At 42.9% G+C, this 109742-nt stretch overlaps 2 protein-coding genes across 3 annotated transcripts; both read left to right on the forward strand.

Annotated features, from left to right (window-relative positions):
• Positions 1–22569: 22569 nt before the first annotated feature.
• Positions 22570–34149, forward strand: fgf8a (fibroblast growth factor 8a). Its single transcript, XM_040033970.1, has 5 exons — positions 22570–24133; positions 24237–24273; positions 25000–25180; positions 26946–27052; positions 32626–34149. Exons 1-5 carry the CDS (start codon positions 24102–24104, stop codon positions 32890–32892), a joined length of 624 nt encoding a protein of 207 aa, XP_039889904.1. The 5' UTR covers positions 22570–24101; the 3' UTR covers positions 32893–34149.
• An 11050-nt stretch (positions 34150–45199) lies between these two features.
• On the forward strand, positions 45200–85341 carry fbxw4 (F-box and WD repeat domain containing 4). Of its 2 annotated transcripts, none has more exons than XM_040033909.1 (9): positions 45200–45322; positions 48600–48695; positions 48931–49116; positions 49796–49928; positions 51561–51646; positions 69183–69248; positions 77208–77348; positions 84504–84645; positions 85111–85341. In XM_040033909.1, exons 1-9 carry the CDS (start codon positions 45216–45218, stop codon positions 85243–85245), a joined length of 1092 nt encoding a protein of 363 aa, XP_039889843.1. In that variant the 5' UTR covers positions 45200–45215; the 3' UTR covers positions 85246–85341. The 2 variants fall into 2 exon arrangements, with proteins under 2 accessions (XP_039889843.1, XP_039889842.1); XM_040033908.1 differs by having other exon boundaries at positions 45230–45586.
• Positions 85342–109742: the final 24401 nt, after the last annotated feature.

Here is a 109742-nt window from a genome sequence, read left to right on the forward strand (position 1 = left end):
TGCTAATCTTTGGGGGGGGGGGGGGTAAAAATCCTATGCTTTTTCAGTCTACTGTGCATCCCTTATTGAATTGGTTTCAAAGTCTATAGATTATCAGATGTTTTTCTATAGGTTAGGAGTGTTTTGAACTAGACCTTCAATCAGAAGAGCTTTTAAGTCCCATTTTAGAATTTCATATTAAGATGATTTCTTTGCTGTTTTATTACATTTAGGCACCAAAATCACATGGTTACTTTCAGGAAATCTAAATCTGTAAACGGTCTGTGTAAAAACAATTCCAGACTCGAAAGGAGTGAAACAAAATGAGACTTTTAAACAGACTTTGAGTCCAAATACTTGGAACATTCTAATCAGTTCTAACAAAGTCTCTGATAAAACAGTCTTTTTCTCTCGAAGCTCAGGAAGGAGCATGAGTAAAATTGAGTTTTTTTCACAAAGGCCACTTGCTCTGAGGAAGTCTTGGGTCCCAACCATGGACATGTGTGGCAGTGGTGCAGACACCAGTAGACAGGAGGCATGGGTCCCTGAGGTCCCTCTCTTGGGCCACTGGGTTCATCCTTGCTGAGGGGTACCCAGCACCTGCTCCCTGCAAGAGGGGCTGGCTGCCATGTCCAAGCAGTGAAACCTAGTAAAGGTCGTACCCAAGAACCATGTTGCTACTGCACAAATGGCAGAGAGAGAGAAGCCCCTCCACAAGGCCCAAGAGGTGGCCACCCCAAAGTCAAGTGGGCCTGCACTCCGAAGGGAAGAGGAACTCCTGCAGAGGCATAAGCCTGCCGAATGGCCTCTACCACCCAGCGGGACAAACGGGACTTGGACAGGGGCCTGCCCAGGATCCCGGGATGAAAGGCAATGAACAGCTGGTCCATAATCCAAATCAGCTGGGTACAGCTGACGTACAGCGCCAGGGCTCGGACAGGGCACAGGGACACCAGGCGCTGAGCTGCCTGCCAGTCCGAGCCCTCAGTGGGAGCTGAGTACAGCTTGACCAACTGGGAGAGGTGGAAGTTGGAAAGGGCTTTCAGCAAGAAGGCAGTGTTGAGCTGGAGGACCACCCTCTTCTCATCTAGCAACCACCTGCAGCAGTCGCTGTGGACCGACTGCGCCTGGATTTCACTAACCTTTCTGGCAGATGTTATGGACAGTTGGAAGGCGGTTTTGAGTGATAGCCATTTTGAATCAGTGTCCTCCAGAGGCTCAAAGGTAGGGCGCTGAAGGGTGCCAAGGACCACATTAAGGTCCCAGGGGGGAACCGGGGACCCTGGCCTGTGAGCTGAAGACGGCTGAGCAAATGGAGAGACAAAATGGCCGCCGAGTTGGCCAGACAGGCCTGGGTTGCCCTGTACAGCCTCGCCAACAGGGAGTCCATCACCCTAGCATCCCTGCTAGGACATGTAGCCCTCCTCAGAAAGTAGCCCGGGAGTGCGACCAGTGGGGCCAGGGCTGGATCCACCGGGGAGAGGGGACCGCAGGCAATTTGCTCCCAGCCATGCACAGCAGCAAACCATCTGCAGGTAGGGGACCACCGGTTCAAGGCAGCAGGGGTATCTGATCCCCACCAGGTCTCAGAAATCAGGCAGCAAAGGCACCAGCAACAGAGGACGCCTGCGGCTGCATGATGTTCTCAAGCCTAGAGGTCACTGTCGCAGGAACCTCGGGGGGGGCCAGATCTCATTTCAGAGAACCCAACCTGACCCGACTCCGTGCCTGGGGAGCCAGCCAGAGGCTGTCCACAGGGAAGGTAGAACTCGTCGGAGAAGAGGACGGACCCAGCATCAGCATCCTCCTCCTGATAGTCGCCCTCCACCAGCCCAAGCCCAGAAGCAGGGCCAAGGGAGGGGTTGCTTAGGGAATAGCCTGGTGCCTCAGCAGGTGGGGGAGTGAAGTCTGCTCACGGGTCTGGAAGCTCCACCATTGCCTGTGAGGCAGCCACTCTCCCTGCTTTAGCCTTAGGCATGTCCAGTCCAGGTCCAGTGCGCATTTGAAGTACACTTTGAATTGAGACAGCCGTCGTCGCGTGGCGGTGAAAATGCGTACGTCAAAACTTCAAGCGTGCGGTCTCTGAATTGGGACACAGCCATGTATTATCACAACAGGGCTGCTGTACTTCGAATAACCAGTAGATGTCAGTACATCCAAATGAGCTGTCAAACAGGTCTTTGTGTGATCTGCCCGATTCAGTATGAGGAATCAGAATCAGATCACATTATTAGTCCCTAAGGAAATTGTGTGGGTTACAGTTCCTACAATACAATATGTTACAAAGTTTACAAATTTAAGAAATAGCACTAATATATACAAATCGCTCAATTATAAATATCAAGAATATCGACAAAGCATATTACAGAGGAGAGAATATGTATGATTGGCATTTGACCCCAACCTGTGAACTTTGTCATTTTCCATTTTACTGTAGGGTGTGTGCAAAACGGGTGCAGGTGAGAAGGAGGCGTTGTAAGTTGGAGTTTGGCTGGAAAGATTCGGCACATTCACAGGGCTTCATCACACCATCACTAGCAAGAACCAATAGGTGGAATCTATAAGCAGGCAGTGTCATGGTCCCTCAGTCCTACTTAGCTTCTGCTCTAGGTTTTTGTCTTCTATCTATTTCTGACTTGTCTCTTGGTAACTGGTTCCCAGTAGTGCTGATTCCCTTTCTCTTTCTCTCATCTATATGTCAGTAATCATTTGAATAAGAAAATATTTTATTTAATTACAGTGTTTAATCGGATAGTCTATATTGGTCTTCACACGCCACAGTGAAAATAAATGAGATGGAGATTTAAATGTCTGTGACTCTCCACCATGTGGTTTTAGACCTAAGAAAGCTTCTCTGATGTGACATGAAATGATACTTGAAGTCCAGAACTTCAAGTTCTTTCCAAGTTCCTCAGGCTGATACCAAAACATTAATTTGGCAATTACAAGGCCCCGCCCAAAGATGACTGAATGAGTGGTGTATAAACACTTAGTCTTAATGCTCAGTGCATTAAGGGAAGCCCCGAGCAGTTAGGCCTATTGCAGCCTAAAATGATTCAGGCTCACCTGGTCCAGCCCAAGACATGCTTTAACTAAAAGGGAGGTTCTTAGACTAATCTTAAAAGTGGAGAGGGTGTCTCTCTCCCAAATCCAAACTGCGAGCTAGTCCCACAGGAGAGTGTCCTGAAAGGTGAAGGCTCTGCCTGCCCATTTACTTTTAAACATCCTAGGAACAATAATTAAGCCGTTCTCATGGCAGCATTTTGAACTGTATCCAAGGAACGAGAGGGAAATATCTCTCACTCTCTCTCTCCTTTATTTGTATATGGTACAAATATGACATCAGCCTATTTGGTCATGCCCTGTTGCTTTCTCGGTCTGACCCTTCACATATATGATTTAAAGCAAAGTTTAAGCGTTAGAATCCCTTCATTACAGTGCTTACTGTTTCTTCTTATGTTGTGCACGATCTATCATTATCATCTTTCATTAACTCTGTCTCTATGTGTTAGCCATACGACAGACTGGCGACCTGTCCAGGGTGTACCCCGCCTCTCACCCTATGACAGCTGGGATAGGCTCCCGTGACCCTGGAAAGGATAAACGAATGGATGGAAGATATCGATATGCTTTCCTTCATGTCGTGCCCCCCCCTCCCATCCTTCTTACACACAAACCCCAAGGTCATCTAGCACAAGCCAGCTCCTCCAGAGGCCTGTTGTTAGAATCATTTCAATATTCGGAATATATTTGCTTATTCATTATCTTGCTTAACCTATATTAGATTATTGTCTGATTAGTTTCAATGTAAAGAATGATTCTGTGCTTCATGCATGATGATTGGCTAGAGACACGTTTCTTATCTTCCACATTGCTACAGCCAGTCTGACACACACAGACACTGACCGGCCAGCTTTAAGGTGAATCACAGCAGTACTCACAAATCCAGATATAAAATCTTTTACAACTGCTCTTAACCACAAACCACAACATGATGTTGACCTGCTAAGAACTGTAACTATATGTGAGTTAAGAGAGAGTTTCCGGTTGTGTTTGTAGATTTGCTGCTATTGGGAGCCTGGAATTGTTCAAAACGTCTTAGCAAAATGAAACATTAAACATTTACTGGATATAAGGGGCCAAACTCCTGATAAACACCATAATGATGTGATTTGGTTTATCTGCTTAAATTTTCATCCTATTAAAGAATGAATAATTAAAGAAGACCTCTGCTCAAAATCTGTCATTTTTGCAAAATTAACAACACCTCAATTTCTAATATAAAACCAGCTCACAGAAACAAACAAAGGGGGGGACACACACACTGAGGGAGATACTTACAAAAAGTTATTATAGTAAATAATGCGACTTTTTACAAGACTTCTCAGTTCTTTCAACCTTTCTTATACTTGGTGGATACCTGATTGATTTTAAGCTGCTGTCAACTAAATTTACCATTTCATTATATTTTTCACCGTCAAAGCTCAACAGCAAAGGAAGGTTTGTAACCTTCACATTGAAATTAAAAGAGTTCGGTTTGAGGCTTGTACGCGTCATCAAGAGAAGAAGAACAGCTTTTTCTTTTTAAAAGAAACAACAAAGCTTACAGGGTAACATGCTGCATTTCAGAAAGAAACATCGACATAAATAAAAGGCCAGTTCCCTCTGTTGTGTGTCACAGATCTGCAGTGAGAGAAGCAATATTGGAATTGAACCTATTAAGTGGATGAAAAGATGCGCTTGTATGCAAATAACAACAAGAAAAAACCTAAACTGAAGGCACGGTGTAATAGTTTGCAACAGTTTCACTGCACTGAAAACAAGGGCAGGTGTCACGATAAAAGAAGTGCACACTGCACAGTTACAACACGTTACAACACATACATGTTGGTCTGTACGTTACAGGTGCTGTTCTGCAAACCTGTGCAGTGCATTGGATCTACAGCGAAGGCCAGATTGTGTTACCTTTGTGTTAACTGGTCCTGGTTCAGTTTTCAATGATAATCTGCACTGCCTTTGCCCTGGGGCCACAGACAGGCTGACATGTTAACAAGGCTTCCCAATAAACATCTGAGGGCTGACTCCTTCACTACTCACATGTTTATTCTCCTGCGTCATCAAAGGCAGTCGTATATTGACCGTAGCCTTTCATTCCTCAATGTGTATGTGTTAGGGCCTTGTTCTACCTGTTAGCTTTGATGTCTAGTGTTGTGAGAGTGAAGATGTAAAGTTATTGTCAGGGTCAGTTTAATGATTAACCATTTACTGGTTTCCTGAAAAAACTGATGTGCTTTCAAGCATTTCATTTGTCAGTTGTATAAAACTGCTAATAAATATTTTACATAGAAATATTTGCAGGCCATAAAAATTGGCATCATAATTTAGTTTAATGAATAAACTATTTCAGAACTAGTCCTAGATCACATAATTGGTCTTGTCAGTCAAAATCAAGTCATATCCCTGTTTGTTTTTATATTGCAGCTGCAGTGTTCTGAAGAAGGCTTTGTTAATTTCATTATATTTGCTAGTCTAAAACGAATATACAAATATTTCCAAACATAAGCTCTCCAAGTGTCCAATGACTCTGTGGTTCAGCAGTGCAGAGTTGTAGGAAAGTCCAAGGTGCAATTCAAGAAATCCTCCATCTGGCAAACAGCATTTCCTGTTAGCGATATCAACATGTGGAATTCTTTACCTATAAAGCTGGACCCTGAACGAAGGTGAGATTTTCTTTAACCCGGTCATGAAAAAACTGCTGTAACTTGTTTGATTGCACTCCAATCAGTGTCCTGTGCTATTGTGTCTGCATGTTTGTATTTGTTATATAGACTGAAACTAAGAAAAGTAGCTTAGAGTATGAATGCTGCCGAATGTGGCATGGTTCATTCAACACGTGTCCCTAAACAAATCAAGCGTAAGAGTGAAGATGTTGTAGATATAAGTATTCAGACCAACAATGACGACATATTTTATAAAATACATACTCTGTATTTTGACCAACACACATTTTTTCCAAATGCAAATAATTCAGTTCACAATAAGTAATCCCCATTAAACACAGTATTTTTGTAACAATCATACTGAAGCTACTTCAGGTAATTACTGAGAAAACTCTATATATGAGCCACAACATTAAAGAGAGTGCTATTTATCCGAACTTAGTCATCACCACAAACATAATTACATTATATATCCACCCTGTATGTAGTGGTGTAATGACTGGAGACAGAAGGAAGAGGTGACTTGTCCTGAACTACACTTCACTGCCACTAGAGGCCGTTAATGACACAGTGTGTGCTGCGAGGACAAAAGAGCAGCAGGTGGAAATGAAACGTGTGACAGCATCTTTACAGTTCAGTCACACTGCTGCTAACTGCACCAGGCTCTCAGGCAGCTTCCCAGCATTATTCACGTCGTTATTGTTCTGCAGGGTCACAAAAACATCACCAGAGCCACCTCCATTCACTCTCCTTTCACTAGTAAATGTGGCACAGACGTGCTATTATTTTGTTCGTTTACAACATTAAAAACCCAGAGAACAACAAATCATCAATATACAGTTCAATACCTAAAGCGGCTCAGTGTCTGTGACTTGAAGTGCCTCAGCCCTCCTATTGTGCAAGGGGAGTTTGCTTTAAAGTGTATTTGAAGTCATTGTGCCCTTCAGCACTTCATTGTATTCTAAGTTCTCATCTCAACAAGTAGTAGTTCACAACTACCTGTAATGTTGGATCCCCCAACAGCCCTCAAAAAGAAGACCTGAGTGTCAGCCTCTTTGAATAACAATGCAGTTTCACAGTTGTGACCCCGTGTAAGGAATCCAGCAGTGGGTCTATTGGGCCCTCTGAGAGCTCTTTATGGTCACTAATGCACAAAACACAACAATAGCAGCCTCTCTAGTTTCTCCTATGATGGATGTAAAAGTACACTTCCCTCCTTGGGTTGATTGGCTGTTAACAGCGGCTTCTTTGCATGTTTAAGGCTAACATCTAAATGTTTGATATCACATTCAAACTCAACAACCTTCAAAGCAGATATAGTTCCAGATTTGTTTACACTCGTGCACTGCAGCCTCAAAACGTTCAAACGTTACCTGACAGATAAGCCTGTCAACATGTTCATGACATTTACATAGTGAATGGTCTTCAGAGTACGAGTCTGTGTGAAGGAAAATTACAACAATTTCCACCGATAGGAGACAATTGCAGGTGGTAGTATGTTCAGTTGACAGCTAGAAGGTGGTGATGTTCTCAGTAGCTATAATGGTGTTTGACAGCTCTCACAAACAAAAACACGAGCTGGGGGACACTGCTTTCAATGACACACAACAGTTTGTTCTTTTAATTCTGTTTGTCTAGAGAGAAATAGTCAAATATAATGTGGACATTTGAATAGCACTGAAGAAACTGCACAGCAGAGGACATCAAAGCTCGAATGAGTAAAAATGTTGAAGATCAAAAGGTTATTTTGCTCTTTTTCCAAGAGTTTTAGTTGAGACTCCCGAGACAAGTTATCAAAACTTTAAAATGATCAAATAATTTATTAACTTGTGTTTGTGGATGACATGGTCTGTACAACAGCACAACAAAGGCAAAAGCAGTTAGTGTGGGTTTGGCCCAAAGCGCTGCGGTCAGAGGTGTGTCCGACCTTGTTGGGTGCAGCTCGGTCCACGTAAAGGCCAGCACAAACTGACCAGGTCTAACCTATGATTTCAACAATGGCCACATTCTGAACCTGGCCAAGACGATCTGTGAGGTTGACCTAGGTGAACTCTGAAGCCAGGATTCTATCATAAAAAACAAAGTTTTTCTGGATGAGGTCCCAATGTATGCTTTGAGAAATGTGTAACATGAAATGAGGAACACAAACACCCGGTCAAAAGCTCAGAAACAAATCAAATACACTGCTGTGGACATCGGACTTGGCTGTAGCTCGTTTTGTCCAACTCACTTGGATTTAATACCAATGACTTCCTTAATAAAAACATTAAATACAGTAAAGTAACTGAGACGGATCCATCCAGGAGACTGGTTAGGAGACTTTTTATGATTATGTATTCAAGAGTTGGGAGTTCGCCTTGTAATCGGAAGGTTGCCGGTTCGAGCCCCGGCCGATGGCGCAATATGGCAGCCTCGCTTCTGTCAGTCTGCCCCATGGCAGCTGTGGCTACAACTGTAGCTGCCTCCACCAGTGTGTGAATGGGTGGATGACTGGGTGTGCAAAGCGCTTTGGGGTCCCCAGGGGGGACGGGCCATTTACCATTTACCATAAAAAGTCTCAGTCAAGTACTGAGACTTGACTCAGTCAATAAAAATAAAAACACCAAAGTGTTCAACACAACTTCCATTAATAGGATGTTTGTTCATTAGTTGACTTTGAAGTCTTTGAATGGAGCTTATTTCTTCCTCCCTCACACACACACACACACACACACACACACACACACACACACACACACACAGGTATTCAGGCAACACCCTGTCACATGGCTGCACTTCAGCATGAATATCCAAAAATAAGGGCCTAAGTCTAAAAAGACGTTCTCTTCCCTTTCTAGTCTATATTCTTTTTTCCTGATCCAGCTTCGTGTGTTCCAACCAGTGTTTTTTACCCTTGGAAAAGAGAAGACATCTCATCACAATTTGTCCAAATCACAGCGCAGCCCTTGTGTAATGAGCAGGCCACCACAGCTATGATGATTACAGCACCAGCAGTGGCCAGGAGGCCACAATAATGACTGGTGGGAGCTGGCAGGATTGGTAGGAGGAAAATGAGAGCAGAAGAGAATATGAAAGCTAAATGTGTGGACGAATATAATAAAGGAAATGTGCTGCTTGTCGCTGTATTTTCTATACTTTTGTGATAAAAATCCAGTGACATCATTGTTGATGTCATCAAGGTTAATGCAAGCAGGAAACCAAAGGTTACCACATGAGGCCAGACGTGATGGCGTTTCAAAGGGACAGCAGAGGGAAGATAAAGAACTGTATTAATGCAAAATTCTTGTTTTCTGGTGCTGGAACCAATTCTTAGAAATCAGGGCCTCTGTGGCTTTGACCACGTTTAATCTGTCTTGTGCTTAGACTGCAATATGATGTCAGTCCAGTTTTCATGTCCTTTGTGAAAGCAGTAACAGCCAGCACTAAGTAGCAGTACTTCTTAATTGTACAGAAGTGACATTACCAATAAGTGTGATGTGTCACATGGCCCTCTTCCTATTGAAAAGACAAAAGTTGTATCCAAGATGGCCGACTTCTAAATAGCCACCATGGTCACCACCCATCTTGAGGAGTTTGCCCCTCACATATACTAATGTGCCACAAACAGGACTTTAGAATAGAATAGAATAGAATAGAATAGAATAATTCTTTAATTGTCCCACAAGGGGAAATTTGGTTGTAACAGCAGCCAGAAAGACACATATACCAACCTTTAATATCACCAACCATTCCCACGTTATTACGGTGTATCCATATAAACGTCCCACCCTGTACAATGAAATTCTAAGGCATAATTTAATTTTCCTCAAAATGTTTTTGACTGATTCATAATTGTTGCAAATAAATCGATAAAACTGGCCAAAGTTGAAATACTCAAGGGACACAGCTGGAGAGAGAACGACTGAGAGGCTGGCAGGGCTCTGCAGACGATGGCGGGGATCCACAGACTGGAGACAAACAGCACAGTGCGGCTGCAGAGCAACACAAACACATGACCACACACACATGTGTCTATGCAGCATTTCCGACTCTACAAAAACTGACATCACCTATTTCAACTATGTTGCTATGCTGAACCTCTCCTTCCTCTCACAGTCACACACAAACACACACTTTCTGCTAGTTGATTTTCCTTTGCACCGATTCACAATCCACTTTGTTGACACACTGTGGCAATTCAATTCACTTTTATAAGCTATTGAAAAACCTTTTTCTCGCCATCAGAGGTGGATCTGCTGTGTTTCAGAGCTTGTCCTGCTGTCCGACCGCACTCCTGCAGCAAGGAGTAGAGACAACAAAGGTGCATGAATTTAAATACTTGGGGTCAACCATTTAAAACGACTGACAGTAAATGAACCAATACTTATATAGCACCTTTGTACTCAATCGAAGCTCTCACAGCACTTGCTACCACAGCAGTGTTATCTAACATTCACTCATACTCCAGTGGGGTCATTTTCTTGCCCAAGGATACAGGCATCAATCCACCAACCTTTTGACTGCTATACAACCCGCTCTACAACCTGAGCCGCAGCTGCCAGAAAGTTCACACGTGTGTAGACAACTTAAAGTAGCTGGAGACAAGTGTCAGGGGTGATTTGTTACAGAAGGGTAGCAGTGAGACTGAAATTGTGGTTTACAAGATTGTGGTGAGACCTGCTATGATGTATAATTTGGAGATGACGGCACTGACAAAAAGGAGGCTGAGCTGTAAGTGGCAAATCTGATGATGTTAAGATTTTCACTGGGAGTGAAACGATGGACAGCAATCAGAAATGAGGATATCAGACACAAAGCTCATGTTGAGTGTTTGGAGACAGTTAGAGAGGCAAGGCTGAGGTGGTTGGGACATGTACAGAGGAAGGGTAGTGGCTATACTGGACAAACAATATTAGATATGGAGCAGCCAGGCAGGTGGAAAAGAGAAAGACCAAGTGGACTTGGAAAGGGGTTGCTGTGACAGAAGAAGACAGGGGGATATGGTGAGATGGGTACAATCATGAAAATGTTATGATCCACTGTGGTGACACTAAAGCGAGCAGCTGTAAAAGGACGAAGAATCGTTTAAAAAACTGAACAGAATTCATTGAAATACAAAGTCTTCAATGATGGCAGGAAGTGGGACACTGATGGTGGCAGAGGTGAAGTAGATAACTGCTGTAAGGCCAGGACTAGGTAGATGGGAAGGGAAGGAGGCAACATGCATCGTTCTGTTAGCTTCATCCAAGCCGACTGATCCATAAACATCCCTCAAATATAGACCTTTGCTAGATACTGGTTGTCCCTTAGAAGACCACTGTGTGTGTCTTTGTGTGTGTGTGTGTGTGTGTGTGTGTGTGTGTGTGTGTGTGTGTGTGTGTGTGTGTGTGTGTGTGTGTGGTGGGGGAGTCAGCACAGACTCTGCTGGGGTTCTTTCAGTTCTCTGATGAGGTCTTTTTTACATATTCATTCTGCTGCAGTTCAACAAAAGGAATAGTTTGCCTTTCTCTCTGTTACTGTAGTGCAGTGTGTGTGTGTGTGTGTGTGTGTGTGTGTGTGTGTGTGTGTGTGTGTGTGTGTGTGTGTGTGTGTGTGTGTGTGTGTGAAAGAGAGACACACTGTGTAACACATTTTTAAAAACTGTGCAGTGTAACCGATTTTAGCGCTATGACCTCAATGAAGAGTAAAATTTTCTCAAACCTGTCCTGCGACGATAATGATTCCTTCAAATCCTTGTGTGCATTATTCCAGTGAAAAGAGATTTTAAACGTTTCTTTTGTTAATTCTATCATGACTTTGGGAACGAACAAAACGAATTATTGCCAAATATTGTGAGAGGGTTCAGGTCAATTTAATTCTACTGTTTGTAAATATGTATGCACACAGATGAAGGAAACAGCCCAAAGATATATTCATGTTGGCTTCTCCTTTAAACAGCCATGCAGCTTCATGCACCGTCTCAGTGTCTGAGGGGTCTCTAATGAGATATGGTGGGAAAATAAAACTTTTCCCAGTTTAACCTTTTCACATTTAGATTCATAACGCTGAGAACAAAAAGACACATTTATTATGTCAGGCCCAGAGGGACGCTGTCCCATCCCTGACTCATTTGCATCATTCTTCATGTTGGGCAGAGAGAGGGCTGACAGCTGTGTAGATAACAGGTCCCTAGTTGCTGTAGTCAGGGGATTTGATTGGCAGCTAGGGGGAGGGTTGATTGATAAGGACTATCCCCTGCTATTCCTGTGACAGCTGCTGTCAGAGGCGACTCATCCCAAATCAAATGTATCAACTAGTACAGCCCACTTCCTACCCCCAACAAACACACATGAACACACACACACACACCAAGAGAACAGCCAAAACATTTAGCTTACCATCACATAGCAAATCCTTTATCTTGGTCTGTCTTACAGTTACAGAAAGATCAGTGAAATAATTCCTTCCTGTTAGTACTGGATAGGAGGCATATGCTCTGGCACGATCTGATATCCTCGTGTTGGTGTTGTTCCCAGATCATCATACTACCGGTAAATGTTGCTCCAGGATCAACATTGCAAGTGACCAATCAGAATGTTGTGACGTCATACTTTTGCGACTTCGGGAAAAACCGGTGTAAAACAAAAAACTGTACTTAAGCTGCGTGAAACCGCCTCTGTCCGCCGATCAACGGACCCTAACCCTAACCCTAACCGTAACCCTTTAATAAACAGTAAGCAGAACTGATATTGTCCTTGCAACATTGGAATTTCATAAATGCACGAATGGCTTGGCGCGCAAAAGAATAACGTCACAACAATGTGATTGGTCACTTGCAATGTTGAACCTGGAACAACATTTTCATGATGGTCTGGGAACAACACCAACACGAGGATATCAGATCATCCTATGCTCTGCATTACACATTTGGTTCATAAATAAATACATTTTAAAAATTAAATATTGTTTTTTTGTTTTAAAGCATACGTAGAAATCAATATTGTAATCCTCACGTTTCTTTATCAGTACTGGTCACTTTAGTTTCCTTTGGTAGATTTTTTAAAATGAAGAAGTGTTTGCAACTTCGGAGTTTTCACTTCTCAGCCTCGTTGGGAAGGTCTGTGCCAGAGCTCTGGTGTCAAACCATGGATCAGGGAGGAACAGTGTGGAACACTGCACCAGTTCTTTGTTTAATATGGGGGTCAGGCCCGTTGTTGAATAGTACCAGGTCCACACACAGGCACTGAGAGCTCGGTCCACATTTCATCCACCATTTATTACTTATTTATTACCATTCTTTGTCACCAATTCTTAGTCGTAATCATTTTTAGCCATAGCTGTAAAAACTGAAAGGTTTGGTGGTCTTAGCATCTCGTCTTTTTGATGATCTGATTTTTGTCTGCCTCACCGAGGAACATCTTTCAGCTCATACCAAGAGTTTGTAACCAAGCATGAAGCAGTTTAGATGAGAATTAGAACCTCAAGGTCTGAAGCCATGGCTTTCAGTTGGAAAAGGGTGAAGTGTCCACTTGAGATTGGGAGAGATGTTGTACAGGTTTGTTGTGGTGAACAGAGAGCTTAGTGTAAAAGTAAAGCATAGCGTAAAGTATAGTGCTTTTCTAGTCCTTAAGGACCCCAAAGCGCTTCACACTACATTCAGTCATCCACCCATTCACACACACATTCACACACTGGCGATGGCAGCTACGTTGTAGCCACAGCTGCCCTGGGGCGCACTGACAGAGGCGAGGCTGCCAGACACTGGCGCCACCGGGCCCTCTGACCACCACCAGTAGGCAACGGGTGAAGTGTCTTGCCCAAGGATATTTGGCATGCAGCCAGGAGGCAGCCTGGGATCGAACCACCGACCTTCTGATTCGACATCGCATACTCGCCATGTCACCATGAAGGGCCCTTGCCCATGGAGGGCTGGGGCAACCTCCTGCACTTCAAACCACAGAGGGCATAACCAGCTATCCCAATTGCGTTCATCCTTGTGAATGACCTTGACCCCAAAGACCACATTTCGGCCACAAGAAAAAAGACAACTATCAGACAACACACTATGTGCAAGCACATGGTGACAGTGGGAAGGAAAAACTCCCTTTTAACAGGAAGCAACCCATGGCAGAACCAGGGTTCTGCCCTTACTATAATATTATCATAAAAGAAAGTTTGAACCTAATCTTAAAAACTGAGGGGTTGGCTCTCCCCCTAATCAAATTGGTTCCACAGATGATGGGTGTGGAACCCAAAGGCTCTGCCTCACGTACTACTTTTAGGAACCACAAGTGAACCAACAGTCTGAGAGTGAATTGCTCTTTTGGGGTACTATAAGATGTTTAAGATAAGATGGGATGTTATCTCAAGAGCTTGTAATTGAGGAATTGAAGGATTTTAAATTTGATTCAGTGCAGAGCCAGTGACGAGAGGCCAGTATGTAATGAATATAGTCTCTGTTTCCTGCTCAGTACCACTTTGGCCCAAGTGACGGTTTTTCAGGGATTTTGTAGGACAAATGATGAAAATGAATTACAATAGTCTAGCCCAGAAATAATAAACACATGAAGTAATTTTTCAGCCACACTCAGAATTTTTCTAAGTTTGCAAGAAAACAATGCAATATATTTGTTTAATATGCACATGGAAGGACATATGCTCACAGTGTTCCTGGAGGCCAAAGTAATGCCATACAGGGTAAGTATTTGGGTAGTCACCGTATTACACAGAGCAGTTTGACTAATTGGTTTGTTATCTGGTTTCATGGATAGATAAGGCTGGGTATCATTGAAAATGCATGCTATGCCTTCTTCTAGGGAAGCACGTATACTTCACACCACCCTTGTCTGCCAGATACCCAAGTAAATAAAATCTTTATCCCCCAGCAGAATTTTGTAAGTCTTGGATGTATGGAGGATTCTGTGCTTAAATAATGAATTGTACAATAAATTATGCATTTGTAAATTCATGTACAAATGCATTTTTTTATTATTCGGTTAGCCATCACCAGTTTGTCCGTCTGTATCTGGAAGTCCCACAGGATCTTAGTTCGGCCATTCTGCAACCCTCTAGGGGCATCTCCCAGTTCGACCTTGGGACTTCCAGGTTATACTCGGCACAGATGTTCCTGTACACTATGCACTTGGTTATGGCGTTCCATGTATGCCTTGCCTGCTAGCATCTTGCACCCTGCTGTTATGTGCTGGATTGTCTCTGGGGCATCTTTACACAGCCTGCACCTGGGGTCTTGCCTGGTGTGATAGACCCCAGCCTCTATGGAGCTTGTGTCAGAGCTTGTTCTTGTGCTGCCATGATTAGTGCCTCTGTGCTGTCTTTCAGTCCAGCTTTGTCCAGCCACTGGTAGGATTTCTGAATTTCAGCCACCTCCTCTTTCTGCCGGTGGTACATACCGTGCAGGGGCCTGTCCTTCCATGATGGTTCCTCCTCTCCCTACTCTTTCTTGGGTTTCTGCTGCCTGAGTCCCCAGGCTCCTTCCTTCCACTTAGCGTACAGCCTCAGGGTGCTGGACTATGGGTGAAACCCTCCATGCATGGTTAGGAGCTTTCTTGTCTTGATGTCAGTGGCTTCTATCTCCTCCTTTGGCCAGCTTATTGTCCCAGCAGGGTACCTGATCACGGGCAGGGCGTACGTGTTGATGGCCCGGATCTTGTTCTTACCGTTCAGCTGACTCCTCAGGACTTGCCTGACCCTCTGCAGGTACTTGGTGGTTGCAGCTTTCCTAGCGACCTCTTCATGGTTCCCATTCGCCTGCGGGATCCCCAGGTACTTGTAACTGTCCTCCATGTCTGCAATGTTGCCTTCTGGTAGTTCGATCCCCTCAGTTCTGACTATCTTCCCTCTCTTTGTTACCATCCGACTACACTTCTCCAGTCTGAACAACATTCTGATGTCATTGCTGTATAGCCTGGTAGTGTGGATCAGTGAATCAGTGTCTCGTTCACTCTTGGCATACAGCTTGATGTCATCCATGTACAGGAGGTGGCTGACAGCTGGTCTGTAAAGTTCAGTATGACTGTGGTACATAATACAAAGGAATAAAAATTTGTGAATAACTTTACTTTTCTTAACTCATTCACTGCCATTGACGTCTATAGCCGTCAATTGCAGTGAATGAGTCAATGGGTTTAACTCATTCACTGCCAATGGCTGGCAGTGAATGAGTTAAATGTAACTTATAAAACAAATAAAAGTACAAGTGTGTACAAGTTACAGACTTCCTAAGTAAATTCTCTCCCATATGAAGTCCAAGTGCTGGTTTTCCTGTGTGGCTGTCTGATGCCACAAAGCTGACTCAGAGCTGTGACCATGACTGTGGTATGGAACGGATGTGGGTGTGTCCTCATCTCCCAGAGGAGTCCAAACTATCATCAAACAGACCTACAGACACACAAAAACATTTAAAAATGTTTAAGTGTTTTAAAACAACCAGATTATCAGCAGTGATTTTTAGACCTCTATGAAAATTATTTCAACAAAATCCTTTTTTCTATTTGGAATACAAAAATGGTTTTTGGGATTGTGTTTTTATTGAGAATTAATTTTTTGTTTTTGTGAAGTATTTATTGATGTAGAATTCATTTTGAAAAATTTACTTAAAAATAGTGTTTTTATTTTAAATTAAATTATTAAATAATACATTTATTAAGTAATGTTTGAATAAATAAAATAAGTTAATAAATACATTTGTAAATTTATTTACATATACATCATTTATTTTACAATTCATTATTTAAGCACCAAATTCGAACCATGTGGTCCTCCATACAGATGAGCCTGGGACAACAGAATTCATTGCTGAAATGGCTACATGTAGTTGCTGCTGCAAGGTGGCTGGTACCTGTTGAGGTGACAATCCTTGAACTAGGGGACACAGGGCATGGAAATGGTCATCGAGCTGAAGAAAAAGCTAAACAATCGCTGTTTGCGTCTGGGAAACCAGAGGTGTGGGAGCTTGGTTTGTATTGCTGGTAGGAAGTTACAATAATTCCCAGTACACTTCCAGCTGGAGCCAATTATAAATGGAAGTTTTAGGTGCTCCTCTCTGCTATTTGCAGATTATGTGGTGATTTTGGCTTCATCAGGCAGTGACCTCCAGCTCACACTGTGTCAGATGCAGCTGAGTGTGAAACAGTGGGAATGAGAATTAGCACTTCCAAGTTTGAGGCCATAGTTCTGAGCAGGGAAAGGGTGGAGCAGCCACTCCAGGTTGGAATTGTCCCAAGTGGAGTAGTTTAAGTCAAGTCTTGTTCAGAAGTAAGGGGAGATTGGAATGGGACATTTACAGGATCACTGTAGATTTACTGGTTAATTCCTGCCCTCACCTGTGACCACAAGCTTTGACAAGACAAAACCTCTTTGGAATAGGTGCACGTGGTTGAAAAGGCTGAATAAGTCTTCAGACTACTCACATGTTACACTTATTTAGCTACACTGCCTCCCCATTAACATCCACTGTTAGAGCCCTGTGTGGACACGTACCGAAATCCGTAAATTTAACATCCATGCAATTCCAGCTTTTGTTGTTACACAACTTTAAGGAGGTCCTTAAAGTTGAGTAACAACTCATGCATATCACTAGTGTGTTGCTGCAGTAGGGTTAACTACACAGAGGGTTAATTTGATTGTTTTCATGTTTTGAATATATTAACAACTTGTGTTTTTCTTATTCAGAAGCCGAAGACCTAAAGTGGAAGTGATTGGGTGTCTTGGTGTTGGGATCTTCCATGTCCTTGTCTTCATCTGGCTTCCCATTTGCACACTGGTAAACCACAGCTCTGAATCAATGAACAGTATATGTGCAGCTGAATTAATGGCTGAATTGATGTCAATAAAGTAAGAGAGCTGTTGTCACTCCCTACTCTTAAGGGATTAATTGAACGATCGAGAAGCTCAAACTCTGTGCATGATATCCTTCTGTCCCACATTATCAAGGAAGGTTTTGTGGAAATTGGGCCTTGCATCTTATTTTTAATGAATTTATCATTGTTAGTGGGCTTTGTCCAGACTGCTTTTAAACATGTGGTAGTGCACCCTGTGCTTAAAAAAAGTAACCTCGATCAGAAAGACCCTGCAAATTATAGGCCAATCTCCAAACTTCCGTTCATATCAAAAATTTTAGAGAAATTCGTCTTTCTCCAAATACAGGCCTACTTAGTAGCAAATAATATCACTGACAAATTTCAGTCACACCATAGTACTGAAACGGCCCTGCTAAGAGTCTACAATGATCTTCTTGTATTTGCTGACTCAGGTCGCCCTGTCATTCTCTAATTAACCTGGGTGTCTATTTGGACAGCTCCTTTAAGCTCGATGAGCAAGTGTCATCTGCAGTTAAATCTGGCTTCTTTCAATTGTGCCAGAATTCTAAAGCTAAGTATTATATACCACACAGGGACCTTGAAAAACTTATCCACGCTTTTGTGATCCAATTGATGTAATGACACCCAATTACGCCAATCGGAGGTCACTAAAATCAATATTGAATCGGTGTGCAACTTTGCCAAAACAATGTTGGGACTTTTAACAGTGTAGTTTTCTCTGGTCCCCTCCCCAATCAGACCAGGAGTGACATGTTTAGCTGCATGTTCTCCTTAAATTGCTGTCTGTCTGAGTGGTGTCCCAGAAATGATGTGGGCTTCATAGATAATTGGGGACCCCCAGCTCCCAAACACACTACAAACAAACTAAAAATCTGAAATAAACAACTTAAACATAAAAAAATAAAATAAAAACACAAAGAAAGAACAATACAGTATCCACATCTGAACCAAAGAGTAAAACAGTGAAATGTGGATTATTAAATATTAGGTCTCTCTCCTCCAAGTCTCCGTTAGTACATGACTTAATAATTGATCAACAAATTGATTTACTCTGCCTTACAGAAACCTGGTTGCAGCAGGATGATTATGTTAGTTTAAATGAATCAACACCCCCGAGTCATTCTAACTACCAGAAATCTCAAAGCACAGGCCGAGGGGGCGGTGTGGCAGCAATTTTTCACACCAGCCTATTAATCAACCAAAGACCCAGACAGACTTTTAATTCATTTGAAAGCTTGATGCTTCGCCTCGTCCACCCCAGCTGTAAAACTCAGAAACCAGTCTTACTTGTTATCATCTATCGTCCACCTGGGCCTTACACAGAGTTTCTCTCTGATTTCTCAGACTTTATATCTAATTTAGTTCTGAGCTCAGATAAAATAATTATTGTGGGTGATTTTAACATCCATGTAGATGCTAAGAATGACAGCCTCAACATGGCATTTAATCTGTTATTAGACTCAATTGGCTTCTCTCAACATGTAAAAGAACCCACCCACCACTTTAATCACACTCTAGATCTTGTGTTAACATATGGCATAGAAACTGAACATGTAACAGTGTTTCCTGAAAACCCTCTCCTGTCTGATCATTTCCTGATAACATTTACATTTACAATAATTGATTACACAGCAGTGGAGAGTAGACTTTATCACAGTAGATGTCTTTCTGAAAGCGCTGTAACTAAGTTTAAGAATATAATCCACCCACTGTTATCATCTTCAATGCCCTGTACCAACATAGAGCAGAGCAGCTATCTGAACACTACTCCAACAGAGGTCGATTATCTTGTTAATAATTTCACCTCCTCACTACGTACGACTCTGGATACTGTAGCTCCTGTGACAACTAAGGTCTCTAATCAGAAGTACCTGACTCAATTAGATCATGCTGTAGGTATTACAGGTACTGCACTGCAGTGGTTTGTATCATATCTATCTAATAGACTCCAGTTTGTGCATGTAAATGGAGAGTCCTCTTCACACACTGAGGTTAATTATGGAGTTCCACAGGGTTCAAAAGCTTACTTCAAGGTTCCTCACAGCGTTACTGGAGGCCAAGGTAATGCCATCCAGTAACGCTGTGAGGAACCTTGGAGTCATTTTTGACCAGGACATGTCCTTCAACGCACATATTAAACAAATATGTAAGACTGCTTTCTTCCATTTGTGCAACATCTCTAAAATTAGAAATATCCTGTCTCAGAGTGATGCTGAAAAACTAGTTCATGCATTTATTACTTCCAAGTGATGCAGGACTCGAGACTTTCACAATTAGAAGTGCGTTTATTGACAGTGCAACCACCAGGTTGGCTCCGGGGATCCAGGTAACCGTTAACAAACATTCAGTCTCCAGCACTCTTCACCCTCACAGAACACACGCTCACCACAGTCCAAGAGGGAAGGGAATAATCCAGGGAGAGGAAAAATGCGTTAGCACACAGAAGCACGACAATGAAAGCACGAGGTGGTTACTGGAGCCGGGGCTACACTAACTACAGGGAGTGCAGAATTATTAGGTAAGTTGTATTTTTGAGGAATAATTTTATTATTGAACAACAACCATGTTCTCAATGAACCCAAAAAACTCATTAATATCAAAGCTGAATGTTTTTGGAAGTAGTTTTTAGTTTGTTTTTAGTTTTAGCTATTTTAGGGGGATATCTGTGTGTGCAGGTGACTATTACTGTGCATAATTATTAGGCAACTTAACAAAAAACAAATATATACCCATTTCAATTATTTATTTTTACCAGTGAAACCAATATAACATCTCCACATTTACAAATATACATTTCTGACATTGAAAAACAAAACAAAAACAAATCAGCGACCAATATAGCCACCTTTCTTTGCAAGGACACTCAAAAGCCTGCCATCCATGGATTCTGTCAGTGTTTTGATCTGTTCACCATCAACATTGCGTGCAGCAGCAACCACAGCCTCCCAGACACTGTTCAGAGAGGTGTACTGTTTTCCCTCCTTGTAAATCTCACATTTGATGATGGACCACAGGTTCTCAATGGGGTCCAGATCAGGTGAACAAGGAGGCCATGTCATTAGTTTTTCTTCTTTTATACCCTTTCTTGCCAGCCACGCTGTGGAGTACTTGGACGCGTGTGATGGAGCATTGTCCTGCATGAAAATCATGTTTTTCTTGAAGGATGCAGACTTCTTCCTGTACCACTGCTTGAAGAAGGTGTCTTCTAGAAACTGGCAGTAGGACTGGGAGTTGAGCTTGACTCCATCCTCAACCCGAAAAGGCCCCACAAGCTCATCTTTGATGATACCAGCCCAAACCAGTACTCCACCTCCACCTTGCTGGCGTCTGAGTGGGACTGGAGCTCTCTGCCCTTTACCAATCCAGCCACGGGCCCATCCATCTGGCCCATCAAGACTCACTCTCATTTCATCAGTCCATAAAACCTTAGAAAAACCAGTCTTGAGATATTTCTTGGCCCAGTCTTGACGTTTCAGCTTGTGTGTCTTGTTCAGTGGTGGTCGTCTTTCAGCCTTTCTTACCTTGGCCATGTCTCTGAGTATTGCACACCTTGTGCTTTTGGGCACTCCAGTGATGTTGCAGCTCTGAAATATGGCCAAACTGGTGGCAAGTGGCATCTTGGCAGCTGCACACTTGACTTTTCTCAGTTCATGGGCAGTTATTTTGCGCCTTGGTTTTTCCACACGCTTCTTGCGACCCTGTTGACTATTTTGAATGAAACGCTTGATTGTTCGATGATCACGCTTCAGAAGCTTTGCAATTTTGAGACTGCTGCATCCCTCTGCAAGATATCTCACTATTTTTGACTTTTCTGAGCCTGTCAAGTCCTTCTTTTGACCCATTTTGCCAAAGGAAAGGACGTTGCCTAATAATTATGCACACCTGATATAGGGTGTTGATGTCATTAGACCACACCCCTTCTCATTACAGAGATGCACATCACCTAATATGCTTAATTGGTAGTAGGCTTTCGAGCCTATACAGCTTGGAGTAAGACAACATGCATGAAGAGGATGATGTGGACAAAATACTCATTTGCCTAATAATTCTGCACTCCCTGTAGAGTGAGTACAATGATGCAGCAAAGACTGCAGCTCAGCCATCACCTAAAGTAGTGGCAGCAGTGATGAGGTCATGAGTTGCAGGTGGCTGATTGTCAGCAGGTGTCTTGGCCAAAGGCCATCATCTGTCAAGGCTGGTTAAATGTTGAAGGAACGAAGAAAAAGTGATACCACAAACAAGCACATAAACTTTGGCAAATAACAGACTAAAGTTAACAACATCTAATAAAGGCAAATGTTTAGTAGTGAAAAGGATAGAGGGGGTGATAGGGGGTCCCTGAAAAGCCTGAGACTTCGTCATCTTCTTTTTTTGGCTGTCTTCAGGGGTCACCACAGCATCTGCTGCCATCCCAGCATCCTCCTCAGTCAGACCAACTCTTTGCAAGTTCTGCACTACCAGTTTTCCTCCTTTCTTCTTGGCCAGCAGCTCCATATTTCACTTTCTCTGACCAAAATATTTGCTATCCCACCTTTGTACATGTTCAACCCATCTTCACCTCGGCTTTCTAATTTTGTCTCCAAACTCCTCAACCTGAGCTGTCCCTCCAATATACTCATTTTTTTTATCCTGTCGTCTCCGGTCTCTCCCAATAAAAATCCTAGCATTTCCACTGTCTTCAAACCACAGCGCTTTCATAAATGCAATGGTGTGTCTGTGATCACAAGTGGAAGAAGAGGAGAGAGAGGAAGAGAAAAGGGGGAAGGGTGTTTGCCCCCTGCAGGGCTGCTGATGGATGCAGGCCCCCAGGGTTAAGGGGAGGGCAACAGGACCCTGAGCCAGGACACAGAATAGCAGCTACCTGCCACTCATCTAACACAAATACTGACACAAATACACATAAGGACACATGCAAAAAGTTTTATTACAGTTTTCAGCCACAATACACACATTACCTCACACACTGACCCATGTAATGTTTCAACTGAGGTTACATGTTTAACTTGTCGCTGCACACAGATGTATATCCACATGTGCGCACATCCACGGAGCAGAGGAGGCTAATGAGAGGGAGGGGAGGAAACAGAAAAACAAACTATGTGCCAACATGAAGCCTGTCAGTAGAGCAGATAATAGATGAAATGTCACTCTCTTTTTAAACTGTCATTCAGTATAATGTCACTAAGAACACTGGGGGCAACCAGTGTTTTCCTACACCTAATAATTTCTGCTGCAGCACCCACTGGTGGCTTCAGTCTGTATGACATGCTTCACTGAAACCATCTTCTTTCAGTGGCTGGGGGGCTTTGGTTTAATGAGGTTTAAGGGTGTTCTTAACAAAAACTCATCAGAGCAAACCTGGACATTACTTATAATCTAAAAAAAAAAAAGAAGGAATGACTCCACCTGATCTAATTAACCCGCACCTCCTCATCCAACCGCCTCCTTTCAGACATCAAAGCGATATAAAGTTCTCACTGGCCATTTTAAGTCTTTAAGGGCTTTCTTAAATATAACTCGGGAGGCTGTGAGGTGTGAAGGTCACATACTGCTGTCTGCTTTGCCTTAATGAACCAATGTCTCCCTCTGCCATGAGATTAAGGCTTTAAAAGCCAGATAGTCACTGCAGTCTAGTTAAATGTTGCAGGAAAGAGAGGCTGTGGTCTTTATCAGATTTAGTTTTCTTTTTTAATTGTTTGTATTTGTATTTGGGTGTTTTTGTTTTGGTTTGTTTGTTCAATGTTTGCATCCCAGAACTGATCAACGCGAGCGTCTGCGGGGTCATCAAATCGCCTTTGTGACAAACAGGTAAAGCCCGCAGAAAAGTGTTCATCACCCTGATGCCTTATTGTAATTTACTGTATTTGTTTGGTGGTTTTAATTTTTCATGCAGTCCCTAGGGCAGCCAGGGCTCCTCCTCGCCTCTTTGTTCCTCAACAAAGTCCGGAGCGCTACTCAGGTAAAGAGATGTTTCGCATCAAGGCAAGGGAGGAAAGAGTGGGGCTGGGGGTGTGGGGGGTCGCTTTTGTTCTGTAGAAAAAGGGGGCTTGTTCTCAGTCTGCCATTTTTACCGGGGGTGTGTGAGCACTGAGCGAGAGGCTTGACACGGGAGCGTTGCGGGATGAGAGCAGAGAGAGGAGAGTCCTGTCTGTAGTCCAGCCATAGCCGAGCGGAGCTGCAGCATCGAGCCAGTGCAACAACACCGAGTAAGCTCACTCTGCAAACACACCTGAAGGCCGTAGAGGACCCACGAGGATTTATAAAGCAGGAGGAATATAGTGACGGGCTGTACGTAGAAACAAGAAAGAAACTTCATCGCAGAGCTTTTCTTCTCCAAGTGCACTTTGGGTAGCTCTGTGACAGACGCGGGCAGCTATACCTTAATGACACATTATGAGCACTAACTGCCGTTTCAACTGAGCAAGATTTTGTCGGCGAAGGTCACAGATGTAATGAAGAATGTGTCCCTTGTGCTTTTTTAAACCTGTCTGTCAGCGCATCTGACCGTTTTCTGGATCCCTTTGAAATCTTTGGACTTGGTTGCTTATTTTGTAGATTGTGTGCTCTTATTAACGGATCCTAGTAAAAATTGACTTCATCCAACATGCGACCCATCCCATCCAGGCTCAGCTGTGTGTGAGTGCTGTGCTGCTTAACCTCGACTCTTTACGCACTATTAATGTTTTTCCACGCAGCCCCGTATTAAGTCACTGAATGCACGGTATTCTTTCTTTTGCAGGTTTCTGCACTTATTTGCATTGTTCTACTACGCGCAGGTATGTCATTACTTCAATTTGTCTTTAAAATACTGCAAATTATTTTAGTTGCAAAAATAAGAATTAGGTTAAAAACCGTCAGTCCAAGCGAGCGATGCGCAGCAATCATAAAGAGAGGGGGAAAGGTAACATAACATGTTGTAATACGGCAGTATCGAATGGCTCCCACGGCGCGCGGCCTGCTGACAGGTTGCTGATGAACATATTGGCCCTGGCACAAGATGCTCGGGCACAGATTGGGGGTTGAAAGATCCAACGTTTCCGTTACCTCCACTCATTCCATCACAGCGGAACGCGACGGAGAGAGAGTGCAGTGAAAGAAAAACACACATTAAGAACGAAGTTAAAGTAGTTTCATATTATTTCACACCATGATGAATGAGTAGTCGGGCTTTTATTTCAATCATACGACGTCTTTTTTCTTCTTCTTCTGGGCATTGCGGCGCGCATTCTCCTGTATGCACAACCTGTTATCACACCGTGCGTCTTTTTGGAACCTGTTAATTTCATCTGGCAGCCGCTCTTCTGGAACTTGTTACAGTTACCCCCCACCACCACCCAAAAACACAAACAAACAAAAAACCCAAAGAAAGAAAGAAAGAAGTGAGAAAAACAAACGAACGCGTTTTCTCTCTGTTTCAAAGTCCCGTCAACGACCCGAAGCCGCGCGACCGACCTTGTAAATTTTAAATAAATAAGTAAGTAATGCCGTCTAATTTCTGACAGGTAACCAATCAGTCCCCGCCTAATTTCACGCAGCATGTAAGCGAACAGAGCAAAGTGACGGACCGCACGAGCCGCAGGTTGATCCGGATCTACCAGCTTTACAGCCGGACCAGCGGCAAACATGTACAGGTCCTGCCCAACAAGAAGATCAACGCCATGGCCGAGGATGGAGATGCGCACGGTAAGAGAAATCCAGTAACTCCTGCTGTAATAACTGCACCGACAACTCTCTAAAATCGCTTTCACGCCCCACACAGCGCAGAGACCGCGGAACCTGATTTATCTGCGTTCATTTAGGTAGATTTCAGTTATTTTTAAACATTACCATAATTTGTGCTTATCGAACTATAGTCTTACAAATGAAACCTGGTTCATTCTTTTTTAAGCTTTCGAAGCATTTGACATATTTCACAATTGTTTGTTTGGTTTTGTTTCTCACTGTAATTCAACCATATTAACAGTGAAAGGTGGGCCACTGTACTATATGGAAATTAAGAGAGAACATTAACATAGTTGCAAAATCACCTTTTGTATTTAAATGTCTGAAATTATTTTAAAAGAGTAAGATCCTTTAAACATCGTCAAGTACATTACGTGCATTATAAATGTGTCAGTTCGTTTCAATCATTAATCCTGGAGCCTGTGTTTCTGTCTTGTCTGAAGATGCTTAAATTTCCCAAGAAAGGCAACGATATCAACGTTATCTTCTTTTTTTAACTCAATACTAAGTATTACTTACTTAGTATTGAGTTACTTACTTGTAGCCTCTTTGCACTCTATCTGAATTCAGTCTGTACTATTCGAGGGGAAGAGGCCTAGAAAAATTGTCCAGTTGGCTGTGGATGGTGCTGGAGGCGATCCTCTAGAGATCATGCAGATCTGGAAGAGCTATTAGAAGCCATCCTACTTATGCCTCCTGAACATTTCCTGCATAGTTCTTGCTCCCATGTCAGCCCCCACCTTTAACCCTTCTCTGTCCTGCCTCAGAATCTAATGGGCCTCATCGAGCTTTACACTCTTTGTTTTATTTCGAGCACAGTCTTCCATGGAGCTAACCTACTTATTCTTTAAGCATCAATAGTGTTTAGTGTTCTTCTTACTACTGTCTGTACAGGAGCCTAAAATGTTGCTGCTGCAGAATGTGCATGTGTGTGTGTGTGTGTGTGTGTGTGTGTGTGTGTGTGTGTGTGTGTCCGAACTAGGATCACCTGAAGTACATTTTTGAATGAAAGAGAAAGTGAGAACGGGGAAGTCTGTGTGCTTTCTACATTCTCTCTGCCCATCGTTCAGCTCAGCTGTAACTGCTGCTTCTCAATAGTTAATCTATTTAAAACAATGTGACTGTTGAAACATTGTTTATTTAATGTTATAGACAATCTGCTGTTGTCTTAAGGTGCTCTGAAATAATATCTGTGTGAATGTCAGATGAATGCACTGCAAACACAGGAGATATAAAAATACTGTGCACTATTTCAACAGGAGAATTTACTAATATTTTTTGTATTTGGGTAAAAAAGTAACATAAACATGAAAATCCTGTATTTCCTATGTCTTTCAGTACTTTTCAGGATATAGAGATAAATGTGCCGCTCTATGCATGAGGTCAGTGCTGAATTATTTGAAAAGGGAGTCTTAATGAGACTGCCAGGATCGCCTCTTTAGGTTTCAAAGGCTCAGGAGACACGTGGTTTTATCATTTTGCAAAAATTCCAACTTGCATGAATCCCCAGGAATGGTCCCATAGGCTTCACTGTGAATGAGAGTATGTATGCTTGGAAATACATGCAAGCGTTTTTGTGTGTGTTTTTGATTCATTTTTTCTGGTTGCATAGTCTGCAAAGTCATTTATTCAGAGCTTAATGTTTAAGCAAAATGTCTAACAAAAGGCACAGAAACCGTCTCTGTGTTGTAGTTGCTGACTGAACTCTTTTGTCTGATCTCTGTAGCTAAACTCATTGTGGAAACAGATACTTTTGGAAGTCGAGTGCGCATCAGGGGAGCTGAGACTGACCTATACATCTGCATGAACAAGAGAGGGAAGCTCATTGGCAAGGTGAGGCTCAAAGCTGATTTCAGCCAGCTCATGGTCCAACGACTCACTAGCTGATTCTAAATGATAATGGATGGAGCAGTACAGCTCAAGAAAATACTGCTCCATCCACTGCTTTAAGCAGACCTCGGGAGAAATTTGCAGAGATCAGAGAAATCAAATAGATTTCTTTGATATAAAAGAATCAGACAGAACTTTGACCACATGACTGAAAGGGTCATGTATCCAGGGTCCAGATGGCCTAGCATGTCAGAGAATAAGTCATTTGTTTGTCACATTAATGAAAATTATTCCATATTAGTGATGCTTTTAATCAATAACATCAGCAACAGTCATTTTTGATTTACTCGTTTTATTTCATTATTTTTTTCTGTGAATAAATCACATTAAAAGCAAAACAAAGACTAAACCTGGAAACAGCTTCTTCCTCACACTAAATGTCAGAGTGACTATTATCCTGGTCAAAAAATAAATAAATCATAAAATTAATGGCGCATTAGAAAAAATAATAATACTAATTGATTAATTCTATCAATCAAGCTAATCTATAACATTATTCAGTGCAATCCCATTTCATTTCACATTCATATATTATACAGTAAAGATCCCACAATATTAGAGAGACAACCCTAACAACCCCATGGGCAAGCAGGAAGGAAAGTTTCCTGTAACAAAGAGAAACAGGCAGAACGAGGCTGCCTGTGGGGGTGAGGGGAAAGAGACCCATGGTTTAAAATTAATTACTAATGATTACATACAGTAGTGGTGTCCAAACACATGAAGAGTGAAAAAGAAACACTGCATCATGGGAAGCCCCAGCAGCCAAGTCCCATTGCAGCATCACCTCATCCAGCCCCGACTGCAAGCTTCATCAAAAAGAAAACCTTTAAGTGTACTCTTAAAAGTAGGGATGTCAACCCAGTCCAAACTGGGAGCTGGTTCCACTGGTTGGCTGGTTTAGGGAAAAGTTTAATAATCTGAGTTTTGATCAAACAGTGGTCAACATTATTTAATGCAACAGGACGAGCACAGAACCAAACACTTTATCAAGTCTAGTATTAGTGGGAAAGTAATTATCGACGTTTACTCAGAAAGCTTAATCACAGAGACGTGTCGATATCAATACGAGGAGTTTTTTAAAGTTGCTGTACAGAAAGATAAATCTGTGGGACAACTATGAATATGTTTTTAAAAACTGGTTAAAAGAAATTCATGGACTCATTGATAACTGAAGTTGACTTTATGTGATCCTGACTAAACTTATTTTAAAGTAAATAAGATGTCCAAGCTTTACAAAAGGCGTTTTTCATAGACAATGAATTATCTAAATATATACATTAATATTAAACTATCATTATTACATTTTTACAGGTAATTTATTGTCAATACAGAGTTATAATGACACTGGCATCAACAGCTGTCACAGTTTTGACAAAACATACGCTGTGTGGCCAGAAGTGTACACACAATTATTATAAATGTTATGGTAAATTTGCTTTTAACAGTTTCTTTGAACTGTTGATTTTCCAAAGTGGAATGAATGTACAGAACACACCTTCAATCATTTTAAAAAACAAGAATTGGGTTTGAATTTATTTGGGATTTTCTCCAATCCACACATGGCCAAAAGTAATCGTATGGACTCAAATATAGATGCACACTCACTTATGTCTTTTAATTTGACAAGGCCCAGGCCTTTTAAAATCACATTAGTGATCAGGACTGACTACAGCTGGTAGTTTCTCTTTGCAACATAAAAATAACTTGCTTGAGAGCAACGCTTGTAACAATGTGTCTAAGGAGCTCAGTGAAGATTTGCACAAAGTGGGAGGGTCTCTTGGAGCCATTTCTAAACAGTTGCAGATTCCATGATCATCTGTTCAAGCAGTTATATGTAATTAGTGATTTAGATGTGTCATCTTTCTGGAAGTCCTAGGAGAAACCCAAACTTTTGTCCTCAGATGGAAAAGAATTTGCCCAAGATATTCAGGAACAACCAGGACTCAAGCCTGCCATAAGGGAAAGCTGCTGCAATGCCAGCATCACCGCCCATAATGAAACCAGCTTTACATTGCCATGGACGGAGACTGTGACAACACCTTCAAGCTTAACTTGAAGCAGGATTCACTGGGGCTGTTTTACTGCCAGTGATACTGGTACGTGGCACAAAATGGGTGAAATAAAGGAGAAAGAGGATTACCTCCTAATTCTTTAACTTTACATCATATCGACAGATGGTGGAAACTCAGACACAGCTGGGTGTTCCAACAGGACAATGATCCCAAACACACATAAAAACTGGTTTTGGAATAAATAAACTAGGCTGACATTAACATGGGCATGTGGACTATACTTAAAAGTCAGGTTCATACCAGTAAACCAGCCAGATAAGAAAAGTGGTCAAATATCCAACCAGAATTATGTTAGAAGCTTGCTGATGGGTATCAAAAGCATTTTCGTCCTATTCCAGGAAACAGGTTTAGCTAACGACCCGAGATGAGGGGAATTCTGGGTTCTCAGTTCCAGAACGAGAGTTAACTTTAACCCTGAGTCACTTACCAGGGTAACAGACGCTGCGACGTAACCTGGTCGCGGGCAGGTTCTCTTCTACGAACTGAGTTTCTCTCTGACTCCTCCCCTCCTGCTGCACCTGCACCAGCTGGTGTGAAGTTGAGACTGAAGTGATTTCAAAACTTTAAAACTGAACTAAATGTATTAAAGTGAGTTTTTAGTAGACCGATTAGAACACAGATCTGGCGGTGGTACATGCCGTGTAGGGGCCTGTCCTTCCATGATGGTTCCTCCTCTAACTCCTCTTCTTTCTGGGGTCTTGGGAGATGTCAGTAACTTCTTTTCCTGCTTTGGCCAGTTTATTACCCCAGCAGGGTATCTGATGACCAGCAGTCGGTGTTGATTGCCCAGATTGTTTTCTTCCCATTCAGCTGACTCCTCAGGACTTGCCTTACTCTCTGCAGGTTTTTGGTGGTTGTGGCTTTCCTCTTCATGGTTTCCATTTCCCCGTGGGATTCCCAGCTGCTTGTAGCTGTCCTCAGTGTATGCTTTCTGGTAGTGCAATCCACTCAGTTCTGATTACCTTCCCTCTCCTTGTTGTTCTCCAATCCGAATGACATTCCGATGTTGTTGCTGTAGATCCTAGTTTGATCCATACAGCTTGATGTCATTCATGTAGAGAAGGCAGCTAACGATTGCACCATTCCATAGTCAGTATCCATAATGATCTCACTGAGGCAGAACAGGCCTATGCAGAACAGCAGTGGGGACAGGGCACCTCCTTTGTAAATCCTGCACTTGATGGTGACCTGTGCAATTGTCTTGAATTTGGCCTGTAGTGTTGTTCACCACATCCTCGTTGAATTCCTGATGAAGGTTCTTAGGGCCCTGTTGGTCTTGTACAGTTCAAGCCATTCCAGGATCCCCGTGTCAGGGATTGAATCAAAGGCTTTCTTGTAGTAAATCTCGGTGGTGCAGCGACTGGTCTTCTCTGCTCTGTCTTGAGGAGTCAGCTGAATTGGAAAAACAACATCCAGGCAATCAGCACCAATGCCCTGATGGTCATCAGATACTTTGCTGGAATAATAAGCTGGTCAGAGGAAGCGATAGCACCCTGTGACATTAAGACAAGAAAGCTCCTTACCATGCAAGGAGGGTTTCTCCCCAAGTCCATCACCCTGAGGCTGTACATTAAGTAGAAGGAAGGAGGTCGAGGACTAGTGAGTGTCAAAACCACTAGGATAAAACAACAAAGACCAATGAGTACACCAGGAAGATGGCCACAACTGATCGTGTGCTTAGTGAATATGTCAGGCAGCAAAAACCAGAGAAAGAAGAGAAGCAAGAACAGGAACCATCATAGAAGGACGAGCCCCTGCACGGCACGTACTACTGGCTGATACCGAAACATGCTACTAATGGCTGAAGAAAGCTGGACTGAAAGACAGCACAGAGGCACGAATCAAAACAGCACAAGAACAAACTGTAAGCACAAGATCTATAGACGCTGGACCCTAACTCACCAGGCAAGAGCCCAGGAGCAGGCTGTGCAGATACCCCGGAGACAATCCAGCACACAACCACAGGATGCAAGACGCTAGCACACAGGGCATATACGCATAACCCAGTGGCCGGTATAGTAGACAGGAACATCTGGGTTCTTTTTTTTCCTGATTCTGAAGGACATGGCTTTCATCTGCTCATCTTTTGCAGATATTTTTACATGTGCCACTTCTTCTTTTATCCTCCACTTGTCCAGTTTCTTCAACTATTTCTTCACACCATGCTGAGATATGCCAACATTTCCCTTAATAGCTCTTTGGGAATCACCTTGTTGGTGCACAACTATTACTTTATGGTTCTTAAATTGTTATCTTTGGCATTTAGATTTAACAAAAGACATGGAAACAAACTATGTGTTTTTGTAAATGGTTGCTAGTAACAACATGCTTAAAGATACAACTGAAAAACTGGTTCTTTTTGAAGTTGGCCGTTATGTGTAGATACAACGCTGGTTTAGCCTTTTTTATGCTCGTATTATTCATAGGTCAGTGTTAGGTGGCCTAACAGACAGACTGAAAATGACTGAAGAAGACCTTCGGAAAGCCCATAGAGTTATTACTAAGGACCACTTTTAAAAGTTACAAAAGTCTGGCTCTTTGGAAGGGTTAGAAATAAAGAAATGCGGGCTGGCTCAGGACTCTTCCACAATACTGCATTTAACGTTGTCATGTGAGATGTGTCTTAGTGGGTGACTGCCTGACCTCTCTCACTGTGATGGCTAATAAACAGAGCTGCCAGCCTTTCTGTAACCCTACCACACACACACACACACGCTCCACCCACCCAGCACCCTACCTTGAACACCATCTGCCCCAAGCTACCGGCCCAGTCACCACCTACCTCACCCGCAGTATATGTGTGCGTGCATATGCGTGTGTGTGCTTGTGTTGAAGAATTGACAGAAAGTGTGTGTTTTCAGTGTGTGTACAGGAGTGTGCCAGGACTATTTTTAACACACTCTGTACAGTAGGCCAGGACTGCGTGCTAGTGCAGTTTCAGAGAACTACACTGTACACTTTGTCTCATCTTTTTTTACTTTATGATGTTACCAACTGGACATCACACGTTCATCCATACGTCACCCATCTTTCATAGCCTGCCTTTTATTGTCGTAAAGACCTGATGTAACCTGGAACTTAAATTCAATGGGATTCACTGAACTCTGCAGACCTGGGGGTGATGTGTGTTTAAGCATCTACTGATTGTTATTCTGGCTGACCAGAGCTGTTAAATTTAACCACAAATGCAACAGGAAGTCAAACCTGGAATGAAAGTGACACTTAGGGTCTGATTAAGGCTTTAGGACAGGAAGGTGTGCGCTGCTGCAACTGGCCCACAAGGGTTGCTGGAGGTCTGTTGAAGGGGGAGAATAGTGATCTTCCTCTGTTTGATTTGTAATGACTGTAGCATACGCTGCACATTTGAGGGGAAGGTTTTCAGTCTGCAAATCTTCAACATCTTTTGTGAATATCCTCTTTTTTCTGTCATTTGTGATTTTGCAGGAAAACGGACAAGGCCGTGACTGTATCTTCACCGAAATCGTTCTGGAGAACAACTACACGGCGCTGAAGAACGTCCGTTATGAGGGCTGGTACATGGCTTTCACTCGTCGGGGGCGTCCACGGAAGGGCTCACGGACACGCCAGCACCAACGTGAAGTCCACTTCATGAAGAGGCTGCCAAAGGGGCACCAGCCCACCCATCCGAGCCACCACCGGCCTTTTGACTTCATCCACTACCCTTTCAGTCAAAGGACTAAGCGTACGTGATACCCGTCAGAGAATAAAACGGAAAAGTCAGAGAAAAAGGAGAACCTGACTGGATTTCTCTTCTCTCCCCAAAAACCTCTGGAGACAGTTTTATACTGATAAATATGATACCTTGATGAGTAGTTTATTTTTTGTAAAGTAAAAAAAGCCACACAAAGACAAAAAACATATATTTTTGTACTCCGGGTTTTTAGTACTGACTTGTGTAAAAAAGTAAAGAAAAAGAAAAGTTTGTTTTTAATCCTCATGACTGTGTTTGACTTTTTGAGGATATCGTTTTAGTAGAGTGCCCTGTGTTGATTATTGTTCGTTGTTTTTATCAGTGGAGTCACTTCTTGGACTCTTGCCTGCTGCTCAAGGAGACTTGAAGGACCCTGATTGACCTCACTGCCAGGGAACGCTATATTCAGACACACAAACTGTCTCGTAGTGTACAGGAGGCAACAAGGACTATAATCAGAATTATTTGTTGGTAACACTGCAGTCCACACTTTTTGCTGGGCGCTGCGTCCTGACTGGGATTGCTCATTATCTCGCTCACACAGTTCAACCAAACAGACATTCACTAGCATTGAATGGAACAACATGGCAGCTATACTTGATATTCACAGGCTTGTGTTCTGACTGTTTTGTCTCGATGTGTACAAAATGCATTGAAGTGTAAGTGTAATCCACGGACACATCCCCTAACCCTTTGTCTTCTCGTTGCTCGCTGAATGTCTGTTTTTATACATATATAAATATATTTTTATTTGAGGATGTGTAAAATAATTTTACGGATGATTTATTTATTTAAAACGTGTAATAAATGCACATTAGAATACCGAAGCTCGTGTTTGGTACGTGCTTGCTTGGGATCCATTTGTGAAACCTTGGAAAGTCAGACATGTTGCTGACTGGCCTCATCCCCCTACAGCCACACACTGTAATGAGTAATGAAGCTGACCGATTGCAGAGTGTGTGTCTTCCAATGTCTCCGTACGTATGGCATTAGAGTTCACTGGTTGATGAGGATAACACCAATTTGCCTTCACAGGAAGCAGAACTCCTCTGTTTTGTACCTGCTTGCATGTTGCACAGTGCTTTCCTCCACTGTTATTAGAATACAAAATGACAGAGGCTCTGTACATCCCCATAGTCGTCCTATCTATGTTTATTCAATTTTATTTTCCTTAAGCAAAACACATAGATAAGTCAAATAATAGACCGATAAGTCATACCCAAGTAACACACTCTACTGTAGCGAGGGTAACATTGTTGCTCATGTTGGGTAGACATCACAGTTTGGCTCATTCTGCTGGTCTGTAGGTGTATTTCATTTCCTTTTCTTATTCATTTCCAGACATCTTACAGGAGAAAGACCTTGAGGAGGTTTTTTGGGGACTGGGAAACTTATGGCCCTGGTTGAGTTGAAGGAGTAAGCCACGACAGCTCACTTTCAATAACTAGAACCAAAGAGATTCAGTTTCTCTTCACCCATCTCCCCCACCCACCCTGGATATCACTTAGCCTCCCCACATTATACTGTTATGGTTTGGCAGAACTGTGGAGAGGTTTTGTTTCTCTCTGTCTTCCACGTCTTTGTTAATTACTCTTAGGTGAAATGGTTGGGCTCTTTTACACCTCAGCCTTCTAGGGCGGAGCCATCCTTCCTACACCTTTCTGCAATAAGTAGCAAGTATATGAAGGTCATGTAGTGCCACAGTTCTCCGCTAGACTGTCCCTGCAAACACGTTAATGCTTAAGCATCCTTTTAATCTGTTTTGAATAAATTAGTGAGCTTAATTTGTGCATCTCTAGTACCAGTCTTTATCCCTGCAGCAGCATGGCAACCACAAAAACAACTCTTTATTTCAGTTGAAATAGGGTGGTATTTTCCAGATTTGCACAGTTTCAATGAAAAAATGTCTTCTCACAACAAAAGTATCCATCAGTACTTGACAAAAAAGTCAATAAATAGAAATAAATAACGTAAGGTTTGAGTAAAGATCAGAGCTGCTACCAGTTGAAGTGCACATTTTAGAATCTTGATAACAAGCAGAAGTAATGAAAATATTCAAAATGGGCCCCACCTGCACCCTCAAACACACACACACACACACACATGCAAAGTAATTGATTTGTTAGATTGTAATATTAAGTCATGCAGATTTTCAGCTTTTATTCAACAGCTTTAACAAAACTATTGCCTTAACTGTGCAGGGATTACTGACGATTCTATTCAAATTATGTTCAGAGGCTCAGTATTTGGCTGAAGAGCTCAATAATGATGTTTTCACGGAGCAAAAGATTAAGAACCACACCATACTGCAAAAGCAAAGCAGAGAGACATACGACAAAAGATCTTGTAAAGATCTGACACATTAAACTTGAGACTTTAGCTAGTAAGTAATTGGAGGTTGTTAATCGGTTTCAGGTGTTTTGGTGTTAATGACATTAACAACAGTTGCAGTGGAGGGGCAACAATGACACAACCCCCAAACAGGAAGGCCACTGACAGTTTTTTCCTCCTCATCTTTTCTGATGGTTTGTTTTTTCCACTGATTTTACTTGGCAATGGTCAGGTCACCACTAGCTGCATAAAGCCATACTCTACAGAGGTTTCACAGGTAGTCCAACTCCACCAGGATGGTACATCGATACATGTCAGAAAGTTTACTGTCTCCCATGACACCTTTGCAAGGCCATGGGAAATATGGGTGCTGGGGATGCTGCAGCACCCTCTGTTGCAAGAGGCACACATCACAGCACCTCCGGCCAAACGTAACAAAACAGATAAATATGTTGGAACACTTTAAATGCTATTCTTGTCATATAATAAATGTGTGATTTAGAAAGTTGTGTTAAATAAGAAAAGATACTTTTTTTTTCGTAATTAGCACTGTGTTCAAATGACATCACATAGTCACCAATAAAATAGAAGTGGTGCATTTTTTCCGAGTCACATTTGGAGCATTGGGATGCAGGATGCTGTGGTAGCCATGCTGGTCAGGTCTGCCTTCAGTTTTAACTAAATCCCCAACAGTGTCACCAGCAAAGCCCGCCCACACCATCAAACCTCCTCCTCCATGCTTCACGGTGGGAACCGTACATGTAGAGACCATTGTTAAAGTTTTCTGTGTCACACAAAGACCGAGCAGGTGGAACCAAAGATCTCAGACTTGGACTCATCAGACCAAAGCACAGATGTCCACTGGTCTAATGTCCGTTCCTTGTGTTTCTTGGCCCAAACAAATCTCTTCTGCTTGTTGCTTTTCCTTAGTCCTGGTTTCTCTGCAGCTATTTGACCATAAAGGCCTGATTCACTTCCACTGTGTCCCAAAACGTCGGCTGCATCCTCTGGAGGCCGCATTTGAAGGCCAATTATCAGGCGACGAAGGCTGTCCCAATTCGTCGACTCCTTCAAATGCGGCCGACAAATGCGTCCTTCATTTTCCCGAATTTGAAGGATGGGTCGGGTGTGTCCTTCGTGGCCCACCATATCCCAGAATTTATAGCGCGGCGCAGCCAAATTTAAGCTGCCAACAATGGCGGCCGCTACTAAGTTTTAAAATTAGGCCGAAGTTGCTTGTGTAGTGCTCTCCTGATCCTCTCTGAACACTCTCCCTCAGTCAATGCTTTCCTGGAAGCATGTAATGCTGATATATGTTCAGCCCTCTAAGGCAGGTGGCTTATCCATCAACACAGAAGGAAGGTTGGGGTTTTGGCCAAACACAAGTTGATGTGGACTATAACCATGTATATTAAGCATACTGTTTTTGGCCATAAGGGCCCAGTCTAGCGCAGTGTGCCAGTCACATCCTCGTTCCTTTTTTACCTTCAGGAGGATTTCTGTAAGTGTCATGTTATGTCTCTCGTGAAGCGTGTGAAGTGGTCGATGATGTGAAGGTACCACACGTCGGGCTCCAGCTCATGTAGATTCATCGCTACTGTCTCATTATACTCAGAAGCCAGGGGTAGACCAACAGCAGGTCTCGGCTTGGTTTTGCAATATCTCTGACAAATGTCACAGTCACGCACTCTCTCTTGTAGAATAACTACTCATTGTTTGTCCTCTCCGTGAATCGCTATACAACCGTTGCAAGAGCTTGGTTCGCATTGCCGGCAATAAATCGGACTCGTTCCTGGTGGGTGATGGGCTCTGCCAGGGCTGGCCTTTGTCACCGGAGGGCTTTCACTTCAGTGGCCTCAGAATCTCATCTCTGCTTTTCGCGGATGATGTGGTTCTGTTGGCTTCATCGGGTGAGGGCCTCCAGCTCGCACTGGAACGGTTCACAGCCGAGTCTGAAGCAGCGGGAATGAGAATCAGCGCCTCCAAATATGAGGCCATGGTTCTCAGCCGGAAAAGGGTGGAGTGCCCACTCCGGGCTGAGGATGAGTTCCTGCCCCAAGTGGAGGAGTTCAAGTATCTTGGGGTCTTGTTGGCGAGTGATGGGAGAAGGGAGCCGGAGATCGACAGACGGATTGGTGCTGCGGCCACAGTGATGTGGACGCTGCACCGGTCCGTCGTGGTGAAGAGAGAGCTGAGCGTAAAAGCGAAGCTCTCAGTTTACCGGTTGATCTACATCCCTACCCTCACCTATGGCCACGAGCTGTGGGTAGTGACCGAAAGAATGAGATCGCGGATGCAAGCAGCGGAAATGGGCTTCCTCCGAAGGGTGGCCGGCCTCTCCCTAAGAGATAGGGTGAGAAGTTCAGTCATCCGGGAGGGGCTCAGAGTAGAGGATTGGCCCGAGTTTTGCCTTAATCGTGCGCCACGGACCGGTTTATGTCCGACAATATTTTTATGGACCGACCTTTAAGGTGTCGCGGATAAATACAACAAAATAAAACGAGTACCGGCACCAACAATAAATAAATAAAATGTATTCATAACATACGGGAAAAGACACAGGGAAACCGAGGTAACGATAAAAACAATAAATATTAACGATAAAATGAAGAAAAAAAACCCTGTAAACCATAAATTTCACACCTGAACCTCAACACTCGCGGCACGGTACTAAACAACTCACAGACCGGTACAGGTGCATGGCCCGGGGGTTGGGGACCGCTGGTCTAAATTACCGAGCTAACAAAGCTACGTAAACAGAGCGAACATGAGAGCACCTGACCGCAGACGTCATTAATGCAGCGTAATTGATTAATCTCCCGATCCGCGCTAAAGTTATAAACTGCCTCCGGAACCCAGTTGAGGTACAAAAAAATCTATTCAACAAAAATAGTGATGTAGTGGTTGTCGCTGTCCACTCCACGATGAAGTACCGTTGTTTCGTTTGTATTTAGGACCTTTTTGCTCTGTAAGGAAAACTGCATCTTGATTCAGTTGAATTCCGTTGAAAACGCCGGCTACTTTCCCTCCGAAAACCCGTTTCAGTGCAGACTTCATAGACGCAAACGTTAAGTCCGTGCACGCTGTCAGTGCAAGCTGTCGACTTTTCTCATCAAACAAGCTGCATCTAGAAGCTTAAATGCTAAAACAGCGTCAGGCAGCGTCATGTTGTACTTTTTCATCCGGTTATAGCACTGTTCAAAGGCTATAATGTAGTCTGCCATGGACACGCTGTGGTCCTTTGCAATGGAGTCAAAACACGAGTAAGCGTCATACGGTCTTTTTCTTCTCTCTGAAACACCGCGTCCAGTTTTGCAAGTAGTGTTTCCATACCGCCATCTTTGTTCAGATCTCCCGCTGGGATCTCCATGGCTGTTTCTCTGGCTCTCCGCTCGAGCCCCAGCGACACCGTGAGTGCCGGCTTCTTTTTATCCAGCTCCGTAACTCGTCTCCAGATATTAACTTCATTCTTCCAGCACTCGTATGCCCTGGCTTCATCAAGCTTTGGTGGTACTTTATAATTGGAAACCATCCTCTGCTACCAATGTAAACTCAAAAGACACGACGTCGTAGTCTCACTCCAAGCGCTTTACATGTTTTACCACTCACACACAATAACAACAGCTCACCGCGGGCAACAGTACTCTTGCAATATAACAGAAAATTACATGTTAACAAGCCCAATTAATGTTTGATCTATGGTTTTTTATGTCTATTGTGGAGTCTTTAACTTAACTCCCTTGAGGGAACTGTTGCTGTGATTTGGCGCTACATAAATAAATTTGAACTGAACTGAGCCACATGTAACCAAGTGGAGCTGAGGAGATATGAAGTCACATACTGTTAATGGCTGGCAGAGACAGCTAGGTGGACTGGCACAGTCTGATAGGTAATTGTAACGAGGATGTGTCTGTTCAGAGCTGAGGCTGCGATGGGAATGGGGTGTGTCTGTGCAGGAATGTTTAGTTGTGTGCTGAGGAGATTCTGCTCCGCCCCCAAATCGACCCGAGTATGCAGGAGAAAAGAATCATGATAACAACAGATGACAGCGCAGAGAGTGAGCCAAGAAACACTGCTTGTGATGAGCCACTGACCAGTATCTGCATCGTTCCTGGCAGGCAGCAGGTTCTTTTGGCCACACCAGTTAGGCTGCAATAAAATGTCCCGCTTTTCCCAAGTAACTATAATCTTTACAGAACATAATCCCCGGAACGTCGCTTCTGTGGGGCCCGGGCTGACAGCTGGAGCAGCCTGTGTCTCCATATCTTCCGGAGTTGCACGAACGAAGGGCCGGGAATGTGTGGCATCTGAGGATGAAGCAGGAAGCAGGTTTTTTTGTGAACTCCATCAACTAACCAACACACACATTCAAAACACTGGTTTGTAATTACAAGTTGAGCACTACTTTGTTTTCAAGAAGACAGTTACTGTTGGAGGACAGGAGACGAGGAGCAACAATGCGTAATAAAGAGATCGCCCTGAAGGTAAGACCATCTGGGAAAAACAGGTTGTGTACTTCAGCTTCCTCCAAAAGATGTACTATATGTTAGGTTATTGGTTACTCTAAATTGTGCACTGATATGTAAGAATGTGGGTAAATATGATTTGTCCAGTCCAGTTTCCATTTAATGCCTGAGAATATTATGAGATTGGTGACAGCTAAGTGGGAAAAGTAAAGGGCTGCCCTCAGATATCAATAACATCTTGTTTACTTTGTCACTTCACCTGTTGACAAAAAAACTACTTAAAAAAACAGTTGTCCTGTCACTAGCAAAAAATGAAATAATAATAATAATAATGATGGATTGCATTTATACAGCGCTTTTCGGGGCCCTCAAAGCGCTTTACAATTCCACTGTTCATCCACGCTCACACTCACACACTGGTGGAGGCAGCTACAGGTGTAGCCACAGCTGCCCTGGGGCAGACTGACAGGAATAAAATAAGATAAAATAAAATATATAGAAATACCCAAACTGCCAGTTCATTTCTATGAATCAGCTGATTTCTTAAATGGTTAAAAATCCACGTGAATTCATTTCATGTTTCAAATCAGATGTTTCCTCTGGTGGTGTGGCCTGCTTGAAAGAGGACATGATCCTCCTTAATATAAAAGTTGTAAGTTTGCCTGGGGTCTGCAGGGCTGAGCAGGTGACCCAGTTACCAAAGGACAGGTGCACCGGCCCAGCTTTGAATCTGACCCCAGGCTCTTTGCTGCTCTTTGTCTTTTCCACTCACTCTATGTTTTTCCGTATCCTGTTCACTAAAACACCTACTTGAGGTGAGAAAGGTCAGGAAAAATATTAACAGAGATTACTAGATCTCCCCGCTAAAAAACCCCACATATATATTTTAACCACCTCATCAAAGTTAAGTTTGCAAAAAACAATATATTCAGTGTCAATGACCTGTCACGTCTTCAAGTACTTATAAAGTCAAGTACTTCGCTCTCTGCTGGTTTACTTGTGGTTCCTGTGATATTTAAGAGTAGAGTGGGAGACAGACACTCTCTCTACTTTTAACACTGGGCTTAAAACGGACCTTTTTCTACAAAGCTATAGTCAGAGCTGGACCAGGTGACCCTGAGTCCTCCCTTAGTTATGCTGCAGTAGTCTACTATGTTCCTTATTCACTCACTGTGTTTATGCACCACTCAGCATTTAATCATTAGTTATTATTAACCTCTGGCTCTCTTCCACAGCGTGTCTTTTATCCTTTTTATCCTCCCCTCACCTCCACCCGGTCACAGCAGATGGCCCCGCCCCTCTCTGAGCCTGGTTCTGGTGCAGGTTTTGTCCTGTTAAAAGGGAGTTTTTCCTTCCCACTGTCACCAAATAGTTGCCCTATGGGAGTTATCTGATTGTTGTGATTTGGTGCTATGTAAAGAAAATTGAACTGAATTGAAAACTGAATGTGAAGCAGTACTAATGCATAAAAATAGGGTAATATCGTCAGGTAAGATTTATGGAGACATCATCACCCATCATGCTTGTTGCAGATGATGTGGTTCTGTTGGCTTCATCGGGCGATGGCCTCCAGCTCACACTGGAGCAGTTCGCAGCCGAGTGTGAAGCAGCAGGAATGAAAATCAGCACCTCCAAATCTGAGGCCATGGTCCTCCACATCGAAAGGAGCCAGTTGAGGTGGCGCGGGCATCTGACTAGGATGCCTCCCGGGCGCCTCCTGGCTGAGGTGTTCCAGGCATGTCGGACCGGGAGGAGTCCCTGGGGCAGACCCAGGACACGCTGGAGAGATTATATCTCTTAGCTGGCCTGGGAACATTTGGTGTTCCCCTAAACAGGCTGAAGGAGGTGGCTGGCGAGAGGGAGGTCTGGTCTTCTCTAGTTAGGCTGCTGCCCCCGCAATCCAGCACCGGATAAGTGGAAGAAAATGGATGGATGGATGGATCATCATCCATGACCCTAAATAAACAAACAGAGCTACTTTCTTAATTTGTGTGAGCACCAGTTTAACCCCTGCCTCGATCTCCCCTATGTAGGCTGTAAAATAGCAGGGGTGATCATGCAATGTCATCCTGTCCTTCTAAGCAGCCTCAAATGCCACAAGCCAGTACACTCAATAAGACGAGGATTATCCCAGTGAGGAAACAGCCCTTTTTCTCTGGGCTAGAATGTTGCAACTTGCAAGTCTAATTTCAACTAAAAATGCTATTTAGAGATACTGGAAATGTGGTAGGGCAATAAATCCTATCTTTATTCTGTTTAAAACATTTAACTAGTTCTTTTTTGACACCCTTATTTATTGTGAAAATTCACTAAATGCTGAAGCATTTGGAGAATGCTTCAGCCACAGGAACTGCATGTCTTTAGGAGGAAGCTGGAGTACTTGAGTACTCACCCAGATGTGGAGAAAGTGTGCATACCTGACACAGAAAGGCCCTGGCCAGATGCTGGCTACATACTCTGTGAGGCACAGTGCTAACCACCATGCCCGGGTTTTCTGTCTTTCTGTGCCCTGTGACACTGGCGACCTGCGTGTTCCCGTCCTCCTGCAGCTTGATTTTTAATGGCTTAGCAAATCAGAGTAACATAAATATATTTAAACAGGCCTCTGTCTGAACTGTGAACCAATACAGAATCAGAAAAATGGATTTGAAAAATAAAAAACAGATACGTTGAAAAAGTTCTCAGGACTTTGTTAGTGACACCCTGGAGACTTCCTAAACATGTCAGCCTATTTTCAACAAGGATACACTGTCGGTCCCAAAGGCCACTCTCAGTTTCCTGAGATTTCTCTCTATTTGCTGAGTAAACTTTTTTACAATATTACAACGTGTAATGGTCCAAATTTAAAAATGAGTTCATTTGAAAAATGCATCTGTGAGATGTTGATTTCCTGTAATTAGGTGACTACAGACAGCTCAAGAAGTCTGATTAGTTTCATACTGTAATGTATATGTATTATGCAATGAGCACAAAAGCAATAAGGTGGATTTCCTTCAGAAATGGCAGGCTTTAAACTGCTAAAACCACCAGTTAGACCAGTGTGGATAACTGAAACGCACTCAGCTGATCACAGTAACGCTCTAGCTCAGCAGTTTTATTGCTTATGCACAGGCTTTACACAGGACCTGTTGACTTTTCCAACTGGAGCTGTAAACCTTTGTTTGTCTGTGCATTTCTAACACAGATTGTCAGTATAATCTGAACAATTACCAGCTAAATGTGTTTGCCAGCTTTGGCAAAGCTCCCTCGCTCTTTTCCGCCCTTTTGCTATCAAAGATCAAAAGAAAAGGACTCCCCCTCACCCTTCAAACACCCCCACTGCAAACCCCATACATCCTTTCCACTCCATGTATCCCTCCTCCCAACCTCTTGTCTTTTTTAGCCATGATAGTTCAGCTGGAAAGCCAGCCATAAATGATGTTTTGCCAGCGTAGTGTTTGGTTCATCCTTTAGAGTGCAAAGCTTTGAACACACATTTTTATGATGCATGTTTTAATTACAAACAGTTCAGCTCATCAAAGAGCAACTTGTAAAATAATGTGAATGAGCACAAACTGATGCTACTGATGCTAAACAGCTAAGGTCAATGAACCTTTGGTAGTCATGTGACCATAACACAGCCTTGACAGTTTTAGTGGCGAAACTGTCCCAGGGTCTGCAGGCCAGGAGAGAACAGCAGTAAAGACATTCAAACCAAACCTTCTGTTGCTCTGAAGTTATGTATCATATACTTTAGAAGTATCGGCCTCTAATTTATGGACATGAAGTCACCTGCGTGAGAAACTGAACTTAGTGAAATAAAAAAGTAACTACAAAGTTTCTAAAGCTTCCATCCAAAACTCTCCCACAGAGGAGTGTTTTAATGTAACTGCAGATAAACAGTGAAGATGACTGAAGCTCACACATGTCTGCTGTTATGATAAAAAACGAGTTCTCAAAACGCATTTACACAAGCATCATTCACCCCATTCTTAAGGTGTTGTATTTTAAACATTAAACTTTTTACCATGTAACACCTGTACAGCAGCGAACGCATCAGTGGGTAACGTGGAGTTTACTTCCTTCCCCACTGATACATGTGAACCGCAGGACTTGCAGACAGAATAACTGACCTCCTGCCAGGATGTATAGTTGTATAGTTTGACAACTGTAGCTATATGGAAATGGAAATTTTTTTTGCAAATTGTAAATTTATTGAAATTGTAAATTTGTAAATATTTGTTAGAAGATAAAGATGATTTGTTTGAAATACATGAACTGTTGGTTTTAGCAAGAAATTTTCTGGACAAAAGCTGATCCTGAAAAGGAAAAGTAACACATTTGCTTGTTTTTAATTTAGGTTTTTAGCAAAAACAAGTAGGCAGTAATCAGGAAGCTGGAATGAACAATATAACAAGTCATTTATTAAAAACATCAATTAAGGCAAAATTAAACATTTTACCAACTAGAATTAGAACAATTATAAACTTGAAACTATGCAAATAAGTTTCTCTGATGAAACACTGTGTGCATATACATAAAACAAGAACACGTAGTTAGAAGTTGCAAAAACTCAAAGTAAACTTATTCAGATTGTAAGTATTTAGACAGTGGCACAATGTGCACATTCACAGATCAAATCCATTCAGTTTAATGGGGAACAGCTGTCTGTCAATAAGCCACACACAGACTTGAAGTATCTTGTTAATATTATTCATAATATTAATATTAAATGTTTTTTCTTAAGCGATGTGGGATGTGATCCAACTCTGAGCACAGTTTCAGTGCTGGAGCCTGCACCACTATTCTCCAACACACAAACTGAAATCAGCTGACTGTGGAACCAATAAGCAAACAGACTAAAAATTCCAAGAAATTGAAGCACTGGGTACCAGTTCTCGATTCCCGTCCCCAATTAGCTATTCTTAATTTGGTTATTAGTGTGTATCGTTTTCTCCTAGCTCTGTGATTGACACAGAGTTAACTGGGGGAAATATTCCATTGATGCAGACAAAAGTATGAAAGGCTGGGCAAAAACGTGGCTTACTTGCGAGCTGGAGTGAGTTACTCCTAGGAGGAGGTTGCCGAGAGAGTTTTCCACGGACTGGGGGTGTTTGAGCAGGAAATGTATCCAGCAGGTTCATTTACTGAGTCCAACAGAGAACAGAGTCGAGGAGGGCGGGCTGGTAGGTGACTCATACAAGGACAAACCAAGGTTAATGCAGAGGAGCTAAAGGAGCAGGGGTCTCAAACTTAAATATTATATATTTATAAAATTATACATGTTTCCGAAAATGTAATTTTGTTTGTTTGTTTTTTACTTCAAATATTGTAGAACAACACTCGAATGTAATTTTCTTTTAACTGAAGCCCTTCATTGGACTCCCAAATAAACCCTGTCTGTGCACACACGCATGCGCTGTTTTGCTGCTTTTTAACCTCTTTTTTTCTCTTTCAAGAACAATGTGATGTCATTAGAAATCTGACTTTTGCAGTGGAGGCCAACAACGAGTCGAGCCTAAAACGGGAAAGCAACACGTGACGTCATGACGTACAGACACGTTGCGTGTCGTCATCAGGCGGTGGTTCATTGCAAGAATGGCTTCCTGTCTCATCTCTGTCCCTGCTCTGTGAGCGATGAAACCTTACCGCTGTGCGTAATACACAAACTAAACACGCAGAACCGGACATAGAGGCTTCGAGAGCGGCGCAGCGGTGGCCGAGGGCTCGCCATGCTGCTGTCTCAGCTGCCAGAGGATCTACTCTATTACATCTTATCTTATTTGGACTACAGATCTCTCAGTCGCCTCTCTCAAGTTTGTAGAAGCTTTTGCCGCTTTGTAAACCGGGACGCTGTTTGGAAGAAGATTGCTAAAGATCTTTTAAACACGGGCATTACTCGGGAGGGGAAGGACATGTAAGGAAACAGTCGCACACTTCTGAGCAAGCTGCTGGGTGTTTGTAGCTTAGCGTTAGCCTAACATGCAGCGTCCATTGGCCCGTGCTGCTGCCGCACCGTCTCACGGTGACAGCAGCTGACCCCACACCTGTGGCCGTGGCATGTTGTTGTGTGTAGCCGTAAACGCTGTGGTCCCAGTGCATCATTTTACAGAAACAGTAAACAGACTTCCTTTTACTTTAAATAAAAGTGATGCACTTTAAACCACTTTCAGCACTTTTAATTGAATGACGGCGATAAACGCGACTAAGTAGCTTTTCATAAAATGCGATGTGAAATTCAGGCTGCAGCATCACCTGCTTTGGCTTAAACGTACACGTGTTGCTATGAGGGAGTAAGTGTTCCACATCTGTGACCACGAACTGAGACAGCTGCCCTGATACTGCTTCTCAGTCAGCAGTGCAGTGTTTGAACCAAAGGTTCCACGCCTGACCTCAAGTCCTGATCCTAGTATTTAGTTTAAGGTGCGAGCACTGTAAAGTCAGGAACCAGAGTGGGACTCGTGGTGTTGTCCTCATCTTGTCTGTCAGTTATTTTGTGTGTTTTTCACCCTTATGGTGTTCAGGTTTTAGATCATTCCAGTCAGTTAGAAAACTGCAGTTTCAGACCTCTGATTGTCTGGCTTTTCAAAATAAAGTGCATCACTGAGAGTACGCCGAGCAGTAAAATGCATATACCAGCCATTTATGCTAATATCGAATTAGCCAGTTATATGACAAGGTCAAGATCAAGTATCATAACGGAGAAGAGAGTTAAACGTAAATGTTTGGTGACAGAGAGCTGCTCTGCGTTTTTGAAAAGATGCTAGCTTTTATAGAGAACGACCCAAAGAAGTCTGTCAGTGTGGACCCATTGATGCACACTGGGTCCTGGGTTCACCGGGCAGTTCCTGGATCAGTCTGTTGATTGCTCTCTACACTTGCCTCACTTCAATAGAGCTCCTCTGACATTACGTGTCGGTCTATCCACTGCTGCAACGTTGCCCCTCACACTGTTCAGGATCGTAATGATGCCCTGGTCCAGATCTGGGAGAAGATCACTCAGGACACCGTTTGTCGCCTCGTTAGACGCATGCGGGAGCACAGAGCACAGTTTGAGTTGCTGCAATGAAATTTGGACTGGCTTCATCGTTTTTTCACTTTGTTTTTGCAGGTCTATGTATTCAGCCCTGTATGATTTTCATTTCTAACTAATGATGCTGCATCCTTTCAGTCCTAACACACTGTCCAGCCCATATGCAGGATGATTTGAGTTCCCATTGAGATCTGACGTCTTCCTTTCATTGTTTTTGAACTTTAGATGCACTTTCTTCCCTCACCTTTATGTGAGCAAGCACGGTTCTTAAAGAGGACAGCCTGCATGAACAACTAAGATGAAAACCACTGTTGTCATAGTGATCTCCAATTGTTCAGGCTAACATTAACTAAACCTGACCGTGCTGAATTTTCTTTGCAGTAAAATATCACCAAAACCGTTTGCATAGAGACAGAGTCGCAGTAGGAAGCTGAAAGAAAAAATCATTTGTGTAAACTAAGGCTGCAGCTCTCTATTTGTAATCTATCAATGAATGGAAATACTTTAGTTTTATTCATGAGCAATAACAAATATTCAAAAGAGAAAAATCAGGTCTTTTAAAGTGAATGCTCACTGCTTTCAATTGTAGAAATGTCGGTGCTTTTAAATGTAACTGCATACTAGACGAAACCCTTTGACTGTAAGTGCCATATTAAGACTACATTTTTAAAAGAAAACATGAATCATCTCCAGTACAGTCAAAAAGTCTTCCCTCTGTATTCTTGACAGGCTCTCTCGTTAATACGAGGCAGATGTTTGTGCTGCTGGAAGCAGAACCTTTATCATGGTGTGGACATTATTTAATAATAATAACAATTCAGGGTCCAAGCTGACACCCCTCAGCTCAGTGGCTCAGGGTTTAATGGCCCACGTACGTTTTTGTATTGGCTTGTTTTTGTGTTTTTAATTATGAATGCATTTTTATTAATACAATATTTTATATCACTTTTAATCTGAGAATTGTTACAAAAGAATTGAAATACTGTGGTCTGGTCCCCCCCCCACGTCCCTTTAGACTCACCCACGTTTGCAGGTATCATGTCCTGCTGGCGTCGGCCTTCATTAAGCTGGATGTAAACATGCATCAAGTCAGCAGTTTGTCTGCGTAGTATAATGGAACATGTGCAGGCTGAGGGTGGAGCAGCTGCAACCGTCACAGCTTGTTGATCAGGTGCTTTGATGGACTCCTGCTAACGTTGTCCCAGTAAAGGTTTTGTGGTGGTTACAGGAACAGCGCTGGTGTTTCTTTCACGCTCGCTGAGCTCAGCGTGCCGGTAACGGCTCCGCCTCTTCACGGTGTGTCAGCAGACTCTGTGCCAGGGTCATCATCACTGCTGCTGTGGTGTCATCAGTGGGCTGTCAGACTTTGTATTCATTCTGTTGCAGGTCTGTTTTTAGTGGCACGTGTGGGTGAAACGCTGGTGTTGACATCGTTTAACACAGCGGCGCGCTACAGAGCGTTTATAATCGAATTCCTCGCTGAAGCCGTAGGGTCAGGTGACCCTCTCAACAAGCTGATTCAAATGTATTGTGGGGTTATATGTAAGTTCAGTAAACAGCTCCTAAGATTATTGATGCAGTATTATTGTAGCGTCTTTATTTTAATATTAAGAGCCTTTAGGTGACCGTTGCTGTGATTTGATGCTATATAAATAAAACTGAATTGAAATTGTAACCATACTCTTTGACAGATGTTTGAGAAGTTCTGAACAACAGTTTGCACGTCACAGTTTTTCTGTGACAAAACATTTTATTTCATAAAAATGTTCACGTGTCATCTGAAAATGTATAGATTGATGAAAGGGTCAGATGTGCATTGTTTTCATGGATAATGCCACCAGCATTCAAACCCACGCAGATCAAAGTGTAGTCATCTCGGTTGTTGCTGTCCCTGCAGATATCCTCTCATACGCCTGAAGGACAGAGTGAAGATTGCTCAAAACTGGTACACCGGGATCTGCAGGAGAAGAATTCCTCTGAGATGGAAAACTAAGTAAGTCCCCTGTTGTACCTTATTTCAGTTCACATCATGCAGACATGTCCAGATGTACAACGAGAGTTTGGATTTCAGTGCCATCAAAGATTAAACTTGTGATCGGTTTCACAGAAGAACTGTTCATCATATCTCTGCCTGATAAAGAGCCAGTTTACCTCATTATCTGCATACTTTAAAGACGTTCAGGTGTGACGTTGAAATCGCTCACATTTTATTTGTATCTCATTGTCAGACTGTTACCATGGTTACAGCTGGACGGGGACACTCTTTTTCTGTCTCAGGCTGCTGACATAAAGGTGTACCATATCCACAAAGACTCGGGGAGACTCCAGCGTAGTCCGTTTGAAGTCTACTCGGGCCACAAGGGTGACGTCTGTCGCTTCGTTCTCACAGATTCTCTCCTGATCAGCGGTGGAAGGTAGCTGAAGGAAAACTGTTGGTTGTTCTTGAGCTAATCTGAAGGAAACCTGAAGTTTGGAGGTCTGTAGAGATTGACACGTCTGCACACCTCAGCATCGCTGACCCTGCTCTCTGATTCTTATGGGGCTTACCATTTGGTAGCTGAGTTGCTGTATTGACCAGTCACTTCCACTTTGTTATAACACCACCAGCTGATACAGCCTTAATGCTTAGCCTTATTTTGGCGTATTTGATCCTGATTTCCTTACACGGGGTCTATATAAGCTTTAAACAGTGTCTCAGAAGGGTCCACATTCAAAACGCACTCTGCAACTCCTTTATGGGCAATAATCTAGACCCAAAAACACGAGTACATCCAGCTCGGATTCAAAAGGTTTTACATTTGCTAAATTTGAATACATGTGAAATGTTATGTGATGAGTGAGCAAAGAGAGCTTGAGACCGTGGCTCAGACTTACTGTCACGCTTCCATACATCTGGCTGGTTGAACGAAGCGCTGGTTTACACTGATGTAAAGACATTTACTGTGCCCCTGTCAGCATAAGAGAGGTCAAGACTTTTGATTTGTGGGTTCCAGCCGATCAAACAACTTCAGAGCTTCTGTTTATGTGAACACAGATTTACTTTGGACGGCTGAAATGTAAAGAAAGTCTAATGCTCTTCTTTATCGGTGTCAGTGACGGGAAGATCGTCGTCCACAGCAGGAGAAGTGATGTGCCAGTGGAGTTTTCAGGTCATAACCAGGAGGTGAACTGTGTGGATGCTAAAGACGGACTCATCATCAGCGGCTCCAGAGACCGGACAGCCCGGGTCAGAACGACTCTACGCTTCGGGTTCATTATGTGATGCACAGTAGCAGAGTGTTTACAGTCCTACTTCTAAGATGCTGTGTAAAATGTCATATCAATGATTTGCAAATCACTTTTGAACTGTGAGCCAATCGCAAGTCAAACGGTCCCTTCACTATTCAGCCAAATCACCGGGGGTGGCACAGCAGCAGTCGTGGGTTCTGATCCAGTCTGAGGCCTTTCTGTGTACAGTTTGCATGTTCTCCCTGTGCCTGCATTGGCTTGCTAGGTTAACTAGTGCAGTGCAGATGTGAGATTGAATGGTTGTTATTTGTATTAGCCCTGCAGTAGACTGGCAGCATGTCCAGGATGTGCCTCACGTCTTCACAGCTCCTGAGCTGCATCAGAGGAATAGAAATGGACGATGGACAGACTGGCAGACGGCCTTAGGCCAGCTGAAAAGCACCGAGTCTGTTTTTATTTTTAAGCATCAAGTTGTGATGCTTTCCTGACGTTATATAGCTTAGATAAATACCTGCTTCTTTGCAGTTTCTTAAACTGCGGAGCTCTTTGCACAACTTCCTGAAACTCAGGAACCTGCCCAATCATACACCGAGCTGGTTACAGTTAGCTCCATACATATTTGGACACTGACACAAGTCTTTTATCTGTTTACTGAAACATATTTGGTTATATATAGTTGTATAATGGACAGCAGCTGCAGTAAAGACCTGGCAGAGCATTAAACAGGAGCAAACCAGCACCTGGTGACTTCACGCTGTCAGTCCAGCAAAGGGATTTATACCGAGTATTAGAGACGAACATTTCATCTTCACGCATTTAATTTGTCTAATTATTTATGAGCTGCTGACATGAAGGGACGGTGTTAAACATGCTTTAGTTCCTCACATTTTTATGTAATCTTTTTGTTCAACCCACTGAGTCAAAGCTGAAACTCTGCACTTCAGCTACATCTGAGGTTTTATTTAAAATTCATTGTGATGATGTGCAGGACGAAACGAGGAAAAAGTTGTCCAAATATTTAAGGACATAACTGTAGTTTTTACACGTAACAGTGAAATCACTGGCAAGCATGTTTAAACACAGTGGATACAGCTGGATGTAAATCTGCAAAAAGCTTTTTAATATAGTTGAATTCAACAGGAAAGCTTTCATATGCTGTATATTCAAAATGAAATACTTGTAATCTTTGTTTTAATCTGGATGATTGTGGTGCACAGCTCATAAAATTGTGGATCTAGTAGAATAATCATTGATAAGCATTACAGAAGAACTTCACCAGATTTATGTCCCATTATAAAGTAACACGGTCCCTGTTTGCGTACCGAACACATGAAGGTAGACAAAAGTTAATTCTGACTTTTCTGATATCCGTCCTGTCCTTGCTGTGTCCCCGCCCCCACTGCTCACAGGAAACGCAGAGCATCCTGACCTGTACACAGAGGCTGTCCGCTCCATGTTTATAAGACTGAAGTTAACGAAACATTTACTCATATTTTAACTAAACAAATGCTACATTTCACTCCTATATTTAAATCATCATGTGTTCAGTTATTGGTATTAAAATAATGATGTCATTTAATTTAATTTGTCATTTAATCCATAGATGATCTAATAAGGTTTTTTTCTTTAGATTTGGAGTTTGACTTGCACCGCTCCCAGAGATACAATTCCCATGTGTGACAGAGTGTGGTCCGTGGCTATTAATCCCACACTGAGGTAAGAGTCACCCACTCACTTGTGTTTTCTCTTATCGTTATTTAAAGCACTTTTTCATAGTAGCTGCTGGACGTGCTGGCACCTCACCAGGACCTGGGGGCTGTTGCAGCTCTAAGAACCCAGTTTTTCAGCCCTTGTTAAAGAGTAGCAGCTTTCCTGCATCGTTTATGCATAAAAGTGACGTTAATAAGTTGAATGTGTGAATGCAGCATTGGCAACTAACTTTAACTCTTTGTTGCCATTGTTCAGTCATAATTTTTACAAGAGCACATAACTGGAACACTGACCCACAGTGGTGCTAAAAGAAAGACATGAAAGAAAGAAACTAATGATAAGTAAACAGTGAGGAACCATGAGTCATGCAGGTGTCAGTGCCATGTTATACCTACATGTGGCGCAGGAACATCATCACGGTTCAGTGGTTTTAGTTTCATTCCAGCCGTGTGCAGTGGCTCAGTGCACACTACCACGGTGCTACACAGCGAATAACAGGAATCACCAGACTAAAAACCTTTGACTGCAGCTCATCTTAATTTTGTTGTAGGAAATCTGGGCGATACAAAAAGGATTCCACGAAAAAAGGTTAAATGTGTTAAATAAAAGCTAATAAAGTAAAATAAATACCAATAAAAAAAAAAAGGATAAGTGTGAACAAACATGGAGCAGCAGCATTAACACTGTGGCCCGGCTTGTTTCTTCTTTTGTTACATTCAATGCAAACTCATTTCTGTCATGCCCACATTTGCATCATTTTTAGGTATATTTCATTTAAATCTAGTTTGTAATAAAGCAGCTGGCAGATTTCTGCTGATTTTCAGACGTTGGCTGGTCACAGACTGATTGTGCGTGAAACAGCAGAAGCAGATTCTTTGTGGCGGCGCTTTAGAAGTGCCTTTGATTTCTCAACCATGTTTTGGCTCAGAAACCTAATAACACAGACTTACACACACTCACAGCTCTGCTGACTGCACAGACAGACGTTTGTAACAGTATCCACTTCATCACCTGCTGGTCTGAGAGGCAGGTGATTGTCCGTCCACAGAGACGCTTCATCTGCCGGACATGGTTTATAAGGCGTGCCACTTGTTCTTTGTCCTCAAAGTTTTAAGTTTCCTCAATGTTTTTAAAGACACGCTGTAAACCACGTCAGGAAATGCCCAGAATTTGTCATGACTGTGGTCGGTGCAGAAATGCACTCTTGTGCCCCTTAAACTGAATTATCTGTTTTTCATAGATTCAGCTAAAGAAACCAAATGTTGTTTTGCTATTAACATCTGTGTACAAACACAGTTTAAAATAGGTTCTTAGTTGTAGACACAGCACTGGTTCATATATGGAATAATTCAATTACAGCTTACAGAAGAAAAAAAGGTCCTCTGACCGTTTCTCTCTGGAAATGCTCCGATGCAAGAACCGAACTGAGAATGTGTGAAAAAGCAGTGAAAGGAAAAGTGAGACAGACCTTCAGAGTAGACTATTTCTCAAGAACATTTCCCATTTATTTGACTGTAGCTGAGGCCATAGTTAATAAAAGACTATGAAATTGATCACTGAAACCATAAACTCATCAGGAAAGTGTCTCCCAGGGTGGGCAGCATGACGGTGTACTGGTCAGCTTTGTCGTGTAGTCTCCATTATCTCCCAGTACCTATTCATGCAGGTTTTCAAGCTTCCCTCCATAGTAAAGTAAGTAATTGATGAGGTGCTTAAAGTGTTTAGAATAATAATGTATCAATAAATGTGGCTTGTTCCAGAAAACGGTCTACAGCTGTCAGAACTGTGGACATGGCTTCTACATTCAACACAGACGCGCTCACAGTCCCGACACCAACGTCGTCATCGGTGTTGAATACATTTATTCTTTTAAAGTAAATGTATGTGTGCTGTATGCATTTTGTTGTCGACACCAACCAAAATACTGTTTTTGGTAATTAACATTTGAAATGATGAAGGCACTTGAAAAGTAACACAAAATGATCCGCCTTCCCAGAAAAACACACAAACTTTTCAGAAGTACTTTTTTCCTCCCAGGCTTCTAGACTTCTGATTGGCCAACATTTCTACATGGCTAGGATTTGGCATGTTCTTAACAGCGTTTGACTTTGTTTTTGGTGTTTACATGTGGACGGAGATATTTTTTCAAACTGTACGTGCGCAGACCAGGTGAACACAGCTGTAACACGGGAGGCAGAGCAGGTCTACCAAAGTATTCTTAGGCAACATACTGAACGCCAAACTGGACTCTGATGTCTTACTGGAGTGTGAAAGTGTGTGAACACAAAGCCCTTTGGAATAAAAAGTGTTTGTAGGAGCTGGTGAATGAGGCCTGTTGTATACAGTGCTCGGACTGCTTCAATAGAGTAGAATGGTACTATAAAAGGATCAGAACCAATCCATACCAGCTCTGTGCAGGCAGATGGGCCATCCCTGCACTGGATAGCAAGCGTGCTAACTCTACTAGAACATAAACCTTGATTTTCACTGCACTCTACGCTGAAGCCTGCTCACTCACATCAACTGACCTTTAACAGTTTGAAGGGCAGAGTCCAAAGGAAGACGGATCCTAATCTTATTGGTTGCTTTGAAATCAGTGACGCCGTATCGTGTGTGATGGAAAGATCCACTTCTCTACGTAAACGAAGTCCCACCAAAGCGTTCTTTGGTCTTTGTTTATCATTTGCCAGATGAACTATCAGCAGTTTGCTGTGTAGCAGTGCAAATACAGCTGTCACTGGATTACTTCATGTCCTGAAGCGGGTGATCTCCACATCCATGTAGATGCTAAAAATGACAGCCTCAACATGGCATTTAATCTGTTATTAGACTCAATTGGCTTCTCTCAAAATGTGAAAGAACCCACCCACCACTTTAATCACACTCTAGATCTTGTTTTAACATATGGCGTAGAAACTGAACATGTAACAGTGTTTCCTGAAAACCCTCTCCTGTCTGATCATTTCCTGATAACATTTACATTTACAATAATTGATTACACAGCGGTGGAGAGTAGACTTTATCACAGTAGATGTCTTTCTGAAAGCGCTGTAACTAAGTTTAAGAATATAATCCACCCACTGTTATCATCTTCAATGCCCTGTACCAACACAGAGCAGAGCAGCTACCTGAACGCTACCCCAACAGAGGTCGATCATCTTGTTAATAATTTTCCTGCTTCGTCAGAAGTACTTGACTGCCTGGTATAACTCTCAAACGTGCACCTTAAAGCAGATAACTCGTAAGCTGGAGAGGAAATGATCTTTCACAAATTTAGAAGATCATCATTTAGCCTGTATATGTATTTTAATTTATTTATTTTCTACCATTTTTAAATCCAGAAATGGTTATGTAGCCAAATCTCATTATATGTGCAGTTTCTGAAATGCTCGTCTGGGACCATCAACCATTCTGTGCTCAGAGTCACTCTCCCATTCTGATACGCACTGATAAACAACTTCTATTGTAGCTCTCTCACTGCTGTATGTGTGTATGGGGCTAGGCAGTGGCATTTCAGTTAGTTAGTAGGTGAATAGATGACCAGGTATTTCCTGCAGTAACTGGTCTCAACCAAAGTGATGCTGATTAATATGACATGTTTTGTTTTTGTTTACATTTTTGTTAGCCCTGCACATAAAAATAGATATATAAAGAACCCATGTTACCTCTTTGTAATGATCAACATTCTGATTAATGACTTTAATTTAATTACAGTCAACAGAACTTGTACAGAGCAGCAGTTTTGACCTGAAATAGCAGGTAAACGCTGGTGTTAATGCAGTTCTTCCAGTTTAGGTGCACAGCTGTGATTAATGTGAATACACTTATTTCTACTAATGTTTCATTGAAGTCACTTCACACAGTCAGTTAAATGTATTTAAATTAATTTCAGCACAGCATAAGTTAATAAACTGAAAATGTTTCATTTTACAGTTTTGGATCAGAATTGTTTGTTATTATAAAACATTTTTTAAATTTAAAGTAGTTTTAACATTTAACAAGCATTATGACCACTCCTCCGTGACATGCTTTCATTCCTGCTCCAGCTCCAGTACAGGCGTGGATCCTACAAAACATCTAAAGGTTGTCATCAGTATTTGGCACCAAGAACGGGTTATTTTGATTGTATAAATTACCCCTAACCCTTCATAGATCAGACAGAGATACTTGTAAAATAATGAATTATTTGGATCATCTCTAAGTGCTCATTGGCCCTGACACTTACACATTTGTGTGCGTGTGCAGTCTTGCTATGTCTATATAAAGAAAAAAAGAGTAACTTCAAAATTCCCACCAAGAAGCAGAGAGCCAGAAATGTCTTTACACTAAATCTTTACGGCCATGTGGTGGGGTTTGGCATGGAGGGTATGCCACACTGATCACTAATGTAGAGAAGAGGGGGTTGGCAGAACCTAATGAAGAAAGCAGCTACCCTGAAGAGAAGTGAGAACAGGCGGGTGGGGGGGTTTGAGTTGTTTTGTGTAGGATTCCTCAAGCACAACTACAAAGATGTTGCAGAGACCAAAAGCGCCTTTGAACGTTTCAAAAAGAGGAACATGATTGTTGGGTAAACCATCTCTTCAACACTTCTCACCACCACCAGGGAAGGAGGACCTTTGACCTCCAGTAAGTACAGGGTTAAGCCACAGCAGCCACCTAGCCATCCTGAACTGGCCCTCTCTAACTACTGCCCACCACTGCCACCCAACCTCAGACACTCCAATTTCACTCCCACTGCTCTGCCTTACTCAACTGCAAGAAAAAGCTCGAAATTCAAGTCTTTCTCTTTGGTCTCTTCTGAGCCGTTCCTGTGGCTCAGGAGTCAAGAATTCAATTAGTTAAAAAAAGAGAAGAAAAGATCGAAGCTGCAACAATACAGCGATAAGGGGGCAGAATGTGCGTTCCCACACACTAAATACAGAGCGCTTTTTCTGGGGCCCACAGAGCCAGAGAACCTACACCGCAGGAGGCGAGAATAATCACAGCTCGTTCCAAACCCCCTCATTACAGACGCGCATGCACACACACACACATGCACGCACCTTGCATTCCTGACGCACACAGATAGTTTCATTCAGACACATATTACAAGCAGACATTCCACCTAAGAGCGACACACCTTGCAGATCCCCCACACTTACCATGAATAAACATACACTCTGAGAAACAAACACACAAGTATTCCCATCAAAAACACACTTGGCACGTGAAAGCCTGCTGCACTCGTACAGGTGTTCTCCTGTCTTGAGTTTACAGCAAGTAGTGTTTTAGAGCTACACTTAAACTGGCAACTTTGTAAACAGTTTCCAAGCAATTGATACTTAATAATTACTAGAGCGATGCATAATTGAAATAGGTAGACAGAGTTAAATGTTTGGTAGATCTGCAACTACTGCAAACAGTGTGTTGATGGTTATTAAGGATCGTTGTTTTGTCTATAGATTTTTCTTTTGTGGAAGTCCAGTGGTTAGCACTGTTGTCTCAAAGCAAGAAGGATTTTGGAGAAACACTATATAAATGGCAGTCCATGTCTGTTTCCATCAGGAGGGGCATATTTTGGGTGAATATGTGCACTATAGTATCAATCAAACTTTCATTTTTATAGCAACTTTCATGCAGATTATCAAACTTTTTGACAGATGACTGACAAGCTGATAATGAGGAAATAAAAATTGAAATGGCCTATAAGAAGAATAAAAGTACATCAAATACAATTAATAAAAATTAGAAAATACATTCAGTAATATCCATATCTCAATCATTTTCTTCCCCTTATCTGGGGTTCGGGGAGAAGCAGCCTAAGTAAGAACGCCCAACCACCTCTTCTAGCTTATCTGGTTCTACTATGAGCACCTGTCGGATTGCTCAACTCCTCACCCTATATCTAAGGGAGAGGCCCGCCACCCTTTGGAGAAAGCTAATTTCTGACACTTGTATCCACAATCTTATAATTTCAGTCACTATCCAGAGCTTGTGACCATAGGTAACAGGAAGGGACTGGTAAAGCAAGAGCATCACTGCAGGTGTGGTCCCAATCCATCTGCTACTTTCTCCCCTCACTCACATGAATAAGACCCTGAGATACTTAAACTACTCCCCTGGGGGGCAGTAACTCATCCCTGACCCAGAGTAGGCAGTTCACTCTTTTCTTGGCTTAGGACCATGACTTGGAGGTGACTTGAAGGTGCTCTTCACATTCCACTGCAACCATCTAATAAAACCAACAGAAACACACCATCTACAAAAAGCCTTCCGCCACCTGAGTAGAGCTAGAAATTTTGTCCATAAAAAGTATGAGCCGCATCGGTGATAAGGGGCATCCCTGAGTCCAGCATTTACCGAAAAGAGTCCGACATATCGCCACCAATGCGGATCACGCTCCTGTAACGGTTATACAGGGATTGAATGGCTGGTAGGAATGGGTCAGACATCCTATACTCCCAAAGCAATTCCCCACAGGATAGTCTGAGGAACGCAGTTGAATGCTTTCTTCAATAACAACCACATGTAGACTGGTTGGGTAAACTCCCATGTACCCTCAAATATCATTGTAAGGATAAAGAGCTGGGGCACAAAAACCACAACCACATTGTTGCTCTTGCTTCCAAGGTTCGACTAAAGACAGACAAACTGTCCTCTCCAGTACCCTTGAATAGGCCTTACCAGGGAGGCTTAGGAGTGTAATCCCCCTGTAGTCAAAACACATCCTCTGGGCCTCCCTCTGGGACCGCCACCACAGTGTGCCAGTCTAGAGGTTCCGCCCTAGATCTCCATGTGGTATTGTAGAGGCGTGTCAACCATTATAGCCCTATAAAATCCAGGACCTTTAGGAACTCGGAGTGAACATCCACCCTAGGGTTCCGGCCACCAAGGAGTTGTTTAATTGCCTCACTGAGCTCTCCCCTTGTGATGGGAGAGTCATCCCCTCGTTCCCAGACTCTGCTTCCTCTCCAGAAGATGTGTCAGTAGGATTAAGGAGGTCCACCCCCACTATCCAACATCTGAGTAGAGTACTACCTCATCCCCAAGTCGCCTGCCAATTTGCCAGAATCACTTTGAGGCATACTGAAAGTCTTTTTCCATGGCCTCACCAAACTCCTCCCACAACTGAGTTTTTGCTTCAGCTACCACCTGAGCTGCATTCCACTTGGCCTGCTGCTATTCTTCAGCTGCTTTTAAAGTCCCATAGGCTAACCAGGACTTCAGCCTCATGGCTCCTTTCACCTGTCCACTACCTTTCTCGAGGACTACCACCGTATCAGGCACCAACCACACTGTAGCCATAGCTCCTTGCTGCAGCCTCAGAAATGGAGGTGCCGAACATGGTCCATTAGAACTTAATGTCCCCAGTCTCCCTCCAAATGCTGTCAAAGTTCTGCCAGAGATGGGAGTTGAACATCTCATGGATCAGGGCCTCTGTCAGGCATTCCCAGCACACTCTCCCAATACATTTAGATGTGCCAGGTCGTCCAGCATCCTCCTCCACCACCTGATCCAACCTACCATGAGGTAGTGATCAGTTGATAGCTGGGCTTCTCTTTTTACCCGAGTGTTTAGAACATATGATCACAGATCCAATGATATGTTTTCAAAATCGACCACTGACCTATGACCTAGGGTGTCCTGGTGCCATGTGCACATCTTTATGTTAAAAAGTGGTGTTTGTTATAGACAAACTGTTATTTGCACAGAAGTCCAATAGCAGAACTCCACTCTCTGTCACTTGATGCATTGCTCATGTGAATTGAAGTCTCCCAATAGGACAATGGAGTCATCAGATGGAGGACCCTGAAGCACCCCATCCAGTGACTCTCAGAAGGCAGTCATATTGTCAGGACCCATTCCCCGAAGACGCAGGGAAACAACCCTTTGTCCAGTGGCAAAGCCTCCACATGTACAGGTAGCAAACCAAGGGATACAAGAATACCCACCCCTCTTCACTGCCTCTTATTGACGACAGCTCCAAACTGGAAGAAAGTCCAGCCCCTCTTCAGGAGACTGGTTCCAGAGCCCGACCTGTGTATTGAGGTGAGCCCAACTATATCTAGTCGGGATCTGTCAACACTACACACAAGCTCGGGCTCCTTCCACACCAGAGAGGTGAAATTCCATGTCCCAGTAGTCAGCCTCAATAGCCTGGGATTGGACCGACATGGCCCCCATGCTTGACTGCTGCTTGATGCACAATGTACCCGACCTCTACAGCTCCTCCTGCGGGTAGTGGGCCTACAGGAGGGAAGGACAATGTAGCATCTTTGCACCCAGCTAGGTTTCATGGGCCCCAAGGCACTCTGCATCAAGCTCCCTCCCCATCCATGGCTTCAGGGTGATAACCTGTAAACTGATCCTGCTCAAGATACACAGGTTAATGGGGGGGGGTATCACTCATAGGGGTCAAATTAAATAATATTAAACTAAAAGTATAGAAATAGAGTAAATTAACTAAGGCTAGTTAACAATGGTAAAAAAAAAAAGTCATGTAGTCATTTAGCAAGAGATACACTGAACATCTTCTAACTCTAGCTCTATATGAAAATCTGTGGAAATCAGCTATGCATCTTAGTCAAAACAAGATGTTTGAAGATGCTAACTCAACCTATGGTACTTTGTAATGTTTGACTTTTTGGATTACATGATATCTGCGTTATGGTCTGGCAGTTATTTGTTATATATGCAAAAAGATCTTAAGTGTACAATCTCTCATCTTGTTACAGAGTAATTTAAGCAGAGTTCAGTTACGTTTGCAGGCATTTGTTTATGCACAGCTCTGCCACAGCATTTAAACATTGCAACATCTTGATATGTTTGTTTTTAGATGTTCTGTTGTAGATTTGCTGCTGTGCTTGGGATCATTGTCCTGTTGCATCACCCAGTTTTGGCCATGATTTAGTTGTTAGACAGGTGGGCTCACATTTGTCTCTAGAATTATTTGGTATACCCAGGAGTTTATGATTTACTCAATGATTACAAGGTGCCCAGGTCCTGTGGCCTTCGTCAGCCGTCCACCAGCGGTTGACAGTTGGTATGAGGGGTTTGAAGCTAAATATAGTGCTGTGTATTATGGCCAATCCCACTTTGGGATTGTCTGTCCACAGTTTTGTTGTTTGTTATCATTAGGGTTTTTTTTTTTATTCAACATCATTATTATTATTATTACATTTGCAGCTTTGAAAATCTAAGAATCCTAGAGATCAGATATGATAGGCAGGCAGGATACCTGATGGATAACTGCCCAGCCTGACATTGGGCAAATACAAAGAGACAGGAAGCCATTTGCTCTCACATTGACACCTGGGCAATTTAGAGTCACATTTAACCCAACCTTGATGAAGCCGGAGTCTCCGGAGAGAAGTCACGCAACCACGGGGAGAACATGCAAACACAGAGTCTTTGTGTCTTGGTGTGAGGCAACGGTGCGAACCACCACACTGCCAAGCTGCCCGTTTGTGTTATTATTATTCTTAGTTTGGCAGCTTTGAAAATCTAAGAATCGTAGAGATCATAAAGCTATGATAATTAGTTCATTTTTGTTTTTAATCATATTTTCTTACACAACAATCTGCAAGTCAGTTATCCAGAATGTCGAGATATTTTAGCATGTAGTAGTTAGAAGTACAGATCTCTGTAATTTCTTTGGTGGTTCAACGAGTCTGTGTTAGATATAAGCTTAATAATAATGAGAAATATAATAACCTCAGATCACCGAAATGAAAGACAAAGTGATATAATCTTCCTTGTTATGTTTAAGAAAATCTATCACAATGATCTTTTCTCCTAATCCTATTTGCTGTTGCAAATTTGGTGCCAACGCAGTTTGTATACAGCAGAGTTCTTCCACGCTGACGTCCAGTGTGGAACATCGCGTTAGGTCCTGGTCTATTCCACCCGGCTGAGCAGCCCCAGCTGAGGAATGTCCTGCTGACCCCACAGACATGAGACACAAACAGAAGCCAAAAGGGCCACAGGGGGTGGTGATGGGACAACAGGGTCCAGGCATGCGCGTGTGTGTGTCCCCATGCATAAGAGTGTCTATTTGTGAGAGAAAAAAGTGCATGCTTGTAGGCAGGCAAATGTTTGTCCATGCATGTCGTTGTGTAAAGGGGTAGGGGGCGAGGGAGAGAACCCTGGGAGTGAAAGAAAGAGAGGGAGTGTGCATAGGGGGTTTGGGGGTCAGCACTTGCACCCTTTGAGCATTGTTTCCCTCCCTGGCAATATAAAAGCATCATAACCCTTTGAGCCCAGACATATTTAGAAACCACATAAAAGCACTTTTTACAAACTAGATACACGTCGGTCACAAAGCCCGGGGTCAAGCGCAACAAATTAACAGCCCTATTTCTGACAGGGGGTGGGGGTGAGAGCTGGAAGCTTGGTGACAGGCTGGAGCTGAAATGCTGGAGCCCAGCTTCCCAGGGTGGTGAAGAGGGCTGCTTTCTTGCATTCATGTGTAATTGGTCTGAGAGGCTGAGTGAATGCTGACTTACTTTTGTTTCTATTATAATCCTCTTTATAGAAGACCTGCCTACCGTAACTCGAACAAAAGTCAAGACGGCTACTATGAAAGGCAAGAATCTTATTTGTCGCTTATTTGTTTCACACATTGAAACCCCCGTCGTGATTTTTAGCATCTTAGAGAAGCCTTTATCAAATGCTGATGCATCTCCAAAAAGGTCGGTCATCATGAAAACCTTATGTAATTCAGAAAGTTCAAATGCAATTAGTTTTCATTATTTAAGCATTTTCATACTCTTTCATATTACCACCCACTCTTCCTTCAGCTTTTCCTTTAAAATCTCACATATCCTTCTTTCTTCCACCTTGATGAGATTCCCAGCTCTAGATGCACTGAAGCACCCCCCCCCTGCATAATACTGCCACACACAGTGTTCTTTGGGTTGTACACTCCTTCCTTTCTCTCCATATGTAGGCAGCATCTCTGTGGCGCACACGCTCTAGTTTCTACCAAAGGTCCAGTGTTCATAATCTTTCTCCAGGTTGTCCTTAACATCCTTCTGTCTGTCTTCCACAGAAGAGGAGTTCCTGTTGAACTCTTGTGCAGGGTTCTAGTGATTGTCCTCATTGAGACTACAGACCAGGTTCAGTCCTTCACTCGTGTCCTGGCAGTCCATCTCTCACTTGTTGTTTTCCCATAGTCTTTAAAATCTTTTGCTTTCTCTACCTCTGCCAGGCTTGTTCTGTGCTGTTTGGCTCACTTTAGATTTCTAGATGAGACACCTCACTCCAGACACTTGGAAATGCTCTAAACAAATTTCTTTCAGTTTTGGCATGGGCTGTGCTCTGGCTCAATTAAAAGCTCAGTTTTTCAGGGGCTAATAATATCCTCCCTGGTCATTTTTGTTTTTTCTGAAATAGTTCTGTTATTGTGTGAAAATAAAAATAATTTGTTAATTCTAAAGAAAACTAGTACCGTAATTGTCGGGCTATAAGCCGCTACTTTTTGCACAAGCTTTGAACCCTGCGGCTTTTAGTCAGGTGCGGCTTTTCTATGGATTGTCCATGATTTTTGTCATATCGTAAGAGGATTTGTTTTGTTTGTTCCGCTGTTGTACGGCACTACGTTGCCTGGCGGAAGGGCATGTGATCAGGCACACAGTATCGGGGTTCAAGAGTGGTATGTTGGTCACATGTCCGTCCGCCAGGCAACATAGTGCCGTACAAGTAGCGCGAAAAACAAACTTCAAAGTAGCGCTACGCGTTCATATGTAGAAAATAAACATCATAACTATAATGGGATGGCTAATCATTTTGTCTTCAATGGTATTTACATACTGGCCTTCCTCTTAACTACACCCGCTCTAGAATTCAGGTCAATCAAGGCTTGCTAATCAACCACAGTCAACACACTGTTTTGGAGTAGTTTTGGCACTGTGGGCAGAAATACATTATAAATAATCACAGACTGCAGAAACTTGACACTAAACTTAAAACACTATGAATTCTGTGGACATCTATCATGGCAGCAGTCTCCTCCATGATTGTGATTGCATGTTATGAACTGGATAGAGACTTTTTCCCTCATTTGCCCACATTTGTAAGGAAAATGCATTTGTGGGTTGAGCAGCAGATGAGTATGTGAAAAACACCAATGTCTAATGTTCTGCCAGCCAGTCCACATAGTAGGGGATGTCAGACACAAGCTCCGAAGACAACATCTCAAGAAGATGGTTTAAGCACACCCTATCATCACCAGTGTTGGTCAAGTTACTTGAAAAAAGTAATCAGTAACTAATTACTGATTACTTCCCCAAAAAAGTAATCCCGTTACTTTAATGATTACTTATTTTCAAAAGTAATTAATTACTTAGTTAGTTACTTTTTAAAAACACGATTTACAACCTGAAGAGGTAGCGATAGATCTTTCAGCCCAATTCTACTTTTTCTACATAATCCATCATACAAAATGTAATCAAATGGAAAAGTCTCTTTTTAACTTGTTTTATTAGTTTTAATCTTTTAACTTTATGCATCAAGCAAAAATTTAATTATTTGCAACATTCTCTGACTGGAAGAAATTAGTCTAACACTTAAACCTATTTTCTGCACATAAAATAAAATATTTTTTGTGTTTACACTCAGTCTTTCAAATAGATGCAAGTAAAACACAGCAGAAAATAAATAAAGTCAAAGACTCAGCGGTCCTGTTGCTCTATTTTCACCTGTAAAGCAGGAGTGGGGTAGGCGGAGGTTTACCCTGGTGCAGGTGTGCCGCGGTCAGTGGAAGAATCCGTGAGTTTCTCTGTGAGTTTCCCATTACGTCGTAGCTACTCGGTGCTTGCTCGGAAGTTTAGGGGTTTTTTTCGCTGTAAAAAGAAGTTTTCTTCCCACGCACAGCGGACACTAATGTTTTTGTCACTTTTTATGGAATCAAACTCAAAGTAAGGTCAATACTTCCACGCTTTAAATGCTGCACGCTCATACTCTCTCTGCACTCGATATATGATCCACTGTTGATCTGCACACAGCTGTTGTCACTAACGTCGCACTCGCTTACGTCACTGTCATGAGACATTCTCGCAAAAAAATCACGGTTTTAGTAACGCAGTAACGCAGCGTTCCTACGGGAAAGTAACGGTAATCTAATTACCGTTTTTGCAATAGTAATCCCTTACTTTACTCGTTACTTGAAAAAAGTAATCGGATTACGCGTTACTGCCCACCTCTGATCATCACTCATCATTTTTCCAATAAAATTCGTTCCAACCGTGTGAACCGGATAGATATGACTCTTATCAGCTGTTTGGGCTGCGTTTTATGGGCTCGGTCTTTGAAAATGTGATTAAAAAAATGAAGCTACCTCTGGGTGCTTTCACAAAATTGGGACAGTAGAAAACTACTATGTGAACTCCATGAATTTAAGGTTTTCCTACATGATATTCAGCTTGTGTTGTTCCTGTTGAAAGCAGCAGAGGACATGCTCTCACAGTTACACCAAGATAAAAAAAGGCCGATGTTGTGACGTCGGAGTTCACATGAATGCAGCTCGTGCGCTGCACATAGAAAGCAACCTTCTTGCTGTGAGGCAACAGTGCTAACCACTGCGTCACCATGCTGCCTCAGATTATGTCATCAAGTACAAATTACTTCTGCACATTTTTAAGTATAAATTCAACATGATGTAGCAAAGTTTGCAGGTGTATTAACACCAGTTTTAGTAACATACATGCATAAATTAAACAGCAAAGGTGACATACTAAGATTAGCAGCAGAAAACCTGAGCAAGACTGTCATCACCGCTATGGCTGCTAATTTATTTGGACAGTGGAAATGGTGAGAAGCATCAGTAGTTTGAAGCACAGTGCCAAATGAGACTTGTACAGCAGCGTTTCACTGACCTGATTAATCATCAGAGATCAACAGAGCGCCACATATTCGTGGCAGAAATACACACACACACATATATTGTTGCACAATCTGAGTGTGTTTACATTTCGATTTTGCGTTTTATATAAGAACGTTAGCAGTGCAATGAAATACAAGTACTGCTCCCCCTGGTGGTTACATTTTACATTACCACTGGTTTTCCTAAATGCCGCTTAGCGGTGTTACCACTCGTGGTTGCATCATCCACGTCGCAGGTGGGGGACCGACGGTCCTTACGGTCGACCGTCGGTCACGATTCCATCAGGGATCAATCATGATCCTGTCACTGATGAGACCATTTTAAGTGTCTGTGTCTGGTGCTGCCTGTGTTTTTGTATCAGTGTGTATGAATGTGTGTTTGGAGAGATGAAAAATTGTTTCTTTTTGACGTGCTGATATGACTGGTTCCCACTGAACACACAGTTTGTGCAACACATGGGCCTTCAGATGATACAGCCAGCTGTTGAGGTTGGCCAGGGTGTTGCTAATGAGAGGTGATGTGATGGGGAGCCACTGAGTGAGCAGAAGAGAAGGACTCTGGTCAGAGATGTGGCTGCGTGTTTGTTTGCATGTGTTTAGGTAAAATTAGGCATGATAGAGGCTTTGACCTTAACAGCTATAATATCAGTCCATTGTTCTGACTCCAGATCAGATCTGGTTGGTGATTCAGTTGGAAGCAGAAGAAACAAGAAGGAGTCATTCTTTGTGTAGGTGGTGTCCCCCTCCTCTCCTCTTGCTGTGATACAGCCAAGTCAGGGGTGAGTAATGTGAGTAATGGAGAGTAATAGGGTCCAGATAGCAAGTGTGACTATAACCCTATTGTATCCTGTGTCAGGAAGGTCAGAGGTCACCCACTGTGCCTACTGGTCCCAGACCCATCTGGGTCATAAATGAGTTTACCCAACACTAATTACTGGGAACCTGCCAAAGGTCTGTGCTATGTGACGGGGCTGACAGCTGCCTGCATTACTGAGCGTGTGTTTTCCTGCAAACATGCACGTTCTTCGTCGCTCCAGTTCAAAGTACATACACGCCAACAGCATGGCTCAGTCGCAGCTCTGCTTGGTACGCTTTGCACCGCTGCAAGGCCTTTGTACGTAAGGCCGAGTCCTGTTAGGTTTGGCAGCACAGCCTCCAGGATGATAAATGCTCAGTCAAGCCAGTGCATGTGATTCCACCACAGTGCCACATTACTGTTCACAAGCAGCTTGTTTGTGTGTGGAGCTAAAAGTATATGCTGATTCAACTTGAGCTGTATCAAGCAGAGGAGAGGGGAAGAAGGTCAGACAGAGCATGTGGCCCTTTCAACATAAGAGAGTCTGGTCCTGAGGAGGAACATGTAGGCTGGAGTACAGCTGCATCCTCGACATCTCACAGAACCTGGAATTTGTAGGTTTTGTTCTACAAATGTTCGTCAAGATTATGGACTTGACTCTTTATAGAAATACGGCATGAACAATATGCCATGTAAAAAGAAAAATGTAATAAAGAACAAGATGATGGTTATGGTGCTGGTTGGGTCCCAGTCCTGCTTTGTGTCTTTCTATTCCCGCCTCAGTTTTCTCTTGTTTCCCCTCAACTCTTTAAAACAGGTGTAGGCGACTCCAGGCCTCGAGGGCGCCTGTCCTGCAGGTTTTAGATGTGTCCTTGATCCAACACAGCTGATGAACTAATCGTGTGATTCAGGTGTGCTGACCCAGGGTGAGATCTAAAACCTGCAGGACAGCGGCCCTCGAGGCCTGGAGTTGGACACCCCTGATCTAATACATTCAATCTAAAAATATCTTCTATTAAAAGCTAGTTTAAGATAAAGTTCTCCCCATGTACCGTGCTACCTCATCACTTGCTCAAAATCTTGCTTTGAAGTTTTAGTTGGTTCTGCTTTTATGTAATTTGATGACACTGAAGTTCAAAGTTAGCAGTGAGCATCCTATCTTACCACAGATTTAAAATTAGGGCATTAATAATCTTGAGAATTTACTCTGAATTATAACAAACAATGCCATGCAGTGAGTTTCATCAGTAATACACAAAAAGAGAGCAGATTCAACTTCTGTCAGCTTTGAACAGAAATCTGAACTCTGATGCTGGAAGGAGACTTTTTATTTCTACGTAGGCTGCAAATTCACAAATGCACAGACTTAGCCACCGTTAGCATGACTCCGTGGAGCCAGAATCTGTCTAATCTCGTCATGCACCTGTAAGCTGTGCCTGAATGGGAGGTTGAAAGCATGACAAGTGTAACTGACAAGTCTGTGGAAATGATGCAGTGTGATGTTTTCCAAATGACATCTTCACCTACTGCAGTACAGACTTGAGTCCTCATTATTTTGACATAAACATCTGTCAGTAGCTACCTCTGCATGTAAAAGGCGGGTCCTCCCCCTGTCTGTCAACCCTGTGGGAGGGCACTAAGCTCTGAGTCTCCACATCCAGTTCAGCCCTCCTAGTCAGCCTTCTCCCACAGTGCTCCTCCCCTCACCTTTTCCTCTCCCTAACCTCCCCACATGCGTGACATTCACTGTGCATACCGAGGCTGCTAATTCCAACCTGCCTCTTGAGTCAAAGGCTCGAGCGGTCTTTTCTTGTCTTTTATTCTGCTGGGAAACAACGTGCTGAATGTAAGACCAGAAGAGAATCTGGTTATTTGTGATAATGAACATTTTCCTATCAGACTCCCCATTTCTCTCCATTCTGGTCAGACAAACCCTGCATGTGCTGTCTACACGTACTGTATGCATGCAGTACGGCCCCAGAGACAAACATTCTTATTCAAAATGAACCTTTTATGTGATGAGAGAACATTTTTATAACAATTGTTAAATGAGGTCAAGAAATCAAGTGCAAAGTGGGCCTCGATGAATCCTCTAAGGTGCTGCCGCTGGTGCTCTGTACAGACAACAGTCTCGAACCTGCGCTCACAGTTTTGTTCCTTTAACAGCGCAAAACTGTCTTTTTCAGAAGCACTTTCTATGCTGTGCACTCACATGTGCTCCCACAGAGAAAGGAGACTATAGACAGTCTTCTGACTCTGAGACAGCAGAGCTAACACAAACTGTCAAACTGTATTAAATCACTTTTAATTTCACTCAAAGTAAACACTTCAAATGTTTTTAAAAGGGAGTTTTTGTGTATCTTTTGCTACTTTGCAACATGTGATCCAGGCGTTCTGGGACAATCTCTTTATGCACTTTCAGAGCATCTTGAGCCCAGCAGCTAAATCCTGCCGGCTCCTCATACTTGTCCCTTTGTGATTCGTGCTGGATCCACTGTTTCAAACTGTGTCCGTTCATCTGGATGTTCAGATGAAGCCACAGGGAAGCAAATCTAAAAAAGAATAATGATTTGAAATAATACGATTTCCAGATCTCAGCATCATTTATAAAATGTCTTCTGTGCATTTTGGAAAGTACGCTGGTTAAACAGGAAACGTTGGAATGACCGTTTCCTTTTACATATGTGGACATAAGGGTCATTTTCATCCACTGTAATTGTTTTTAATATACTTTTCCATATAGGACAATAAGATACACAGCCAGCTGATAAAAATGAAAAGTAAAAATTAAATCAATCATTTTGGGTAGATTCCTACCTTGTTTTCTTGTGTCCGTACATGTTTGTTCACCTTGTTTAAGGACATGTTCTGCCTCTCTGTGTGCAGCTCCTTCGTCACAGGCACTGCATGCTGCGAGAACTTCTCCCCTCTCCGCATCTGGGATGTTGAACGGTGAGTCAGGAGGCTCCTCGCTGTAACAACGTTGTGTTGAGCAACATATCGTTAAAGTATTGTTAGTCACACAACACATGCTTCCATACACCCTGCTTTGTTTTTTGTCATGTAAATGTTTCAATAATTATTAGCTCAGCTAGAAACTTTTTGATAATGAGCAGCGGCAGCTTTGGCTGTAATCCACATGACAGAAGTGCAACACGATGAGCTGTGTACGGTGTTTCTGTACAACACAATATACAACATGCACAAGTTCAATCTTCTAAATCGTCATGTGTTCCTGTAAAAGGTTACACAGTCCTGAAACGAGAACAATAAGCATGTTTTATGTTATTGTGAGACTCGAAGCAAAGATTCAGCATGTGTGATGAGCTGGAATCAAAACTCCTCAACAGTCTTAATTCACCGGATCTCTGCCTATTTCGACTTTTGTTGATTTTCCATCTTACTAACAAATCTGCATCAGCTTGAAAACTCCATGGAGCAAGTCTTTGTCAGTCCAAAGTGAGGAACCTGAAGCTCCTGTCATTGAGCCAGTGAGAACAGACTGACGGCGCACGACGACCGGAGGCTGTTGTTGTGCTGTTGGGTTTTTCTCCCGGCTGAACAGGAAACACTACCCTGACATGAAATGAATTTGATTATTTAAAGAGAGATGGCCCTTGAACAGCATTTATATATTTGAATGATATTGAAATGTTATAGCAGCAGCCCTGTTTCCCAAAATGTTTGGACCTTAGAAAAAACCTCTAAATAATTTCAAATATTCAGCCTTTAAATGACAGAAGGAGCTGACATTAGGCCGTAACTTTAGGAACTGTAGAGACCAAGCACAGAGGATGGAAGTCTAAGTAGTGAAGAACAGAGCATCCAGCCATGCTGTGCAGACACCTTCAGAGCTTAGTCCACGTGGATGGACGTTCACTCCTCACACCTGACAACCTTCTGCAGCCTTTGAGAGGGAGAGCAGCTGAGAAACACTGACAGCAACATTTTCTGAACAAATATTATCAGTGAACTCGACCGTGCAAAGAAGACACGAGTGTCAGAAGTGGCAGTGCTCTACACGCTCGGTGACCTTGCCAGCATCAGGATCACACTACAGGGAAATACTTTGTTACTGTACTTAAGTAGGATTTTTCAGGTACTTGAGTATTTATTTTTCTGACACCTTTTTACTTTTAAATACCAGGTTACACGTTTAATCCGCGCATACATGAGATGTAAGAGGCAAAACCACATCATGTATTATCTATATTTTTTATTATATATTTTCAGTTTTTCTATAGTTACATAATAATAACTAATCCGTGTAGGTGTAAGCCAATAGAAAGGAGCCAAATCGTTTGAAGTTATACTCCAGCAGGAAACCGTCAAATCCTTGGAGGTTCCAACACGGCACAAAAAATAGAAATGCAATATAAAGCATGATTAACTGTTAGTAAAATCACATATAAATAAACTGTTTTAACACTCTTTATCACTTTAGCCATAAACGACTGGATGTTAAGTTTTGGATAAAGGTTAGCCGAGCGATCTCAGTCTCTGTTCATCTGGGGTTAGGGTCCAGATGAACAGAAACTTTTTGGGATTTGCTCACCTGGATGATTTTGCAGGCATCAAGATGGTTTCTGTGTTATTTATTTATCTCATGTAAATATATTTATTTTACAGCTAAACATGGGTATGCAGGCATTTTTTAATTCCTCATTTCTGAGGAAATAATGTGCAAATACACTTTACCTGGAATTTTGTGAATACTTTCAGTGCATCAAACACTCTCCAGCATCAAACTCTGTACATATCAGAACAAAAGCCATCACACCAAACCGAACATCAGCTGCTGCAGCCAGTTTAGAGAAGAACAAACCACAAGCTTCCACAAGGAAGCTTCCTTTGGCTTTGCTTTGGGTTTAACCGTTTTTCTTTCTCACCCTCTTCAAGTCCATTTTGTCTTTTTTCTCATCTCAGAGGGACAAAGAAGTCTTATGATCACCCATATAGAGGTGCATCCCACACAAGGGGCAACCCAACATTTCACACTGTCTTCACTCATGGTTAAACACAGAGAAGGGGAAAAACACATCAAAGAAAAACCACCCCGACCATCGCTCCCAACACCCAACGTTACCCTCGGCTCCTTCCCAAAGGAGGCGCTCCTTTTAACAATCAAACGGCCGGGCTGGGATTCCTCACATTCCTGAATCTGAAAGGAGCGCGGTGAAATGACTGAATCGGAGCAGAAGCTCTGTTATACAAATGGCAGACGCACATGTGTATGTGACATTGATGTGGTCCCAACACCCACCTCCGCTGACTCTGCCAGGAGACGTGCAGTTGTGGAGCAGCGAGCGCAGAGGTGTGGGTAAATTGGGTGGATGCACGGCTCCCCTCTGTTTGTTTTAGTGGCTAAAAACCTCAGCGTGGCTCCTTTTCTCTACCTGTGTGATTGCTTTTGACAGGAGGCCTGTTTCCCAGCACATCCCCAGGATCCAGTTTTGGAGCCTCCAACCCCTCCTGTCACCAAAACACACAAATATACACACACTACTATTCTACAGCTGCCACATACTGAAGGATAATCAGCCTTTCTTAGTGTTTTTTTCAACATTGTCAATTCATTAGTAAGTCCTTTCACTGCTTGCTTGTGTGTGGCCCACTAAAGCCAACCTGACTCCTACAATAAGGCCAGACAGGCTTAAATCAAGACAGACGCTGTGTGTCACGCAGCCAGAAGTCTCTTCATAACAAATACTAAGCCTGTAGCCCCCCCCCCCCCCCCCCCCCCCCCCCCACATACCCACCCCACACCCAGCCAGGGCACCAGGCTGCCCATCTCATAAAATAGCTTCGGATCGCTTAATCTGAAGAAATGGATTATTTTTCCAACAAAGTTGCATTTACGTGTGAATCTTTAGGATCAGCCAGTTTCATGTCCTGATCAACCAAGTCTGATAAAACTGCAAAGTTTGAACATATTTAGTGCTGTGAAATTTTCATATAGAAAATCACTTTTCGTGTTTTCACACTGAGTGAAACACGAGTCAATGTTTGAACATGGATACGTCAAAAAACCTGATATTTTCACTGGTCTGTCAAACCATCAAAATAAACCAGAGTCTGTAATCTGGACGCGCAGAGTGAGTGCACGCTGCGTAAAACATGAAGAAATAACAAATGTATTCAAGCTGTCTCATAAACTCGCATATTAGGGAGCACACCAATATAAAAAAGACAAGTAGTGCCAGTTTCTGAACTGTATATAAATATATCCGGTTGTTAAGTGATGACGTGACGAATCCTACTTCCGGGCCTAAAGTAGTCTGCGTTTAATATGGCTTTTGTGTTGTTAACATGTTTAATGTTTTGTATTTTCTTCTATTTAATCTCAAAAAGCTCCTAAAACAGTCAGTGATCACTGTTGACCTCCCTCGGCTTTTTATTACCGCTAATCATTTATTTAAGCTCAGTTTTTAAAACCTTAGGATGTAGCTACAGCCCAGCCCATGCAGCAGTATATGAATAACTAACCTCGTATTGTGGATGGATTATCTCAGTTGTTCTCCTGGCTGAAGTTTGGTCCTTTTACAGCATCCTGCTATGCGATTACATTTGTTCCTGACCACCGAGAACACTCACGCTAACTTTTATCCAGTGGAAAAAATGTTAGCTTGTTTATATTATGCTAACATAGCTGTGTCGCTAGCGGTCACGTAGCACATCATTATATACCAGCTAGCCCAACTTCAGTAACCCTACAAACGTCACTGCTGTTTAGTTTTCTGTCTTCATTTATGCTGGAAGTGATAACAGAGCTGTACGTTTGAATTTGTTTCCAAAACCCCGCAGTCAGGACATGCTATATTGTATTTAGATAGAAGCTAGCGAGCTAACTCCCTGCTAACTTCTAACTGTTAAATGTCATAAATTCCGTTTTCATGGATGCCTGGATGTTAAACTCAGTTGTTACACCTGGTAGAGCAGAACGCTGATCATTTTATTAAAGGTGAAAGACTTTAGACAGTTTTTCAACTCTCAGTAATGCCATAGTGATTGTTTGATATATGGACCTGCAGCGGAGTTTAGGCCCAGACACGGCTAGTGACGTCAGACTTAAAGACCGGATTTCACAATAATTCAAAACTAGCCCGAATACTTTACAACTAGAATTTGTTAGTAACAAAATGAACAAAATGTGATTTTCATTCAACTTTAATGCTGGATCGAGCAAACAAAAGCATCACAAAAACATCACAAAAACAGAAATATCAGTAGAAAGTTCTGTTAACTATATGTACGTTTTGCCTCTCAGTATATTTTAAGTCTTCCGGGTCAATACGTCTCAAAATAGTAGGTCTAGAAAATAAAAAATATTCACTTATTTAACAAAATGATTTCCTCGGTTATCATTAGCGTATGATCTGGAAACTCCAGAATTGTCTTCCACTCAGGACAGACTTTCAGTTCAACATGAACGCTGAATGAAAATGACTCTTTCCTGATTTTTGTGGCTAATTTCATGTTAGAAAGTTTTCTACGTGCTTTATTTTACAGCATTGTGAATTTCAGAAATCATCACTATTAGTCTTTTGCAGTTTGCTTGTTTGGGACTTTGCAGGGCTTTGTTTCATGTTTTAACTTACCGACACTATTGTGGACGTATCTGTGGCAAATGACCGATTCTGAATCATTTAATGGTGACAAAGTTCAAGCTTTTGTCTTTAATATTCTGTTCATGTTAAATCCTCCAGCCTATAAGTGGGTTGACCGACCTCTTTTTTTAATGATCTTGAAAAGTATTTGATATATGAAGTTACATTTCACAGCAATCATTATAAATGTTACACAAATCGGAGACGGTTGAGCAGAAGCCGTGGTTGGTGCGATAAGTTTAGCGCACATCTGTCTTTTCTTTTTCAGGGATGTGTGTGGATATGTCTCGGTTTCTTTGGTGGCGCCTGTATAACAGTTTAGGTTATTGAGATCTTGGTAAGTAATAACAGAAGATTCTGCTGGTCACATGAGAGCAGATTTTGACAGATTGCATGGTTCTGCCTCTGTTCTGTGAACACACACCAGTAAAAGCCAGTGGCCTACCAGTTTGAGATTCCCTGCTGTTTCTTGCTGTGCTTCAGTTCATTTCATGGTGCTGTTACTGCCTTTAAGATCGCTGCACAAATATCAGCTCTTTGATGAAAGTTGTTTTTCTTTTCCTCTCACATTTGGATGCTTTGTGTTTTATTAGCTCGTTTTTAGGAATAACATCGTGTCAACAGGATTTCAATAGCTGGGGTTATGAATTGTTGATCTCTTTTTAGTTAGTGGTAGTGCTGTGATGGAGACATCATTATTTAGTTATGAATAGACAGGCTTGTATCCCTTTGGCTTAAATGAGTTTCCTTTTGTGGCATATGCTAAGCTCCTTGGTTTTGGTGGTAAGGGGAAAATGAGGGGTCACTACCTCACAACCACCTCACAGAGACACAAACTCTTAGTCATGAGACCCGAGCAATGAGAAAGCTCTCACCCAATAAGGCACCCTGTAGGGAAAGCCCTGGCCCAATAAAAAGGTTCCCTGAGGTAAGGCTAGGGGATTACCATCCCAAGGCTATGGATAGAGCTCCAGGTTTAGGGAGGGGGACATTAGCTGAGGCGTAGGGCTGCTCGGTTGCTATGGCCGGCAGTCTCCTTTAAATGGTTGCTACGAGGCAGGTATCAAACATGCGAGAGTCGCACACAGTCACGGTCATGGAGGGTATTAAATGGCAACAATGAGACAGTTATTCTCTAATAATCCGTCCTGCTGAGTGCAAGTTATTCTTCAGTAATCAAGAGCTGAGGAGCAAGTGGAATGGAGCTGTGATCATAAGAGCGTGGTGCACCGAGGTAGACTGCAGGGACACACTACATCTGCTCGGAAACACAAACTTTATTTTTCAGTCGCTCATTCTGATAATTTAGCTGTCTCGCTGCCCCCACGCTCAGAGAGACACTGGAGGGACAAGGTATCAGTCCACACCTCTTAATCTCTGAATCCAGGTGTTTTTAGTCCCACAGGTATGGAAACTCAAGCACCTGCTCGTGTAGTCTGTCCTTACAAAGGTTTGTGGCAGAATGCGTTACACTCACCTTCTGATATTTTATCAGAGCTTTTAACTTTCTGTCTTCAAACGCAGATTCTGTTAACCACAAAACAGAGAACATTAAAGTTACCTCAGAGAACACGAGGTTGCTGTGAAACTCTGTTTGATACCTTGACAGTAAAATCCCAGTCATGTGGCTCCATGCTGTGATGTTAGCACATTTACTCTACATGCAAAAGACTCGTGGTGCAACGGATCAAAACTCTCACGGTTTGGATCGGATCAATTTTTGGATCAGCAAAAAAGGAAAAAAGACAAAAAAAATGTAACATTTACTACTTCACTTATTGAAGTATTTTTTGCCTGTTAAAAACATTCAACTCAAGACTCAATTATTAAAAAAAATTATGGTTCAATATAGGGCAGTACAGTCTTTGAATCTACCACTCAATTCAATTCAGTTTTATTTACACAGCACCAAATCACAACAACAGTCGCCTCAAGGCTCATTATATCGCACTCCGCTGTGACATAATGAGCTGTCACGGTCACGTAGCTTTCCGTTGCCCTGGAGCTCCACCCATTTGTAGCTGGGGCAACAGAAGATGCCTGGGACAGTTCAGCCACAACTTAAATCTTTTCCTGCTCATACATGCTTGGAACGATCTTGCCACTAAAGTGGACGCGCAACGAGATATCGTAGCGTGGCTCAAGCACGTTCATCGTAGTTTAAACCCCTTGTTTTGCACAACAGAATACGGCCTCCCGTCTACAGCTAAACACCCCAACAGCTTCTGTAATAGCTTTAGCCCGGTCGGGCTGGACAGCAAAGGGCTGCTTAAATACCGCAAACTCCTCTGCTCCTGCACTTGGACCGCTAATGCTGGCCATGATTATCACTTGACAGACCCACCACGCGCACCATACACATACTTTTTTTTCCTTCTTTTTCGAATCTTCGTGCGTGCCGAACCGTGGAGTGGGATCGGTTCGGATTAAGGATCAACCGTTCTCGTCACCTCTCTCTTATCTGGGCACGCTCTCTACCACTTCATCCAACTTACTCCAGAATAACTCTTTCTCTTCTAACATTAGTATTAGTCCTTTGATTCCCAGCTTCAAACTCAACATCCTCTTCATCTGCACAACACTTTTCATATATTCTATTCCTCTTCCTATCTTCACTATGGTAGATAGTTTGAATTCCCTCTTATGTCCCTGTGTTTCAAATTTTTACCCTCACATATACACTCATAATCTTCTTTCTCTCTCACGGCCTCAAAACATGCGTTCTCCTCCTCTTCTTTCAACGCCTCCGTCTTCAGCCAACAGTAGCACCGTTTCCACCGGCACCATCCTGGCCAACAGCACTTGTGGCAGTCGTTGTTAACCTGGGCCACGCCCATTCCAGTACGGACGTTTTGTTGATGATCTTCATGTTTAATCTGGCAAAGATTTTATGTTGGTTGCCTTTCCCGATGCAGTCCTCTGCACTCATCCATGCTTGGGGCTGGCAGAATACTCTGGCTTGACGCTCTGGTTTGCCTTTATTAAAGCAATGACAGATGTGGAGTGAGACGTAGCTTTTATTAGTAAATGCTGAAACTGTGACTAACATGTATTAAATAACAGTTGTATATCGCCCTATACTGTATTCATATTATTATAAAGCTCTCCAATAGCCCCTTAGAGCACCACTACAGTGCATATTAGCATAGGAATGACTCGGCAATGTCATACTGGGGAACAAAACACAAAACCACAAAAAAATAACTTCCAGTTTCTTTTTTTCAGTTTTTAAACTCTGTTTAATTTCATATGTGGAATAAAAAAACTCAATAAATACATTTACCACTCCTTCTGTCTTCACTAGATCGATATGCTTGTGCGCTCTGGGCTCAGACTTTCGTCGTGGTGCTGGTGTGCTGGATATCAGGTTTGAGTCTCCGTTCCAGCTCTTCACCTGTGGCTATGATACCTTTATTCGACTGTGGGACCTTCGACTCTGCCCAAGGTATGCCACCATTTTCCTCTTGCCAAGTTTGGTTTTAAAGTCAGTGTTTCTCTGGAGTTTGTTTCCTTAAAAGTTGTGTTGCTGTATGAATGTAAATAAACACTGAATTCAGTGAATCATAAATTGGTTGAACTGGTTTGATTCCAGTTAGAGACACAAGTCAAACACGGAGTCCCGCTAGCAAAGCTTCGTCTTTGATGGCGCTTCAACAATGTTAAAAATGCCAGTTCGACTGGGTCAAAGCCAAAACTGCCGTTCTTGTGTAGTAATTCTGTCCTGCCGTGGTGTGCATCTGTCAGAACTGGTCCAAGGAACAAACAGTAGTGAACCAGCAACAGGGTCATTGACCACCAAGGCATATTGATGCATATGGGGACCAAAGATTGGCCCTTGTCGTCTGATCTAACGGACAAGCTCCTGTAGCTCACATTGCAGAAAAAGTTCAAGCTGCATGGCCAGGTACATGTGTGTGAGACTTTCCTGGGGATCACCTGGAATCAGGATGCCCTTTGAGAAGAGAGCAACTGTGCTAAGGCAGAGTGATGCCTTGGGCTTCTGTTGGGAAACCTTAGATCCTGCTTGACTCGTACAAGCAAGCAGTCGCGCAGATGATGCACACCGTTTCATTGAGATTCTTGCCGTAACGTAAAACTGGTTCAGGATCAGTTTGAAGAGTACAATAAGGTTTGGGTGTTGACTTGGCCTTCAAATTCCCAAGATCTCAATCCCCTCAACGATCTGTGGGATATGCTGGGGAAACTATTTTGATTCATGGAGGCCCCATCTCACAACTTACAGGAATTATTGCAAACATCTTGCAAGATACTACAGCACTGCTACTGACGTCTAGTGGAGTCCAATCCTTGATGGGTCAATGCTGTTTTGACTGGAAAAGGGGGCTCAACACAATATCAGGCAGGTGGTCATAATGTAAGCCTGATTCATGCATATTGTAGATGATGAAATATTCAAAGTTTTTGCAATTGACAAACAAATTTGACAAACCTCTGCCTATCTTTACTTTTGAGAAAAGCTGGCTCATATAGACGGTCTTTCTTATACCCAGTCATGTTACCAAAACGAAACCTAATTCAGCTGCAAATTGTTCTTCTTGGTGTTTTGTTTTGTTTTTGTTTTGCTCTGAGTCTGCCAGGACCCTGAGTCTGCCAGGGCTCTGAGTCTGCATGGGCTCTGAGTCTGCCAGGACTCTGAGTCTGCCTGGGCTCTGAGTCTGCATGCTCCTTCCACACTCCAAAGACATGAATGATGCTGTAGATGTGAGTGTGATGGTTGTCAGTCTCTACGTGTTAGCCCTGAGATACACTGGCGACCTCTCCAGAATGTACTCTGCCTCTAGTACTATGACAGCAGCCCCCCCCCCCCCACCTCCTCCCACAACCTTGAAGTGGATAAGCAGAAGAAAACAGGTTCTTGCAGTATGTGCATTACAAACTGCCATCAAAGTTGGAATGCCTGCATGAAGTTGGCACAATTTCTTTGAAGCAGGGGATGCTCTTACAGAAAGGCAAACACGCCTCACACCGATCAGTGTAAAGTCACAGAACAGCGCTTCGTCCAGAGTGTGTCCTCATAAATCACGAGATACAAGCTGCTGGCCTCTCAGCTTCCTCAGCTGCAGTCATTGTCAATGGGAGATGAACATGCCCTCAGAGACAGACCAGACTTTGCTATGAGATGAAATAAGCGCAGGTTTCAGCGACAATAGACGACTGCGGCCACAAGATGGCAGTAGTGTAAAAGCTGGATGCACATATTGACATGCGAGGGGCTTTATGACAGCGCTGTCTTAGATGAAAAGTGAGAGATAACTTAATTTGGAACATTTTATATCTATTTTTAGATTTTAAAAGGCAAACACTGCTTGCCTTGCTTGTCCTGACGGAACACCATTATTTTATGACCGGTGCAGGCAGCTAACCAGCAATTCTCTATATAACGACATTATTTTGGATCAAAAGGGTTACAAGGAGTTTCAGTCTCTGTTTCTCAGGGATCAGTCAAGTAAGACAAATCTGATCTGATTGGCTGATCTCTCTAGGGACTATGAAAGGAGTTGGGTTTGGAGAATGGCTGGCACAGGAGGGGGTCCCTCTTTAGATATCAATAATTCATACGCACAAACCTAACAAGACTTAAAAGACTTCTGTGACCATGCTGAAGCTGCACTTTGTCAGAGGTTCAGTAGAAAATGCACTGTGATCAATCAAGAAATAAAACAAAAGAACAAAACTAATACACATTTTACATGATGCCATGGTGCTTATACGATCCAGTGTGGAATCAGTACCCTCAGTTACTAACAGTGCATACACTCACACGTCTGCATAAATCATGCTGACCATGTGTGCCAACAAATGAAGGTCTGGTCGTTTTAAGAAAATTTACAATAACTATAATCATTATTATCACTCCTAATGTCAGTCCAAAGCCGGGGTGAACAGGGAGGTTTGGAGTGGCCTACAGACTACAGACTTGGCCATATTAATATCATGTACCACGGTTCTTATGTAGGGCTTTTCTGTTCTATCTGAGCACTCAAAGCACATGCACAACATGCCTCAGTCATAGAAGCATCCTATGCATTGGTGTTTGTATCTAACATTCATATACATTCACACTCCGATGGATGCCTTTGGGAATAACTTGGAGTTATCTTGCCCAAGAATATTTGGCATGCAGACTGGAGCAGCCAAGGATTGAACCACCAACCTTCCGATTAGTAGATGACCTGCTTTACCTCTTCTCCTGTGCTCCAGCCACCCCTACATCATATTGGTTTATGGACCATGACTAGTAAGGGAGGGAGCTGGTTGATATGAGGAGAGAAGTAACATTGTGTGTGCACAAGACCAGGTTGAGGAGACCAGGAAGAGCATGTGTTGTGTAGATGAAGAGAGTGTTAGACAGGATCATTAATTTGAATCTGAAAGTCAAAGTCGTGATGTTGAATGTTTTCAGTGTTGGATGTCAGAAAAGAAAGATAAACTGCAGTGAGCTGGTTCAAGTGGTAGAGGGGAGGGATTGGGGAATGGAGCAGACGTTAATAGTCATGTAGGTGAAGAGGAGGTATTGGGTAGGAATGCTGTTAAAATACAGGAAGTCCCCTCTGAAGGTCTCCTAGAAGATGTGAATGCAGCATTACGGACAATCCTCAGTCACCTCCTCTACGTGGATGACATCAACCTGTTTGCCAGGAGTGAACGAGACATCGATTCACTGGTCCACACCACCAGGATCTACAGCAAGGAATGCCATTGGATTGGAGAATTGTAGTCGGATTGTAACGAAGAAAGGGAAGGTAGTCAGAACCGAGGGGACCGAGCTACCAGAAGGCAACATTGCAGATATCGAAGACATCTACAAGTACCTGGGAATCCCTGTAGTCGGTATCCGTAGCCAGTCTTGACAATAATCTCATTGAGGGGGTTCATGCCTATGCTTGATGGTCCCCATAACCACTTAAGGGCAACCTAGAATAGACACAGTATCAATAAGTAAAGTTGCCGTGAGGAAATTTGACAAGCAAGACATGTAAAATAAAAAAAAGAGCCTGTTTTTTACTCATTTGACAAAAGTTCCAATCACCTCAAATTTATCTTTATAATTATTCACCTGAAGATCATAAACTTTCAGGATACTTCACAGTGCCTCCGATATCTTCCCAGTGTGTGCTGCCTTCAGTCTGTATGGGGTCACAAGTCGTGGTCGTGTCTGTCAAGTGCAGCGTAGAACTGGTTCCATAGGTTGATGTTTGTGCCTCGCTAGAACTCCACACTTCATTGAGAAATCTTATTTTTTAAAGAGGAATTTCCCCATTTGTGTGCAGTCTACTTTTAAATGTTGTCCTATTAACATTTTTAAGAATGGGTGCTGAACCTTTGCAGCACTACCTGTATCTCAAAGCTGAAATATATTTTTCAGCCTTCATTTATTCCAGTGGGTTCCATCAACCTTTTCAACGTAGTTCAGTGTGATAAGGATGTGTCGTGATTAAAAAAGACAATTTTCTTCCAACCTACAAATTGTAGGTTACAAATATTTAATTGGGCTCATGGAGAGGAGCCCAGAGTGCACCAACCTGGAAAAACGGTCAATTATGGTAAGGATGGTTGTGTTACCTGATGAAGGCGGGAGGCCAGTGACAAAGTCCAAGGCAATGTGAGACCACGGCCTCTTTGGAGTAGGCAGAGGTCGAATCGGGCCAGCGGGACGAGTATTTGGCACCTTGTTTTGTGCGCAAACCAAGCAGGCCGTCACATATTCATGTGTGTCTCTCACTAAAGAAGGCCAACAAAACAGATGCTGAAGAAACTGACGTGTGATTCTTACCTGGGTAAGACAATGAAAGACCACAGGCTTAGCTCAAGTTAAGGCTCGAAGTGGCAGACCGAAAAAAATCTCGGATAGACAGAAGCGACGGTGAGAACAGTCAGAGTCGACCCACAAACCAGCACCAAAGACCTACAACATCATGTTGCAGCAGATGGAGTCGCTGTGCATCGTTCTAACATTCGGCGCACTTTACACAAGGAGATGCTGTATGTGAGAGTGATGCAGAAGCCTTTGCTCCGCCCACAGCACAAACAGAGCCGCTAAAGCACATTTGGACAAACCAGCTTCATTCTGGAAAAGCTGCTGTGGACTGATGAAACTAAAACTGAGTTATTTGGGCATAACAAGCGCCGTTATGCACGGAGGAAAAAGAACACAGCAGTCCAAGAAAAACACCTGCTGCCTCCAGTAAAATATGGTGGTGGTTCCATCACACTGTGGGGCTGTGTGGCCAGTGCAGGGACTGGGAATCTTGTCAGAGTTGAGGGACACATGGATTCCACTCAGTATCAGCAGATTCTGGAGACCAATGTCCAGGAATCAGTGACAAAGCTGAAGCTGCGCCGGGGCTGGATCTTTCAACAAGACAACGACCGAAACACTGCTCAAAATCCACTAAAGCATTCATGCAGAGGAACAAGTACAACGTCCTGGAACGTTCATCTCAGCCCAGACCTGAATATTATTGAACATCTGTGGTGTGAGTTAAAGAGAGCTGTTGATGCACAGAAGCCATCAAACCTGAAGGAACTAGAGATGTTTTGTAGAGGAAGGATCCAAAATACCTTCAACCACAATCCAGACTCTCATTGGAACCGACAGGAAGCGTTTAGAGGCTGTCATTTCTGCAGAAGGCGGATCTACTAAATATTGATTTCATTTCTTTTTTTGTGGTGCCCAAATTTATGCACCTCGTCAAAAACAGCAACAATTTAGCCAAAAAGTCATTACATGTGATTTCAGGGTGCGTTCTCAGTACCACTTGTGCCCACTTCAGCATTCGCCCCGCTTCCATGACAAACTCCGATCCCAACTCCTGGTGAAGAAACACACATTTGTCAACTAGGCATTCCAAACACACGCTAAGTCTTCATCCATTCATAAGCTATCCCTCGCTGTACTGACGAGTAAACTCAACGATCCAGCGTCGACTGAAGCTCAGCCACACAATTAAGTAGGGAGGCTGCTGACGATGACAATCAGCTGCAGCTGGCGAAGGACGGCGAGCAGCAGGTGTGGCCGACTTCAGCACAGGAACACTTCCAGGTCAGATGACACTTGAAACCGGACTTTTGGAAACACACACACATCATCACACAGAAACACGCCTTGAGGCGACTGGTGTTGTGATTTGGCGCTATATAAATAAAATTGAATTGAATTGAAACACACAAACAGGAAAATAGGAGACTGGGAGAGGAGCCGAGACAAAAACACAACACACGGAAACAACGGCCAGGTCGACCGGTGAGGACTGGCAGACTGTGACAAAACTTAATACAGTCCTGATCAAAAGTTTAAGACCGCATGAAATTATTTTGCATGGTTGAATCTTCACAAGTTTCCAAGTCGAGCTTCAACATATAAAAAAGAAGAAACGGGACCAAACGTCGTTTTGAGCATGCAGTTTATTAAAAACAATGCTTCAGCTGAAACAGGCTGTAGTACCTGTAGATAATATTAGCAGCTGGTGATGGAGCCATTGTAACCAAATCATTTCCTTTGGGGTTAATAAAGTCTTTCTGATTGTGGTTTCCATTGTTTATGTGTCTCACTTTCAGAGTCTAGCAGGTCAGCTCCCCGTAGAGGTTAGCTCTGTGTGTGTGCATGCACACTTCCTTACACCAATGTCTGTCCCGGTGTCGCTCCATCACTTATTGATGAGGCTGCACTAATGGAGGATTGATGTCTATTGACAGAAAAATCGTATCCCCACAGCATGTAAGAATCACTCTGCTGCTTAACAACCCAAGAACACACCTTTGACACACTTGTGTGTCCAATTGTGTTTACATCACTTGTGAGGACATTATCCCGACTTGCATTCTTAATTTCAGGATATTAAATTACGAATTTAATGTTGACAAATTAACCATAACCACAAATTCATGTTTATTATATCCTGGCATTAAATATATGAGGTGTGCTAACAGGTCTATGTCTGTGTAACTTGAGAAATACACTTGAACACATGAATTTAATGGAAATGGAAAGAAACAATTAGTTCCACAAGGACTGTGATGTGCCCACCATGTTCGACTGTGTTGTTTAACTTCATCCTAAGTTGTCAGATGTTGGCAAAGATGAAGACGGGAAGACTATGACTCCGACCGTCTCACGTTTGCTTACGGCGACGTTATTGTAGTTAAATGATTGTTTTTGGATAACGAACAAGTTGGGACAAAGCCCAAACAACAGTTTTGACATGAGGTTGTTAAGATATGGTCCTAAGTGTCAGTCTGCTGCATAATCACTGAATTTTATTGGCTGGCTCATCATAGGGTGCTTTGAAGTTGGCTTAGTACAAGAAATCCAACAGTATATCATTTTTGAAAAATGGTACATATGATCTAAACGCTGTGGGCACTAACACCTCAGTAAGCTTGTCGAAAGGTTTGACATGTTTTTGCCATATTTTGGGACAAGCAGAGAATCTGACATGAAGAGTAAACTACAATTATGCTTTTATAAATCCAGCTTACAAACATATATTTACAAGTCATACAAATTATTATATTTACAAATTTAATAATAATAATCTTTCTTTCATATCAGCATGCATTAAGTCATCCTTTCTTACAGGAAGTGTGCAATGGAGTGGGAGGAGCCTCATGATAGCGCGCTGTACTGCATCCAGACAGATGGAAACCACATGATAGCCAGCGGTTCCTCATATTACGGTGTTGTACGTCTTTGGGACAAACGGCAGACTGAATGTCTGCAGGTAAGGACAGAAACAGGACTGAACTGAAATATACCAAACACAGTGTCTGACACGCCTAAAAGAACACACAACTATTCATTTATCCCAAAAGTTGGGCAATTATGTTACAGCAACCAACAAAGTTTAAAGAAAAGTGACTTTTTTGTTCAATAAATCTAAATATTATACAATAAAAAGGTTCAAATTCATGTAGGTGTAGCGCTATGTGATGCCAGTGGCACAGAAAGTTTTCAGCTCCATGTCCGATATGTGGTGGAGGAGGTGGTGAGGATCCATTAATTCTACACAGTCATGTGGAGGACCTCTTTGTCAGATGATTGAGGAATTATCTAACAAATGCATCTCAATCCTCAGGCCACAGAAAAACCTCCACACAGCAACATGTCCAGGATCTGATGTGATGGATTATAAATGTCGTGGCACTCGATGCTGTTCCTTACATCTGGAGTTTTGTCTTTTCTGCAGTTTTTCCAGTTGAGCTCGGACCCTGTGAGCAGCCCGGTGTACTGCCTGAGGTTCAACAGCTCCCACCTGTATGCAGCCTTGGCCACTGCTGTGCATTCGCTGGACTTCAGACAGAATGGCACCCAGATTAGATGATACACACAGACGCTGCTTTTAGTTTCATCATTTCCATAAATATAATATCTATTTTCTGACTATTACAAATGTGTAATAAAATAAGATCAAATGAAAGAGCACATGACTCTATTCTTTTGACACTGGTGTCAAATCGGTCAGTTAGTCAAAGTGCTGTGCTGCGAGTGAGTGGTGTAGAGGGTGGTTAGGATTACTCACCATGAAGAACAAGCGACTTCAGTGTTCACTTCCTCCAAGTTTCTGGTTTGCAGCCAATCACAGAGCCAGTGTTCCTAATCATGTATTCAGCCTGTTGGTGTCACCACGTAACAAAGGATGTAATCAGGAGGTAGAGCAGGTCACCTAGTTTCAAGTTTTATTGTCATGTACAGATAAACCGTGCATCCACATTCATCCATAATGAAATTCTTTGGCCCGTGCTCCTCAGCTTTACATGAGCATGTAGAGAGTGTGCAGTTATATTAAGAGGAAAATAACAGAATTTAGCGGCAGAATAATAATAATAATAATAATAATGAAAAGGAGAGAAATAAAGTATTAAATATTAGAGAATTGAAGACGAGTTGGTATTTACAAGTTTGTGCAACGAGCATTTAAGTGGCATTTGTTGAAGTGACAGTGTGCAGTCCTGTAACTGTAGTGAGTGTGTAGAGGTGTGTATGGGATGTCAGCAGTTCAAAGGTCTGATGGCTTGTGGGTAAAAACTGTCCCTGTGTCTGGTAGTGCAGGTCTGGATGCTCCTGAACCGCCTGCCGGACGGCAGGAGTGAGAAAAGTCTGTGGCTGGGATCAGAGAGGATCTGCTGCGTCTTCCTCATGCAGCGCTGTCTGTAGAGATGCTGCATGGCTGCCAATTCAGTCCTGGTGATGCGCTGATCTCACCGCCCTCTGCAGAGCTTTGCAGTCCATAGCATTACAGCTGCTGTACCAGGTGGTGATGCAGCCAGTCAGAATACTTTCAATGGTGCATTGATAGAAGTTTGTAAGTATTCTGGGGTTCATGCTGAATCTTCTCAGGCGCCGCAGGAAGAAGAATCTGAAGCGCCTGACTCTCTCCACCTCTGCTCCTTCGATGTGGATGGGGGTGTGGCCTCCTCTCTGCAGTCTCCTGTAATCCACACAGAGCTCCTTGGTTTTGCTGACGTTAAGCAGCAGGTTGTTGTCGCGGCACCGCGATGTCAGAGCTCTCACCTCTGCCCTGTATGCTGTCTCATCTCCATCAGAAATGCAGCCGATGATGGTGGTGTCATCTGCAAATTTGATGATGTTTTTGGAGCTGTGTGTTGCTGTACAGTCGTGGGTGAACAGGGTGTACAGCAGGGGGCTGAGCACACATCCCTGGGGGGCACCTGTGCTGAGTGTGAGTGTGGATGAGGTGATGTCTGTCAGGACGTTCAGGATCCAGCTGCACAGGGAGGAGCCGATGTTCAGGTCACGGAGTTTCATGGCGAGTCTGGATGGTATGATGGTGTTGAAGGTGGAGCTAGTCTATGAACAGCATCGGCACATTTGTGTTTTTCAGGTCCATAGATTAGATTCTACATTAGATTTATAACTATTTCAAAATTTAAGAAAGTTGGTTATTGTTACCTTTAGCCCTCATTTTCACTATAATACATATCAGTGCTCAGATTACGATTCAATTTAATTCAGTTTTACAGTGGGGCAAAAAAGTATTTAGTCAGCCACCGATTGTGCAAGTTCCCCCACCTAAAATGATGACAGAGGTCAGTAATTTGCACCAGAGGTACACTTCAACTGTGAGAGACAGAATGTGAAAAAAAAATCCATGAATCCACATGGTAGGATTTGTAAAGAATTTATTCGTAAATCAGGGTGGAAAATAAGTATTTGGTCAATAACAAAAATACAACTCAATACTTTGTAACATAACCTTTGTTGGCAATAACAGAGGTCAAACGTTTACTATAGGTCTTTACCAGGTTTGCACACACAGTAGCTGGTATTTTGGCCCATTCCTCCATGCAGATCTTCTCGAGAGCAGTGATGTTTTGGGGCTGTCGCCGAGCAACACGGACTTTCAACTCCCGCCACAGATTTTCTATGGGGTTGAGGTCTGGAGACTGGCTAGGCCACTCCAGGACTTTCAAATGCTTCTTACGGAGCCACTCCTTTGTTGCCCGGGCGGTGTGTTTTGGATCATTGTCATGTTGGAAGACCCAGCCTCGTTTCATCTTCAAAGTTCTCACTGATGGAAGGAGGTTTTGGCTCAAAATCTCACGATACATGGCCCCATTCATTCTGTCCTTAACACGGATCAGTCGTCCTGTCCCCTTGGCAGAAAAACAGCCCCATAGCATGATGTTTCCACCCCCATGCTTCACAGTAGGTATGGTGTTCTTGGGATGCAACTCAGTATTCTTCTTCCTCCAAACACGACGAGTTGAGTTTATACCAAAAAGTTCTACTTTGGTTTCATCTGACCACATGACATTCTCCCAATCCTCTGCTGTATCATCCATGTGCTCTCTGGCAAACTTCAGACGGGCCTGGACATGCACTGGCTTCAGCAGCGGAACACGTCTGGCACTGCGGGATTTGATTCCCTGCCGTTGTAGTGTGTTACTGATGGTGACCTTTGTTACTTTGGTCCCAGCTCTCTGCAGGTCATTCACCAGGTCCCCCCGTGTGGTTCTGGGATCTTTGCTCACCGTTCTCATGATCATTTTGACCCCACGGGATGAGATCTTGCGTGGAGCCCCAGATCGAGGGAGATTATCAGTGGTCTTGTATGTCTTCCATTTTCTGATGATTGCTCCCACAGTTGATTTTTTCACACCAAGCTGCTTGCCTATTGTAGATTCACTCTTCCCAGTCTGGTGCAGGTCTACAATACTTTTCCTGGTGTCCTTCGAAAGCTCTTTGGTCTTGGCCATGGCGGAGTTTGGAGTCTGACTGTTTGAGGCTGTGGACAGGTGTCTTTTATACAGATAATGAGTTCAAACAGGTGCCATTCATACAGGTAACGAGTGGGGGACAGAAAAGCTTCTTACAGAAGACGTTACAGGTCTGTGAGAGCCAGAGATTTCCCTTGTTTGAGGTGACCAAATACTTATTTTCCACCCTGATTTACGAATAAATTCTTTACAAATCCTACCATGTGGATTCATGGATTTTTTTTTCACATTCTGTCTCTCACAGTTGAAGTGTACCTCTGGTGCAAATTACTGACCTCTGTCATCATTTTAAGTGGGGGAACTTGCACAATCGGTGGCTGACTAAATACTTTTTTGCCCCACTGTATTTATATTTCCCAAATCACAACAACAGTCGCCTCAAGGCGCTTTATATTGTACAATAATACAAAGAAACCAGAGAAAATCCCAACAATCATATGACCCAGTGCTTTGGGGACAGTGGGAAGGAAAATCTTCATTTTAACAGGAAGAAACCTCCAACAGGACCAGGCTCAGGGAGGGGCGGGGCCATCAGCCGCAACCAGTTTGGGGTAATAGAAGGAAGACAGGATAAAGACATGCTGTGGAAGAGAGCCAGAGATTAATAATTAACCATTAAATGCAGAGTGCTATATAAATACATAGTGAATGAAAAAAGTGACTTAAGAAGAAACACTCAATGCATCATGGGAATCCCCCGGCAGCCTACACCTACTGCAGCATAACTAAGGGAGGATTCAGGGTCACCTGGTCCAGCCCTAACTATATTCTTTAGCAAAAAGGAAAGTTTGAAGCCTAATCTTGAAAGTAGAGATAGTGTCTGTCTCCTGAATCCAAACTGGAAGCTGGTTCCACAGAAGAGGGGCCTGAAAACTGAAGGCTCTGCCTCCCATTCTACTTTGAAATACTCTAGGAACAACAAGTAGGCCTGCAGAGCGAGAGCGAAGTGCTCTAATAGGGTGATATGGTACTACAAGGTCATTAAGATAAGATGGGGCCTGATTATTTAAGACCTTGTATGTGAGGAGCAGGATTTTGAATTCTGGATTTAACAGGAAGCCAAAACAGGAGAAATATGCTCTCTCTTTCTAGTCCCTGTCAGGACTCTTGCTGCAGCATTTTGGATCAGCTGAAGGCTTTTCAGGGAGTTTTTAGGACTTCCTGATAATAATGAATCACAGTCGTCCAGCCTGGAAGTAATAAATGCATGAACTAGTTTTTCAGCGTCACTCTGAGACAGGATATTTCTAACTTTAGAGATGTTGCACAAATGGAAGAAAGCAGTCTTACATATTTGTTTAATATGTGCGTTGAAGGACGTGTCCTGGTCAAACATGACTCCAAGGTTCCTCACAGCGTTACTGGATGGCATTACCTTGGCCTCCAGTAACGCTGTGAGGAACCTTGAAGTAAGCTTTTGAACTCTGTGGAACTCCATAATTAACCTCAGTGTGTGAAGAGGACTCTCCATTTACAGGCACAAACTGGAGTCTATTAGATAGATATGATACAAACCACTGCAGCACAGTACCTGTAATACCTACAGCATGATCTATTCGAGTCAGGTACTTCTGATTAGAGGCCTTAGTTTTCACAGGAGCTACAGTATCCAGAGTCGTACGTAGTGAGGAGGTGAAATTATAAACAAGATGATCGACCTCTGTTGGAGCAGCGTTCAGATAGCTGCTCTGCTCTGTGTTGGTACAGGGCATTGAGGATGATAACAGTGGGTGGATTATATTCTTAAACTTAGTTACAGCACTTTCAGAAAGACATCTACTGTGATAAAGTCTACTCTCCACCGCTGTGTAATCAATTATTGTAAATGTAAATGTTATCAGGAAATGATCAGACAGGAGAGGGTTTTCAGGAAACACTGTTAAATGTTCAGTTTCTATGCCATATGTTAAAACAAGATCTAGAGTGTGATTAAAGTGGTGGGTGGGTTCTTTTACATCTTGAGAGGAGAAGTCTATTAACAGATTAAATGCCATGTTGAGGCTGTCATTCTTAGCATCCATCCATCTAGAGCTGATCACGAAAATAGATAAAGAGTCTGAAAAATCAGAAACTCGGGGTGAGGCCTGGGTGAATGATAGACAACAACAAATAAACTTATTTTTACGTTTTCAAGTTATGTGGATGCTAATGACCAAAAACATGTGAAGATAATATAAAATAGTAAAACCAAACCAAACTACCTTGTTGGACATAGAAAGCATGCCTGAGCCTGCCAGTAAATTCCTTATCCATTAGCTTGAGGCATGTGCAGACAAATGCTCAACACATACAATCATGTGCAAACACTGTCTCTGGAGACTAAGTCCAAAGAAGAAAACACAGCTCGTCCTTTGCTCCCAACAACATGAAATAGCAGCTTGGATCCAGATGAAGTCACTGAAGGGATTAAAGTCTGTGGCATCAGTGGCATCACTGGAGGAATGCAGTGTTTGATCTCCTAAGTCCACTTTGTACAATATGAGGATCCATTTGATAAACAGAGATCAATTTTTTAACCACACATCTGGAAATGTCAAAACCTCCCATACAGTCCAGCAGGTGTTTCAACGGGAGAAGAGTAAAGTTTGAGCTTCATGTGCCAGTGGAGTCTTAACTTTATATGTGTGCATTTAAAGAGGTGTTTGGAAAGTGAGGTCTTACAAGGACTACTTGAGACTGCAGGTCATATTTGAATAAAACAATATATCATAATAATAACAATAATAATAATAATAATAATAAATGATGACCCCCCCCCCCCCCCTCCCACACACACACACACACACACACACACACACACAAATTGCCACCTTATCATTGTGGAGGGGTTTGTGTGTCCCAGTGATTCCAGGAGCTATTTTGTCATAGTCGAAAGGCCATTCAGCCAACCCCTACGAACCTAGGAACTAACCCAAGGAAAAAGTATACTCTGCCCAGAATAGGGCCCCACCCTGGAGCCAGACCAAGGGAGGGAGCTCAAGGAGCCTTAGCCTGGAGCAGCCAGGAGAGGCCTGCCATAGAGGTCGGGTGTAATGTGTGTCAGGTGATGGTCAGGGACGGCAGTCCTGGCGGTCTGATTAGTCGGATTCAGCTCAACTCAAAAGCTCCAGTCCAGAAGATCTTCAGCTCCCAACTCCTGCAGGGTTTTGACACCATTCTGAAGGAGGCTGGGTATATTGAATCCTAATGGGCCATGCTCTGCACTTTCATTGCTGAGGCTGCTGCAAGTAGCTGCAGCTGCCCCGATCTACACATACGGTGTATATCGGGGGTTGGGTGCTGTTGTTCTCAACTGAGGATATAGTCTGGCAGTGGAAGGAATACTCCTTAATCCCACTGACACATGTTCTGTAGAGGAAGCAGAGTCTGGAAACAAAGGGGTGAACTCAGCCATCACTGAGGGCAAGGTTACTCAGGTATTTAAACAACTCCTTGGTGGCCAGGCCCCTCAGGTGGACTAGGCTTGACTTGTGTTCTTAAAGGCTCTGGATTTTGTAGGAGTGGCTTGGTTGGCATGCCTCTGTAACACCGTGCTGCAGAATCACACCCCAGCTCCCCAGCAGTGCTTGTGTAGTGGGTTAGATTTTGTTAGATGTTCTGTTCCTGCATGGTGTCTGTGAACACAGCATGAACATTCACCCCTCCCCTAGCTCTCTCATCAGAGGCTGGTTATAGGGAGCAGCTGTGGCCTACTCCCTGACTCTTGAAGGGTGGTAGGATCCCCACAGGAGGTCTGCAATTTGGTTTATAGTAGGGTGAACCCCAGATAACTGTTTTTCTCTCTTTTGTTGCAGGCCTACCCTGCGGCTGTCTTCTTGTTGTCTTGTTGACTTGTGTTGTTTGGTTATTCTTTGTGTTTTCTGGTGTTTTGTGTTAACTTTATATTATATTTTAATCATGCCGTGTACCATTTGTGTGCGCGTCTCTGCTACACCTCACTTTGTTGGTGTCCAGCTTGTGCCTGATGGTGCTTTTAACTGGAGTTCTATTTTGGTGTTGGGATTTGGTGGGATTCTTTCTTATGCATGTGAGTGTAAAGACTGGGAAACAAGTATAAAGCACCCTTTAAGCTGCAGTGAGAGTGGCTGTGAGGACTGCAGTGAGACATCACAGGTGAGTGGTGGTGGCACCCCTGGGCACTCCTCCCTGCAGGTTGCCTTCACAGGTGGCCGGTCTTTAGCTACATTAAATAACTATTTTGTTTAACTGCTATTTTAACTAGAGCATCATAGTGGCAGTGAATCTTGTTCTTTTAAGCAATGTTTGGTAATAAAGTGTTTTAATTAAAGGTTTGGTGTTACAAGTCCTGCCACTTAATTTGCCAGTTTTGTTTCTGCAGCTCTGTAGGATTTGCAGTTGTTTAATAAACTTTTTTTATTAACTTGATTGGCCACACCTCTGCTTTGTTAATAATGAACCTTCATGCCTTTGTAGCTGTTAAAACCTTTGCACTGGTTAATGTAATATTTCATGGGGTTAGCGCCACTTCTAGGTGGCGTGGTCAGTACAATTTAGTTACCTTTATCGGTTTTCCTCTTTCACACCGCCACATTTGCACCTGGTGCAAACCAAACAGTAAGGGTTAGGTATAAGTACCTTGTGAAGCAAGCATTAATTTATGGTGATAGGGTAATTTAAAAAATAAAATCACAGAATCCGACTAATTGATTGTTTGACTGTTTTCTAGGGCACCTGTCAGTCATGGGCCCTTAGATTTGTCATCACTTTTGTCCCTATTATGTGGCCTCTGCCTGAACCCACTGCACCACCCCTGCACCTGAGGGTACAGGCCACAACCGCCACATATCTCCACCAACCGACTTAGGCCGTGGAACATCTGGCCTGCCTTGAGTGGGAGAGGAAATCTGGCACGACCATATTCTGTTTATCTGGGGGCGCACATGCCCACCTCCCAAGTGGTACCCCAGATAGTGTACGGTCCTCCATCCGACTGCAAGGCAAGGCAGGTTTATTTAAGTCAACTCAAAGGGCTTTAGATAAACATTAAAATCATTACATTAAAAACAAGGTACATTAACAGGGCTGGGCTGGTAATCTAGCATACTGGTATTTGCCCTGTAGGCCGATCCACTTGAGCCAATGAGTAAATAGAATTTAGTTAAATAGAATTTTTGATTGTTGTTATTTTTGGTCACTTATTTGGGCTACAGGTTAGTTTGAAGGGCCGCTGTGAACCGACCCTACAAGCACAGACAGCTGCCCATTGGCTCACTGGTATTACTATCAATTCTGTTGACACAACTGGCCCCTCCCCTACCTCCGAACTTAAGGTCAGGGGTTCGACTCCCAATCAAGGCCTCTTTATCAGTAAGGGTCCCAAGGTTACATCCCCCATTCTAACCAAACCTACCTCGGATATGAGCGAGAGAGACATCAGTGAAACCATACCGGCTCACCAGGATTAACAAGGTCCATGTCAGGTATTGAGGAACCAGGACATACTAATGAGAAGTGGGCTACTGGAATAAGAAGGCATAAGTGGGCAAGGGATGAGAACAGGGGCGCTTTTAGAATGCTACTGCGCATGTAACCCCACAGGAAGTGGCTACATGAAGAGAATGTGGGATGTGATACCCAACATCGGACTGACAGTGAAAAAAGTAGTAGCTCCTTGACCTATACACCCCCCAAGAGAGCACTCAGTGGCTCTTAGTGCAACCAATGTCCCGACGGAAGACTAGGGGGGATCATGCATTTGCCGCACCTAAACTTTGGAATAGCCTGCCGATTGATATCCGTGCATCGGAACCCATTCAATCCTTCAAATCACGTTTAAAAAGCCACCTGTTTAAGCTAGCCTTTTAACAAATTATATTTTAACTTGTGCCATGCCACTTATCTGAAACTTTCCTGTAATAATAACATCAGGTAATAATAATAATAATTTTCTTTTTTTTTTTTCTATTGTTGTGACCCTGCAAATTTGGTTCTTGTGTGAAGCACTTTGATGTACCTTGGTCTTTTAAATGTGCTATAGAAATAAAATTGAAACTGAAACTCAGTGTTCCAACATTTGGAAGAACAACTGCTATCACAACTGGAGATTGATGAGGTACAGTACAAATGCTACAACAAGGGGGAGCCAGGACGTTAGGTCAGGTGGAAGACATCATCACAGGGAACTCAAGATTGGGTACCAAGCCCCAAGTACAATTGAAGGAGCATTGAGTGAAGTGACTTGAAAGATGGAATCATGGCAAAGTTGGAAACCTGGACCCTCCGTGGCCAATTAACATGAGTATGTGAAGTACTCTCTGAAGGGTTCCTCGGAGATGTGAATGCAGCATTACAGACAATTCCTTCTGCGACCATCGCAGAGGCTAATCAGTTGAGCTACACTACACCAGCAGTGATCAGGAGATGCTTGGCTACAAGATGAACAGCCACAAGGAGCAGTACTCTCCATGGAGAAAGAGACGAGAGGCTAAGATCAAGCCAATAGCAAAAGTCACCATCAAGTGCGGGATCTACCAAGGAAATGCCTGGTCCCCCTACTGTTCTGCACAGGCATGAATCCCCTCAGTGAGATCATTGACAAGACTGGCTACGGTTACCGACTACGCAGTGGATCATCAGTTACTTCCACTATATGGGTGACATCAAGCTGTATGCCAGGAGTGAACAAGGAATCGATTCACTGATCCACACCAATAGAATCTACAGCAACAACATCAGAATCTCATTCAGACTGGGGAAGTGTAGTCGGATGGTAACAAAGAGAGGGAAGGTAATCAGAACTGAGTGCATTGTACTACCAGAAGGCAACATTACAGTCATCAAAGACATCTAGTATCTGGGAATCCCACAGGCAAATGGGACCATGAGCTACAGCCACCAAACACCTGCTGAGAATAAGGCAAGTCCTGATTAGTTAGCTGAATAGGAAGAACAAGATTTTGGCAATCAACCCCTATACCCTGCGTGATCAAGGCATAGGTGTTGATTTACCCCTTTACCTGATCAGTGATCAGTTACGCTGCTGGGATAATCAGCTGGCCAAAGGAGGAGATAGCAGCTACTGACATCAAGACAAGGAAGGATGGAGGACTTCAAGCCAAATACAGCATCCTGAGATTGTACGCTAAGCAAATGGAAGGAGGCCGAGGACTAGTAAGTGTCAGAGTGTCAGTTGTACAGTCCGCTGTGCAGGACTATACAACAAACAGAAGGATGGATACAACTGACTGACTTAGTGAGTACCTCATGCAGAAGAAACCCGAGAAGGAAGAGGAGCAAAGAGAAGAATCCATCATGTAAGGACAAGCTCTGAGCACCAGATCCATAGCAGAATTATACTACCGTATTTTTTGGTCGATGAACGGTTCAGTTTTCGTACATAAGGCGCATCGGATAATAAAGCGCAATAAGCAAAACAAAACAGTCAGATATGTTGTTGCAGTATATTAATGACTAACCTTGTATTGTGGATGGATTAGCATCCTGCCTCCAGCTTCACTGGGTTTATGTTATGCTAACATAGCTGTATTGCTAGCGATCACGTAGCACATCATTATATACCAGCTAGTCCAACTTCAGTAACCCTACAAACATCACTGCTGTTTAGTTTTCTGTCTTTATTTATGTTGGAAGTGATAGCAGAGCTGTACGTTTTAATTTGTTTCAGAAATCTCTCAGTCAGAACATGCTATATCATGTTTAGGTGGAAGCTATTTAGCTAACTTCCTGCTAACTTCCAACTCCGTTAAATTTAATAAATCCTGTTTTCATGGATGCCTGGATGTTAAACTTAATTGTTACACCTGGTAAAGCAGCAACGCTGATCGTTTTATTACAGGTGAAAGAATTTAGACAGTTTTTAACTCTCAGGGATAATGCTCTGACAATCCATCAAGCGGTGCAGCTTCGTAACTCACCAAAGTCGTACTAAATCATTTTTGACAGATTTCTGAGCGCCGTGTACGACATAAAATTGGTTGAGGTCAGTAAGCACAACCAGAATTCATACATAAGGCGCACTGATAATTTTTGAGAAAATCAAAGGATTTTAAGTGCGCCTTATAGTGCGGAAAATACGGTATAAAATTTATTTTTATTACATTTGCTAACTTGCCAAAAAAGACACAGAGGCTGCCTCATAATTTAAAAAAAATCTTCATGTCCTTAAGGAGCCTAAGGTTGGCTGAGCTAAGGTGTTTTCTTCTATAGAAAAAAAAAATCAGCAGAGATGTGCAATTAGACATTTGTGATGACCCACTCCACGTGGTTTCCCTTCCAGCCTGTTTATATAAATATTTATATTAGAAATATATAATATAATTATATTATATAATATATAAAAGCCCTCAGAGCTCATCTGTCATGTGCCTCTCCTCCCTGAGATGCCCTTCTTTGATTTTGGCTTGGGTATGCAAACAACATTGCATTTCATTTGTGCACTCATCTACACTGCTGAGTGTACTGACCTGCACAGCCCATGGCCTGTTTGAATTCCTCTTTTGCTTTCTTTTTAATTAAAATAAACAGTTTCTTTTTTTAATTGGCATTTTGTGTGTACATCTCCCGAGCTGATTAAACAAGACAGAAATAGAGATGGACTGTTACAAAAAACAAAAAACGATGTTGTGCTTGTGTGTCAGCACACATATGGCAAGGTGTCTGCTGAGAGTCTGTGCCTTAATGGCATATATTAGAACATATGCTGTCCAATAAATAATGTACCAGGGCCGTAAGAGCCATGACCAGGGTGTGTGCAGACATTACATGCAGGAGACGTGACACCCAGGGACTTCTGACAGTTGAATTAATCATACAGGCCAGGAGGAGACTTTTGCTGTGATTTGGTGCTGTATAAATAAGACTGAATTGAACGGGGACAGTTACAACAGCAACATATCTTTTCTGGGTCACAAAAAATATCACTATTGTTATTACTAGGACTAGTATTCTGCCTAAAATAAAACTCACCCATAAATGGAGATTAAATGCAAGAAATAAGTAACTGGAAAAGGTTCAATTTAATTTGATTTCACGACATGATAATTCTAGTCTTCCTCTTTCTTTTATAAATGCAGTAGATTTGAAATGTAGATCTAGATGGATAGATGTACAAGAGCAACATGTGGAACCCTGTGGCTACAACAAAAATGTAGATTCAAATAGAAGTACAGTGCCATTTTGAAGATGTTCAAAGCAACCCACTCCTTATACACAGGTCAATTAAAGGAATAGTTTTAAGTACAGCATCAAGTCAGTTAAACCTCTGGGATACTTGGAGGTTTGTTCATCAGTTTCAGCCGCTCTGATAATAATGAAATTACCAGCAGGTGGAATAGAGGGGCAACAATGAGGCAACGCCAAAACTGGACTGGTTTTAAAGGTGGAGGCCTTTTTCCTTTATATTCTATTAAATTGTGTGTGATTTGTTTGTGTATGAATGCAGTTATGTTACGTGGACATGCCTCATGTGTCATGGTTGTGGGTCTTTCACCCAGCTTTTGAGTTTACTTTGTGATTTTTGATTCTTTGCTTTATTTATATGTCGTTGAGTTTATGTGTTATGCCGTGTTTGCTGGCCAGCTGTGTGTCTTGTCTCCTTTAGTTGTGTCCATGCTTCCCTCGTCTCCCCTGTCTGCCATGTGTGTTCTCTCCCAGCCCATCATGTCTCTCGCCCTCTCTGTCCCTCTGATCCCTGGGTTTTGCAGGTCTGTGTCTCAGTGTGTGTCGTGTTCAGTTTAGCTCCCCTCTTGCTCATTAGTTGATTTTGCTCACCTGTGCCTTGTTTTCCCCAGCTGTGTCCTGATGATCTTGTGTGTATTTCAGCCCTTTATTTTCCTCAGTTCTTTGTCATGATCTCCCTCATTTCCCAGCTGTGTGCGCTGCCTGTTTGTTTAGTTCCACTTTTTCCTAGTTTGGTTTTTTGTAACACTTTAGTTTTGTTTGACAGTCTGTGTTTTGGGTCCTCTATCCTGCCCACTTTACATCGCTTTATGACATCATGTGGCTACATCTGACTACAACACACTATCCCAAGCCTCCTGTAATTCATTTAGATGCTAACTATTTCCTCGACAGGCCAGGTGTACCGAGGCACGCAATCAGCTGGCAAAGTAGATGTTTGCAAAACGCCATCACTGCTATTTTAGGCAATAAAATCATTTCTTTTTTTCCAAGCACAAGCAAACAGTTACTACATGAACATCACACCACAAACACAACTGTTTCTTATCGAAACACAATTGAAAACTGACCATGACGCCAGCCCAAGAGTGCTTTAGGGTAAATGTGCCACTGACCATGACACTATAAATTCTGCATAAATTACATGTTTTTGCCTTTTTCATCTCTTTGTATGCAATAACCTGGTGATATGCCAGTAGGATTGTTTTTCATGTGTTACTGTTTTGACTTCTATCGTTTGATGTTTGAAGGCACACAGAGACGACAAACAGCTCCCCTCAATTGTCTTAAACCAAAAGTAATATTTTTAGTAATGTTTTGAAAATGTAAGTAGTACAACTACAGATATGTGTTTAATAATTTAGGAAGTAAAAGTAAAAGGGTGTTAAACAAATACTCGAGTAATGTATAGATAGCTGAAAAGTCTACCTAAGTACAGTAACTGCCAACTCTGGCCATTACAATTTTCTAATTTAGTGAATATGAGATCTTAAAAGAGTTAAACTCCTACTGAAAACAGTGCAACAGTTTCAACTAAACATAACATGCTCAAGCACTAAATCTAGACCCCGACTCCTCTGGTGGAAATCAAAATCAGTGATGCAAGTTTGTCTTTTCTTTGTTCCTTAAGTGAGTTTTGTTATTGTTTGATTCACCTGGGAGACAGTTTAGTCAAAAATCATAACCAGGTCATTTAGTGAATGAAGCCACACTTTCTCATACAGATAATCCTACAAGGATTCATTTTTCTGTGGAAAGAACAACAAAAACAAATGCCTATAAACTGTTAACACATGACCTATTGAACCTGCCAGACTGTTTCATGTTGTAACCTTTTAAAAACTCACAGAGTCCTGCAAGATCGAGGAACTGAAACCGCGACTGTGCCTGCCAGTTCCTGTCATCTCACAAGAAAGAGGACTGAAAATGAGGAAGTCACATGACCATTGCTTCTATGTGTCCTAATATGAGCTGTGTCCCAAAACGTAGGCTTCATCCTTCAGAGGACCCGGCATTCGCGGTCTACGTGGGCCGGGTCCTTCGAAGACCGAGAAGGCCGGAAGTGCGAGGCTGTGAAATGGGACGGTCTAACCTTCAGATCTGCGTCACCGCTAGGGATGGGTACCGGTATCGGTTCTGTCATAAACGGTAGTAACCAGACTGAAAAGCAGCGCACATTTCGGTGCTTTATTTCGGTGCTTTTGTTTTTTCCTGAGCTGTGATACACTTTAGATTCTAGCCAATCATTTTACCTTTCCGAGGATAGTCAGCGGGTCCAGGTACGTATGTTCTTTTAGAGCAGAGCTACAGATTAAAAATGCCCAAGGCGAAGCGGTCAAAGTCTGGCTGTACTTCACAGCAAAAGATGCAAACTCAGCAGCCTGCAACAAGTGCTTTAAGCTGATACTGTGATATTGTGCAAAGGAGGTAACACCTCAAATCTGATGAAACACCTGGCGACGCATAGCGGTTTTTTTAAAAGCCGAGAAATGCGCCGTATTTGATAGCTTGCTGCGAGACCTCACACCGTGCACATCTACTGCGGGTGTGGTGCCTGTTATCAGACCCGGAGTTAGCAACATCCCCCAAGAACCCGAAGAGGAGAGTCCTGGCCCCTAGCCCTGCCAGTGTAGCAGAAATGATGAGGATGATGATGCAGCAGCAGCCATTCTTCTCTGCGTGAGTAGCTTAATGTTGTTCGTGTGTAATTTACGTTGAGTAGGCTAACCACGTTATTACATTAATGCATGTAAGGTGAACTAGCAGTGTCCGGCAGCCTCGCCTCTGTCAGTGCGCCCCAGGGCGGCTGTGGCTACACTGTAGCTTGCCATCACCAGTGTGTGAATGGGTGGATGATTGTGTATAGTGTAAAGCGCTTTGGGGTCCTTAGGACCAAGTAAAGCGCTATACAAATACAGACCATTTACCATTCTTCTGTTAGTGCTGCAGGTGCATCTCCATCTACCTCTGTGATCAAAAGGTATGGAAAAGGATGCACACACACACACAAACACACAATGATGCTATAAAACAGTGATAATAAGTGCAACAACCATAACAATAAATAATTATTATCATACAGCCACCTATTAATCACTTTTTAAGGTCATCTCTGAACCTCCTCAGTGCTGGTCCGGTTTCACCATTTTGGACATCTAAATCTACCCAGGTCAGTCCAAACTGGGGGTCGAGCACGGTGGCAAGGAAGTAGATCCGATGGCTAAACGGCTCTTCTGGATCCTTTTTGTCCGTGCAAATCTGCCAGAAAATTCCAGAGAACCGTTTCTCTAAGGATCTTTTCAGTGCCCTGACTATAGTTACAACCTGGGCCATTGCACTACCATCTTTATAAGATGATTCTTCAAGTCCAGAACAGTGGGGACCACCGTGCTAATAGTCACCTGATGATCACCTTCTGTAAGGTCTGTTGCCTCAGAAAAAGGCTCAAGCGAAGCACAAAGGTCTTTCAGCTGAGCCCACTCTCGGGTTGAAAACACTAAATTCTCTGTATCGCTGCACATTTCAGGGATGGCCCTGTGGTCTAGTGTGATCAGAGCCTTTAACTGTCTGTAGGTGCTATTCCAGCGGGTGTTGTTTGCTGCTGGGATGGACTTATTGGAGCCAAAGTGTGACTCACACAAGTCTTTGTGGTTACTACTGCTGTGCAACAGGGTTGTAAACTACCTGGCTTTGGCAATGGCTCTAGCTATTGCCTTTACCTATTTCATCCCATCATTGATTATGAGCTGCAGCGAGTGGGCGAAGCAAGAAAGACGTTCACCCGTTGACCATGGATCAGAATCTTCTGCATCCTCCCACATTGTTTCATCATCGAGGTCATCACTGCTGTCACCTTCAGGGTGCTCTACTTCTGGCATCCTGACTTTAAAGGCCTGCTTCATATTGGATGCATTATCCAGCAGCCTAAGCAGAGATGCCCAGGCCTCCCTCTCCCCAGCCACCTCCTCCAGCTTATCTGGGGGAACACCAAGGCGTTCCCAGGCCAGCCGAGAGATATAATCTCTCCAGCGTGTCCTGGGTCTGCCCCTGGGCCTCCTCCCGGTGGGACATGCCCGGAACACCTCACCCAGGAGGTGCCCAGGAGGCATCCTTGTCAGGTGCCCGAACCACCTCAGCTGGCTCCTTTCTATGTGGAGGAGCAGCGGCTCTACTCTGAGCCCCACCCGGATGGCTGAACTTCTCACCCTACAGTCTACAGTCAAGCAAAAATGATTGTAAACTGTAAGAGTCCTTCTTCTTGCAGACAACATGAGCGGTAACTCCCAGAAAAGACCGAAGCCTCCGGTCACACCAGAGGTCTGTTGTTATTGCTACATTTAGCTGGATTTCCAGGGCTTTGATTATGTCACCCTTCACTTTGGTGACAAGGTGATGTATCAGCTTCTCTGTCAAGGTGGTCCTAGACACAGGTGTGTATTTGCTATCCAGGACATTCAGGAAGTGTCTAAAATGTGGATTCTCAACGATAGACAGGGGGAGAGAGCATCCAACTATAAGGTCCTGGAGGGGAAAATAAGTGGATGCTTGGAGCAAACAATGATAATTGAGGCTGTGTGGGATTGACCGCTATCATTGATGTTGCAGATCCTGCTTTGTACTCCAAGTACCTACAAGACAGGGAAATAGGAATCTGTAAGATATGTGTTTCTATTCAACCACAACAAACTACTGTTGCAAGACCTTAAATAACAAGAACAAAAAAACAGTTGAATGAAATCTACAAAAAAAAAAAAAATGTCTGTGCATTAACTTTCCATATTGCATTAAACCTCCTCATGCCAGTCAGCTATCAGACACAGCTGTATTGACAAGAAATGAACTACTCAATAAAGTCTGAAGTTACATCAATACAAAATAACTGTGTCTAATAATGACATGCTGCAGTGGCCCCTACACACTAGACTGGTTTAGTAGGACAACATAGTAGAAAACACCTAAACCGTGATAACCACATCAAACATGATCAATTTGTCGAATCAGTCAAAGATAGTCCTAGTCAAAGATCCATAAGTTCGATTTTAGAACTTTAGGACTCAGTTTTGCCATCCGTGCTATCTGGACCAGAGCCATAGACCGCTCTGATCTGGGCTTCACTGTCGAGAATGCTGCTGTTAGCCTAGAAATGTTATGGGGCACTCTTGAAACACCCGTCCTTCCTTACGAGTCAGCAACCACATAAATATGCCCATTAAAGTCGATAACAAACCACACCATAACAGCCCTTAAAGTGCTCACTGAAATGGTTTCAATATATTTCTGCTCAATGAATTCACCAAAATACCTAAAGTTAGTGAAAACTGTTTAAGTAGCTGATAGCCACTGCTAGCGCTAGCTACCTGTACTTAGCATGTGACGTTAGTTACAATCTTCACAAGTTAAGTCTGCAGAGACGGTTGCAAAAAATCTGTCCCTAAACAATTTATACCGCTTGAAGAACACATTATAGCTGAAACACTCAGTTTATTTAAATCCAGGTTGAAGACTCACCTGTTCTCAGCTGCATTTGAATAAAGCATCAAATCCACACTTTTAAGCTTAAATTTCAAAACTTACATTTAACTACTGATTTTATCTACTGTTCTGATTTTATCTGTTTTGATTTTATATACTGTTTTGTTTGTTTGTTTGTTTGTTAATTAGTTAGTTAGTTTATTTGCTTGTTTTAATCAATTTTAAATCATGCTTTTTATTTGTTCTTGTTTCTAATGTCTCTGTAAAGCACTTTGAATCACCTTGTTGTTGAATTGTGCTATACAAATAAACTTGCCTTGCCTTGCCTTGCCTTATAAATAACAATATTACATAAACATGACCTGGTCATCTGAGGTTGGAAAGGTGGGTAGAAGAGTTTGAAGATGCATAGATGGCTACTGGCTAGCTTACCTTTGAGGGTGTTTGCGCTCCAGGTGCCTGGTGAAGGTTGAGGTAGTCCCGGCTCGGTCAAGGAGACTTTGCAAAATCTGCATTTTGCCGAATGCTTCTCTTTTGCATTTGCCGAAAACTCTTTGTGCTCTATGAACGCAAACTTTATGAAAAACGAAGTCGCTGACATTTCTGTAACTTACTGACCTGGCATACTGCTCAATCTAATGGGTTGCATTTAGTTGTGTTTCAAGGGTGCGAAAGGCGAAATAATAATATGCCACAATGTGGAGGGATTGGCTGAGCCACTGTGTGTCGCTGTGTGAGAGCTGAGCAGCAAAAGGAAATTAAGTGAGGAGCCGGCTCTCGCTCAATGGGAGTCGACTATTCTGATTCACTACAAAGCACTCTCTAAGCACGGCTCTTAGAGCTAAAGCTTTTGCGCATGACACATTATCGAATGTTACGCTGTGTGTCATGGATACTTTTGACTCCAAATCTCCCGACCACTATGTTGATATGAGACAGCAAGACCGAGACAGCGAGACCAAGACAAGACCGAGACCATGTAAAAGTGGACCGGTCTCGAGACATCCAACTGGCAACATCAGATTGTGTATGATTATTCAGAAAAAAGTTAAAGGCTTTTAAGGAGAAAGAATAAAATATTAGGATGCTTTGAAATATGAAACAGTGGTCTTGGTGGGTATTTTCATCAGGAACAAAGTGCTAGTCACTCAGAATGTCTCTGTCAGGCACCCCTGAGTTTCTCAGGCCCCTAGTTTACCATTTGATTACCCCTGACCTCTGAGAATAAACCTTCAGTCAGAATTTCCACAGTAACAACTGGGAGTGCTGCTCCATCTAGCCTAAACAAACACAGAGTAACCACTGCAGGCACCTGTCACTCATGAAATGCCACCATCCTCTAACCTGTAGTTTACCTCCAGTACTTAAGAAAACCGTGACTGTAATACGAGGAGATGTGAGGAGTCAGCTGCTGTTCTCTTGGCCAAGTCCAGTGGAGCTAAATGGAACCTGTTTTCACTGGATGAGAGACTAGTCTCCCTCAATTCTGAAGCCAAAAGCCGCACCTAAGTTTCTGCTGTCCTACGTTATTGACAGCACCTCAGTGTTTCAATTATCAAGGTCTGTGTGCAGCTTTTTATCTCTGACCTGACCACAGAGAGGTCTCTTACTGTGAAGGATCCTGCTAAGGACATACCTGTGCCGATGGGGCCCTCTGGTGTCAATGAGGCGAAAGTCCCATGTTGATCACAGCAGTTAAAAAGTGCAACAAGCGACATTATAGTGTTTTTATTTCCACATTGGTTCTATATTTTTCTTTGTTTTTTCATTATTTCTTTCTTATTCAAATGCACAATCAGAGGCAGAACATGCAAACATAGAAAACCCTTTGCTATCTAACAAGGTTATTATAGCTGACTAAAACAACACTATGAAATAAAACTAAATGTTAGTTAACTAAAATACAAATAAAAACTAACTGAAATGATTTTGTGAAGTAAAATAAAATACAAATAGAGAGGAAATATCTTTCGTTTTTGTAGTTTTTGCTTGTCTGTTAAAAACAAACATGCCTGATCAGGCACTGATGAAATAAAACTAGTTAGAAAAAACTATAATAACTCTTCTGACCACTTCCTGCACCACCACCATTTTTTCCGAGTCCATAACAATGAAAGCAGAAGCAACTAATAAAAAAATGTCCCAAGCTGAATGTAGTAAAACCTGTGTCAGCACTCGCCTCCCAGGTGGTCTGTCTGACAATCACTGCTTAAACTGCTGGCGTATTTCCAGAGGCTCGATGCATACATACACATCTCACACCCTCCTCGCTTTTATCTCTCACCTGTCAGTCATCCATGGCTCCTGGTGCTTCAGGGGCTACAGACCTGTCAGAACTCCAACGCCCCATCAAAGAAAAATCCTCACTTCCATCCCAACCCCTACATTACCCCATCCTTCTTAGACCTGCCAAACAAAAATAAAGTAACAATGAAGAAAGAGTGGCCAGTGCTCCTGCTTTGCAGAACAGTCAGTGGATATCCAATTGTCACTCACAGTGTTGGGCCTTTAATCCTATTGTTTCTCTGACAGGATTACTCTCTGTGGTCCCTCTCTCCCTGTGGCTGCACACAGGAGAAAGGCCAGATTAAGGAGATTAGTGTCTATCCTCCTGACTTGTCAAACCAGGATGTAAGGAACCATTGACTCTCTTAGAAACCCTGAATGAGCAGAGGCATAGAGTTGCCTAAAGAAGTCATGAAAGGCAGTGAACAAGCCAAAATCCCTGAAAGGACGATGTGATTTGTTTGCTTTTGTTCCCTTCAACTGAACTGAAAGGTTCAAAGAGATGGCCATGGGGAGAACAGCAAGCCAGCAGAGAAGGAAGGACAGAGGAGGAAATTCAGAGTTTGACCAATTAGACTATGTCGCTCTAAAGAAAATTATGATGGTCAGTTGAAGCAGGGTTATTCTGTTGACAGGGCCTATTATACTGGATCAAGGTCTACACTTAGCACTGCATATTATAGAGAAGACTATTTCTCCATTCATTCGCAGTCAGAACTAAACTGAGGCCAGTGTGTCCAAGTCTTTATTCAGAGAGAACTGACATTTTCTTTGAAACTTTGATTGAAATCATACCGGACTAAAGGTGACATATGTATCACACAATCTTTAATGGTCTACGTGCATTCAAGCCTTTCTTTTTCTTGCTTATTTACGTGGTGTAGTGGTGGTTGGGGGCGGGGCTCGGAAGTTAATATGTGAAACCTTTTTTTTTTTCCATTTTCACATATGGTGGAATTTTAATGCCGATGCAAATCTTGGAAATGCTTCAGCTATGTGCCCTTTGATATTTCTATGCTCAAAATGAATGGGACCTATACTATGAGAGAAATGATGCAACTCTCCCACCTTGCAACACTGGCGACAGAAGTCGCGAACAGCAAGGAAAGTGACTAAACAAAGATCCAATCCCGGTTAGGAAAACAGGGGCAGACCAATGGCATCATGTAGGACCACTCTATGGAACGAATCGCTGAAGCTGGGCTGAGCTTGTTTCGTTTTGGCTAACCCTACTGGGCGACGCTTTGTTGACAAGGCCACTGTTAAGTGGCAGTTCAGTTATTAATAATACGGAAGGTGATGGGGTCACTGAAGCGCAACGCTGGACAGAAAAGGCCACCAACGTCCATCACAGTGACAGAGGTAGTAGCCAACATAAAGTCAACTGACTTTTTTCAACAGCTTTAATGTTAATGTTAGTTAGCATGAGTTTATTGTGTAGCTAAAACGATGAAGAACGGCTAGCCTCAAGTTAGTCGTTCGTTTTGAAAACTGTATCCTTTGAAGGCTAGTTTTTGTAACGATGGCACTAACAGTGCTGTTAAAGTACAATTAGTTCAGACTTACTTGCGAAATATTTGCAGATAAAAGCAGTAGCAGTAGTAATCATCACGGCACAAGGAGTTATCTGATGGTCTATCTTATGTCTGATTTAAAAAAAGTGAAAATAGTTGACATTCCTTATCGTGTGAGCAGGCGTAAAGTCAGGAAGAGCGTTATTGTTGCTTTCATTTCCTTGAAGCATTTTTCACTCATAGTGTCTGCAGCGTGACCATATTTGTCCTGACGGATCAGTCAGCGTCACACAAATAAAATAAAAGTACACATTGGGATCTGAATATACCACCTGATTTAGCTGTATTAAATATTATAGAAGACTGCAGCCTCCACACTAACTCTATATTTGCTGATTTTTAGCAAAAAAAGTTTGGGAACAAACAGACAGAAATGAGGCAGGTCGAATCGTCTTGGGTTTCACACATGTGCAGTACTGGAACATAAGCGTTTTCAGCCGTTTCAATGTGGACGCACAACTCTGTGAAAATGACTGAAAACGACAGTGTGGACTAAAAACTAAATAGAAATAATACATGAACTATCACAAAGCTAACATGAGACGAATACCAAATTATACTCAGTGCGCTGGGTCAGAGACCCAGCCTGTAACAATTATTTTGTGTAGTTTTGTTTTTACTGTCTAAGAATATTCTATAAAGCCATTTTTCAAAAAATGCCTCTCTGTGCAAAATGGGTTTAAAAACATGAACAGCTGTGGGATGCTGTTTATCCGTGATTTGGACAGCCCAACACATGCTCCCGACGCTGGGAAAACAAATTCTGTCGGGGAGGCCTACCTTGGCACCACCGTTGTGCAGGTGAAGCCAAAGGCAAGATATGCTTCATCATATTTTCTAGTCTTTGGCTTGGAAGGATATTTGGCAATACTTCATCTTCTGCTTTGCGTTTGTTTGGAAGACCCGTCAAAAAGCCTGTCCATTATGCTAGCAGTGTCCAAGCAATCTTTTTTTAATTCATATCGCGCCCCCTGCGCCCCTCACTTTGGGAACCACTGTGTTAATGTGTCAGCACATGGCCGCTCCTCTGTGTGCCCATGTTGTGCCAAAAAGTGATCGTCTACCAGAAAGTCATCGCCGTCCGCAGGAGTGCGTGCAGCTGCTCAAAGCTGTAGCGCCCAGATTACTTACATAGACTGCTACTTCTGGGATTAAACTGATGCAAAAAAAGCATAAACATTCATGCCTTTGTTATTAGGCAAAGGTATGTATTTATGGAACTTTAACATTTCCATCCATCCATCCATCTTCATCCGCTTTATCCGAGGCCGGGTCACAGGGGCAGCAGCCTAAGCAAAGCACTTTAACATTTCTTGTAACTGAATTACGACGGTTGTCAGAAGTTTGTTTTCAGTGTGTAGCACAGTCACCAGTGATCTCCGATGTTGTTCCCGGGATCTGCTGGAGCCACTCGCCTAGCTTGGGAGTCACTGCACCGAGTGCTCCAATTACCACGGGGACCACCGTTATCTTCACCCTCCACATCTTCTCGAGCTCTTCTCTGAGCCCTTGGTATTTCTCCAGCTTCTCATGTTCCTTCTTCCTGATGTTGCTGTCATTCAGTATCACTACATTAATCACTACGGCCGCTACTGTCAACCACCACTATGTCTGGTTGGTTAGCCACCACAATTTTGTCGGTCTGTATCTGGAAGTCCCACAGGATCTTAGCTCGGTCATTCTCCACCACCCTTGGGGGCATCTCCCATTTTGACCTTGAGACTTCCAGGTTATACTCGGCACAGATGTTCCTGTACACTATGCCGGCCACTTGGTTATGGCGTTCCATGTATGCCCTGCCTGCTAGCATCTTGCACCCTGCTGTTATGTGCTGGATTGTCTCAGGGGCATCTTTACACAGCCTGTACCTGGGGTGTTGCCTGGTGTGATAGACCCCAGCCTCTATGCATCTGTACTCAGAGCTTGTTCCTGTGCTGCCATGATTAGTGCTTCCGTGCTGTCTTTCAGTCCAGCTTTGTCCAGCCACTGGTAGGATTTCTGAATATCAGCCACCTCCTCTATCTGCTGGTGGTACCGTGCAGGGGCCTGTCCTTCCATGACGCCTTCCTCTACTTTCTTGGGATTCTGCTGCCTGAGGTATTCACTGAGCACGCTGTCAGTTGGGGCCATCTTTGTGATGTATTCGTGGATGTTTGTTGTCTCATCCTGGACTGTGGTGCTGACACTCACCAGTCCCCGGCCCCCTTCCTTCCGCTTAGCGTACAGCCTCAGGGTGCTGGACTTGGGGTGAAACCCTCCATGGTTAGGAGCTTTCTTGTCTTGATGTCAGTGGCTTCTATCTCCTCCTTTGGCCAGCCTATTACCCCAGCAGGGTACCTGATCACAGGCAGGGTGTAGGTGTTGATAGCCCTGATCTTGTTCTTACGTTCAGCTGACTCCTCAGGACTTGCCTGACCCTCTGCAGGTACTTGGTGGTTGCAGCTTTCCTAGCGGCCTCTTCATGGTTCCCATTTGCCTGCGCGATCCCCAGGTACTTGTAACTGTCCTCTATGGCTGCAATGTTGCCTTCTGGTAGTTCGATCCCCTCAGTTCTGACTACCTTCCCTCTCTTTGTTATCATCCGACTACACTTCTCCAGTCCAAACGACATTCTGATGTCATTGCTGTATATCCTGGTGGTGTGGATCAGTGAATCAATGTCTCCTTCACTCTTGGCATACAGCTTGATGTCATCCATGTAGAGGAGGTGGCTGACAACTGCTCCATTCCATAGTCGGTATCTGTAGCCAGTCTTGTTAATGATCTCACTGAGGGGGTTCAGGCCTATGCGGAACAGCAGCAGGGACAGAGCATCTCCTTAGTAGATCCCACACTTGATGGTGACTTGGGCTATGGACATGAAGTTCACCCTACCAGCCAACCTCAGGACTCCACGCATGCTCACATGAATGCACATACATCTGCACACATCCAGAGAGAAACTCCCCAAAGAAATGCAATTTAAAGAAATCCAATAACCAATAATCCAAGAACAGGCCACAACAGGTGTTTCTACAACCTCACGCTTCATATGAAGAAGATTCTGTGTCCGGAAGTGACGGACAAGGTAAGTGACGGACAAGGTAAGC

This window comes from Simochromis diagramma, unplaced genomic scaffold, assembly GCF_900408965.1.
Source record: "Simochromis diagramma unplaced genomic scaffold, fSimDia1.1 OVJJ01000176.1, whole genome shotgun sequence".
Taxonomy (NCBI): domain Eukaryota; kingdom Metazoa; phylum Chordata; class Actinopteri; order Cichliformes; family Cichlidae; genus Simochromis; species Simochromis diagramma.

Coding starts and splice junctions, on each gene's coding strand:
- fbxw4 (XM_040033908.1), top strand. CDS start 45,402: ATGCTGCTGTCTCAGCTGCCAGAGGATCTACTCTATTACATCTTATCT. Junction 48,696..48,930: donor CCTCTGAGATGGAAAACTAA/GTAAGTCCCCTG, acceptor TCTCATTGTCAG/ACTGTTACCATGGTTACAGC. Junction 84,646..85,110: donor GGCAGACTGAATGTCTGCAG/GTAAGGACAGAA, acceptor TCTTTTCTGCAG/TTTTTCCAGTTGAGCTCGGA.
- fgf8a (XM_040033970.1), top strand. CDS start 24,102: ATGCGACCCATCCCATCCAGGCTCAGCTGTGT. Junction 24,134..24,236: donor CCATCCAGGCTCAGCTGTGT/GTGAGTGCTGTG, acceptor TTTCTTTTGCAG/GTTTCTGCACTTATTTGCAT. Junction 24,274..24,999: donor CATTGTTCTACTACGCGCAG/GTATGTCATTAC, acceptor AATTTCTGACAG/GTAACCAATCAGTCCCCGCC.